Genomic DNA, 144,179 nt, shown 5'->3' with positions numbered 1-144,179 from the left:
ATTTAATTTAGACCTTTTTCAACACATTAGCATATTCTCCAACATTATTCTCTTATCTAAGTCTTGGCTATGCATCCTCTTTTGTAAACTCAGCACATGCTCATCATGGCCAAATTTCTTTTGATTTTATTGCCTTTTCTATGGCCTCTTCTAGTTCATAGCTCTTATATAGAGGTCCAAAATCAAAGATTTTCTATAGCCTGAGGATTCTAACAAGATCAAAGCTTTAAGATTACATTTGTTATTAATCTGCTGAGAATGCATCTTAAAATATTTAAATTGTGAGAGAGATCGCTTGTCCTGATTGCATATCCCAGTACACATCCACAGAAATACTTTAATATCTTTTAAGTTTCTGCTGATGTTTCCTCACAGTGTGAGGGAGAGCACAGCATACCATTGTTTGTAATAACCTTGCACTGCAGGTGCCTGTTATATAAACACCTGTCTAAAAAATTAAGTGGCTGTTTTTATTTGGGGAAAGGAAAACATGCAAAATTTCTATTTTCTTCTCAAATGTTACTTTCATTGCAACCCATTTTTTTATTTTTTTTTTGTAAACAGCCTGGAAGAACTTGAAAGACAGCCAAAGTTCATCACTTTGGCTTTTTATCATAAATGTGTAATTTTAAGAGAAAATTGTATTTTTTTTTATATTATTGTCTGCCATGGCATAAGCTGGTGCCACCGGTGCACCTTGAAAAGATGTCTAAGTATTTGTGCCCTAATAGTAGGGCATAAAATGTGTTAAAACAAACAGATCCGGAAATTATATGGCAATCATAATAAGTGACTGACAGCTTGCTAAGTGGAGTAAGTGGTTTTGTCTCTGCTTGCACAGAAATTTGAAAAAAAATTAGACAATTGATGTGGTCGTTGACCATTTGCAGATGAGTGCCCCAGTAGATTCATGCTTGTTCTGTCCTTGTGTGTCACTTTTACAAATCAAAAAAGCCAAAAGATTACCTTAGACTGGAAGACCTGTTCATGCCATTGTGATGTTTATGAGATCCTTTGGAAGCCATGTGTGCATGCACAGATAGTGATTGGGTATTCTGTGGAGGTTGTTGACAATGTATTGAATAAGAACGGACACAATTAGCATGGCTAATGGCTAGAGAGGAGGGAAAAAAAAAGCTATGTTTTCTTCTAGTATGAATGCAACATTTTCAATATAAATTGGAATAGTACCAAATTCCAGTATAAATATGAGGGTTTCTGCCACAGAAATACTTGCTGTAGATATATTGGTGAAATTCCATTATGGTAACTCTAAATATATCTATATATCTCTATATAAATTTGTTTGTAAATATACAAATATATTTTGTGATTAGTTTTCTGTCTCTTCTGATTCAGACTGCATATGCTTTTCAGCTTTTTGTCATAAAAATTGAAAATATCTTTGTCTTAAGTCAGAGAATGGCAAGGGTTTAGAAGGCATGTGAAATTTGTAATAGAAAAAAAAAATTTTCCCTACTCTGTTGTGTTAGGATTGCTCTCTAAAACAGCTGGGTATTTACAGTAAACTGCAGACAACAAATCTGAGTGTAAAAATAATGTAACATGATACTGACATGCCTTGACACTCTGCAGATATTATTTGCATGAAATGTTGCTGGTGTGGCTAGTGCCAAAGCACTTACTGAAATAACTGCAAGGTTTCTTAAGCCCCAGAGGTACTGTGCCAATACAATTCTTCCTTTGAAGTCAGGGATTAGTCACAGCCTCTGTGCTCTCGTTGGCTACTCCCTGTACCTTGTTGCTTTTTCCTGTGGAACTCTGTATGAGCTGAGTTGTTCTTCTGCAGCTATGAGGGAGGTTGGAGACCTGGCTGACAGTAATATAAACTGGGCTGGGAAACCAGAGAGACAGTTTTTTTCCTTGGCTTTGCTTGTGTGAATTGTTGTGTGACCTTCAGTGAGTCACCGTGGTGGGTTAGCCTCAGAGTGCAGCCATGCCACTCTCTCACCACCTCACCACAGCAGGGGGAGAACAAAGAGTGGGAAAGCTCAGGAACCAAGTACTGTCTCGATCCAAACACTTTCAACTTGCCGTAAATTAATTTAATTCATTTCCAATTAAAATTAGAGTAGGATGGTGGGATAAAAAGACAAAAATTGAAACAACGTCTTTCCCCAACCCTTTCACCAGGCTCGGCTTCACTCCTCTACCTCTTTTCCCCAGTGCAGTGGAATGGGGAATTAGGGTTGTACTATGTCTGTAACAGAGCCACTGCTTCCTTCTGACATCATTTTCCTTCTCCAGCATGGATTCTTCACACAGAATTCAGTCCTTCACAAACTGCTACAGCATGGGCTTGTCTCCATGGGTTGAAGAGTGTACACCTGCTCTGACATGGGACACATCCTCCTGCCCCTTCATCTCTGAGCTCAGTGTCTGTGATCCTGTTTGACATATCTTCTTTTCCTTTTTCTCTCCCCCTCCCCTGTGTGTTTTTCACCCTTTTTAAAATACCCTAACTTCAGACATTGGACACCTGCACCTGATACAGACTTTTATCTTTTGCTTTGCTTCACTCTTCCTCACCCATTTATGATTCTGTTCTTTTCTAAAATATTTGGAAAGTACAGACAACTCTGCACCAGTGTTATTTTTTTTCATGACTATTACAATTGAAATTGAAGGGCATTATTTTATTTTATTTTATTTTATTTTACTTTATTTTATTTTATTTTATTTTATTTTATTTTATTTTATTTTATTATTTTATTTTATTTTATTTTATTTTAATTTATTGAGACACAGGTACTTCCATCTCTCTGAAATGGAAATCTTATTTTGGACTGAATTTGTTGAAATTTATAAACTTTCCTTCAATTAGAAATATACCAGAGCTGGAGATTTTTAAAAACAAATGTGCTGTACAAAGTATTTTGTCAGAAACATACTTGCAGTTACAGCTTGCCTTTACTGGAGCAAATTATAATGGTACTTAAGTTTCTTTTTTCCCTAGTTGTAATAAGTACTTATTTGCTTCTCCTTATAAAACAGCATTTAAATGGGGTTCAGATCCAGCACCATGGTCTTTTACATTCCTGCTAAACAGCCTACAGAAAACTGCTTGAGGTCTTGGCAAATGTCTTTGGTTTTTGCAAGTGCAGGAAGATGTCCGTGTGTAATCATACTCCTGTTCACTCTCTTGCATCCCTGTGTTCTGACTGGGGAGCAGTACTGACCTGTGGGCACCTGCTCATCTTACCTCCGAAGGAGGGAACTGAACAGAGGGCAGACTGAAGGCTGCCTCAAACTGCAGAACTAGTTTAGTGTAGAAAATATCCACATATGTAACACTACGGCAATTGTGCAACACTGCTGGGTCATTCTCTAGACACACTGCGGGTGTTTGCAACTGAGTACTTAATGCAGGTGTCTAGTGTATCAAACTCCGAATCCAGATATAACCTGTTTTTAAACCTTGCAGCCTCTAAGAAGTTTTAGGCACAATGGAATCCTGTTTCTGCTTGAATTTAAGTCATGGATAGGATAGCCTTTTATCTTGATAGAGGCCCTCAAAACTAAAATAATCTGTGACAATAGGAGTATACAAATACCATGAATTTATGCTAAATTGCTAAAATTCATCCAGAATTTCTAAACCAGTATTTATTACAGCAACATCTTGAATGTTACTCCCAGTGGGGAGATAAGAACTTTTTGCAGCAGAAAAGGGGTGAGCTGGAAATGAACGAACTTCCTCCTATTGCAGTTCTTGGCAATTCTTTGCAGTCTTGAAAATTCCTAACTGGCACCAAACACAATGCATTGGGTCACTGCTGGATATGAATAACCATTTTGTGCCATGACTGATGTAAATTAAAATTATGGTGGAGTAAAGAGTAAACAACAGCCACTTAAGTATACTTTATGTTATATATACAGTATTATATACAGTATTATATACACTGAAGTAGTATTTCACTTTCACCAGAGATATTCTTGCTGCTGCTGGTTTCAGAAAAATGCAATAGTCTTATCTCTGCTCTAACAATGTGATTTCATTACTGTAAAAACAGGCACTCTTGAGAGGAACTCCAGGCCTCCAGGCATCAAACTTCAGATCCTTCTGATCTCTGTGTCAAAACTTTCACTAACATCAAGGACTCCCAGGTGCCCTTGTTGGAACTTACTAAATGTACTACAAATCTCTCTTTGGAGGAATTGTTCCTGGTGATTCTTGTCCAGTGAGTGATCATCATGTTCTGTTTATTTCTTGTTTCCCACCTTTCACATCTGGCAGCAGAATTTCAAACCCCTTATATGTCCTTCTTTTCCTCTGTCTTAGTCAGCAAATAATTTCCAGATATCCTTTTGGCAAAAAATTCTGCTTCTATTGTAAGCATGATTTCCTCTTTTTATTTTGCTCAGCCATGACAAAGCTTTCCCATAGGCACAGAGTGTTATTTTATCTAGTGTGTTGGCTGAATTGTTGTGTCAGTTTTGGCACAAAAGTTGAAAAATTGCATGTAATGTTGAGTTGTAGGTGAGGTGCAGTTGGACGGGAAACAATCTGAAATGGTGCAAAATACAATGTAGGAGAAAGTAACAAACTTCACTGAGGTACTTGGCAGATCTTTTGATTTTAGGTTTTGGCATGTATAGGGGGCACCACTGTCACAGTTAAAAAGCCTCAGCTCTGATAAAATATTTGTATTATTTTATACTGCCATCTTTGAAAGAAACCTCGATAAAAATTTGTATTGTCACACTGATGGACATTGCATGAAGCAATCATTAGTGCAGCTGACAAGTGCTTTTCAGAAAGCAGTATCTGCAGCAATTTTCTGATTTCTCTCTGCCTCTCCATAGGGAGTATTTTTAATATCAGTTTTATACACTCATCAAATCAACAGGCTGTTACTGGTTTCAGTAAGTCCTCCTGCAGCAGCTTCCAAAACTCCAGCACCCTGTGCCTAGTATCTGTCATGGTAACTGAGATTATTTCATAAAAGTTGCTTTAGCAGAAAAGGAGGAAGGAAAAAAATCTCTCCCTCTGTCCTTTAGCTTGAAAAGTTTTCTTTGAGAGACCGTCATTGGAGATCTAAGTAGTAACTCTGAATGGTTAAATTAAAGGTAATTCTGAAAATATTTTTTTAGTCTCCTAAATAGTGATGAATCTTAATATAACTAGGAAGCTTTATTTCTCCATAAAACTGTGTTCTTCAAAGACCTGGTGTCAAAAATGAAATAAAGTGTTTGTATGTAGAGGTTTTTGTTACTGTGAGTATTGAGGTATTTTCTCTGGATAGAGAAAAGATTGTCTCTGTAGCAACTCTAAACAGTGTGAGCCACTCATAATAGAATCTGTGGGCATCAACCAAAGTCACTGGTATTCTTCTGGATTTGTATTGAGAGATAAGATAAAATTTCCCCTAATTTTTGGTTTGCACCCTGTATTCTCAGTTTATTTCCAGGTGCAAATGATAAATACAGTCCCAGTCTGTGACCTGGCTTCAATGAAATGGATGGTGTCATTAGCAGAAGTTAGTATTGAATTTGCTAAAGACTGAAGAGACATCTTTTCTCCCTTCTCAGCCATTTCTCATTTTGTTTCTGTTTGCAATGAGCGTGCATGTTTGCCAGTAAGAAAGTTTCTTTAAAGTGCCCAGTCTAAATATGAAGTCTGAAAGGCATTTCTACAAATGAGTCTTTACTTTTCATCACATTCATATAGTGCTAACAAGTTTTTAAAAAAATTTTTAAAGAATATTTCCCTTCTTGAAAAAAGAAAAGAAAGATGTCTTTGAGGCATTTAAAATAAAAGAAACTTGTACTTCAGGATGAATCCAAGTACAAATCATTTTCATAACCAGAGTTTACAAAACAAAGATTACAGAATGTACATGATCTCAAATGTATTTTGTTTAGGATCCTCTGTCCTGCTGTTTCAAACCTGTTCCCAGTGATGATAAGTTTGCAGCCTTCTGTTATTTGTTTCTTAAGGATGGTCCACCTGCCCCACTTGTGCTGTCCGACATGACCAGAACTGTTTCCTGTGGAGCACTAGCCAAGTTGAATGCCTGACATTGCTAAAGAAAGACCTGTGATAAAGGATTGGTGGTGAGTAATCAGAGAGAGTTTTAGATTAACTAAAAAGGAATCAACTGCAGGGAAGTAAATTATGTGGAGAGCTGTCTACTTGAGGATAACAGTGAGGTTTCTGATGTCATCAGTTTGTTCTGTGACTTTGGACAGGGCAGTGTTGGGTCTGGCCATACCCCAGGGAAATGATACTCCCATCTCCAGAGCAGGATGCTATTAATTCTGCAATAAGAATGAAGAAACATGATCCTCTCACTTCTCTCTACATTTCAAATAAGGAAATAGTGTAGGCTTTCCCTTTTGTGAAACATTTTTCAGTCCTTTGAATAAAGTGGGAAATTGTGAATTTCAAACAGCTACATCTATCTTTGTAAGCCCTCACTATCAGCAGATAAACAGATTTCTGGCTGCTTGCACAGCAGTGTTGCTTGCCACATTAAATAGAAGAGTTTTTATGTAAAAATTAGTATCTTATTATATTAAGATTAATAACCATGTAATCTTCTGTATATATATGCTAAAATACTATGATTTTGGTTGCCAGTCTTCCTTAAAAACTGAAGATGCTTTTAACATAAGTATCTATTGTTGTAGTGACAGGTGTTGAAAAGAGCTGCATGAGAAACAGTGGGGACCTATTAGCTTGCTGTCCTAGGGTGACGTTATGATGCTTGTATCCCCATTTGTGTGTTCTGTTTATGCTGGATATTATGTTCTGTGCCTTCAAGACTGGCTCTGAAGAGTGAATGTTTTGTTTTGGGTTTTGTTATCTGCCCGCTCCCCCACGGCTGGCGGGACACAGAGACAGGGAGTACATAGTGCGGCTTTTGCCTTTTGCTGGGCTTTTTGCTTTGCTCTTGCTCTGGCTTCTGCTTGCTCCTGCTTCGCTCTTGCTTTTGCTTTTGCTTCTGCTCATTAGCTAGTTTAGCTAAGCAGTCCAATTTTTTTTTCCTCTGGACTGTTTTTTTTCCTTTTTCCTTTTTTTTTCTTTTTTTTTCCTTCCCTTTTTGGAACTACTCGAACCTGCTCTAGACTGAGACCTAGAAACACCGAGAGCTTGCACCTCGTGGCTTGTAGCAGCCATCTCCAGCGCCGGAGGGACTGACAACAGAGCAACCACCCCCCAAGAGAGACTTTCTGAATTTGTCATCCTTTTCAGAGTGGTGAAGGAGTGTTATCATCTGGTATTGTTCATTCTGTGTGCTGAGGGTGCTGTGCCTGTTAAATAAACAGGTTCTTTCCACTTCTCTCTGAGGAATCCTTCCCGAACCGGTTGGAGGGAGGGGCTGTGTGGGTTTGCTTTCTGGAGGGGTCTCCTTTTGCAGGTTTTCTCCCAAATCTGCCCTAAACTAGGACACTTGCTTAGACTGTTTTGTCCTTCCTTTCCAGGTCTTAAAGGAGTCCTTGATGAGAAGGAACTGTGCTGATTCTCATCTACTGAGGTAGTGATAACAAAGGATCCAGGTGGGAATAAATCTTTTTCCTTCATGACATTCACAGTGCATCCCTCATAACCCACAGTGCATCTCTCAGGCATGCCTAGGAGAAAATAAGAGTTAAAGAGACTTACTGGAACATATAGTCCAATTTGCTGCATTCACAGACAGTTATTTCTGTAATCCCTTTAAAAACATGATCAAGCTCCACATTTGAACTGCCTAGAAATTGTGATAAGAGCAACTTCTGGGATGCTTTCAGTTTCTGATTCCTTTTTGAGTTACATATCTTTTTCATATTTACAATCTAAATATATTCACAGTCAATTTGTTCTGCTCTTCCTCCCTCTCCTCTTGCCTTGTGGTTTAGGCAAAACAGTGCTCTTGAGTTGTTCACTGATCATTTCCGGTAATCTTTCCATCTTTCACTGTTATTGCTAACTGTGTAACTACAAGGAGAACTATTCCTTCTGTAAGAGAGCTCTGTTAATGAATTGGGTTTTAAAAGTTCTGAGTACTTCCCAGAGAAATAGAAAAACTGCTTAGGTCAAGGGAAACATTCCCAGTGCTGTACTTACACTATCAGAGCTGCAGTTGTTTGTGGTTGTGTTACACCTCAGCTCAGTCTGTGCTCCTAAGCAGTGTGACTTAGAAGCTAACAAGGTTGTTGCCATGGTACTGGTGTTGGAACACTGACATTTTTTGGAGGTGGTGATGAAGTTGTCTCAAAGCAGCGCTAGTCTCATCCTCTGACCTGAATGTCTGCTAGTGCCTGGAAGGCACTAGGTCATTGTGTGGAAAACATTTAACTTCCCAAAATCATCCAGAAGGAATATAGCTGTTCTGGTCTGAGCCTGCTCCTTGGCATGAACCAATGTATGTGAAAGCAATTGGTAAATTCTTTCTCAAAACACACTCTCCATGTGGCCTACAATGCTAATACATCTGTTCTCATTCCTCCTCACTGTGGAAGATTGATAGGGATATTCCTAAGACCAGAACTCCTGTGCTGCAGGTTTTAGGTGATGGCACAGTATTTCTGCAAGTGAAACACCCAGGTGTGCAAGGTTTAAATATAATAAGTCTAGGGATATATTAGTATTTCTTTCAGCATAAAATGGAAACTGTGAAACTGTGTCTGCCAGTTTCTCCCTCAGCCTTGAGTTTGTATTTGATATTTTTTAAGAGGACTATTGACAAAATTAGTTCTCTGCAGATTTTTCCTTATTCATTTTGATTTTGGTTGGTTTTTTGTTTGGGTTTTTTTTCTGAGGGGGAGGGGCATTCCCCTCAGGCTGTGTTGTGACCTACTGAGTTTATAATTAGAGGCAAACTGAAATAGCACCACCAGAGAGTGCAGCAATGATCTCATTAAAAAGTCAACATTTGCTAATAGAGAAAAACTGATGTTGAAAATGCCTTTAGGTGGAAATTCTTAACAAGCTGGCTTCACTATAATGATCACTTACATACCTATTAAGGTTGCATTTCTTTTTGAGAATTCATCAGTATATTGTAGAAATGCTGAATAAAGATGCCATTTATTTTCTAATGTGTCATTCAGAAGTCAGATAAGATGCCATTATCTGCCATGGAAGCAGCAAAATAAAGGGCTTATAAGTTCTGAACTCTTTCTGATACCACAATTAGTACTTCTGCAGTTTAACCATCAACTAAGATACCACAATTTCCTACTGAAACAGAAAAGTGAAGAGCTTGTAAGCAATGAAATTTTCTTCATACCACAACCACTGTTGCTGCAGATTAACTGTCTAATACCTACTTTAGGTTGGTTATTTGGCATTCTGTTTTAAATAAATTTTAAAAAATCACTTAAAACAGGGAAAAATAACCACCTGGGAACTGAGAAGGTGTAGACTTACTGCATTTAGAGTATTTACAAAAAAGGAGAAAACAGTTTTTCTTGGCTTCATGTTGGGCTGCATATTTCAAGGCACCTGAAAGCCTTTCAGTGAGGATAACAAGCTGTAATATCCAGCCTCCTTAGGTAGCTGGTTCAAGACACTGTTCTTAGCTATAAGTCTGTAGTGAGCAAAATGGTTGATGAAGTAACTTTAAAACCAACTCAGAGTTTCAGATTAGGTTTACTAAAAGTGAAGAACCTCCTCTGAGCTCTTTGTAATTTCCATGAAAGATGGGTATAAGTCTTTATGGGACCAACGGTGGCTACCAAAGCCAGAAATATATGATCACTTTGAGCATATAAGCAGTGTATATATTCATAGAGGCTGAACTACACAGTATTTATCATGCACCAAGCTGGACATCTGAATTGAGCACTTTGTGGGACAGAGACTTAATGGATCAGGGGAGAAGTATGGCATGTGGTCAAGATTACCAGGAGAAGGGGTGAACTAAGGGCTGGAATGCAAGATCAGTAAAAGGACAGGATTGCAGAGAAGAAATAACATCTGAGACAGCCGTGGAATTAAAGGTCTTTGGAGGAGACACAAGAAGATTGGAAGCACCAGGGGAGAGAAGGTATGGACTACAGAGCAAAAGAATGTGAAAGGAATACACAAACCTGGCTCTTACCTCTCTGATTCCTCATGCAGAACAGTCTCTGTAGGAAGATACTCTATTGTATGATTTAAGTCTATCAGGAAGTTATAGAATCACAGGACAGTTGGGCCTGGAAGAGACAATTGAAAGTCGTCTCATCCAAACATTCTGCCATGGGCAGGAGCACCTACCACTAGACCAGGTTGTTCCACTGCCCGTCCAGCCTGGCCTTGAACTTCCAGGGATGGGACATCCACACATTGCTCCAGGGATGGGACATCCACACATTGCTTCCAGGGATGAACTTCCAGGGATGGGACATCCACACATTGCTCTCTGTGCAACCTGTTTCCATGCCTAAGCATTCTCATCATAAAAAATATATCCATATATCCAATCTCAATCTACCCTCTTTCAGCTGAATATCATTACTCATTGTCCTGTCTCTACAGGCATCAGTAAAAGGTTAATTTTCACCTTTCATTTAAGTCCTCTTTAATATACTGAAAGGCAGAAACAGAAGATCTCTCCAGAGGCCTTGGCTTGTCTAGGATGAACAACTCCAACACTCTCAGCCTCACGAGGGGGTTTCACCCAGGACCTTTTCTGGACCTGACCACACAGGTCTACCTCTTCTTTTGTCTCTCCTAAATGTACGTCCTCTAGGTATCAAGAGTGAGGCAAGATTTGCCTTGTGGGAAAGAGATCACCAAAACCGTCAGTTACAATATTATTGTGCCTGAGTTAGTGGAACAAAGCTAGGTGAACTTACAGAAAATAATATTGAATTTCTGTAACAGAAATTCTGTGAAAGCCTCTGTCATATCACAGCAGAAGAAAGCAAGGAAAAAAATCAGGTAAAATTTGTTTATCCAAAATGGGTTTGTTTATTTATTCTTTGTGTTGCAGAATAACCTCTATAATTCATTAAATAGGAATAATAGAAATTCTAAGCTTTTCTTTCTAATTAAGAAAACCTTTGTTGTATAGTGCATAAATGACTCAAATATATGAGAAGACAGTTTTAAGAACATGAAAAGAGAGGTCTAGGTGATTGAAGAAGTGACATAGTGAAATGCAGATAGGAAGAATACTTCCTTTTTTAATGAATGTACACTAAATTCTTCATCTTGAAACTTTCATGGATTCAGGAGTTCAGTGTGGATGCAAGCCAATCATCACTCTTTTTAAAAAATATAGACTCAACATTTAGTCAGAAGTTGTCTTAGAAATGTTTGTTTAATATGTAGCACTTTGCCCAGTCATTTGAAGTTATTTGAAGCGCCAGGTACATGTAGTACCTATTCAAAAAGTCTCAATTTTGGCAGGATTTTTTTTAATTTTGTGTTAACTTTTGTTGCTTTTTTCTTCATTTTTTACTTACTGTGGGTGATATGTGGAAGACTGGAGAGTTTCTGCACTACTTCCATCTTGTTTTCTGTAGCCGCTGACTAGTAGTAGCACCTTTTTCAAAGTAGGAGACAGAAGAGGACTCTCTTATGTGTTAAGCACTTGGTTACGTATTCCTTTGATCAAAGGAACCTTGAGATAAATGCACGATGCGTACCAGAACTCCCTCACTTTAGGATGGAAATGAATCTGTTTAATCTGCTTCCTGCAGATCCAAACTAGAGAGTTCAGCACTAGAAATACACAATACAGTAGTTTGGGTAAGAAAATAAGAATTTTTAGGAGGGTACTGCTGTAAATGCTCATCATATCCTTTGTATTTGTTGTGCTTCTGGACCACAGCTGATTTCATTGAGAAATTTCAGTTGTAGATTTTTGCAATAATAGGGTTTTAGAGTGGTTGTTTTAGCAGATCAATAGAAACTGCTGAAGGGGTTATTTCTGTGCAAATTTCTGTCGCTAAGGATCCCATTTCTGTTGTGGACCAAATCAGCTCTACTACCATGGGAAAATGTAGTTCTCTCTCTGTCCACTTTCTTTTCCTTCTCAGTCCCCATATCACCCTAACTAGTCCCCTTCCCATACCATAAGATCTCCCTGTAAGGCAGGGATCCAGTTCTGAGAGAGCTTCACTTCACAGTGTCTGGTCCAGAACCATGGTCTGGGAGCCTGCTGTGCAGCTGATTCTGCTGTGACCTCCTCTCTCACTTTATCACTGTTACAGCCTGCCCAAGTCAAGCTAATTCTCTTTCTGATATCACTGCCCCCAGACCTGACAAATTAACGAGCTGGGGTCTGTTTATCATATGTAGGCTCTTCCCTCCCTCTTTCCAAAGGTGTTACATATGCAAACGGTGTCAGTTTCAGTGTCTCTGAAAAGCCCAGGCACACTGACTCTCAGTATTGCAAAGCTCCAGCTTGCTGTCCACTCTGAAGGCACCTAAAGGGTGCAATGCCAGAAGAAGCTTGGTTGGAGGACAACTCAGTTAACTCCTTGGGTAATTGAAAGGTTCCGCTCTTCCCACTTCTATATATTTCTGAGAAAAACGCCTCCGAAGCAGACTGCAAGGGCGGATGTGGATGAGAGAAAGGGACATCACCTGTGTCAACTCCACCATGAATGAGTTTGGGCTCTGCATCGACATTATTGAGAGGCCCAGACGGGGTTTTTGACAAGTAGTTGGCTGCACAGAAGGCTTGTCCTGCACAGCAGGACACCTTAGCACCCTGGCTGGAATAGTGGAATGGTCCTGGGTGGTCCTCAGGGACCTCCACTGCTCCCACCAACCCTCTAGCCTGCACCGAGTTGTGATGTTACTGCTCAGTCTCACCCAGATCTGATTTTGTTGTAACACAATTGGAGAATTGCACTGGAATAGTTGGAAGAACATATAAAAATTGTCTAGGCAAGCACCAAAAATGCACATAATCCCAGAGACAGAAATAACACTGTGTGACTAAACAATGCATGTAAATAAAATGACAAACATCTAAAATTTTCAATAACCTGAAAATCAGGTTATTAGGATTTCATCTCTTGCTATCATTGTAAGACACTTTAATAACAAAAGCAGGTCATACTGGTAACATTTGACATGAACAGTGGTGTTATTGCAAAGACTGACATTCTTCTGAAAAGAAAACAGTTTCTTGCAAGCCATTTCCTCCTTCATTTTCCACTTAAACCACTTTAACCTATATCTGAATCCCTGCAGTGCTAGCATAATCTGAAATCTCCAAAAATTTAGAGGAACTTTAGAAAGCTTGTTTTACTGCTTAGAATGTTTGCCAATCAAAGTCCAGAGAACAATGTTAGGTTTTTTTACTCTTTACTGCAGAAGCCATACTTCTCTGTCGCCTACATATTCTTTCAAAGTAACCAATTTTTCATACTGAATAAATTGCCAATTTTTGCATGCATTGAAATACTTGAAAAGTGAAGCGAAGACAAAATCTGTTGGACATGCTATAGAAATAAAAACCTATTTTAGAGGCTTGTGTGCATAAGCATTTCAAAACCATCTCTATGATGCAACATTACGCACTACAAATCGACAGTTATCACTGATAATCTTTTATTAGGCAATTTACATTTCAAAGAGCTGGTGTTAATTTTTCATCTTCTTCTTATCCCACCCTTATATCCTTCACAGAAAAAATTAAATGACACTTATTTTGAAACAAAAGATAAAGTGACCCAGTTCTACTTTTAATAAGGCACTTCCATATATGAGTAGTCAGATGAATAAAAATTTACTCTAAAAATTAGTAAAAAATATCTCTTCATCTTTTAAAAAAGTAACTCTATTTTCATACTGTTTAGAGTCCTGGAAGCAACTGAATCTTTTGCTCCAATGTGTTACATAATTTGTCAAAGACCTTTCAATCTCCACAAGTATTTCTGGTTGTGGGGCAGATTTTGATCTCATTTATTTTTACACTAGTGCATTCTGCTCCTTGTGGAGTTTTCTCTGGCTTAAATTCTGTACTACATACCAGAAGTAAAAGCTAAAACCTTCACAAAATCTGATTATATCCTACAGCAATGCCTTTTCTTCACAAAGAGGGCTATGTTTAAAAAAGGATTTATGTGCTTAGCTTTCTTTAGAAGTCTCTAGGCCCAAAATTAGATATTCAAAAGTTTTCTGCTCAGTTTCATCTTAGTCTGTAAGCTCCAAAGTCTTTATCATTCTTCAGCAGCTGAACTTTTCTGCAGACAGCATTCAGCAGCATGTATCCCTCCTTTGTTTAAACACCTTTGGATGCTTCTTACATCAGTCTCTTCAAAAGCAATCATAAAGGAAGCTAGTAGCCTTCTCCCACCAAGCATCTCAGTATAAATAGTCTTGTTTACACACGAAGTGATTTGACCCCACACTTCCTATCATGCTGTTTTGCCTCCTAAATTACAATGTACTCACTGGTAGGACTGTTCTGGCTCATTCTTATTAAGCTGTTCCCCTCAATCCCCAGCCTACAGCAAATGCTCCATCTGCCTGAGAGTACCTTGGAGTAACTGTTGTGACAGCAGTTTTGTGTATTTGAGTGCACGGGCACATTTCACTTTTCAACTAATTGCTGGTATTCCTGCTTGTACTCTAGTTGATATTCCTTATGTTTAGATCACGGTTAATTCAGCCTTCCTTGCCTGAAGCTTCACTAGTAACTTCTATTATAGTCTTTGCTACTTTTCACTTAGCAGAGTTATTTAGCAGTAAGAAGGCCCTTTGTCACTCTTGTTGCTGTCAGACATGTCTACGAGAAACTGAAGATGAGGCTTTGTTATGCTAGCTCTGAACATTAAAGAGGCAAAATAAAAGGTGTGGAAAGAGAGAGAGCTTACAAGCAGAGTTTTTGTGTTGGCTGCTGACAGCTTGAGTAGATTTTGCTGTGGTTTCTCCTGGTTGGATTTGCCATCTGTCCTGTCCCTCCATTTTTCGTCCACTGAAGCACTGTGGGTGCTTGTGCACTTGTGTCAGGTGGCACCATCCAATCTTGGCTCTGACTGAGTGGGAGACCTGTGGTGACTTTCTCTGGTTTACAGCTGTGACTCTTTACTTTGTTCCTCACAGGGCAGCTGTTGCTGCTTTAGCTGCTTTTATAATTTCTCACCCACCAGACTGCTGTGCTGCTACTGCAATACATGATGGACATTTCTTCTTGAACTTGTTCCTCATAAAGGGGCAATGTAGAAACACACTGTCAGGTCAGATATGTGAATGTGACCATCTCCAGGCTTCAGTGAACTGAAGTATTTTATAGTCCATTCATGGAGTAGTAATGCCACAGGAAATACCTCATCAGACACAGGACAATTCCTTCCGCAGATTCAGCTCATTTCATTTAGAAATTTTAAAAAAAGTTTACATTTTAAATAGCAAATTAGAAGTGTTCATTTTCTTTATTTAGAATGTAAAAAAATGGAGCAGCTTATCCCTATAACAGCAATTATCATGATGGTATGATGTTGTTGATACACGGACCTACAGCAGAAAATGAGGACCTACAGATTAAGGTGTCCAGTGGGAGAGTATAGTGCAAATACTGTTCGAACCTTTTTATTTGGTGGGATTCTTTTGTTTGTTTGTTTTGTTTATAAGTAAATTACTTGCAATAAGACTAATCAAAAGGAAACAGCTGTTCTGTGTCTGTTTACCAATTCTTAAGTCATATTGGAAAGTAACAAGAAAAGAGAGCTGAATGATAAAACAGGGACATTTTAAAAAGTCATTATTTGGTTTCTCAGGAAAAATTTGCTTGGGAAAAACTATTTAAACCAGAAATTATGTATTTGTTTCTACAGTTTGGAAGCTGAATTGTGGTGTTATTATTTAGTACTCTCCCCTTGTTTTCTGTGAGTGGATCGATTCAAATCGCAACAGTCTCTGTAGTCTGAGGCTTGAATTGCACCAGGACAGGTGTCTGGGATGAGTTTCTCTGTTAATTTGAATCTATTTCAGAGCAAGTCACAGCATTTTCACAAGAACAATAGAGAGGCTAGAGAACAATGATGCTGCACTGTGTCCCTCTGCTCCCGGCTGGGGGAGCAGGATCGACGGCGGCTAGCTCCGACACTAGATGACTTCTGATATCTCTTGGTTTACAGAGAATCAGATACTGAAGCACATCTATGTGGCCCCTGAGTACCACTTCTTTTTGTACCATTGAGAAGATGGTCAACAGTTTTCATTGCTTTTCCCATGTCCTTTCACTATTTCTTTCCCTGGGGAAAGCTATGTGAATCATCTTTCAGTCTACTCCTGCTGCTCCTTAGACACCTTCTCCTGAAATTCGTCAAGTGAAATGAAGTCTGTTGACTGGGTGTCTTGATTGGGAAAAATTACAGAGGTTAAAAAACTTGAAGCTACACCTCAAGTGACAGAAAACAGCATATGACATCAAAAGTTTGCTTAGTGTCTAACTTCTGCCCGCATTAGGAGTGCAACCCCCCAGTGTTTGGCACCACTCACACGTAACACAGAAATTTTCCCTGCCCTGGAAAATTGCTATAGAATAACCTCAGGAAATGAGCAGATGCAACAAGCAGCAGAATGGATATAAATCAATAGTGAAATAAAATTGGCTGGTAAAATAAGCAATGGTCAAAGCACACCATCTGCTTTTGGCTTCTTTTTTTTTTTTTTCAGAGCCTACAAATCACTAAACAGTGGCTGGACTGAGTTTAAAAGCATTTGAGGAAAAAAATATGTTGCTGTGGCTCCTGAGCATATGTAAAAGAATGGATTCCAGTTGTATCTGTATCTTTTCCAATAATTCACAGGGTATTACAATTCAAGACTATCTTATTCAAAAGTATTTCTATTTCTGAACCAAATTTCTGATGACCAAAGCAGCAGCTAATTTTACAATTCAGAGGCACAGCTCTGCTTTCAAATCTCCAGGAAAAGCATCTGTATTGGAAAACTTTCTATAAGCCAATGGCAATATCTTTCTTTTTCTGAAGGAGCATAACTCAAAACTTCTATGAGTTGTGATTTTGCTGTATTTTCTCAAAACACTTTGAAAATTTGCTACCTTCAAAAAAGTGGTCATATATTAAATCAAAATGTTTGCTGAGAGCCATATCTTTTGAAATTTGTCCTCACAGGAGTAATGTGTCTCTGATTCTTCTGGCAACTTCACTGAAAGGAGGCTTTAGACTGCATAAAGAATCAGTACTGCCCTTTGCTAAAGAAATATTATCTTTTTTTTCCCATGGCAAGAGATTGGATAATATAAGAGGTACTATGAAGCACATCCCAAACACACTAATGGCCTGGAACTGGAATGCAAAATACAACTCTCTAGTTCCATGTCACATACTTCAGTAAAATTGTCACTCTGTTTATTGAGACTTGCCACATTATCAAGAGGATACCAAAATCTACTGCATACAGTCTCTGTTTTATGTAATCCATTCTCTCTGAACTGTGTGCCTAGTGGAAGGTACAATTCCTCCTCCCAAACCCCACCTTGCCTTGAAGTTTTACATCATGAACATCAGAAAATTGTAGTCTTGCCAAGTTGTAATTGTCACTAAGGACAAAACAATAGTATTGGTCTTATATTTTAAAATAGCAGTGGTTTTGATTACTAGTAAACTACTTTTTTTTCATCTATTACACTAAGTTACAAACAATAGAAGCCAGAACCCAAAGTAAGTATGATTTCCTGCTGTTCACCTCCTGACACTACAGGTACCTCTGAGATTAAGTGATTCTGCTCTTCATCTCCACCACTTGTCTCATATCCTCTTTTAGGTGTATTTCATCACTTATGGAAAAACCTCACCTCATTTTCTAGGCTTTTCTAAATGTAAGATTGTAATACTCAAAATACTTGAAAGCTACTATATATCCCATTGTCAGCATTGTAATACAGGGAAGCAGAAATATGCAGAAATGCTAAAGAGTTAGGGATTTCAGTCCTGAAGGCTAAGGTGTGTTATTTAAGCTTTGTCAAGCGCTAAATCTTCTGGACAGATTATACTACATATTGCAGCTGATAACCATCAAGGGAGCAGTTCACAATTTGCCCCACCTGCTTTAGCCTTGTAAGAACAAATATTTGGGCATTCAGTAATCTCTTGTGGTTTTTTTTCTTGTTTAGTAGGTTTGACTGATGAATTAGGTCTGGAGGGATCATCTGCTTACCAGTTTCCAAGTAGTTATCAGGTGTAGTCTGTGGATGACCTCCTATTATGGCATGAACCCTGTATTTTATGGTTTCTTATGTGGTCAAATGAGACACAAGGGCCTTACTTCTCTGTTACAACTGATCATTCATCATAGACCATGTAGTTAAAACAAATACATATTATCTTACAGTTCCATACCTCACAAGGGCCACAGTCCCACGCTTTACTATCATGTTTTATTGCAACATACCTAAGATGGTGATTTGAGACTTTCAGGAGGAGTAAAAAAAAAGGTCATTTATGTGGAGGGTGTTGCAGATATTACAAAAATGTTGAGGCCATAAAAGGCGAATAAAATTTCCAGTGGTATTTGTCCTCTATGATTCCTAAAATCTAGGACATTTGAAGTGAAGTGTAAACATAGTAGTTTTTCTTGGTTTTCTTGCAGGGAGTCTGAAAAACTGATTTATTTTTATATATTTTTAATGTAGTATAGATAATATATATTATATTATATATAATATATATAATATTTTAATATATAATATATAATATATTATATTTTAATATTATGTTAAATGCATATAGATATATATATATATATGTATATAACACATACATTTATTTTTGCTAATTTTATGAGAGAAGAGAAAATGTTTATGAAGGGGAATGGCTTCTTTGCAATATCTTTCTTAATGTATTGGAAAAATCAAGGAAAAAAATGTGTTTGAGTCCTGGCTTTCTTTTTTCCTCCTGAAAATATGTGGGACAATTTGCCCTCTGAGCTCTTTGGAGAAAAAAAAATATTTTTACATAGAAGGGCAGTTGGACTGGGAAGAAATCAAAGCCTTTTCATCACACTCCCCTGTGTCCACCACAGTTGTCTGGCAAAGTTCAACAGGGTAGGTAATGTGAGAGAAAGAAACTCACAGCAACTAAACACAGCCCTGATTCATGTGCAGTCTCTACTAACTACCATTGAGTTCTGGACAGTTTCCAACAATACAGACAAATGCAAGAACTTCTGCAGATGAATGTAAATGTGATACAGAATTAATCCTGGATCTAAAGGAGTTTTCACTGTTGTCTGATGCAATTTGTGAGGGATTTTAATTTAACTTACTTTGGAAAGGAAACTGAGAGTCCTTGGTGAGGAAGAAGAGAGAAACTTTTTTATTTCTATAGGAAATAATTGACATTGTAAATTTTCCACATGCGTTGGAAAGGCACCAGCCTAAGCCCTACAGTTCCTGCAACCTTGCAGGGGCATCACAATTTGCTCATTTAATTGCTCTGCTACTGTTTAAGGCTGTTGGACCTACAAGTGCATCCAACTTTCTTCAGAAAATACTGAAACCTGATTTAATGTGTCAATATAGAAAAAAGAAAAGGAAAGGAATATGAGGATTTATTTAATGGGTTTTTTCTCTGTCAAGTCATAACTCCCTGTGCTCTCTTAGAATGTCTTTCAGCTCCCACTGTGTCACTGCAAGGGATTTACGTGTAAATTTCATCTCTTCCTCTCATCTGTTTGACTACTTAAACCTGGTGACTTCTAAAATATAAACAAAAATCCAGACATTTGTCTTGCAATTGTCTTGGGAAAAGGCTTATTTCTACAGGGTGCTTTCAGGTGTCTTTGTGCTCATCTTTGGTTGCTCACATGCTGTCTGGCTAACTGTGGCAGGCTTTGGGCTTCACCATAGCTTTACCATCCTGGAAATAAAACTCTAGTAAACAGAAAACAATCTGTACAAAATGAATAAACAGGAAACCTACCAGGCCTTTTTACATAGACTAGATTAATGTATTATTTGTTGCCAGGCGTCACATGGTCCTGGATTTTTACCTGTTTATGGGAGAAAATCAAAGAAAACTCAGCAGAATTTTGCTAGCTGCTGAATAAACAGATTGCCATTATTTTTAGTCGTCTAGTGATCAGTAGACAATTTTTCATGACCTGCATTTTTTCATGACCTTTATGCAATGAAACACTAGCACTTCTCTATTTCCAATGATGCAATTAAACAAACTAGGCATTCAGTGGCCACTGCTTATGTTAAATTAGTCATGATTTAAGTTGTGATGAGACAATGTGGCAGGAGTCAAGTTCCTCCACTTGCAGCTGGACATTTAGGTGTAAGATATGCCCCAAAGTGTGCCAGCAGGGGGTCACAGCTCCAGAAAGACATTGGGAAACACCTTATTTGAAGGGTCCATGTACAGACACTAATACTGTGGTATGTATACATAGTAATATAGTTCCCTTTTCCCCATTTCTTTGTCCTGTCCTGTTAGGATTTTTATTCATATCCAGTTCAATTAAGTCAGATACTTAGCAGTGACTATAAATAAATATATCTTAGCATTGGTGTCAAATTAAGATTTATGATTTGGCTTCCTTGTATACAGTGTAGTCTCCATAAACCTTTGTCAGTCTACAGGGTGCCCCTTGTGGCACTAAAGGAATTGAATGTTTTTACACTGTTCTGCCATATCACATAAGAACCACGAGTAAAGGGGATAAAATCTCCTTGTTCCCATTCTCTGCTACACTGATAGAGAACAGTATCTGAGAGGTGGGTTTGGCTCCCTGGTTCTCCCTTGTTGTAATGTAAAGAAGCACAGGGCTTCTGGTACTAGCTTGGACTAAAATAAGTTATTGGATATAAGCTGTGCAGCTCACAGCCATCTGCCCCTAGAAAATTTGAAACATCCTGTTTCTCTTCAGAAGCAGGAGAGCAACAACCTGGTTTATTAGCTTGAGGCTGTCATGTACTGCTGCTACTTGTTCAAATGTTGTTCAAGTCTAGACCTCTGGCTATCTCAAACCCACTCTTTCATGTTCATATTTGTATGCTCCAAAGCTTGGACCAGTAAATCTTATTTGTTGCTAGTGCAACATCTTTCAGCATTTGTGCTAAGTTAAGCTCTGGTTGAGTTACCAAAGACAAAAGGAACCCATAACCCTGTGTGGGCCTGCATTGCTTTGCAGCAATCTTTGAGAAAAGAGGAAAAGCAAAAGGATTAGTCTGCAATGTTTCACTAGTGTGGTGTTAAACATCCTCTAAGTTGTGTGTTTTCATAATTAAGGTGGTAGGATTAAAACAGTAAAAAATTTATCAAGTCTCACTTAGATGCTCACTTCAGAAATGTGGTGGATTAAAAAGCTATTTTCCTTGGATGGTTTGCAACAGCTCTTTGCCAGAACTTAAAGGGATGAAGAGGGTCTTTCCAGTGTTCATTATTACCCTCAGGACAATGAGAATTTACATTACCATGTTGTAGAGGTCACTCTGAAAAGGAGGCTGAGCATGATTCCCAGTGCTTCTGGATTAGAAACTGAACTCTCACTTTGGGCAATAGGATTTTAACCATTGTACCAACTGACTCAGTAAGTATCTGTCTCTGTTTATCATCTTGGCTTGACAAAAACATGAGAAAAAGCTGAAAGATACTTTCAACTTGTAATTCATATTTTTTTTTCATAAACTGTTAAATGATTTTGAACTTCATTTTCTCTCTGAATGCAATAAGAGCAAACATACAAACAAACAAAAATTTATTTTGCTTGGATTTGGGTTGCACTAGCAATCTTTAAAAATTTGTGTATTTCCCTTATTTCAACTCTGAAATTTTAGAGGGAACTTCCTCTTTGAAAGAAACATGTGCATTTTGTGATATGATTTGGAACAGACATTGATTTGAAAACTTCAGTAAGATAGGGTGGTTTCTTCCTATTTTTGCTTATTGCAGACACATTATGAAGTCATGGAATGGTTTGGGTTGGAAAGGACCTTAAAAATTGCCTAGTTCCGATCCACCTGCCAAGGGCAGGGACACCTTTCACCAGACCAGGTTGCTCAAATCTCCATCCAGCCTGGCCTTGAGTACAGGTATGGGGCATCCATGGCCTCTCTGAGCAACCTATTCCAGTGCCTCACCACCTTCACATTAAAGAAATTCTTCCTAATAACTAAACTTTCCCTTAAAAAGAAGATTTTTTTTGTCCATTCTTTTGACTTTCTTGAATTAGACGCAGTTGCAGATGCAGACCAGATTTGAAACAAAAATATGTGTGATATATAAGTACATTCTTGCTAATAAGATTCAGATTTGGGTTTGATGCAATAAGAAAATTTTCCTCTTTTAAAAACTGTCAAAAGGAAAAAACAAAATAGAGAGTGCCTAAATAAATCCTTTTTCTATATCTCCTAGAAACAAATACCTGTCCCTTGACTTTATTTCTCATTTACACAGATCTTATTTTAATAGCTGTTATTGTCTTCAGTTTGCACTGGCTCTCTTTTGAGCACCTGCAATTCACCATGCTCAGATTACATGTGACCATGACATTGTTCAAGGTTCATGTTTTATAATAAATTGCAAGATGATGGGGAAGTATCATATGACTGCTGCCAATACTGAAGAGATATTGCTTTATAGACAGTTGGATAGAAGGCTAAGCTGGTGCAAACCCTTACATGGATCTGCTCAAATATTCTCCTTACAGTGAACTCCTGTTCAAAGACAAAAAGAGTTTTATAATCCAAAAATCCTGGTTTTCATTCAAAACAGCAGAAGGGTCATTATTTTGAAATAAAGAAAGCACCAATCAACAAATTAGGGCAGAACAGAAATAAAAAGTGTCTGTATAAGACTTGCAGTCCACCTCTGTCTTGTCAGCCAAACACTGCTGTGGTTGGCACAGCTTACCCCTGAGATGACACAGCAGGTTGAGAAGGTCCAGGTGGAAGAACAAAGCCCTCTCTTTTCCCACCTCCAGGGAGCTCTGGCTGCCTTAGTCTTCTTAAAAGATTGTATACATCTAAGTCAAGAGAAAAACAGATACTCTCTGTGATGTGCATAATGATCACAGAGTTTTCTCGGTCATTGCTTCTAATTTTTGTTATCAAGAAAGTGGATGGAGGTGCTTTTTCCTCAACAGTTGCAACAAACCAAGCACTCAGCTCTCATACACAAAAGCTGCAAATGTTCTTTGTTTTTATATGTAATTCCTTTCATAAGATATGAAGATATATTGGCATTTTAATTTCTGCTTTCATTGCAGGCAAATAATTAATCAAAATATTCTATTTACTGGAATGATAGAATCATAGAATGGCTTGGGTTGGAAGAGACCTCAAAGAATATCTAGTTACAACCCTTCTGTTGTGGACAGAGGCACTTTCACTAGGCACTTTCTCAAAGCTCCAACCAGCCTAGTCTTGAGCACTTCCAGAGATGGGCCATCTGCAACTTCTCTGGGCTACCTGTTCCAGTCCCTCAAAGTAAAGAAATTCCTCCTAGTATCTAACCTAAAATGCTTTCAATTTGGAAACTATTTCCCTTTTTCCTGTCACTACATGCTCTTATAAAAAGTCTCTATCCATCTTTCTTGTCAGCTTCCTTCAGGTACTGTGAGGAATTATGTTCCAAAAGAAGCAGTGTCTACTGCTATTTACAAAGAATTATTTGCAAGGCAGCTAAATTGTGACTCAAGGGTGTGGAAAATTAATGAAAGAAAGTTTTGGCAGAAAGATTTCAATTCTTGCTTTAAACTGCTCAAATGAGACATCAGTGTACAGAAACTCCACCTGTGAACAAAATTAATGCTTTGCAGCTATGCAAATTTTTAACATGCATAGGAGGATAATAATATGATAGAATAGTTACTCTGCATTGTAATACTGCCAGTGACTGTTGGATCAAAGACAATAAAAAAATTTGATGATGTGTATCACATCGTGATAAGCATCTATTAATTAGCACACACTTTTGCATGCCAATGTATTCATAGATTATGCAGCTTGGAAGAGAGTAACAATGGGTCAAGAACAATGGTATATGTTCAAGATTTGGTTTTGAATTACTGAATAAATGGTGGCCCAGAGTGTTAATCTGCACTAGAAGCTTTCAAAACAATTCTCTCCTAAGCAATACCCTAGCAAACTGGCCTTGCAGGTCAAGTATGTCTGGTGGATTGCAAGAAACGTAAATGTTTTCTTTCATGCTTGTACAGAACAACCTATGTGAGGGAGAGAGTGGATAGCACATATCTATTTTTTCCCCTTATGTGCTTATTGTCAGGAGACCTTCCACAGGGAAAATTCTGCAGGATAGCAAGAATGAAATGACATCTGAGGCCCATGAGGGCCTCAAAGATTAGTGCTTTTCTCTCTGCTTCTCACTTGCTTCACTTGTGAGCTTTGTCTCACTCCAGAAGAATGCAGGGGTCTTGATACCAAAAACTGGTGAAGTAAAACTCTTTGACATCAATGTAAAATTAAGAAGAGGACATTCTTTACTCAGCCAGGTTCACAAGGGGATATAGGCACTGAAATTCTGTACATGCTGAGTACAGAAAAGGCTCCTGTTTAAATACTATATTTCACATATATTTTCATTTGTTTTCCTGCAATGAACATGTACATGATAATAATTTCTTCAAAATTACTTTCTTCACTCCCTTTTGTGCACATGTTCTTCTGTCCTGGGCATCTCTTTGGTGATCTCTGGTGGTTGGTGACCTCAAAGCCATACCTGACAACCTGATGAACTACTTCTTTCAAAGTTAGGAGAAAAGTTGGCATACGTGGGCTGGTTACTCTCCCATTCTTTTTCTTGGTTACTGTTTAACCTGATCCTGCAGAAAAAGCATTGTGTGGTTCCATGGGCTGGTGGTTTTTGAAGAATAAGCATTGTGTTAACCCACCAATGTGCAAACAGTTCTTCCACTGGTCACAGTCTTAGAGGACTCTTGGAGACCGATGTGCCTCTGGAGCATGAAAACCTGCAGTGAAAACAAACTAGAGCCTCACAAAGACAAATTGAAACAGGTTTTGACATGTCACATGATAACTAAACTATTTGTAAATTTTTATTCATTCATAGATGTGTATGCTTTTCACCTACAAGATTTACCACAGTCCTGGATGAAGAAGATATGTAGCAAGATTGCTGCAGACAGGTTGCAGTGTAGTTTTTGGGCAGTTGCAGTGTCTAGGGAACTGGAGATATAAAGGAGCAGTTGTCTTGATTTAATGGTCTGTTCATTCATTTTTGATAATTAAGACAATTTGAGGTGCATGTAAGATCATGGTCCACTAAGTTTTTATATAACCGTCCTCTGACATCCATTATTTCAGACTCGCCTGGCCTCTCCATGCTGAAGGCTCACATATCTCAACTCAGTTTCCTTTAATTTTTTTAATGCTTTTCTGAAGATGTAAGATTTTAGATTCAAGAGCAACTAGAGAAACTTATGTTGTAAAAGTCAGAGAGAATCACAAGCCTGAAATTTGAAAGAAGTTTGCCAGAAATAAGTAGCGTCATTTCCTCAGCCAAACTATGGATCTTTTCTGTAAATGCTATTGTTTCCAATGATGTTATGCCATTTCCAATGGAGGAGTGGGAAAAAAATATAAACTAAGATAATTTTGTGATGATAGCAGGGAGGGAGGAAAATTTTAGTGGGTTTTAATCAGAGAGATTACCTACATCATATTTGAAGTATTTTCAACTTAAAGCTTTTCTGTAGGAATAGAGAAGAAAGGGTGAACACACAGCTTTGTTTACTGCGGGTATCAGTCCAAGTCTATTACCAGAACTAACTATAGTTGAAATAAATAAAACAATTTGTTACTCCAAATTAGAAGCATCAAAGAGAAAGAAATCTATTGTTCTGAGACATTGATGAATTTGGCTCAAGGGGTCATTGCCATCAGCAGACAAAAGCTGACACATGCTGCATTGTGCTGCACTGCACGTTGTGCTCCAATAGGCATGCAAACACAATGTTTTTCACTTTGCATCATACACCATTGGTAAAAAACCATAGTCCTGTAACATTGACTACGGAGAACTATCTGTCCTTGTGTGCCTGTAAATGGAATTTTAAATTGTGTCGCATGTGCCATTAAACAGAACTTTCATTTATGTCACTCCCACAGAGCAGCTGATAAAAAAGACTAAGGCAGAGCAGTACTGGATTTTTTTTTAAATAAATCTTAATTAAAAGTGAAACAACTATGAGTATGGAAAAGGAGTCTTCCCTCCAGTGACGTGTCAGGGAGAAAAACACAAGGTAGGTCAGGAAACATAGGTTTTTCTAAAAAATCTGTGCTGTGCTAGAGAAGCAAGTGAGAGACAGCAGTACTGATGGTGGTAAGAATGACATGCATTGTGTAGATTAGGCCCACAGCAGAAAATTAATGACCTAAACTTGAGAGCCACTATACACATTGGGTCAAGAATATGTCATCAACTTTTCTAAAACTAGTTCAGCACAGGAGATGAATACTCGGCTTTCCTAGACCCAGTAACAAAGAATACAGCTAGAAAGGACCTCTTTAGAGGATCTAGGTCATTCCCAATCTCAGGAACTCTTCTAGAAATTTTCCTGGCAAAAGGGTTTTTTTCTAGACGTTTCTATATTCTTTCTTGCATAATGCTTTCTCTGTGTTAACCATCCATACCATCATAGACATCTTATCTATATGCAATTCAGGATTATTGCTTTTGTTCTATATCCAGGAGACATATGTAAATATTTATTAACGCTTTCATTGAAATGTAGTGTCTCAACTAAATAAATATCCAGTTATTTCTGATTACTCCAACACCCTGAAATTTTGTAACCTGTTCTTGTTGCTCTCCTCTGAAACTTTCCCTTAATATAACAGTTCTAAACTGTTGTGCTTAGACCAGATTATTTCCATTAGTAAGGCTTTTACTCATGTTGGTCGTTAGTCAGTTTCACTGCTCGTAGTACTGCTAATAACTCAGATGATGCCATATTGGAAAAGTATGAGTTGTTAAAACATCTTTGATTTATGAGTCATTCTATTCCCCATCTCCTTTCCTGCAAAGCTGCTTCACAGATGTTTTTCCAGTTGAACTTGTGCAATTCATTATTCTCATTGTGCAGATTATCTCCTTGACTTGTTGAGATAATTTTGCATGATTTCTTTCTGCCAGAGTGGGTGTAATCTTTTCCACTTCACACACACACAAACATAGTAACTGCACAGTCTACTCAAGGGTTCAGAATGATTAATGTAAAAGCCCATTTGATAAATTTTTACAGTTTGATGGTGCAGCAAGAAGGACTATTCTGACTATTATTTTTCTAATCAATTCTATATTTGGTTCATGGTAGCTCACACCTGAACTGTATTGCTGCAGTAAAATTCTGGAAAGGTCATCAGAGACAGACAAAACCTTCCCTAAAGTAAGAGATATTGCATCTACTCTCTTTTGCCTATCTACAAAGCTTTCAAAGACTTTTTTTGCCCTTGAGGAGATTATCTTAGAGGGCAATGTATTTTCCCTCTACTTGTAGCTTCTAGATTAGAGAAACTGGTGTCAGGGATGCCAGAAGGGAGTTGCCTAAGAGAACTGAGTATATGATATCTTAAGGTCTATTTCATCCCAATTTTCTGAGATAGAAAGACATTGCTTGCTAGATTGTTCTTTGGCACTCTGATAGCTTTATATAAGCCTGATGAACGCAGCCTCCAGAGACTTATTACATAAAACTCAATTATATGTGCTCCAAGAAAGAGCTGGAACAAAGATATACTGGGTTGTTAGGGAAAAATATATTTTGGGAAGTGGAGACGTTATTTAGGTATACATCTCATCCTTAATTAAGGATTGAGCCCACAGTAAAATCTTAGTGGAGTCTCTGCTTACATATCTTCTTGGTAGTTGTATATTTTGTACTTCACCAATAAAAATAACTTACCAGTTTGCACTGGACTCCTCTCTGTCCTGCTGTCATTTCCTACTTGCAAAGCCACCAAGAAGTTTCAAGCACTTTGACTCTGAAGTTTTGAAACCAGTGCAGCTTAAAGCAGAGTCTATGGAGTTGCAGGAACAATTGGCTCATCCTAGACTCAGACCCAAGCTTGTGCCCAACTGTTTCTTTGCAGAGCAGCATTGGGACATAACTCTGCACCACCAATTCAGAAGGAGCAATGGGTGGAAGGGGAGAATTGTGAACCATGCTTTAAAGAGAAGTGCTTCAAGATGCATCGAAAAGAGACATAGTAACTGCTTTTCTCTGTGACTGTCAGAGTAAGGAGTAGAGAGGGTATAAAAATGTTTTGTTTTCCATTTGAACTGCATATGATTACTTTTGTTTATGTCACAGTTGTTTCCAGCTCCAATAATGGTTTTTAGCCACCTAGCCTTCTTGTCATTACTATCCTGGCAGTGCAAGAGCTTCATACTCTTTAATGCACACAGTTTAGAAACTAGACTTTTGTCTTTACCAAAATTCATTTTTTGATCAATTAGTAGTTATATAACAATGCACTTTTTGTTTTAATCCAGCCCTTGCATTGTGCAGGTAGTGAAGTTTGACACCTTGTTTCTATGTTTTCCACTGCGCAAACACTTTAAACAAGTGCACATAGAAACTACATGACTGTTATCTTAATACTCCCAGGAGACTTAGACAGAAAGACTGGATTGCACAGAAGATAGGCAGAGGAAGAAACTAGTGCAGGGTATGCCACTTCTGAAAGCTGAGTATTTTCTAAATCATGTACTTGTCAATCCTGGTTTCTTCTTTTGGTAAGAAATATAATTTGTCTGCTTCTTCTGGGGGGAAAATGGCAATTTTTATGCCTCAGTAAATGGGAATTGTAGAATATGTTATTTCCTGCTGTAACTAACAAATGACATAGTGAGCCATTTTGTTTTGACTTAGTGGTTATTCTGGCACGATCTTAAGAATCTGGGTTTTTTTTTCTGTTGTTTCCAATTTTTTTTTTTTTATGGTCGAAATGGTCTGTTAAGTTTGCCTAATTACCTCAATGACTGGTCTTAAGAAAAAGGCTGTCTGTTATACCAAAATAGGTGGAGGTTTGATTTGTAAAATAATTTGTAAGTTCTCATCCTTTTTCTGTACATTCAAACACATGTACAGAAAATATTGGGCTAGAGATGTGAGCATTTGAATACTTGGGGTTATCAGCACAAATAAGTGCAGTCATTGTGGATAACTTTATACTGACTTTTTATAAAAAGTTGCATATTTCTACCCTTTTCTCCATTTTTTTCTTCTCAAACTATAGAATGAGCAAACCCACTTTTCCCAAATACGGAAATATATTAAATTATTTTTGTAACTAAATGAAAATGTTTGTTTATAAGGTAAGGGATAACATGATGTTATTATTAATTTTTAAATAAATATATTAGGGTTTTCCCTAATAACTGCACTCTCGTGCAGACAGTAATTTAATCAGGAGCCACATAGGTTTGTTTCACTGCTGGGAGGATATAAGGCAGTTTACTCCAAAAGTGAGTGATGCCTTTCGTGCTTCTCTTGAGAGATGTAGACTGTTGTACCTCTAGTTTGACCTGTTACTACAAGGAATGTAACACGCAAGAGCAGAAAAACATGTTAAAAATACAAAGGGGTATACCACGCCTACAAAAATATTCAGGGTTATACCTGAATCTATTCTCACTTATGGCCTTAATCAAATCATAATATAACATAAATGCCTATATCCAAAGTGAAACTCTTGCTCACTAAAATATTTTGACTGTATTCCAGACTTCAGCTAGAGACAACAGACTTTTTCCAGTCTTTTGCTTAGGGTATTAGAGAATGCCACACACCTTTTGTTCACTGGGTCAAGCCATTGTGAAAGCTAGGATCTGCTGTGATTTATCACCTCTGGAAAGACTGCATTATCTGCATAAAACTACACCTGTAACTATGGACAAAACATCCCAGGGCTTCACTTGATTTCTAGAACATTTGTTAGATACTGCAAAATTCTTAAAACCGAATAACTACCTCCAGGAATCTTGTGCAAAATGAGAACATTTTTCTGTCATTTAACTTACATAAAATAGGCAGTTTCATAGAAGATAAGAAACATTTGAGAATAAATACATCATAGTATTTAAGACTCTTTAGCTTACAGTTTTGTGAATTGGAAACCAATCCAGGACTACATCAGATCCATTCTAGAAAATAATGCAAGTCTAAGGTTGTCAGAACAAGCTTCATGTGTTAATCTCTCTCAAACCTAGTGCCAACTGGAATTATCTTGTTAAAAAGGAGCAGGTGAGTAAGGGGTGTGTGTGTGCAGGTGCGTAGACATAAATATTGAGTTTGGATCAATATTAAATGAAAACTCCAATCCACTTCTGTAGTCATAAGGGGGGAGATGTGGCAAGATTCCTACAGAATCTTATAGTAACAAGTGTGTAGTGGGTTGCCCTGTCTGGATGAGTGTTTCCAGCATGATGTACTAAGACAAACTTGGCATATAATATATAATAGCTATCATATTATTACATGATATAATAGCTGTGTTTTAGGGGGCTTATTTGTTTTTTATTTTTTATTTGTTTGTTTTGTTTTGTTTGTGGTTTTTTTGTTCTTTCTTTCTTTCTTTCTTTCTTTCTTTCTTTCTTTCTTTCTCTCTTTCTCTCTTTCTTTCTTTTGAAGCAGATATATTACCTACTATACTTTAAAAAGTGCACCTACTTGAAAAAACTCTAAAAATATCATTGAAGGGCACTACTTGAAAAATTATTTGCATCCTCTTTCTAGGATAGCCACATACAGTCATATAATAAGGCTGTTGATTATGTTCATAGTTCTATTCCAGGGTAAGTACTTATTCATTTATCAACGGGTAATATGAAGAATTTCTCAGCTTCCTTCATGTATACTTGCTTGTAATGCTTTATATGCCTGAATAGAAGGCTAATTACTGTAGTGTAATAAATAATGAAATCTGAGACCTATGTAATATAAATGCAGAAGCAACAGACATCTGAGTAAAGAGAATGCTATGGCTAAAAAAATGAAATCTTTAATTGTAAAAAATGCACCCAGCAACTCAGGGATGCTAAGAAAGGTTAGTATGAGTCCATCTGCTTGCAGAAGGGAGATTCCTATGTAAGGAAGTTCTGACACTTTGCTTTTGATCGGAAACAGTCTGATTATGTTGGAATTATGGTGGTTGAGCCCTGTATTTATTTGTTTATACAAATATTTATCTTTACACTATGTTGCCAAATTAAATTCCAAACTCTTTTAGTTTATTTTCAGTTTAGAAGAATTAACTGAGGCACAAAAATATTTCATTTTTATCAAATTGTAATGGCTCAGAGAAATGGTTGAACACAATTGCGATCTTTAGTTATCTATCTTGGGCTCTACAGCTTGGATGATACTTAGTTTAATCTGTTTACATTTGGCTTTATTTTTTAGAAGCAAATACCTCAGGTCAAATTCAGCTTTATTCTCAAAAGATACTGAATTTTATCATTTACATCAATGAATACTAAAATCACTGATTTTTACAAGATGTAATGAAACATACTTTCAAGTGTTCAGCCCATCTCAAAGTTCAGCTCATAATATGATTAATCCCATCGTCATGACAGGCAGGATTTGAACAATAGCATCCTTGCTAACGTAGCAAATATGCACTCATGGTGATGAAAAAAACTCCAGGATCTTTTCAGGGTGAAAAGTGTCTTCCTTACTCCAAGCCAGTTTGTTGTTCTTGTGATCTCATTGTGGATGAAGGAGAGGGAGAGGACTGTTCACATTCCGGTGTAGCCAAGCTCTGTTTTCTCATGTGTGAAGACTGTATGTTGCACTAGGGACAAACCACCCAGGTCTTGAGACAACAGCAATTTACTGCACTGCTTTTGCAGTTTACAAACTGTAAACAATAATGTTACAGGAAGGTGAAGTAGGACTGGCTCACAGGCAGAAAAATGTCTGGCTGCACTAATGCAGCTAAAGGAAAAACGGAAATTACAACATCCTTGCAGATGATGTAAAAACACTTCTATTTTCATTAATTGAGGGTCAACATGGCTGAGAAGAAAGTTGTATTTCTATGTGAAATACCAGGTGAGAGTCACTGGTTAGGGCACACCCACCACACACCATCTTGCGGTCTGGCTGTGTGCTGAGGCAAGGGCTTCTCTAAGAGACTTGTCACAGAGAGAAGTGCTGAAATATCACAGAACAAAGCAGTATAAATTCACCTCATCACTGTCCGTCCCAGAGTCTACCAAATTTCTCTGAATTACTGAATCACTCCAGTGTTGTGCAAGTCTCTGCTGTAACAACTATTGCCATGCATCGAAAATGTCTACATTTATAGACTTTGTTATGCAGCTCTATTAACAGGTACTGCAATTTGTTTCTTCCAAAGCACCACACAAATAAATTATTTAGATGAATGAAGTTAGCTGAACTACTTTTTAAGAACTTCTTTCTGTTCATAAAGTATAATTAAGTAAATATTTTCTTTGGCTTTCACATATTATTATTCATATTCATATCTGCCTGTAGCAGTGGCTAAACATCAGAAGACACCAAAGCTTTATTGAAAAGAAAACAAAAAACATACTTTATCAATTTGGGGATGATAATAAAGTTCAATTATTTTACCAAAATTAAAAAGTAATTTCTAGAACTAATAATATAATGTGTACAAATATATATATATGTGTGTGTGTGTGTGTATGTGTGTGTTTATAGTAAATTTCAATAATTGCTAATATATTTATTCAAGCTGGTATTATTTATTTACTGAAAATTTAAAATGTATTTTTTGCAATTATCTATTAAAAAAGAAAAAAATACCAACACCCCCCCAATTCCTCCCCAAATTTTCAATTTATTGTGGGTCCAGTGAATTTTGTTTTCTTTAAAAATTGTGGCCTAATTATCATGACTGGAAAACAATGCTTGACTGAGACTTGGAGAGAAGAGAGACTCTGGACAGTTTAGCATTAATGGGGCAAGACAGGCTTGGGTTTGTTTTTTTTCTGCCTCTCACCTTGAGACCACAAGTACAAGAAATCAGACTATGGGACATTCCTGAATTGACTGGATAAAAAATTTGTTTTCCCTAGGTCAAAGTAATGTGCTCTCAACAATTTCACTTATTCAATTTGTATCTATCACATTAACAGATACAAAACTCTAGTGAGGGAAAAAAAAAAAAGCTGAATATTCTCAAATACATGTAAATAATTAATATCCAACCCAGGGAATATTACATGAACAAAGACAGAATCATTTTTGCTGTTAGGCGTCTCGCCTGAGTCCAATAAACACATTTTACAAAACCCTAAAGCTTTTGTTAGTGAATTACAGATAAGAGACCTCAAATGAACCACAGATATTTTATGTTTTCTTTCTTATTAGGGAGCAATCACAAGGTAAATGTAGGCAGATTCTGAATCACTAGAACAACATGGGCATGCCAAAGAGTGGTAACACAAGGGAGCTCAAGATTGCAGCTGTGCTTTGCTGCTGTGTTGGTACACAGGATACATAGGCACACAAGATGAGGAAATTTTTATATCCCCTCTTCTCCTTGTCCACCTGAAAGCAATAATGAAAGCATGATAAATATTCATAAACATTCACTTTCATCTGGGAGGCCTTCTGGGGGTCTGTTCAATTCTAATCTACAGGACCTAATCCATAATTACTTTAGCTTCTTCCTCTAAAACTAGTTTCCTGCACCAGAAAACACTGCCGTGCCTTTGTTGTACAGTTAATCTCACTTTGACACAGAAATTAGATGTTAACACATCAGCCTCTGTGAGGCTGGTAGAGTTTCATACAGCACACATTGTACAAAATTTAGAGGACTGCAGTTTTCACGAAATGTAGTAACCATAGGCATTGCTGTCTTCCAAGCATGACTGGAAGAGGTAATGGAGGTGATGCTCTGGACAGGTATGAGGTATAGGACAAATATCAGAGTCTTGGACAGCAAGAACCCCTGTCCCACTGAGTATTGAATAGGCTGTATAGTCATGCTCCTTACCTTTTTCCTTCTCAAAGACTTTATTCAATGCTTTGGCAGGAGAGCCTTACAGACAGTACAATATTATTCTGGGAGGGTTTCCAAAAGGTAGGAAATGAATTTCTAATTCCAAGACTATGATGCAGGAGGGGAGATGCTGTTTCTGTTTCTGTCTGTTTTCTATACTGACAGGTTCAGGAGACGTTTTGGGTTCTTAACTGGAGAGAGCTATTTTCTTGTGCTTAGTAACTTGGGGAACAGGACATATACGTTGTATCTTTTTTACACTTGTGTTTACCTATTAGCCAGCTCTAATAGCTCCTCTTTGGGAAACAGTATCTGTGCAGGAAGCCTAAGCGCTTAAGACTAGTTCCCCTACCTCAAAGCAAAGTTTTTGCAATGCTCAGAACTGTGACACTAGAGTGGCTTCATTGACTTTGCAGGCTAAACGTGACAGACTGGTACACCATGATGTGACAGCTAAATGTGACAGCTGATACCACTCTATACAGTTTCATCATCTGTTGAAATTAATACTCTTTTACTTAGTCTTGGAGGCATTTGATCCTACTGAATATTTGATTTTCATGTGAGGAATTTGGCTTTTATACTTCAGAAAACAGAGAACTAAAAAGAAGGCTCAAAAACAGTTCTGATAGGGATTTTCTAGAGGGATTTATACAGGTATTTCTCCTTGCATCAGCAGCAGCTGCATAGAACAGGTAAAAGTCCAAGATTTTCACAGGCTTGCAGTGACTTTGGAAACACTGCTTTTGGTGATTTCAAATATTTTCAAGGTGTGATACTTGAGACTTTCAGCAACTTCTGAAGACTAAGACGCTGTTTAAAGTGTCAAGTATATGCGCTAAGAATTAATAGAGACAGCTTTTATACTCACGTCTGAGAGAAATGAATTAATTCTTTCAGGAGATATAGGAAAAAATTAGGTTCTTTAGCAAAGCACTTATGAGGAAGCACACTGATGAATTAAGCAAATAAATATGAGGAACGCATATAGATATGATGGGATACTCCCACCACCCCACACTGTGTTATCCAGATCCCAATTTAATTTATGAAGAAGAAAGCTAGAAGAATTATTCAGTTCTTTGGTGCCTCAGTATTTTTCAACTACTATCCCCTAAGCTAAAATCAAATCCTTTGTAACTCATCTGCAGAGTACAAATATTGTGCAAAGCAATTTTGAAGTAGAAAGACAATTTTTCACAATTCTGTATGCTGCAAGAGCTGTAACTAAGTCTAAAATAGATATTTTTATTCTCTTTGGCTTAGCCATGTGAGGAAGTATAAAAAACTAAAGCAAATAAAAAACAATGTCCTATATATTTATAGATTGGCTATATATAGTCCAGGTGCAAATGTTGAAGTTGTTTCTACAGTTCTTTAGTTTTCTTACATTTTGAAGGTTATGACATAAGTAATATTATTTTTATGTAGATTGCTAATGCTACTCCTGTTAGATGGAAGACAGAGAATTCAAACGAGAAATTAATATACAAAGAAGATTTGACTTCTTCCATTAACTTAATGTCTTCTCTACAGAGGAGCTTCTCTTTTTGTAAGATCAGCATTTCTCAATGCTGTTATTTCTCTTCCAATAATTCTCCTGTATCTTTCCCTTTCATATAACTGAAATCAATATTGTCAGCTAAAACTGCTTCCTAAATTCCGTTCAATAAAGAGGAGTGATGAGTGCAATGAAATAGTAATTACATACTAAAATTTGAATTTTTTTATCTCTTCATGACAAAAAATTGTTAGGCATAATATTCCTTTTGGAAAGGTGAAGAAAAATGTTGCATAAAAATTATTGACCAGATATCAGTAAAAAGGTGATTCAAGGACCTTAGTCCCTCTGACCTCCATTGTCTTGGGTTTTTTCTTAATTAAATTAACCTGCAATTGCATACGGTTAGGTATAAAACTCAAGCCACAATTATAGCTTGAATAAAGCTATATAAAGAGGAGGAGAAACCTTTATGTGTCACACCCTTGATGAAAATATCACTTTTGATAATAAGCTATATATGTTTCACTTTAAAACAGAATTGTTCCATTATCTAGCTGATTCAGTATTGTGAAAAGTCTTCCTCTAAATCCAAGCAAAAAAAAGGTTTTTCAGTATTTATTTACCTGGATGGTTTGCTGGAGTAGCCTGTCAGTTTGCCACTGACTAGTGAACTAGCCACCTTAGCAGGGGTATACCTGCCACATGACTCACACCCTCAAAATAGGAAAAAGAAAAAATATGCCGTATTTTACTGCAATCTTTTTCATATTCAGTTGCCATTATCATTTATTTATTTACAGTAGAGCCTTGATGAAACAGCAGCAAAATTGTCTGGAGTGCTAGGCATCCTCTGTGTACTTACAGATAAAATCTGAAAGTGTTTGTACAGAGAAAAAAACCCTACTGTTGAAATCAATGGGTTTGAAATTATTTGATGAAATTACTTGGAATTCTTCTTCACTAAAGGATTAAGAAAATTTTAGACTTGTGCTCTTGCCACATGGAAGTCTACTTAACAATTAAAGAAAAATTTTATGATCGGGTAAAAATTGGTAATCATCCCAAGACATTATTGAAAGGACAACTTTGCTTCAGAGTCCTCTACATATTTTGAAAAGCCAAATGTACTAAATGGTTTTCCCTTGTTAACACCTTTGTGTTGACTTCATCAAGGAAATCCATTGAATTTTTAGGCAGGACATCTGCTGCAGGGAAGAAAAAAGGGTTGGAATCTTTCCCAAACTCATATCAGTCCAAGTACGCATTACAATAATCTTTTTATACACTAATTTTTGCAGTTCTAACATCAGGTTTACTGGTCTATAGTGTGACTTATCATCCCAGGAACCTTGGCACTGTATTAGTTATTTGCCAGCTGTCTGGTGTTGACGTAGTCTTTAGCATATATTCTGCAGTTAGCAATTCACCTAATTCACCTTCAAATGCATTTCTAAACACTGGCTGATATTTTCCCCTTTATTTCTTTTTACGATATCCTCTTTTACTGCAAAAACAATATAGGATAGGTACTCAAACTGTCCATCTTTTTCTTCTTTGTGGGATACTAGGTAAAAGATGTAGGATCAGGACTCAAGGCTTTGAGGACTTTATCATATCTACTACTTGACTACATAGATGTTTTCCCTTCTAGTAGCTAAATTCTCATGTCATTTGTTTTTGTGAATGCCCAGGACTAAAATCTTAGTAATGTAATGATCAGCTAAGTACCCAGCTCATGCCTGTATCTGCCTAAAACTGATTTTAAGTATTTTTTTCTACCTCTGTCTCAACATCATGGTCAACCGGACATTTTTGCAACTTGCTATATAATTTCTCTTCTTCCCTTACTGCTGTCTTCAAAACAGAGTGTTGCTACCTGTTTCCACAAACTCACTTATTTAATAATCTTGGGAGATAGAAGTGTCCCCTAGCATGTGAGAGACCATGCTGTAGATCCCTTCTGTGTGATAAAATTTTAAATCCTGCTGAGAAGGATTGCTAATTGCCAGAATATAGGGCAAGGTTTTTTCAATTACTTTTACTGTAGAACAGAATATTTAAATAGCCGCTGCAATGCTCTTCAGACTAATGGCTGAGGAAGTAATTTGGGACTTGGAAATCTGGATTCCAATCCCTGTACTAATGAATGTTTAAAGTTCATTCTATTAAGTGTTTTATTTCAGAAAATCCTTTAAGTTAGTGGCTAAAGCATAGAGGTAGGAGATGCACATTAAAACTCATCCAGCAGAAAGAGATATTGACCCTATTTGTTCTGCAACTTGGGCATGTGCTGAGCAGGCGAAACACCGCATGGGCACTCCTGCATCCTGTTCGTCCTTTCTTCATCTCCTCTCCACTTTTGCAGGGAGCAGTGATGAATTCTGTGCCCCAGGAAACAGTTTAGATGTGGGATCTATCCTGGGTACTGTATGGTGGTATCTCACTTCCCCAAAGTGGCATCATCCTTCACAAAGCAGTTGCCTGCTGGCTAGCTTAGGCTCAGGTGTTGTTTTTCTATTTCACAGTTAGGTGACTAACTCTTCAAGTATATTACATAAAGTTTCAAGTTGTAATCAGTAATTATGTAATTATATTAGTAGCTAGATACCCAAGAACAATTATAGTGTGGAGAAATGTAGCATTTTCAATCACTGCTGATATGGTGCACAGGTTTTGAAACTCTAATTCAGGTCACAAAGGTCAAGTAATGCCCTGTGGAGCAAGGTCTGCATTCACAAATGAGGAGTTTCACTGGTTAACAATTTTAAGTATCACTTATGTCCTAGAATAATGGATTTAATAATTTTATGAAATTATTGTCAAAATATACTCAGGTGAGAGTAAACTATAAACCAGAGTGACTGTAAACTATGATTAAGAAATCCATCTACTAGGAAATTTTCTGGAAGCAGAAACTTACAGTATGCAAGTTACTGAGCAGTTATTCAAAAGAGGCAAAGCCTGAAATGAGACAGATGTTCTAGGATACGTAATATTTGCCTACCTTAAATGAGCACCTTTTCCAATTAAATTCTAGAATTGAGAAAATACAGTTACAAAGATAAGATTGCAAACTAACCCTAATTTGGATTTTCTTCTAATAGTTCCTTCTTTTGCCAGTGGTCTTGTGTACTTCACTGATCTTTTATAATTTCTCAAGTATCTGGATTATTATTACATCTTTATCCCAGTTTGGTCATACATTTTTTTGGTGAGCTCCTTTGGCTCACCAAAAAAACCTAAAAGGACACAGACAATTAAGTGGCTAAAAATCACCCTTTAAACACTTCACTCTTGAGGTATTCCAGGCATGCAGGGATTCAGAGAAAACTAAGACAATGTAAAAGGATTTTTTATGGAGCTATAAAAATGCTGATATTCTCCTAGCCAAATAAGAAAGTTTTACTTATATTACTGTAAAATATGTATCTTTACCTCCATGATCAACTGGGAATGCTATTGCAATAAATATCATTCCTACATGCAGGAACTGTGGGGAAAAATGCAGTTAATTCATGTTTTTTTATTAACTGCTTATTTAGAGTTAAATGCCTATTGTTGTTATTCATCTTGTGATTTCATTCCTTCATATTGTGAGGTTCACCAGTGATCTCATTCCTTCATATTCTCTAGTTTCTCAAACTGAACTGTACTCTCTTCAGTAAAATAGATTTAAAGGGATGACTTTAGCATAAGAAATTTCTAGAATTACACAAACTTGTTATCAGGTAATTCTGTTCCTGGACATTACTATAAAGCTATATTTTGTCAGGCAACTATACAATCCAAAACTCAGGGTTTGATTCCTGTAAGAAGTAGACATAATCTTATGCTTTGAATCTCCTTGCCTGTTTCTTTCATGAACATGTTCACACAATGAATACATCTATGCAATCTCTTTACACAGAAATAAAAGAGTACTAAAGCAGCTGGGCAAACTCAGTAATATTGTTCAGAGTTCTTCATATTTCTCCTTGAAAGCTCTTCTCATCTACATGGCTTATTTGTGGCCACTGTGATACTATTACTGAGAAAGTACTCTCCAGTTTTCCAGGGCATCAGATTAATTATTAAATGCCTGTTTTCATATATTTTCTTTCTTCCCAAATTAGCCTAATTCCAACAGCTTACTTTTAATGTATCTTATTGACATTATTTTAGAAAAATGTCTTTACACTCAGGGGAATCACCTGAACTCGCATTGGCACTGTGACACTTCTTCAGGCTGGAGTACTCTTCTTCTGCCTTGTACTGAAAAATAAAGTATTGAACTAGAAATAAGAAAGAATACCAAATCTGGTAGCACAATAGTAATTGGCTTCATTTTCAGAATTTCTAAGCACCTCATATAATTGTCAGCCTGGCAAAATACATCAGTCAAGAAGTTCCAAAAGATCTGTCAGACCACCTCCAGGAGTTTGACATAATTTGCAGAGCAACTGAGTCATATTCTTCACAGGTATAACAGAACCAAATCTGTCCCCTGACTGCAGTGCTCTGTGACAAGTATTTTTAAAAAAAGTGAACATTCCCAAGCCTTCTGAAAAGTAAACTGGGTTAATCTTTGCTCATGCCTTAACAGGATAGAGGATGTTAAGAATGAGCTCATCATTACTAATCCTGTATTCTTTGCTTGGACTTTGGAGATGAACTTAGTTTCAACAAATGACATAAAACTAGGAACCTTAGGAAACTACTGCTTTAATGTAGCAATAAATGAAGAACTCCTAATGCTCTTTTACAAAGTCACCTGAGGTAGGAATATTAGACATCACTGTGGGTAACACAGTGAACAGCTTCAGTATGCTGTCACAGATAAAGATGCAAATAAAAATAATAGGATGAAGAATAACAAGACTAGCTTAATAACTTTGAAGACACATCGGTAAGCGTTCTGCTCTGAAATGCTGCCCTGGACGTTCCTTCTCAAGGAGGTGTTTCAGTTCTAAGTGTGACTAAGAAATGGATAATATACATTGTCTAGGTATAGAAAACATGTTTGAAAGAAAAAACTACATGGACTTCTCACTTCTTAACTTTTTTGAGTGGCCTTCTCTTGTAAGATACAATGTAAATAAAATTGGGTTTTTTAAAATAAAACAGCCTAAAAATAAAATGCAACAAGAACAAAAGGAATAAGACCCGTGTCATCTTTCTCTTATCAGAAAAGTTAGCAGCAAGTAAATGAAATATTAGAAACAGGATTATTCAAAATTTATAATGGGATTAGGGTTTTTTTCTGAAATTTTTCCTGAATCTTTACAAATTATTATCTTGGGGAGTCTGATCTCTAACGTCAGAAAGATTAGAAGGTGGATAGGGTATCAATTTAGATTTATAAATAGGGTTTCAAATAAGAGACCTTGGAAGAGGCATCCAACCTACTATCTCATAGCAATCACTGCCAAAACTTTTACAGGGCACATCTGAGACCAGACAGGTCTGCAGGACTTGTCAGCCTGCTGCATAGTGGAGATGCATTGGAAAGGGACTCCTGCCAGAAGCAGAGCGGCTTCCTTGCTCCACATTGACTGATCCAGCCACATCAATCACTAGGCTTTTGTTACTCACAGCATTTAAAGTCACGCTGAACACATGCCCTAGCAAGGGAAATGGATTGTCCCCTTATTAACTGCCAAGTCCTGAGCACCATCCGTACACCAAATGTTTGGTCATCTTCCATCAGAGATTGGACACTCTCCTAAACTTAGGGTCTAGTACTGCCTTCACCTCACAGATTACAAAGAGGGGCAGCCCTAGTGATCACAGGCCTTATCTGCTTTCTGCAGCTGAGAGGAAGAACATGTCAGCCATCTCCATCATCTGCTGAGGACCCAGATCAAGCTTGTAAAAATGACAAGAAATTTTCACTAGTATGACTGGCTTACTAGAGTAAAGAGCAAGTACTTTACACCAGTAAGCCAGTTTTCACTGCTCAGGAATTAGGCTAAAACAGTTTTGTATTCTACATAGATAAAATGTGTTCCCAGAATTTAAAACTGGCATTTAATTACAGGCATTCTTGCATTTTAAGAAATTCATAAATTGTGACACTCAAATTGAGAATTTTTTTTTGGTGTATGTATTGTATTTCTGGCCAAAACATCACCTCTCCTGTTTCTAACCACACTTTGCAAACACTGTGTCTCAGAAATTTTTTTAAACATCTGCTGTCACATCTATTTAGGAATTGCAGCTTTTTTTATCCCTCATTACCATTCTTTCCACCTCACATAATTTATCTCTATAGTTCCACTCTTCCTTCATAGTGACTGCTGTCTTGTTTTCATATCCTGCTCTGCTGCCATGAATCAGTTTCATACTACAGACCAGAGACCAGTAAGCAATACTGTTCTACTCAAAAGGTTTTTAACTGCTTACAAGGAAATTGTTTTTCTGCATACTAAGGGATATTTTCATGCAAGTTCACACTTTGCATCATAATAAACAGAAATTACCCTCTTCCTTTCAGTGTGTGACTGTGCAGTCACTTCCAATGTTTTAGTGCCCACCTTCCCAGCCAGCCCGCAGCCCTGTTATTACGTAAGTACACATGTAGAAATAAACATATTGGCAGAGTTTGTGCCTACCAAAAGCAGCCACCCTTCTGCGAATGTAAATCACTACATCTCATTAGAAAATTACACCTATATTTGTATGTCTTTTTATGAATGCCTCCTAGTGCCTCCTGTATTTCACTTGCTGTAGATCTATCATCCTCACTTAGAATCTGCAAATACATTTGCCACTGTCTTCTAGGACAGTTTTCAAAAGTAAGCCTTTGGACTGTGTCTACAAAATACATGTGTTCTTGTGCAAAGAGACACTTCTGTAGAAAGACATGAGCAAATATTAGCTGGCATATACTTTTGATCTGTGTAAATACTTGCCTGTAGAGATGAAAGCATTACACTCAAAACAGTTGAACTAGAGTAGAAGGTGTAAAACTGAATAGTTTACTTTCCACAGAGTAATTAGGTAATTCAGGTTTACATCAAATTATATTTAGGAATTCGTTTTAATCTCTGATGAAACTAGAAACTGAAAGAGGTTTTGTGGTTGCAAGTAAAAGAAAATACATTAACACATATCTTCATAGTAGATGTCATTATTCTCTTCCTTATTTCGTAATCCTACTGCTAGACTAAGCCACCTAGGACCTTGCAAACTTCTGCATTTGTTTGGGAGATCCAGCCCCACAGGGCAGCACAAAGTGGTCTGAGCAGAGACATTTTTGTTTTGGTATTTTTGTGCATTGGATAGATAGCTATTCATCAGTGCAGAAGCAGAAAGGACAGTGTTCACCGTCAAGTCTTAGCTGCCACAGCTCAAAGGCCTGAATGAGTTTTTTGATTTTCCTGTTTAACATTAAATTTAACACCCTCATAAAGGGATAAGCAAAACCTTCTGTTCTAATCCCCTCATGCACAGAAGGGAACAGGAAAAGGGAACATGGAAGCACTGTTTACAGCTGATTGAGAAAGTGGAGATGTGCTTTATTGATTTATTTTTGTGAATAAGCATAGACAAACTTTTCAAATATGGGGTTTTTTTTTCATTAATGCCACATTTCACTTTGTAAATAAAATTGTGGACATTTGAGTCAAATAGAAAGTATTTTTTCCTTTTTCTGTTATGCAAAATGTGCTCACATAAAGCACAACTCATAAAAACCTGGTGAAGTTGAAATAAAAAATTACCAAAGCTGAAGTGGCTCTTCAGAAAGAGTGCATACAGAGACTCAAAATTAATTATTTTAAACTAGCAGAAATATAGCAGTTCCACCTCTTGGAAAAACTGTCCTGTCAGTTATGTAGCATGTGCATGAGAAGGGCAGCAGGGCAAAAACTCATCCAAACTGACACACGTATATTAGCTCAATGACAAATGAATTTGACGGCATTTAGCTTGTAGTGAATTGTCCTTTTCCCACATACCTAGCGTATATAGGAGAGATGACATGCTGAATTTAACATGCAAGGATAACTGTGACTACAGTTTAATACAGGTGACTACAGGTTGGCATGTTCTAAAGTATAAGCAATTCTTGAATGTCAGATTAAACTCCTAGAGATTGTCAGAAATTTCTAGCAAATACTGTATGAGCCTCAATATTTCAGGGCAATTCTGAAAGTAGCTTTAGGATCTGGGGTTCAAAGTGTTATGTGCTTCCCTGAGCATTCAAATGCTGATACTGCACTGAAGCAGACATAGAAGCCTGATCATGAGAAAGTCTGGAAATGACCAACTGGTTCCTTGGTCTCCTCCAAAGGGGACAGCACTAGATGTTGCTGCTGTTTGGTGAGTATATGCACACTGCTTTTGGAGAGGTGCCTGTTAAAGGGCCTCTCTGCACCTCCCCGTGGGGGTGGGGGTGGGGTCCTGTTCCTATTCTGATGAGAGTGACTGATTTTTGTTTAGACACATGACTTGGGTACTTTCCTGCTCAGTGACCCAATGAATCATCTAAAATTTCATAAGCAGACAACAGTAAGGGGAGGAGATTAGTTGTTTCTTCCCTCAGTTACAATACAGCTTGGTTTTTAGGATCTGCTCTCTGAGATGGAGTTCATCCAGGCTGGCAGAAAAGAAAATAACTTTTTCTTCCCTATGTATTTAAGTGAAGAACACCCAGATACATATACCTTAGATTTAAGAGGCAAACACATTAGCTGATGGTATTTAAAGGAAAATATTATGCTCCTGCCCCATGTGGAGAGAGTTCTAAATAGAACCATTGTCTAAGTGCTGGATTTGTGAAGGTGTCCCTGTCTTCTGTTCGCACTTCTGACTAGCTGAAGCTCTGCACACTGGGTTGCTAAACCCTGTAATCCACATCCCCGAACTCCAGAGTGGGGATCAAGGGCCTAGAAATAAGGTACATGGAGGTGCACGTAGATTTTGCCACTCCATCCATCAGAGAATAAGACTTGCTGAATACTGGAATTCTGTTCTTGAAAAGACTTTTCATTCTCAAGTAGTGTGTTACACTTTGATGACTTGTTGCTCTCAACACTCACTTGCACTGCTGTTTCCTGAGACAGTACAGGAAGATCTTTTACCTATGTGCCTTGATCATTCTGCAGTACGGGAGAATGGATTCTTACTATGAAAGGCTTTCTACTCCAGAAGACAGGCTTTTTTGAGACAGAAAAAGCTAGTTTTATTCAGACCAGCTTCAAAACAGATAAATTTTCAATATTAGTAAAATTTTCTGAGAAAGAACTTTCAGGTCATGTTTTGTAACAGTAACAGCAGAGATTTCATAATTTAAATAGGAAGATCTTTTCCACTTTGAACTTGGTTTTGATCTTCTAAAAAGATAAATAATCTAAAATACTAGTCAGGGTGAAGAAAGCACACTGTCTATATATTTTGCATGTTTGCATCAGACTATTCTGATGTAGAATATATTTTGAATGTGTGAAGAATAATATTTTTTTTAATTTAAGAACAATAATTTTTAAAAAGTAGTTTTTCTGTTGAGAAATTGTCTGGTTATCCAAACTCTTTAAAGCAGTCTACTGTGTTATACTCATTTTAAATGTCACTTTGCTAATACAATAGCTACTAATCTCATATATTGGGTTACAAAGATATCTTTTACCCATCTGGAAGGAATTAATTATAATTCTGTAGAAATTCTATTTTCTGAATAGGGTAGGATTTCATGTGAAAAGTTGTGTGGTTTAACCCTAGCCAGCCAACAAGCCCCAGGCAGCTGCTTGCTCAGTCCCCCATCAGAGAGATCAGGAAAAGAATGGGAAGGGTAAAAGCCAGAATAGTCATGAGTATAGATAAAGACAGTTCAATAGGAAAAACAAAAGTCATGCACTCAAGTGAAGCAAGACAAGAAATTATTTCACTGCTTCCCATGGGCAGGCAGGTGTTCAGCCATCTCCAGGAGAGCAGGGCCCCATCATGCATAGTGCTTGCTTGGAAAGACAAATGCCATCACTTCAAACATTCCCCCTTCTTCTTTTTCCCCCCCCACCTTTATGTCCTGAGCAGGATGTCACATGGTCTGGAAATCCCTTTGGTCAGTTGGGGTCACCTGTCCCAGCTGTGTCTCCTCCCAGCCTCTCATGCACCCCCAACTTCCTCACCAGCGTGGAAGCACAAACAGCAGAAAAGGCCTTGGATCTGTGTAAGCCCGGCTGAGCAATAACAAAAACATCTCTGTATTATCAACCCTCTGTTCAGCACAAACCCAAAACACAGCCACTGTGAAGAAATTTAACTCCTCCCCATCTGAAAACAGCACAAATGTATTAAGCCCTTTCACTTTAAAATTAGTTTCGATATCTAACACTGTCCAGTCTTTTCCTCAAAAACATAGCAAACTTTTGGTTGAGTAATATTGAAATAAGGGATAAAGTAGAGAAGTGAGAATTATACTTCAGGGAATGCAAATTTTATAAAACTTCCCATCAAGTTCCGCAATATCACTTCAAATAGTTTTTTAGCTGTACAGCTTATCCAGCCAGAGCCAGCTCGAAGCAGAGGCTGTTCGAGTAGCTCCCTACTTTAATAAATGCTTCCCTGTCTTCTACCACCTCAGAAGTTCTTCCAAGTAATGTAAGTGTACTGTTTCCTCTGCAGCAGGGAAGAGTGAGAAGGAGGGGTAATGTGAAAGGTAGAGGAGGGGAGAAAATAAAGTACTGCAGACAGACCTAGCTAGGAAGGAAGGAGATGCTCTGCCCAAACTCATTTCTCAAACCAGCCATTTCATAAATTAGAAAAAGAGCACAAGCAACTGTATATTGAGTAGGAAGTGTAACTGTGGGTAACATAAAATTGAACATTTGCTTTCATCTTTTCCCTGCTTCCATTTGTCCTGCAAGTGCATAAACTTTCCAGACTTGTTAAAGAGATAATTTTTGTAAGCAGGACCACAATGTACATTGATATTTGTGTGTAATATGAGCACATCCATAAAACATTAGGTGTGATGATGACAGCACTAAACAGACTCCTGTGACAAGAATGTGCTGTGGAAATTGCAGTCTTTCAGGGTATCAGGAATGCATAAACAAATGAAAAAATCTCCCAATAAACACAAAGAAGCAACCTTGCATTTTATATATGTTTTGAATTGTGAGGGCTACTGGCTGGAAGAACTACCATTAAAGATTTGAAAGCACTAAAACACACCGGATAAAAGCAAGGTTCATCTTTCACATTTTACAGCCAGTAAGGGAACCTGTTATTAAGTAACCTTGAAGGATCTTTCCAAATAGAACAAAGATGCAAATCTATAGCAATTCTGTTCTTAAAGCTGAACGGAGCACTGATGATAAAGTACCTATGGGAAAAAAAAAAAAAAAAAAAAAAAACCCCAAAAAACCCTTATTTTTAAAACATGGGCAAATTTAATTATTTAGAACCAATTGCTACATGAATTACAGATGACATATTTTAAAGACAGAGAAAGCATGGCTAACGTCCACCTCTGCAAGGTATAATCTTATATTTAGATGCAAGTGCAGTCTCACTGGATTTAACAGGTCAAAATGCTGCAAAAATGACATTCTGCAAAATTAAAAGTAAATTCTTACATTTGATAATCCCATACATGCTAAAAGTCCCTCTGTGCTCTTGCACTGGCTGAAATAGAAAAAACTGCATTAAATTACCGTTTCAGTAATTGTACTGAGTTATCTGAGTTCATTACAAAACTGCAACAATTTGTAAGAATAATAAAAGGCAGTCTGATTAAAGATAATTCAAGAGTCACCTGCTGAGCACCTGAATCAACTGGCTAAAACAGTATTAATGTTGATGCATTTACCTTACTATGAAATTCTTTAAAGGCAGCAGTATCCCTTGATAATGAAAAAAAAAGCAAAAGAAATAAAAGAAGTAATTAGGTTTGTGTGACCTTCAAGTACTATAAAAATATTCAGAAAAGATGGAAAGTGAATTAAGTGAAGAAATATTTTTACCAGGTATTTTTGGACCACATCCAATATTTTCAATATGTATAATAAAAATAAAAATTACTCTTAGTAAAAAAAAAAAAAAAAACAAAACAAAAACCCATCCCTTAATGCCCCCAAGCTAGAGGAAGGGTATGCAGCAATTCTAGATATTTCTTAAGCTACATCCCTATGAATGAAGACATCTCCAGCCTTGAAAAGCTTCATTACTGTTTTAGAGCTGTCATCAATCCAGTGTCCTTATGTGCGACATCCTACACATCCCAGATTACAAAAGAAAGTTTTAAACTGGAGCAGACTTGCATTTCCATTGGTGGTGTTGCTGGAGAAGCAAAAGAAAGTGCAGAAACTTAGTCAAATTGTATAAAAGTAAAACCAGCAAAGTATGCATCCTCCTAATATGTAATTGTATTATCTGTATAGAGTCATAGTATTTTCCTTGTCCCATTAATGTGGAACACTATCAAAAGGTCTTGGAAATACGCATGGATACAGTAGAGGTGGCATTCCAGTTAGGGTATATAACTGGACATTGCTGGGGTGGTTAGAGGGGTCTGGTGGGTTAAAACCCTGCCAGATAGTATGGAAAAGGTAATTTACACATGTGGTTCATACAGTTAGTTTCCATGCCCACCATCTCAGCAGCTATACTGCAATCATTTGGTATGGTCTCAAAAGCATTTTTATTGCTGTATAGATACCCTTGAATGATCTTATATTACCCTATATTACCCTGGTGTTATCTCTGTTTTTATTAAAGTGACTCTGCCTTCACTGAATGACACATTTCAGTCTGATATTGAGCTCTGCAATGCTTGTTTGTTGGGTTTTTTTGGTCACTGGACAAGGCTTTTTCCTTTGCTACTTTCTTAAAAACTCTAGGTGTTGTGCAGAATATGCTTTGAGAATGGAATTTCCTAGGCTTTTTTTTATGTCAGTTTTGTTTCCTTTTATCTTCTGTCTTTCTATATTTTTGACCTTATTATGAGTTCAGAATTCTCAGTTATTTTAACAGGAGCTTGGCATTAGTAGGGGCAATAGGGCAACAGCCAAAGCAGCTTTCTAGTATCTTTTATTGTAGTCTGTAAGTGTTGCATCTCCCTTGCATGTTGCTGTGTGAGCTTTTCAAATGACCAGCGGATCCACGTCACTTCAAATATTTCATAGTGGTTTTTATCCTCCTAAAAATCTATTTTTTCCTGTGGCTGTTGTGTTTCCAGTCCTGTTGTTAATACAGTTTAGCTCAATACTGCTTGGTAGTATTTATCTTGTTCTTGCAATTAGAGAGGTTAGGAAAAAAAGTCTGTTTTCTGAATATCTCCATTAATCATAATTATCAAGTGAGATCTGCAGTAACTGTTTCTCTCTTACTTTATGTTAAAGTGTGCATGCACATGCATGCAACATACTCATGTAAAATAAACCTTTTTGGCATAGCAGATAAAGACCTTAAGACAATCAGGAAAAGCTGCTCCAACCAGTATATAATGAAAAGGTAGGAAAAAACCCAAAGTTTTATCCCAAACAGATAATGTTTCTTTCACAGGCGTTGACTGTTGCCATGTTAGCATGATTAAGCAGTTCTGAGCTGCCACACTAATTTATGTGTGGTATGAAATAATGTAACAATTAAGTTTGCATGAAGAAGATTTTTTTTCTGAAAACAAATACATTCATTCTTTAAAATGAACTTCAAAATTATTTAGCAATGGAAGACAGAACAAATAGATAATTTCTGTTCCTTCTCATTAATCATGCCACAGAAGGGAAGGTTTATTTAGCTCTGAAAATGCAAACCCCCCACAATTCTTAGTTTATACCTTGAAATTGTGATAAAATATCCCAGACTGCACAATGAGACTGAAGTGAAAACCTGGCTTATCAGTTTTCTAGCAAGCTGTGTGATGAGTATGACCTCTTGTGTTAGACATGGGAATATTCATTTTTTTTATTCACACAATGAAACAACCAAGACAGTAGACTAAATATATAAAAGCTTGTAACAGCACTGTCCTTGCATTTCAAGAAATAAACAGGATAGCAGAAGCAGAGGTACAACACTGGGACTTATGACTTCTATATATGAATTAGAAAAATAAATGCAATAATATCCACACATAGCATAAAGATATCAGATATTTTAGTATAACAAGACCTTAGAAAGATTTTTTCCTTCTTCTTCACAATTCTAATATAAGCTTCCATGATCAGAGTAGATGAAGTTACAGGACAGAGCCTTGGTGACTTTTAAATAAAACATGGAGATTTACAAATTTCTTAAAAGGCTTTTCAAGGTAAACTAGGTCATAAGAATTGATATCCTGGTAAAATGAAAGCTTAAAAGAAAGTACCTTTAAGCAAAATTAAGGACGTAGCATGAACAGAAAAGGAAAGATGGAACCTTGCCTATCTAATTTTTAACTAGTTCACAAAACACGTATTTTGAAAGCATGCTTCAGCGAGACTGAAGCAGAATAGTAGAATAATAGAATTACAGAATAGTAGAAGTCCAGGTTCCCTGGGATTTTAATTTCAAAGATTCCTGAGATTCATGTGTTTCAAAAAGCAGATAAAATGGGACAAGTAAGATAGAATTACAGCACTGTGTTTTTTCAAAGAAAATGGAATATATGAAGCTGTGCTAAACAGCCTGTTCATTCTTAAGAATAAAAGCACCTTTTATCTTGGCCATTGGTGTTCAGGGAAATTAGTGCAATATTGAGCATCCAGATACACTTCTGTGTAACTTAAAAACGAAAGTATTTTATCATTTGTTTAATGAAGTGTGTGTGGATTTTTATTCAAAACTTAGTTGTAAGACAAATTTTTATTCATCACAAGACATTATGATTTTGTGTATCATATGTACTCCCACTTACGAGTGCTTTTTCAAATAACATGCTATGCAAACATAACTAAATTTTCATCTGTCTCTAAATAATTTATCTATATTGTAACCCATACTATTTACTACATTAGCGAGGGTTGTTTCATTGTGTGGGTGATATGTGTGCTTGCTTTAAAAGCTACATCTTGATTAGGAATTAACTTTAAAATTTTATAACGCAGCATATTTATAAACGTTGCTAATGACAGTGCCTCAGTCATCTTTCTAACCTATAACTCATCTAAGGATTTCAAAGGAAATTGAATGTCACAGGAGACACAGAAATCACAAGGATGCAGGCTTTTATCCTAGAAAGGCTTAGTGGATTTTGTCTTTAACATTGCCGACAAACTAAAGATGTAAGGAAATCTTCCATGGTATCAAATATTGACTGGGAAAAAAAAAAAAAAAAAGAAGAAGAAACCTCCTTTTATAGTCTTGCCTAGTTGACAGTTGACAGGAATGACACGGCTGTAACAAGGTAAAGCACTTCTCAATTTCATAATTCTTTCCTTAAATAATCTTTCCTTAAATAAATGCAGAAAGCAGACTTTACCTGATGCAGACATGGCTCTGCCTAACGGAGCTGCCAGAGCAGACTACTCAGTGGGGGCTTGAGAGGCAAAGAAAGGGGAAAAGGTAAAATGGCAGCAGACAACCAACTTCAGGACTATGCAGGCAGTGCATGGCAGGGAGCCGGAGGCAGAGGGGAGCTATTCAGTGACACCGGTCCCGTTTCACGGTACAGCTCCTGCCGACCCGGCGGAGCAGGTCTCCAGTCCCCGAACCACCCCCGGCTGCCGCTGGCCTCACGCCCCGGCTGCGCCTCTCTCTCCTCCGGCTGAGGGAAGAAGGAGCAGCCGGCAGAAGCCGTGCGGCCCCCCACCCGTACTTCGTGACAAGCCCGGGATGTGCCGGAGAGGGCTCCCCGCTCCCCGGGGAGGGCTCCCCGCTCCCCGCCGCGGCCCCTTCCAGCTCTCTGCGGCCCGGGGCGGCGGGCGGGTAGCGAGCCCGACGCTGTGTTTTGCAGGGCGGCGGCGGCGCTGCTGGACAGCTCCGGAGCGCGACGCGGCGCCCATGTTCCGGAGACGGCGCAGATGTGAGTGGGGAGCCGGGGAGAGACGCCGGGGAGAGCCGCGGCGGAGCCCCTTCGCCGACAGGCGGGGGAGATCCCGGGAGCGAGCGCGCTCCCCGCCCCCGGGAAGCCCCGGGTTTCCGCGGCGGGGGCGGGGCGGGCGGGGGGCGAGGGCAGCCCTCACCTGCGGGGGGCGGGAGGCGGGATCCCCGCGGGCGGGGGCCCCGCGCCCCACGCTGACGGCGCGGCCGCTCCGCCCCCGCCAGGTGACGTGATGCCCGTTGTTTTGGTGCGCCCGACCAATCGGACGCGGCGGCTGGATTCTACGGGAGCCGGGATGGGCCCGTCGTGGCGGCAGCAGGACGCTCCCCTGCCGACCGTCACGCATTGCGCAGGGTGCACCACCGCCCGGTCCTCCTGCGGCTTTAACGGCCCCGGCATGGACCCGCCGCGCCACTTCCCGGCGGGCTTCGGCCCCGAGCAGCAGCAGCAGCAGCACCAGCAACAGCAACAGCAGCAGCAGCGCCCGCCGGCGCCGCCGCACTGCCAGCAGCACGGCCAGGACAAGCAGAGCCTCCTCCAGCAGCAGCAGCCGCAGCAGCAGCAGCAGAGCCCGTGCCTCCAGTGCAACAACTGCGCCTACTACGGGGCTGCTGCGGCAGCCGCGGGGGATAACCTGCCCCTGCTGCTCCGCGCCTCCTCGCCGCTTTCGGGCGCCTTTCGGACGCACTCCTCGCCGCTGTCTTCCGCCGCCTCCTCCCGGCACGGCAGCCAGCTGAACGTCAGCGAGTTCACCCCGTCCAGCCATGCTGGCGCGTCCAGACAGCCTCACCAATATTCCCAGTACCACCAGTGCCATAGCCTGCAGCAGCAGCAGGCAGCCAGCCCCAGCAGCAGTGTCAGCAGCAGCAGCACTCACCATCATCATCACCATCACCATCACCACCACCATCACCAGCAGCAGCAGCGCCGGGAGAGCAACCCCTTCACCGAAATAGCCATGAGCAGCTGCAGGTACAACGGCGGCGTCATGCGGCCGCTCAGCAACCTGAGCTCGTCCCGCAGGAACCTGCACGACCTGGACTCCGAGTCGCAGCCGCTCCAGGCGCCGCTCGCCAGCCCCGCCGCCGCCGCCGCCGCCGCCGCCGCCGGCGGCTCTGCCCCCGCCGCCGGCAGCCCCGCCGCCCCGGAGATCGTGGTCTCCAAGCCCGAACACAACAACTCCAACAACCTGGCGCTGTACAGCTCCGCCGGACCCGGCCCCGGCCCCGGCACGGGAAGCTCCAACAACGGCGGGGGCAAGTCCAGCAAGAAGAAGAACCAGAACATCGGCTACAAGCTGGGACACCGCCGGGCTCTCTTCGAGAAGCGTAAACGCCTCAGCGACTACGCGCTCATCTTCGGCATGTTCGGCATCGTCGTCATGGTCATCGAGACCGAACTCTCCTGGGGCGCCTACACCAAGGTACCCGCTCGGGCGGCCGCCGGTTCCACCGCCCGCGGCGCCCGCCCCGTCCCCGTCCCGTGGTGTCCCCGCTGTCCGGTGGCGCGGTGCCGCCGGCCGCCTCCTCGGGCCGGGGTGGCGGTGGGGCGGAGCGGCCCCCGCGCATGGGTTCTCTGAGGAACGGCGGTGTCTTTCTTTTGCAGGAGTCTCTGTATTCCCTCGCTCTGAAATGCCTTATTAGCCTCTCCACGATTATCCTGCTCGGGCTCATCATCGTGTACCACGCAAGAGAAATCCAGGTAACGTTTCCTTCTGTGGGTCAGGGAGCGTTGCTGGCTTAGGTGGGGGGTGCTAGGCGGTTTGTCCAGGGGAGCCGTGCTGGTAAGTACTGGGCACGTCCTGCTGCTTCAGATAGCAAACGTGGGCTCTGCAAGCCTGCCGGAGTTGGTGAATGGATCTCAGCCCTGGCGACGGGCACCAAACGGCGGGCAGAGAGCAGCCAGGAAGCTTTGCCTGCTAGGGAATTCTGCCTGCTAGGGACTGTTGTCTGCAGCTGTGCTATAGGATTGCCTAGCCTTAAGGTTATAACCTGCTTTCTAAGTGATGTGCCCGTCGTCACCTGCAGCAGATGTGCAGCAATAGTCTTTTATTTTTCAGTGACTCAATTTCATGCTGTGCATTTTCTCTTGACGGTAAGGTTAATGGTCTTCTCTGTGCAAGGTATGTAATCCTCAGTGAGCTGTCTGAAATAGGATTATACTCTAGGAGAGTGTTTTAAAGGAGGGGGGAGATTGATATTTGACTTGTTTTATTTAATGTTGTATCATCTAGGAATGTGACCAGAGAAAGGTGTTAGGAAGGATAGGGCTAAAGGTAAGATGAACATAATGGTCAAAGTTATGAAATAAATCTCACAGATACCATTGCAGATTCTGTCCAGGTGACTTAGTCCTAATTTCAGCTGCAATTTTTTCGACCAAGAAATTAAAATGTAGCATTTCAGCTCAACCAAATTGTACAACAGACAGAATTCAAAGTTTTGAAGGCAGAAATACCTTACTCATAGATACAGTGCTTTTGCTTTTTCAGAGGCTCCTTGAGCTGAAGACTGAAATGTCAGGTTTCAAGGGCAATGAAGACTTTTCCACTGGTACCAGTCAGTTAAATAAAAAATAAAAAAATTAAGCATTGTATAGTACAATTTTTCTTCTGTGCAAATGAACGCATGTAGTTTCAACATGAAATGGTACACAGTCTCCTACTTAGTGTAGTGTATGAAAAGTATTATGTCACTGAAGATTTTTGCCAAACTGGATCCTGTTGTACAGTCTTTGCGCATGCAAAACTTATTTTCCTGGCTAAGAACCCAGTTTTTCTGCATTAATGTCAAAGATATTGAAAGCTCTTTAATGGTATTGTATTGAATAAACAAGTGTTCTGGAGAGAGAGCAAATTTTTAAACTACAGGACTACTGATGAACAGGTTTCTTTATCCGTATAAAAATAAATAAGTAGCACTCCTCCAGTGTGGGAGCCTTATCTGGTGTATCTTCCCACAAATGTTTCTTCAGGCATTCAACAGCAAAGCTTAAAACAAGCCTCTCTAAATGTTTAAAATATTCTATGCATTTTTCAGAAACTTTAAATGAAGAATTTTATGGAAGATAAATAGTTGAATGAAAATTAAATAGTTGTAGATCCATGCAGGTACCCCAGCTTACACTGAATAGTTACTCCAAGATTCAATTGTTTGTTGGGTTTTTTCAGGTAAGGATTTAATAATTTTCATTGTCTTAGGAATCAGATCCCTTATGGATCAGAAATGATTTTTTTTTTAAAAATTGTCATAAACTCATTATTTTAAAGAACTTCTTCATATATGCAACTCCATGGCAAGAATTGTGCAATCATATGGCTTAATCATGGTTATTGCAGTTTTCAGTGCTGCCGGACAAAGCACAAGTATACCTGCCTGTAAAACAGCAGTACCCCATGTTTCAGAATGAAAGACACCAGAAACTGCAGTAGTCATGACACTGCCTGGAGGAGCTGCAGCTTCAAGGAGTTCTGTCATTCACATCAAAAATGAAGAGAAGTTCTCTGTTTCAAGGAGTTTGTTAAAAAGAAAGGATGTAGTACCCTCTGTAGCTATTAGATATCAGCTCACTTTTGAATTTAAGCATAGTATGTTTTCCTGCACGCACTAGACTTTTAAAAATATGATGATGAGAGTGCAGGACAAAGGCTATGTAAATTATATGGTAATACAATCTATGTTGCACTAGACAGTTGGGGAGAAAGGTATCTTTAAAATCCCTTGGCTAAGTTCATAATGAACATAATGTTCTTCAGACAAAAGAAGATACTGTGTAACCGTAATAATGTAATGCTTTTAAAAAAACCTTTAAAGCAGACTGTTTTCTGAAGGCAGATGTGTCATTAAATAAAGAAAACTTTCTGCTCTGTGCAGAAGAATGAATAAGGTCTGTAGAACAGAGCCCACAGTTGGTTGGTTGTGTCCTGGAGGACTTTTTGCACCAGCTATTTGTCAGTACTGTTCCCATTGAAACATTATTTTCTGATTATTATCTGAAACATACTTAATGTTTCAGAAACACTTAAATACTTAACAAATATTTGTTATAGTGTAAATAAGCAGGAATTCATTGAGAGAGGAAAATTTGTTCCATAGAACAGAAGAAGGTGGCTGTATTCAGCTTGCGGCTGTGGTGTCTTTCATACTCTGGTGGGAGCAAACCAGCCTTTGCATAAGTAGATTTTTCTACAAAGCATGAGGCAAAAAAAAAAAATATTGGGAAAGGAGATGACAGTTTAGTTATTGTTACTGTGTGCAAGATGAATAATGACTGAGAAACTCCTGTTGACCTAGAATGCTGCCAAATGGAAGTCAGCTTATTCATTCTTTTCAGTAGTCTTTGACCTTGGTTTATTGGTAGGAAGATCAAACAGCCGTGCTGCAAGGATGTCCATGGGACAATGCCTAGCAGCAGTAGGTGGCTTTAGTCGTCTTTCGAAGTTGCTTGTATGTTTATTTTGAAAAGTCAGCCAGTTAAACCAGTCTGTAGAGTTTGCCTGCCCCAGACTTGCTGCTTTTTTTTAAGGGAGTTGGGAGGGGAGTTTTTAAAGGTTTGCCAAGAGTCTTCCCAAGCCGAGAAGTGATACAGCAGCGTAAGACAAGTGACTTTTTGTCTTTTCCCGCGGTCAGACCGCGGTGTGTGTGTGGTGGGGTGCTGGAGCACCTCGGGTGAGGCTGGGGCGGTGTCGCAGCCGCCGGTTCAGCACCGCAGACAGCTCCGCGCGGAGCGCCCGGCTCGGGCGGCGCATCCCGTCGGGCGCGTCATCCCGCCGGGCGATCGAAACCTGGTACCTGCCCGACTTTGTCCGGGACTTCCCAAGAGCTTACACATAGCTCTGCATCTGGCAGACCAAAGTCTCCAGAAGGGTGGTAGCTGCAGTGTTCAGACAAGGCTAACTGTAGGGATGCTGAGTAGTCTTTGTGAAATACTGGAACTGTTTAAACATTTTCCACAAATATGTTTTCAGTGATGGCGCTGTATTAGCCAGACTCCAGGAGCAAATATGTGAGCGGTTATAAATTTTAATAAATGTGAGTTAGTGTTAAGAATACAATCAAAGTCAGTTGAAAACAGTTGGGTTCAATTGTTAATTCATAGCTTATTTTGACATTTCCTTAAAAGAGGATAAAAATTATGAGCAAGTTTGCTTCACATCCTTCCCTCTTCTAGAAAAAATCCTAATGAGCAACAGTAACAGAGTTGGAGTTGAGGCTAGTGATAACCTCAAAATGTGTGTTCACTTTTTGTTCCATTTTTTTTGTCATGCCTATAATGCTGTTAAAAACATTACACTTGGGAGATAATGAAATATGCATTGCTTTCTCTCCAGGCCTATGTGGTTGTTGATTCAGTTCTTCAGAACAAGTGCTTTGTGTTTGAAAGATCAATGGGAAAAATGTAATTCATCATTATCCCAGCCTAGAACAGGTATTTCTTTTACTGTTACTCTGGTTGAGAGTTTGAAGAGGTGAAAGAGGGAAGAGGTAAAAAGACAACATTGCCCAATTATCATAATAATTTTTGATGTATTAATTATCCACTTCATGCATAAACAGTTTGTTACTTAATACTATTTTACATAATTAAAGCAGAGGCAGTATGTAACATAATTAAAGTTATATTCTTTAGAACTTACTGTTCCATTTCACATTTCTCTAGTGGAATTCGATCCATAAATAAAATGGAATTTAAGAAAGTTTTGAGTGGCAGCTTAGAAGGTAAATCTATGTTTTTTCTAATTTTATTTTAAAATGGATCTCTCTGCCTATCTCTAGTATGGTTAGAGATAGGAATGCTTTTTTAACTATCCACCCCTGAACTTGTACTGACACTTTCTTGTATTACGAAGAGCAGAAGGATTAAATCAAAAGTCTGTGAGACTGCCATTCTGAGGTCTTTAATGTCTTTTGTTGGGCATTCCACCACAGCCGAGTATCTCTTGAGGGATGGTGGTCAGTGGAAGAATATATCCACTGCAACACTTCTTTAATGCTGGGCTGCTTAGTGTACCCTTTCTGTAAATAAACATACTGCCTGTCCTAAGTATTGCTAACCTGTGCTGTCTCAGACAGCATCTGAGCTTCTTTTTCTTTTCTCTGGTACAGATGCTGTCTCTCATGCAGAAACATGAAAGTTGTTTGAATCAATTAGAAATCTTGCATGTGTGTGTGTGTGTGTGCGTGTGTTCATCAGCTGAAGTTTCTAACCACTTTTAAAATGTATTGCTAGTTCATACTTTGATAGAACACCCATGGAAAGGCTTGCAAACTCCAAGGTTAAGGTTAAAGTTATTGCTTGCATAGCAGAGCCTCACAGGGCTGCAGGGAAAGAGCAACGTCAGTCCCAGTGGTTCTGAAGTGGTGGGAAAATAATGTTCTACTGATAGATTTGGAGTGAAACATTTTCAGTTGTCATTACCTTTCTATAAAATTGCCACAGCTGAGAGCCCAAATGCCTTGCTGAAGAATCAAGAATCTTCTTTTCCCTGTGCCTGAAAACTTGAAAAAATGGAACAAGCAGTATCAGGTAACAGAAGAGAATGGTAATAAATGCATAATACCTATTCATTGTGCAAATACATCGCTCAATGCATTATGATAATAAGCACAGTTTATGGGAGTTTCATTATTTTACTGGCATCAGTGGAAATTTTTACAGTAAAAATTGTGCACTTATGAACAGTTAAACTCCCTTACAGTTTCTTGTCATAAGAAGTAATGCTTGTTCTACAGACCAACTTATTTATTTTTTATTTATCTGTTATTTATTTGTTTCTATCCATGTTATTGTTTTACCTCCACTGGAGTGGAACATGTGCATTTCATTGTCTTGCTGGCAATCTTTTGACTTTGTGTGGAGTTCAACTTGTTTTTGCTTAGGTGTATTGAAGCATCAGGGATTGCTCACACAGTCTGTAAATCTCCAGCTTAACAAATGAATGAGTTAGACTAAGAGCACAAAGAGGAAGTGTGATGAAAAACTGCTGCAAATCAAGAAATAGAGTGTTACTTAGCCTGATCTGAGGTCCCTTGAGAATTAGTGATTTCTTTTTTCTGATTATTCTAATAGATTTCGAGTCAAGCAACAACAAACTCATTGTGTGGAAGTTGATCAAGGATATGGTAATTTCACGTGCAGATTCAAAAATTCCCCTTTACCAATTAAATTCAATACACATTTCACTTCTGTAATGAGCAGCAGAAAATCCCGCAGGAATCCAAGAAGTCACACAGGAATCCAATGTCACCATATTTGACAAATTAACAGCATATCTGTCAAGTTAATGCTGTAGAGTATTTTTGTGAAAACACTAAGTTTCAATTCCGTTCATTTTTGATAGCTTTACGTGCATATCCTGTTGATGTAGGAAGCAGCGCAGGTGCCCATTGTCTCTGAGAAGCAGCACTGGAATGCATATGGCATAGAAGGCAGGCTTGAAAATCCTTAAATGATGATAAGCCTTGGAAGGGGCAATAAGGTTAAACATATATTATGCCTCTATTTCCAACAGGCTTCATTAGATCGTAGAAGGAGGTGGTATGTGGTGATAAGTACACTGAGTGGTTAGTCCAGTCACACCTAGAGTTATTTATTTATACCTGGTGTTGTTCCTACCATTTCTTAATGAGGCTGTTAGAAGTTTTTGAAGACATAACAATGCATTATGAGGTGTGAGAAGGTATGTCATTGTTGCTGTTGGAGGAGAGAGAGCATTAAGAACATTTGTAACCAGGGATCAGATTCTGGATTTGTATAAATTGTGTAGCTTAGCTGAAATGAACGGATGCTCTTGTCTGCAGTGTTAGAGGCATTCTGCATGCCCATCTTAATGTAAAGCTATTGTACATGTTAGATCTTTCAGCTGTGGGACCTTTAGATTAGGAAATTCTATCACGTACTTGACTGCAGCTCTTTTTTGCCTGACTTTAAGTGAAAGTGTGCCAGAACTGACGAGTATACATAAATGCTTTTTTGGTTTTGTTCTGGTTTGTGTGTGATCTACTGAATATAGTATCTTGGGCTTTGAGTTTGATTTGTGATGTGTTTGGCATCTGTTTTGAGTGAAGATCAGAACAGGAATGGCTGCTGTTTAGTACTCTGGAGAATTAAAAGGTTCTCTTTCAATCAGCTGTTTTCACCGTTGATGATGAAAGTTGTCATCTTCCCTTAGCAGAGGACAAAATATTGCTCTGAGCCTATGAAGCTCCTTTTAAGACGTAAATTACCACTAAGAGAAGAGGCTGTAGCTGATCTTGTAACTAGTATTCAGGTAAGCTGGAAATATTGATCATGGTAACAAATTTAATTAAAAAATTTATAAAGTGTTCTGGAATTTTGTGAGGAAGTTTTCACAGCTTTTTTCTATGGAAAAGAGAAAAGTTGCATATCATGATAATACACACAAATGGAGTTGAATTTTTCTCATGCCTTTTTTGAATTTAATAACTTAAATGACATTGCATTGAAAAATATAAATGGGAAAAAATATAAATGATTCAATAAAAATGATATGAGAAATACAGATCAAATCCTTAAAACTTAATGAGTGCTCTAAATTGAAATGCTCTAAAGATCCAGTTAATTTAGATATTCGCAGATATAGATCCCTTAGTGTGAATATTCTTTATAGAATACATATTCTTCAAGAATACATATTACTACGTAGTCTTGATTCAGTTGTGTACATTGACCTTGTCCCATTGTTTTAATGAAGGCCACATTAAAAGATTCCTTTCTGCGTCTCTCAGCTGATCAGAAGAATCTGTCATGAGAACACACTTTACAGCTTAGAAATAATTCTTTTGTAAAGGCAGCAGTCAAATATGAACATCTTATCTTTTAAACTGGTGTGTCTGATCCCAGATTTTTGCAAACAAAAATGTTCAGTTAATAGCATGCCTAAATATTTTCATAGTTGCAGAGTATCACACATTTGTAACTAAATGATTAATTCACTTCTTCCCACTTGAACAGTCCCTGCAATTGTGCCCTTCATCTGTGTGAAAACAGTTGTTAATAAGCATAGTTTTATACTGACATTTTATAGAAGGATGTGAGAGAATTGGGTTCTGAAGAGCAATGTCTGTGTCTTCTAAGGTGCTTTCTTATCTCTTTCATTTTCTTGGAGACAGACCAATCTTTTGGAATTAACTTTCTTTTAAGGAAATTCTAAAACTTCTCGTGATGGATGAAAACACTCTTATGTGTTCCATATAAAGTAAAGCAAAAGGGTAGGCCTCAAATAACTTCATATTTTAAAGTCCTGCTCTTAATCTTTTTAAGAATAATGTGCTCTGGGTTTGTTTTGGATTTTTTTTATTTCAACAAAACCTTGTGTCAAAGTGGCAGCTTCTGAAATTTGATCTATACTAGTACTATAGAGTTATCTTGATGTACAGGGAAGAGCTGGTTTCTCTGTTATATGTCTGACCAACAGAACTGTTTATGGAATCCTAATTGAACACAATCACAAAATTACTGAAGGCTGCAGGAACCAGAAGGGTCAAATACGGAATTAAGAGGCTGTATAGTGTAACTCCTTAAGTATAATGTGGGCTTGTATCTCCAGATTTTATTTTCACCCATGTATAAAGAGCTTTGTGACCTTTATCTGTATTCTGCAAAAAATTATGCAGCTGTGTGCCTTCCATAAACAGTTATACATCAGTTCTGTGGTTCAATGAGAAGGTGTAAGATAGTCTGAAAAGAGGGAAAAGCTTTTCTAGCAAGTATTTATATTGTAAAAGTATTTCATTGTAAAAGGCAGTTATCTGGACAATTCCTCACTTTTTTCTTGTCACATAAAGGATGTTGTTACGAAAGAGAACACTGAGATTAAGAGTTCAAGTGCTGTGAAAAAAATCTGAGGATGGCTTCATAGCTAAACTTGAAGCTCAGGCTTGCCTGTCTTGTAGTCTTATGTTCAGATCAGTCATTTGTCATGTAAATAAGACATTGTAATTGCCATCCATCTATGCCTATAATTTTCAAGAATTATATGCCTACTATAGCACGTGTCCCAAAACCTGCACTATAAAATGAATGCAGTGCTCCACAATATGTTCTAATGAGATACTATTCTTTATGAAGCATTTTATTCCTATTAAAAGTTTTATTCCATCTTTCAAAGCTCTGAAAATTCTGTAGCATTACTGCAGATATACACAGTCATTTGCACCTGCCCTATAACTGACCTCTTATGGTAGTGTCTTTCACTAGAGTAATGCATTATGAAGCAATGCCTCATTTTCAGTAACGTAGCAAAAACAAAGATTCATTTTAGTTGGTGAATGGTATTTCTTGTTTTGTGACAGTTGTTAATAGCTGTCAATAGCTTTTAAGAATATGGTCTCTTGCAGCCAGAGAATATGGCATGTCTTCCATTAAAAATAAAAATGGCACAGTAACATTGATTCAGTGTGCACTGTTGCACCCACAATATAAATAAATAAATAAATACAAATAAAACCCACATGCATAAGAAATCTAAATTCAGTCCGGGAACCTGGAGAAAGACTTAATGTCCAGGGGTGGCTTCAGATCACAAAATAAATTACCTCCTAGCTAAACATATTTCAAAAATTATTAGAAATAATTATCCTGAGCATTCACTGATAGCATCTAAGTTTAATGACATTTTCATCAAAATATTCTCACTCTGTTTCTGATATAAGTACTAGTTATCACTTTTACACCAGTCAGGCACAATTGACTTGAGAAGTGCATCTGTATTTTGGAGTATCTAAATTAGTGGGATCTTTAGAGCATTTCATTTTAGAGCAGGCATATTATGTGTTAATGATTTGATCCTCAACACCTTTTTTATCATTAAAATATTTTTTCAGGAGGGTTTGAAAACTCTTGAACAGACACTGATTTATGAATATGCTAAAGTTCTCTTAACTGACTTCGCCTTGGCCATTTCTCTGCAGTAGCAATAAAATTCAGTTTTGACCATGCAGCTGCTATAGTGAGATTGTAGTGGATTCTTTTTTTTGTAAATCCTTTCATAGTTTACTACCCATGAATTTTTCCTCAGCACTACATAAGAAGTGGACTGCTAGAGCAGAAATTCTCATCCATACAAATTCAAGTATAACTGAAAAAGTACCCTATGGCAGCTGCTATGGAATATGATCCCTATCTGAATGGTGTCATGGGTAAAGTGGGTTCACACTAGGACCACTCCATTCTTTTGTCCTTATTCAGGATTAGGCTTCATGGTAAAAGCCAATAATTTGCATTCTGTTGTAATTTTTGCAGTATGATAGTTTAGAATAATTTAAACTTCATGTGGTATGATAGACGAGTGCTAGACCTGATGTGTTGCCAGTTCAGTTTCAGTATAGTTTTAAGACAGTTTAATCGCACAATCTTTTGAAAAGATATTATTATAAGACTACCCATGGCCAGTCTGATTTTCAGATTCAGTTGTCAGATAGGAAAATGGTTCTCTTTATGAGAAGCTGTACATGAATAGACATTTATCTACCTCCCAGCAACAGAATAGGATGCAGTGGAATCAGATGAGAAATTTAACAGTGTGGCTGTCAGCTGGCAGGCCATTCTTCTCCCCCACCATTTGGCACGGGAAAGGAAAAGAGAGGACAGTTTTGGTTCTTTTTTATATACAGCTTGCGTCAGCTAATCCAAAATTAACAGTCCTTGCATTTCACCGGTGGCTTTTGTATATATATTGTGGCTGGGAACATCCTATGTCAACTGCTGGACATCAGAATTTTTGCTGCTCTAGAATGTCCCATTGAGCATAAGGGTTGTAAAAATAAAGCTTTTTGAAAACAGCAATTTTATTTTTAAATTGTGGATGATAAGGGGGTTGACTGCAATCATTGCAAGCATGTTTGATGTATTTGGTTTCCAGAGATATTAAGAAAGCAAGTTTCTTTGAGAACAGAGCATCTTTTACCTGAGAGCTGCTGTAAACCAGATGGATTTGATGAAGCTGTGACAGTCAAATAATTATCGGGCAGCAAAAAGAACTTTGGTACTAAGACATAGGCTGAGACAATTCTTTTCCCTGAGGAAGCAGGTGCACTCATAATTAGTAGTGATCAAGTAAAATGGTATTTTACCGATTAAGAAATACTTGTAAGTAAATACATGTAAAGAAACTTGTGCCTATGTTTATTTAACCTGGTGTTGAAAACTGCCCTGCTTAAAGATATTTTAGGTTGATCTTTGAAGCAGTTTGAAGACTTCATCTGCTATATGTTTTAGCCAGAAGCACACTTTAAGCCTTCAAGAGGAAAATATATTAAGTACATACCTTTTCGATTGCTGCCCTGCAAAATTTTGTTTGCCAGGATGTATGGAGGCATTTGAATAAGACCAAATGCCTCTTAACACTTGGAGTTAGTGCATAATATGCTTATTAGGATTTTTAAATGCACAAGCACTTTTAACTCCATTCTGCTTTTCCTTCTGTACAATATACTTACCCTTATTTTACTAGTCATGCTTTAGGACAATACTTGGATTTTGTATTTCTATATTTGTAGTTCTTTTTAACATACACTTGAATGAAATTTTGGGTTAAACTGTGTTTCCAAGATAGTAAAAACACTTACAGAGACTTCATGATTCCTGTGGTGCTGATATGTACTCACCCACTGTCATGTAAATAAAAATGTAATTAGTATAAAAAATCCCAGCATTCAAACTTTCTCACATACCTCAAGTATTTATGTAATAATTAAACACTAGAGGAGGACTGAGAAGACAGATTCTTGTGTATATGATGTGTTGGTACCCATCATTCCCTAAAAACAATTTCCTCTTTTAGAGTCACTGTTGTGCTCCTTTGGCAGAATGAATGAGTTAGCTCATCTTATTTAGCCTCAGATTCAGTGTTTCTTCCTTTAACTCCTGTCTCCCTTGCAAAAATATTGCCAGTTTCTTCAGATAATACATCCTTTTTTTAAATTGATTTCAGTTTTCCTAGTAGTAATGAAGCTGATCATCCCTGAAGAGAGTGAGGCTTCTCTCTCAGTGGCAGATGGCAGTCGTTTTGGGAGATGGTGTTTTCATCATCCAGCGATCCATAGAACAAATTATTTTTAGATCTGAATGAAGAAAAACAAATCCTAAATGATGACTTGTAAAATAATTATTTAAAATTAATAACATAAATATATTGAAATGTAAATTTCTTCCCAGTGACTTTTGCATCTGCAAGAAGAATGTAGAATTAGAATTACTTTATTTCTCAGGTACTCAAAATGGAGAAAAACATAACACAAACTGATACATTTCTTGATACACATTTTTAAAGTTAGTTCTGAAAAATAGCACAGTTACTTTGTATGAAGATGTGCTGTGTTCTTCTCGTACAAAGTTTTGTAACTGCTGCTCTAGTGCAAAGCTAAAATCATCCCTTGCTTTGATTTCAGTGTTTCCATCCTTGTACTACCAAGTTCATTGTAGTAGTTGAAGCAGACCTAAAAGACCAGAAGAAATTTTTGAAGAGTTTTTTTATGTTCTTAGAGATTATTTTTTAGCATGGTTGTTTGTTCAGTGTGGTAATTTTTTTGAATCTGTGAAAGTAGACCTAAGCAATCCATTTACTTTGCAACTTTGCCTTTTAGATGTAATAAAACTGGCACAATTTTTGTGTACTCTTTTAGCAGGGAGAGTGTGCCAGAGTGGGCCAGCAAAAGCACAGGGTGGGCAGCTGATGGAAGCTGAACTCAGAACAGGGTGTGATCTGGCTAGCTTAGGTTACTGGTAGGTTTCTTAAGGACTTGCTACATCCAAATAACCTTGCTCAGTCCTTAGAGATGCTCCAGACCCCTTAGCTCTTTGTAGCCTCCTCTGGACCTTCTCCAGTAGCTGCTTGTCTCTGTAGTACTGAGGAGCCTGGAACTGGACACAGCACTCCAGGTGTGGTCTCCCTAGGACCGAGTAGAGTGGCATAATCCAGTATTTAACCATTTATCACCTCCCTACCCTGCTGGCCACACTCTTCCCAATGCACCCCAGGACACCATGGGCTCTCCTGGCCACGAGGGCAGTGCCAGCTTATGGTCAACTTGTCGTCCACTAAGACTCCCAGGTGCTTCTGCACACAGCTGCTCTCCAGTAGGTCAGCCCCCAACCTGTACTGGTACTTGGGGTTATTCCTTCCCAGGTGCAACACACTCTCCACTTGCTTCATGAAGTTTCCCTGGCCAACTCTCCAGCATTTTGAGGTCCCACTGAATGGCAGCACAGCCTTCAGGTGTATCAGCTACTCCCCCAGGTTTTTTCCTCCTCTTTTATTGTTCTTGCACTTCAGTGATGTTCAGAGCTTTGATAAACCATGCTGCTTCTGTATGTGCCTGGAGGACATTATTGATTCTCAAAGCCAGGCACAAGGGTTTTTGGAAATTTCTGATGCTGGATGGAAGTTTCTGATGCTGGATGGGAGTCTTCTTCATGTGGTAACTTAGGAGCTTGTTTTGGTTGTTTTATGGAGCACAGGGGGTAGGATCTGAAACGTTGGCATAATGAAATAGCTGTTTAATTAATATTGTTAAAGTGAAGGAATACCTTGCATAGACATTGACAAGTAGAAACTCTTGATTCAGTCAATTCAGTTGAGTCAAATAGTGCTTATTCTGTTGAATATCTCTAATGAATATACTCACTCTGAGTGATGGACTTTTATTTATGGAGCTCTGATTTGTTCAAAGGTTCATAAAAATTCATGTAACTATATATCTCTCTGTTGATTACAGATCTGAGGAAGCTCAGTTGTGATTGTTCAAGCAAGACTCCAAACAGAATTATACTAGGAAATTGTCTTGTGAAATATCTGTTTAATAATGAAAGTGAAAAACCCTGGTTTTGTATTAATTTTGTTTACAATCTATTATTAATAGTAAGCTCATTATCTAATTACTTTGATTTTTTAATATATTTATGAGCTTTTGATGACTTCTTAGCTCAGTCCATAATTATGCTTTTCTCAGGGGGTTCTTCTGTGTATCACTGAGAAAGAATCCTGATACCTTGGAATGTCTTTTCTGTTTACTTTTTGTAGTCCTTGGATTTCAATTCTTACTACTGCATAGAAAGTAATGACATTATCAGGAGTGTCTCACCTTCTTTGAGTGCCTAGAGCACATATATGTATATGGAGAGACCTATATAAAAAGAAATTATATATGTCCCAGCAATTGCTAGTGCTATAATGGTCTTTTGGCATTGTAGGCTGTTGAGGGGGAGGAGGGGGTGTTAAGCTATTTCATAGTTTGGGACAAAGAGTACAGCTGAAAATCTGTATAGTACCATTTAAGAATATTGAGGAATGCTTCTGAATATCTTTAGAGAGAAAAAGCTGAAAAGAATACTGTTAGCATGTGGATTAAACCAGAAGGGAAGTATAGGTAGGTGGAATTTAACTTCTTGTTCTCATGCAGAGTTTAACCTTGTGTTATTCATTGATTCTAAATTCCTTTCTTTCTAAAAACTCTCTCTTTTTTTAAAATAATGATCTGAGGGATAGATATTAAAAAAAGACACAGACAAACCTGGTTAAGAGCATTGTTTAACACACACCTGTTTTTTTTTTTTGAAATTATTGTGGTTATTTGTGACCTGTCAGAGTAACCAAGATGTACTGTTCAGATGTATTTTAATGTGAAATTTTTGGTACTGCACTTCTCAAAATAAAATTCACAAAGACTGTAAATTCTCTGAGCCTCTTTTCCCCATCCCTTCCCAAGGTGATAACATTTAAATGCAGTATTTGAGAGAAGTATTTTGGGCATGTTTGGCCATCAGGAATCATTAACGTGAAGTTTGCTTTACATACATGCTTTATTTATACAAAATATTAATCATTGTAAAAAAACAATTTTGCACAGAGATGTCAAATTTAAATGTACTATGCAAATAATAATTTTTGGGCTGAAACTAAGTACCAGACTTTTAAGATCTTCTGTTTAAACTGGGATGTTTGTAGTTGGGAGAGGAATATTTGTGTGCATGCATGTGTACATGTATAAGAAACAGAGCAGTCTGGCTTCCTCATTTAAATTAACTAAGCATGTTTCATTTGGTAGATAGCTAGACCTTGTGGATGAGTTTCTAGTGACCTACTATAAAGTTTGTTTTTTATTCTGGATATGGAAAACATTCTGGCAAATACAAGATAGCCAGTCCCTCATGTCACTTTGTGGAAAAGCCTTCTGAGCTTTGTATGTGCAGAAGGAGTTTGATGCCTCATGACTTTACATATGTAATAAACCCACTAACCAGTCTGATCTGGGGCCTTGTACTTAGGATGAGTAGTACAGCAGCTTCCAGAAACTCTTGTAGGCTCTCCAAGGTCAACAGGCTTTTGGGTAACTTACAGACCATTTGATTACATGCCTTCTGATGATGTAAGAAAGTAATTTCCATCTCCTAGTTAGAGGTGACTGTGCTTAAGATGGCAATCTCCCATCGTGACTTGAAAATGGCTTTAAATAATTTTTACTTAATGAGGTGCTGTGGAACAGTAACTTGGCTTTTTGGAGTAGTGAGACAAAAAGAGTATCTTCTTTGTCTACCATAATGTTTTTATCTTTTTGATTGTGTGAAGGATACTTTGTGTAATGAACACTACAGAAAAATACTGGGCCAAAAATTCTGGTAATTCATCAATCTCAGAGGCTACATTTTGCTACTCTTAATCATAGTCCTATCAGTTATTTCATAAGATTTAAGTGACTCCAGTATTTAACCATTTTTAATTTGGATTCTTAAATTAAACAATTGCAACAATTTGCTTGTAAGTAAAGTTGATTTCCTTTCTCCAAGGAATGCTTCCAGCACTACAGCTGATGCTGCTTTATCACTGTTTATTGCTTCCCTTTTACTCCTGTATTATTGTATCCCCACAGTATTACAGCAGGGTAGTGATACAGTTCTCAGATTTCTTCTTTTGCCTGTAAAGGCAGTTTTAAAACATGACTAATTTCCTTTTTCTTTGCATTCACCAACATTTAGAAAATTAACTTCTCTCCTTTGGTTTCGCTCTTTTAGGGAGTCTCTGATCCAATTTGTCATTGTGTGCAATCTGTCTGTTTAGAATGCCTTTCTGTTTTTTTTTTTTTTCATTTGGTGTTATATGGATGTAGCTGTGTAACTCACAAGTGTTATGTAAATATAAATATACCTATCTATATAAATATCTGTCTTTTTTTTTTAAGGTGGGGGATTGATTCTGTGTCTTACGTTCACATAGAACATGCTAGAAATACATTACATAATTCCAGGTGAAAATAACTTCAGAATTTTTCACTCGAAGTGGAGACGTAGTAAAAGTATATGAGAGTTCTATATTTGGAGAACCTTGCAGGACACTGATGAAGTACTTGCATTAGATTTTTAGTCTGAATAATTACAAAAAATTTGAAAACTACGAATAGGTATAACATATGTGACCTTCACTGAAGTTTGTCCTTCTCTGTGAAGTGCAGGACTCAAATCTACAGAAAGGTTTGATCCCTCCTCTATTAAATTCTCTTTTTATTGCTAGCATCATTCTCCATTCAGATGAGGAGTAGTATCTTGAAATTAATGCATGGTTATTACAGCCAGATTGTCTGAAATCAGCCAAGAGTGTGCATACATACCCTTTGAATTGTTCCGCTGTCCTTTCCCTTCTCCCTTCATTTATGTTCCACGCTTTCTGGAGTGGAAACATACATAGCCAAGCACACAGGCATGCACAAATACCTCTGTATCTTCCAAATTAGATGTGAAGCTTACATTAAGTAGATTTCATAATTGCAAGTATATAAAATGTACATGAAATCCTGTACTAGTTTCTGTATCATTTTATTATATCTGACCTTAATTGTTATCCACAGCAAGTGGTTGAGGCTTGTTCGTGTTCTGCTGTGTTTGATATCCATCATAGTTTGAACCTAGGCAAAGAACTGTAACAAAGTCATCCTCATAAATGCGATTAATATTATTAAATAATATTGTTATGAAATAAAAATGTATTACTGTATCTGTGTCTTTGTGACTTACCAGTGTTTTCTGTCTTTCATGTTTTTACCTCCTAAATCTCATTGTATGACAGCTTAAGATATTATTGCTTTAAAATATATATATTAGTTTTCTTAGAATAAATTGCACAGCTAAGGTAACAGGAGGTTGATGAGGAACTTCTGTGTCCATAAGCATAACCCATTCCACTGAGATCTGCTGAGAAATGTTGCATGTTAGGACTTCTTGTGCTGACAGGTGACAATGTTATCAAGTATGTATTCCATAATGACATCTCAATGTTTTTAAAAAATTCAGTCATAAAATAACATTATCTGCTATAAAAATGGAAAAAATCCCATTTTAATGCCCATGTTTAGCTCAACGTTTTTCTGTTCTCACCTTTTAAATTGAATCTGTACTGAAGGTATAATTTTTCGTAAATTGCCTTTCTGCATATAGAATTCTTTTTGAAATCAATGAAAAGTATACATAAAAAGTGAGGAGACAAGACCATTGCTTTTTTCAGCAGATTTTGAAACTTTGTAACACTGCCACTTTGACATGTATTTGATACGTATCTTGCAATTGAAATATTTAAGTCCATTGTAAATTTTTTTTTTTTTTTTGTAAACCCACACAGCATTTGAGAGATCTGATATTATCATATTTTTTTATTTCAGTCACACTGGTTACTATTAATCTGTATTCTGAGTGTTCTAAATATCTAGATTTCTTCATGACTGATGTAACACTTCTAAGATCTGACTGCATTTGCAGGCTAATGACAAGAATCAAATGCACTGGAGCTGTACAGTACATTGGAAGTTTGTCCCTTCATACCAAATAGTGCATTTGCTAAGTGCAAACCTGCATTGTCTTGGTAAGACAAACATACAAACAGACATAAATGGGCCTTCCAGTATCAATTCACATATCTAGTGTCTGTAGCTTGCAGAGTACCCACAGGTAAAGGAAATGGTATGTGCTCATGGTGCATACATTGAATTCATGGAGTGTTTCTTTAGCTTAATTCAACAATGTATGAGTTTGTCTTCAATAATATTGCAGTGGAGATAAGAACTACATGTAAATGTGGTGGATTCACCCTGGCCAGCTGTGAGACCCCCACCCAGCTATGCTTTTGCTCTCCCTCTTCAACAGCACAAGGAGAGTTAATCGGATGAAAAAGTTCACAAGTTGAAATAAAGATGTGGAGATCCCTTGCCAGTTACTGGCACTGGCAAAATAGGTACAACTTGGGGAAAATTAATTTATTTTATTGGTATTTAAAAGAATAGTATGGCGAAAAAAATATGCTGCCCTACCCCCTTTTCCTCAGGCTCAACATCTCTTCAGGCTAACATCTTCATTCCCAACTCCTGTATCTTCTCCTCCATGAGTGTTGCAGGAGGCATGAGGAATGACAATGTGTCCAAGACGGTTCTTCTCTGCCACGCAATCCTTCTCACACTTTTTTTGTGCAGATGTGTGGGTCCTCTCCATGGTCTGCAGCCCTTCAGGATAAATCTGATCCAGCATGGGACTTACACAGGCATTCGTTCTTCTAAGGAGAATATGCTGCAGTGTGAGGTCTCTGCAAGTGAGCGTTTCTTCAACAAATATCCAGCTTGCCCTGGAGTGGTCATCTCCAAGGGCTTCAGGGAATTGCCTCCTTTATCATGGTCCTTCTTTAATGCCGCTCGCTGGGCTATGGGGTGTTCCTAGGTAGCTGCATCAAAGCCAGATAGCTCAGCTCTGAAAAGAGCTGCCTGCCCGAGCTCTAGCAGCGCCTCCAGCCTGCGCCTTAGCAAGCCTTTAGTGATATTCAGCTCATTAGTGATTTCAGCTCTTGGGCTTGCTAGGCTCGGCTGGGGCATGCAGCAGGCATTCAGCTAACGCGGGACAAGAGAGGAGAGAAGCTGTGTGAGGTTCCGAGAAGATGTCTTTATTGGTCTTTGTAGCTCTTCCACGAAGGGTCTCAGGGACAGCAGCTCTGATGAGCTGGGCAGAAACAGGGGTTTATATAGGGCAAAAGGGGATTGAGAATTTGTCCAATGATAAGGGTTAAAGGAAAGTGACCTATAGCCTTACAGAGAGATAAGCAAGGGTCCAAGAGTGGGAGAGAGGGGCTCCTAAGGTCCAGTCATCATGACTCAGCATTTTGCCTATCTTAGGCCTCCAAATGCCAAGGCAGGTTTGCAGGCCCTGCGCCTGCTACACTTCTTTTCCATGGGTTCTTCTCTGTTCCGGATGCCTGGAGCACCTACTCCCTCTTCTTCTTTTCTGACCTTAGAATTTCTAATGTTCTTTCTCACGTTTTTACTTTTACTTCTCACTGCCTGGGCCATGTTTTGCCCTTTCTTAACTAACCTTTACAGAAGCACTGCCTGCTTCAGCTGTGTCCTGCAGTGGGTACATTGCAGAGCAACCCTGACCACTTCTTGCTGCCATCAGCCCTTCAGCCATCCCCAGAGCCAAAACTTTGTCACCAGCACCCAGTGTAATAAGATAGAGAGAAAGAACATAAGGGATAAAGACCAGATCCATAAAGACAGAAATTTATTTTGATTTGTTGCATTCCTTACTGTGGTTAACTTCTTTATTTCTTTTAGTATCAGATCAACTACAATGAAGTTAATTTGTGACTATCACTTTTCTAAACAGTTTCAATAAAGCACTTCTATGAAAGACAAACTGAAGGTATTGTGAGGAGGATGTGGAATGGTTTTATGATCACTAAGAAAACACAGGGAAATCAAGCTTGTATTTTTTATACTTTTGAAAGAAGGAAGGGAGATGAAGAAGAGCAGTGCAGATGAATGGGTTTTTGATGTGTATATAGGGTTTGGGATGCCAAAAATACCTTTCTTACATTAGGGAACACATGATGTACTTTGTCTTTTCAACCATTATTTTTTGAATAATCTGATTTCAAAAATTCTGCAAAAGTATTTTTTCGCCTCTTGCCTGTTTACTGAGCAAAATTGCTCAAAATTGTTTAGATTCAAACTATAGTTGAAGTGATGGGAGGGTCTTCTGTCTGAAATTGTATCTTCTTTGTATATATGGGTTATGTTCTTCTCTAAAAGAAGTCTATTTGCAAGGTGTTGCATATCTCTACTCTCACCTAGTGACAAGTACTGCTTGATTAGCTATTTATTTCTTAAACCATCAGGCACATAATTTGCTAAACAGTGTGAAATGTTTTAGTATCTTTGTTCCTGGGTGAGAAGTTGAAGGCCTTGATTGTGCAACAGCCAACAGGTGCATTTAATTTTCAGCTACTGGACATCACGTGGCTGCCTGGGCCACTCTGATATTTGCTGGCTATTATTTTGCATATTTTCACCATGAGATATCTTCTTGAGTCTTTGTGCATTTTCTCTTTTGTGTCTTACATTGATTATTATTAATATTGATTATTATTGGTGCCTTGAAGAACGCTTGGGTACTTCTACAGAAGTTATAACATCACCTTGACTGAAGCTTAACAGGAATCTTAAGAAATATTTTTACTTTGTAATTTAGTTATCTATTCAGAAAACAGCCAAATGCTTCTCAGTTTTATGAACTTCGAGTAAACAATTGATTTTGAATGGACAAGGGGTCCAGACTTTTTTTAAACAAAATATTACAATTTAAAAAATATGAGGAATTCTGAGTTAATAATGAATGAATGAAAATTCAGTTTCATGTACAGTTTTAAAAATTATGTATTAAAATTCTTTTTGTCTTAACCAGAGTTATGTTTCCTTTCATAGTGATGTAATAATGTCATTTTCTGAGATGGCATTTTTTAAAAATTTTAGGGGTTTTTGGCAGCATAGAAAACTGGTAATTTAAAATGGAATTATAACAGTTTTTTTTAATGATGTACTAAAGTTAACCTTATATTTTATTATTTCAGTTGTTCATGGTGGACAATGGAGCAGATGACTGGAGAATAGCCATGACTTATGAGCGTATTTTCTTTATCTGCTTGGAAATACTGGTGTGTGCTATACATCCCATACCTGGGAATTACACATTCACATGGACAGCCCGGCTCGCCTTTTCTTACGCTCCATCCACAACAACAGCTGATGTGGATATTATTTTATCTATACCAATGTTCTTAAGACTTTATCTTATTGCCAGAGTTATGCTTTTACATAGCAAACTTTTCACTGATGCCTCATCTAGAAGCATTGGAGCATTAAATAAGATAAACTTCAATACCCGTTTTGTTATGAAGACTCTAATGACAATATGTCCAGGAACTGTACTGTTGGTTTTTAGTATCTCATTATGGATAATTGCTGCATGGACTGTCCGAGCTTGTGAAAGGTAAGGTTGTTTTTTCTTTCAGTTCTTTCTGTTTGTCTTTCTATTTTTCACTCCTGTTTTGTCTCTTAAATTTTGAATTCAGGGACCTAAACATTGTTAGAATGCAGCTCCCTAGTCCTTGATAATTTGAGTGTTGCTTGCATTGTATTCTGTGACAGACATTGTCAGGAGTGATTTGCCTCTTAATCTGATGGACTTCTGCAAAGAGATCTGGGCCCCACTGTTTACTTGTAGCACTACAATTTCATTTCAGTGTGTTGATGTATTTAACACACTGGACAGATACCACAAAATGTCTTTAAGAGTAGTAATTAATATTCTGCATTTATAACAATTTTCATTTATTTTCTTTGTAAGATAAATGTAGTGAGGATAAGATAGAAAAATAGCCAGGGAAAATGCTTGGGGGGAATGTGTAATTTGAGTGTTGTGCTGAAAAAAGAAATAGATTGAAAAATGCAGTTGAGTAGTTGGCAAGATCAGTAAAGGGGAACAGGCAGAACACTTATAGTAATATAACTCCTTCTTCCAATGAAAATCAGAAGTGCATTTGAGAGTGTGACTTTCAATTTCAGCTAGTTTTCCAACCTCCCTTTACCACAGCCTTCAGTGTAGGTGCAGAATAAATGGCTATCAGTGCTGACAACTTGAAATTGAATTTCTCAAACATGGCTTTGAGAAAAAAAAGAAATGGGCTTCTGAGGGAATAAAATTGCTTAGGAATATGAGATAGGTTAACTTTACGAAGACAATTAGAATGATTCTCTATAAAAGATTTAATGCATTAGACAGCTTTTAGATCCTGGAATTGATTTCTCCTTCCTTAGGCTGAAAAACCATCAACATATTTAAGGCATTTCTGCTTCTTGTTTATTGACCATTTTGGTTTTCCTATTCTTTTCCATGTCTGTCCATTTTAGAATCAGTTTGGGGGAGTTAATTGTGACAACTAAATGATTCAAGTCAACAGTTAAATCAAACACCATTGGGCATTTTTAAGTTACTCCTTGCATTCCTTTTCAACTTGTTGTAAGGAAAAAATACCTGTTCTTATAAAATGACTGCAGGAATCATGATTTTGCAGTTTTATTGTTAAAATTTTTTGGTGTCAATATTGTTTCCTCATATTACATCTAGACTAATAGTTTAAGAATATTCTGAAAATACAGTGTTAAGACAGAATGATACATTACAGTTTCAGAGTATTCCCCATTGTGGCAGCAAAGGAGTACCCTAGATTTTTACTCAATTTGTAGTAGCTTATTTTCATAAGCATGTTCTTGTTTCAGATGTAGCTGACTTCTGCAAAATCTCTCCTCTTTATCTCATATTCTCCACTTCTCTTCCCACCAGTTTTCTTTCGATACAATTACTGCTCAGGAATTCTTGAGTGTCTACTCAGGCATTTCCCAAACTGTTGGTTTGAAGTGGCTCTAAATAACTTCAGCATTCATTGAATATAACTGCTTGATGATGATGATGATGATGATGAAATAATAATTTTTATTAACTTTTTATACAGGTGCTTTCAAGATAGGCTAGTACAACTCAGTAAAAAATACTGAAAAATATTTGCTACTGTCTGATACATGCCTGTAAAACGTATTTATTTGTTAGTATCCAGATTGCAGGACAATAATTGTATAGTATATAAGTAACATTAAAAATAAAAGAAACAAAGACCACCTCAGCGATTTTTCAGTCAGGGGGAGTGAAGACAACACTCTCATAAAGTTTTTATTTTCTTAGTTTGCTTATTATTATTTAGAAAGTGACACACTTCTGCATCACGGTTGTTCTAGGAAGAAGATTATTTATTAGGTTAGGAACACTGAAGTCAGGGTTGCAAAAAACTGAATTTTCTTCAACTCTCTGCTAAGTTAGTAATGGATTTTCCACATTTTAATTTGCAGTTTCTGTCCTTGAATTGACTGTAATAGTTTGGACAGTAGGCTGAATAGCCACAGACTCCTCTAAAACTGAAACCCAACACAAATAAAAGCAAGTTAAATCTAAAAGTTAGTACTAGGTTAATATATCTCTAGCATAATTGCCTTCTGTCACTGGATCCCAGTCCAAGATTCATATTTAAAAAATGAAAAAAGTTAATTTTATGTTACAGAAACATTAAAAAGAACATATTTTTGCTTTTGGAATTAGATACTTATGTCATTCATGCTTACACAGCCAGTTTTTTCTGTTATTCTTCCGGTTTTCCCTTGAGAAATATGTAAGTATTTTGCCAAACAAATGATGCTGACTCTTGATTCCAATTACTAGTCAGCCCATCAAAACCATTTAAATCCATAGCCCATATAGAAGTATATGGTAAGAAAAAGTTCTCAGAAGAAAACCTCTAAACCCCGTACATTGGAATGCTTCTAATATTCTGCCATCTGAAGTTAAACATGCCCTTTTTTTTTTATAGTTGGAGGCAGACACAATAGCCATTTATCATGAGAAAGGAAAAAGAAGGCCACGGAATAATTTCTGTTCTGTGTAGAAATCATGGTCCTCAGAAGATGTCTCCCAAGGTCTTTATGGCTTTGAATTGCTTAGATGTTAAAAGTTTAGTTTACACAAATGACGTACACTTTTTCCCAACTGCTCTTGACTTTTTTCGTAGTTTTAATTCAAGGGAACCTTTTTTTTATTTTAAGTAGACTATTTTTTGTACCCAAAATGATCCTGAAAAGAAATTCTATCATTCTATCAAGAGTGTTTTCCATTTGACGCTGTATATGAAAATGTAACAAATTGTAATACACCTAACAGAAATTAGGAATTAGGCAGCAGCCTGGTAGTTTTGGTTTGATAAGAGATTAATTATATTAATAAAATGTTATGGTATAAACTGTTTCTTTTCATCACTCTAGCACCATGCTCTAATTTCTCCTACATAGTAGCATTACATGAGTTTGCATTAGTAGTGTTTCTTTGGTGTACTAAATCATTTAAGTGACCATCCAAATTGGAACAAGATGATGGTGATAAGACATAATAGATTAAAATATTAAGATTTGAGAATGGAGAGGAAAGATTTTCATTCTGTTCCATGTTCTCAGTGAGAAGGGAAGTCACAGTAGGCGGTGTCCTTTATTGTGGAGTTGTGTATGCTCCGCAAAAGCTGTTGCTGCTGAATGACAGCCTGGTGTTCAGATTGTTCTTCTATTCAAAGTTAGGTTTTTATTATTGCAGATGATCCTGGGAATAGGAAGGGAGATTGGAAGCCCCACATTTCATAGGAAGGTAACATGAAAGAGCATCATTATCCATCTCTCGAAAGACTACCTGTGGAGACAGGTCATGGGGGTGAGCCAGGCAAGTTGGCTGTATGGATAAAGACTTAACTGCATTAATGGTCATCTGACTGATCACTTGATACACACTGAACTAAGAAGGACATGTGTCTTTCTCAGTGCCTTAATGACTGTATAGTTAGGTCCCAGAATACTAATTATAGCAAGTGACACTTTGGGTTGGTGAGCACGGTATTTTCCACGATTGGAATTTAAGGTCATGTATGAGGGCATACAGATAATGGTGGTGGGCAGCCAGCTGAGTATAAATGGGTTGCTAGGGATGCAGAGTAATCTAGATGAGGGAATTTGGAAGGTAAAAGTGGGGAAAGCATCAAATGTTGCTGTATACATAATGTCTGTTTTGAGGGGAAGATTGCATTGCATCAGTTTCATCTGTCTTCTCATTGCCAGCAGCAGTATATTGCTGTTTTTCATGTGTAGGCTTCATAATGAAAATCTAAATTTTTTATTGGGTCTAACTCAAAAGATGTTTGTGTTTATAACATCTCTGAGACACATGATCTAAAACACTTATATTACTTTCATATTTGAATTACGAGCCCTACAAGCAGATTAATTTTGCGATTTCCCATACATATGTTGTTACTGACAATAGATTTGTGCATGGGCATCAGTTTATTTCAGTTAAAATAGAAAAGTTTGGTTTCTCAAGAAAAAGAAAGTTAGTAAGTTTAGCATTAATTCATCGAAGAATCTGACTAGAAGAAGAATCTGAGTAGAAGAATTCTGCTCTTCTGTAGAATGGGTGTCTCTTCTGTGAGAAGTGGGCTGGTTTTCTAGGTTGTGTGGAAGGTAGCCACTCCTATGATCTGGTTTGGTTTTTTTTTTTTAATGGAAAGGAAGAAAAAATATTGTCTTCTGAATACACACGTGGGTATAAGGTGCCTGTCTACCGAGCAGTAGGAACCACAAATGACTGCATTACACTGTTTTATGTCCAGAACTGATCATATCACATGCCTGGCATTTCTGTGGATTTGCAGAGGAGAACTGAGAACAGAACTGTATTTTCTTCTTCTGCACACAGCACAGTTTTGGCACCATTTGTTGTTCTATTTGTTCATCTCTTTGACTTCTGGCAGTGAAGTCAGTTCAGTTTGAGCAGTTTGTTTTAGTCAGCATTTCTCCCTCTTGTCAGTTTCTGCTCTGTATTCTCTCCTTGTTTTAACAAAAATAAACTCAAAAACCACACACATATGCAAAATCCCATCTGTGTGTGATGGTGAAAACTTTTCCTGCTTTCTGCTCATTCTTTTTTCCTACAAATAAATGTCTGTCTTATTTCTTGGAAATATGATACCATCACAAAGTTTCCAGTAAGCAGCTCACACATGACAACTGGGAGGCAAATGTTAAGGATTCATTTGATACAAGCTAGTGGATACACTGACACTTCAGTTGTAATTCATGAAGGAAAAAATGTTTCTTAGTTATCTAATTTCCTCTCAGTATGTATTTCAGCTCTTTACTTGTACTGAGGACCTTATCTGCCGTTGTATATTGCATGCATATTCACAAGGCCACCTTCTAATGGAAATTGCTTTTTGCATTCTCTGCAGTGCCAGTGTGAAGATTCTTGTCCTTAATTTTAAAAAATGCAACCAAAAAGCCCCAGAAAAACCCCAACAAACAAGCAAACAAAACCTACCAACAACAAACCAAGCCTGGATATTTAATTTTAAGGCTATTTTTAGGCTCAGAAGGTCAGAAGCAATGACATATGATTTTCATTTTTTCAGTCTCATGACTGTCTGTCAACAGATCAAATAGTGTTTGTGTGTGGACAGTGCTGGCTGTTTATCATGGTTCTTTACCTTCTCTTGGCTCACAGCTCACTGAAACTAGAATGTGCTACTGGCAGCCAGGTTTCTTCAGTGGTGGCAAACATTAAAAGTTAAATATTCAAAACAACAATAAACAATGATGTCCTGTCATCATCCTGACATGCACCTGTGCTGCGAATGAATGGTTCTCTGCCTACTATTCTTAATTCCTGGTTTTGCACACTGAGTGTAGCTTAACTTTATATATTAGGTTACTGTTATATAATATTTACATCTCAAAGCAATTAATAACTAAAACCACATGTAACCAATTGCATTTTTGCTGCAAAAGTTACAAATAGACCATCAGATCCATTATTTTGTCATACCATGAAGACAACAAGGGAATATATTCATAGAAGTACATTGGTAAATGTCTGATGTGCATAACACATATCCAAAAAAGACCAACTGATCCAAATAAAATATTCCTTTTCTAGGTGTATCCAGAAGGATTAATATCTAAATAATGTGTTCTTTTGCTGCTTGAAAACAAAACAGCTATACATATTTAAGGGAGAAAGCAGATGCACATGTTCTGATGCATGTAGAGTTTGCTATTCTTTTTAATTAATATTTTCCTTCCCTTTGAAAATGCTGTTTGTGTGTTCTCAGCAAAATAACTTTGGGAATATAAGTAAGGATACTCTTCAGTTGGTTTAGGTTACTAGAAATTCCTTATAAATACGGAAAGTAGCAGTAACTGATGAAGTGTTACTGGATATAGTCATTCCTTCACAAAAATATATCGAGCCAAAGGAGATCAGTACTTCTGTAGTCCAAAAATAGCATACCCAACTTTGAGGAAGGGAATGCAAAAGACAAAAAGTTAAAAAACAAGCAAAAAAACAACCTATGTGCTTAATTAAAGAAAAAAATACCTGTCTTTCAGATTAACTAGAACAAGAAAACTTTTCTTAGGTTAAATTCCCTTTTATTTACAAAGGGCTTATATGTATATTAGTTGTAGAATAGAATGAAGTGGAAAAGCTCATGTATGGTTCAAAAACAGTGAGCAAAATGAAAATTATTTTTCTAAGCAGAAAAGTTTGAAAAGAATGAAAATACTTACAGGGCAGTACTTACCTGCTTTCAAGGATTAAAAGACTTTTTTTCATTAATCTTGAATCTATAAAACATAATTAAGAGAACAGTCTTTGTTCTGGTCAGTAAGAATGGTTGTATGCACTCTAGATTCTTTCATATAAGAAAGCAATCTATGGAATTTTTTTAAATCATTATTTCATCAGTGGGTCCAACGTTATGTGTTATGATCCTCATATTTTTAGATGCAATAATTGAATTTTTCCCCCTCCTTTGGCAAGCCTTTTTAAACTATTCAGAATATTTTGCTTCAAAATGAGTTAGAGCTATTTGCCATTGTACCCCAAAAGCAATCCTTATAAAATAGGGTCATAATGAAGCAAAAAGCAATGTCTTGTCACTTCAAAATAGAATTTGTTGCGCCAACAGTTTAAAGTCTTTGAAAAGGGCACCCTGAAGTGTGAATTTAAGCTTTTCTACTGGTTTTCTTTTGCTTCTTCAGCAAAGTGATAAGTATAGGCCATGGCCCTCACTTCACTGCGAATAAGCTTCCAATATGCTGACTGAACTTTAGCCTTAGATATTGAAGAGTGGGTTCTATTGGGAATTTAAAGCTCAGCCCTAAAAATTCAAATTTATGAAGTCAATACAAGGATATAGGTAGTGTTGTGAAATTGTGCAATTCAAGGGAATTAGTGGTTTTATGGCAGAAAACATGAGGAGATGTTTTTTCAGTATTTTGTATGTTCTTTATTTTCCTTTTCTGTGATTTTACCCTTCTAATTTTTGTCTCAATAGCAGATTTTTCTTGCTTGAGTAGTTTTTTTTTTCTTTAGAAGTTCAAAGTCAGCTCTAGTTTTTATTACAGCTGATCTTGAGATAGTAAGTGATTTGCAACATCCCTTAGAAGTAGTAAATATTGGTGTGTGTCCTCATTAACACTTGTGTTCCCCAAAACAGTGATATTATACTAGTTCAGAGCTCAGGCTGATCAATCTAGAACATTTCTGACTGAGACAATAGAACATGATTCTACTTGCAGTTGTTTTTTCCCTAACCCAAACTGATATCCAGTATTTCTTTTTAAGCCTTTTTCTGTGATAAATGAAATCCACTGACAAAATTTCTGTGGCTTTCCACAAGAGTGGTTCACTGAATTCAAGTATATTAATTGGGTATTGAAGGCATCATTGCAATGTGAATTGGACAAGTGTCTTGGATCATTTGGGTTGCAAGTTTCTGGGCCAGGGGTTGTCTTTGAACTGTGTTTGCACACTGCTCAGCACAGTGCTGTCCAAGCATAACACATATATGATACTACAGTACTAATAAATGTAGTAATATCTAATGAGGAAAAAGGGGAGCTAAAAACTTCTGAAGGCTGATGGTGTTCACATGAAGATGATGTGTGCCTTCATGTGTTGATAGAGCAGTTTAGGCTGAACTGTTCAGTTTTGATGGATGCTGACTGTGCTGACAGCTTGTGCTGAGAACACTGCCCAGGCAGGAATTATGTCCTGCTAGCTGGCTTCTGTTCCCTGTGTACTCCCTGCCTCAAGTGAAGAAGCCTGAGGCGAGAGCCTCTGTGGTCTCATTTGCAGAGGAGGGTATGTTCATGTTTGGTGGTGGGACCTCCAAGTCCCCTGTCTGGTTAGTGAAGCTGTGCTCCTGCCAGGCATGTGCAGGCTCCACGCTCAGCGCTGCGGTCTCACCTCAGGCTGCGTTAGAACAGCCTGGTGCTAAAGAGAAGTCTCTGTACTGTACTTTGTATACGGTGCTTGTGACTCAGGGCTTAAGGGTATCTTCTGTTGCCAAGACTGACAGCAAAAGAGATCAGTCCCTAATCACTGGGAAGGTGCAGTAAAGGTGAAAAGTACTCCAAATGTTCCAGAGCAGCAGGTACCTGAATAGGTTAAGAACACACAGAAATAGAGGGTGTTGGTGCTGTGGGGTTACAGCCTGTTTTGAAACCTGGTGCAGACTCTATGGAAGCCAGTGGGCTTGCATTGGCTTAAACTCCTTTGATGATGGGGCTAAAATGATTGCATCTGCCTGGGTAATAGTGCAAATCATGTCATATTATTCACATGAGCCTTTGGGTACAAACTTAAGTATCAGTATCAGGAATTGTATACAGGCCTGCAAATTGGTTTTGCAATGTTTTGGTTTTTTTGTTTGTGGGGGCTGTTGTTATTCAAAATTTTATTTATCCATGAATTAACTAAATATTTACAAATAACTTTGACTTGCAAAAGACTACTTAAAATGTGAAAATAGCTGTAAAAACCAGTGTATGCTGTCTTTAAAACAATAAAACCTATTTTAATACATAAACAATAATTAGTAAATGTGTAACTGCAGAACAGAAGATTTTTATTAATATAAGTGTTAATGTAGTCTTCTATGACAAACATGGTGAGCTGAAAGTGTAAAAAAGTATTCACTTAATATGAAGTGAATGGGATTCATATTTCAGGTAAGCCAGACTTCAAGATTGTGTGTTCCAGGCATAGGAGTGCAATGATACATTGTTCATCAGTGCTTATTTTGTTTTATGATATTATAAAGTAGGCCATTGGTCATGTTAAAGAATATCTTAGAACTTTTAAACTTGAGTAGATAACAAATGCAGTTCCATAACATTTGTTTTGTCTAATTAGACTGGCTGCATTAAAGTATCTTGAGTTGTAGGCAGTTTTGGGTATGAGGCAGAAGGATTTTTAAAACCTGATACTTGAAAGTTATGTGTAGTACTGGATAAATGAATTTAATTTTTCAAAGATCAGGATTTTCTATAAAGCTGGAATACTAAAACTCAGCTTTTCCACAGGCAGTTCTGCAATCCAAGGGTTTTCATTTACTATAGCTGTGCTTCAGTTTCCTTGCCTGTAGTGCAGTCATTCCTCTTTTGCAGCAGGTTATTCATGAATCTTCAACAGGGGCGAAGAGACCCTACCAGCAAGGTATAGACAGCTTGAAACTGCAAAGCAATTTTTACTTCCTAGAAGTAAAATATCCAAAAGCTTAAGCTGGAATTTAGTAGACTACTAGACTAAACATTAGGACACTCACTAGCCCAGTAAGACAACAAAAGAGCTTTTGCTGGCCATGCAGGAGTGAGATAGGCAGTAAAGGTCTGTTCTCCACAGCTTCCTTTTTGCTGCTGCATACCCACCTCTTGCCATGCTCCTTTGGTATTTTTGTCCAGATATGTTTTCTCCAGATATGGATGGATGATTTTCCCAGCTTCCAGTGAGACTAACCAGCTTAGCTGGCCGTCTTTTTTTTTCTTTTTTTTTTCTTTTCTTTAGGGCTTTACCTTTCCACATTGGGAATGACCTTGAATCCTTGACCTATAAACCATACCTTTCAAGAAGAGCTGATACTGTTCCTTTTAGTTAAAGTAAAAATTAGTGACTATTACCCAAGGCATTGCTAACACATGCATATCCATTTTATGATATGATGAAACACTTGCATCTTGCTGCTTGAGCAGCTGAACCTGGATTTTATTTCTATTATCTTTAAATCCTTTTATATTTGGTTGGGTTTTTCTTTCATAGGAAACATCCAACAGCAGACTAGGAAGGATACAAAGGACATAGTCTTAAAGTAGTGAGCTTCTGTTCATTGCACAGTAGAGCAAACAGTTAAACAGAAATGTGACTAAAAATCTTGAAAAGTTTGGGACTCAGTTGTCAAAACCTATATGGTTCAACCTGTAGCATGGTGATCTCATAAGTTAGCTTCCACAGCGAAAAATCCATGTTCAGCAAGGGGTGCTGATTGAATAACTCTTGATAAATTATTTAGGAGTTAACAGTTCTGTGATATGGAAGTGTCATTTTTTTTTAATAAGACTATACCCAGTGGCTAATTATTATTTGTAAAATCTATTATCTTTTTAATAAACACAAGAGACACCTAGAAGGAGTACCTTGTCTTAGTTTGCAGAAGGAACTATGAGCCAGTCTGTGTTTTAGTTGTCCCATTAAGGTCTGGATATTTTTTAATGAAACAAAGCATCAAAAAATCAAAATACATTGTTTCCTCAGCTGCTGTATAAAATTTAAATTGAAGAATTTTATGTAGAAGCAAGAAACAATATTTTAGTCTTATTGTAACTTAATGCTTCTTGAGGAGAGAAGAGGATTTTGTCTGAGCATGTTTTCCTTTTTTTGGCTGTCACCTTTCTAGTGCATACAGAGTGGAAGTAGGACATGAGTTCTAGAGAAGAGCAGCTGCTCTATTGGTCAGCTCTAGCAAAAAGTGCAGCAGAGCATGGAAGGTATTTTGGTTATAATCAGTTGTGCCAGCGGGGTCAGTTGCTTTGTGTTGAATTCAGTAGTTGTCTACAGTAGGCCTGAGGGAGGAGCCTGGCTGTGGGTTTGTAGCACATGCCTCACCAGCTGCTGGGCTTGCAGTGGGGTAGGAGAATGTGGAGTGTACTCTGGTGCAGGTGCTGTTTGGAAGTGCAGCCATCAAGCTTCAGGCTTGCTTTTGGAAGCTGCAGAAGGATGACATTAACCTTTGTTTCATGTTCTTCAGTTACTGCATTCTTTGTTTTTATTGAACCTGAATTTACCAGTTTGTAGACACTCTAGTTTAATTGGCTTGACTTGAGAATTGTCCAGAATATATACTTGGACCTTAGTGTCAGTTCAGGAGCTGGACTATGCATTTTTTGGGCAGGTAGTAGTACATGTGGAGAACAACCTTCCAAAATATTTACAGTAAGTAATAGCCTTCTAATAAAAACAATGTATCTTTTCACTGCATTTCAGAAAGAAGATACTTGATGTTCTAATTCCTTGAGTTAAAGGTGACCTCTTATTATTTTGTACTAAGAAGAATGCAGTGGATGTAATTGGCAAAGCTTCTCACAGTCTGAAATCAGAGATATAACATTCCCTAAAACTGAACAGAGATTTCAGATCAAGTATTCATGCCCAAATGTCTTTTCTTTTTAACTCTGTTTTTAATCATTCATCTTTTCAGAAAATCATGATACACCTTCAGACTAATGAGCTGCTAAAATTGTAAGCCTGACTGTTTAAACTTTGATGTTAAATTGCAGTCTTTCGCAGTAGATTCTTTCCAAGGCGTTTAAAGGCAAATTATATGTTACATTTAGTTAATTGAATACCTTGCTACTTGTCAGCTCTCAGTAATACCTTCTGCACTAATTTTCATCCTTTCCCAAGCCTACAAGGATTTTTTTAACAAAAAATGTGCATGACAATTCTTAATAATACTGCTTTTAGGGTGGTATTTTCTCCTTGCAAGCAGATCACATCAGTTGCCTTCCTTGTTCCTTGTGTGCTGGGAGGTAGAAGACCTGCTGACGCAGTCAGTGTACCTCAGCAGGACACCATTGTCCTTCAATGATTGTATTTGTGATGTGGACTATGATTTCTCTTGATTTTTAGAAAACCACATCTAGCACATATAAGAGGCCAAGAAGCAGATGCTATGTCCTGAGCTAGTATCTCCAGGAGACACAACAATCTGTACCAGGAATTACAAATTCTCTTGATTTTCTTTTTTTTTTTTTTCAAAGGAAAACAAAAATTTAGACTGCAATAATCTTAGCTTGGTTTTAGTAGGATCAACCCTAGCACTCTTCCGTTATTGAGGTAAGTGGCAGTAGTGTTTTTGGTAGTATAGAACACTGGAGTGAAGGTTTTATCATACCAACAAAAGTATGGTATATATACAAATAATGTGTAAAGTCACAAAAGCAATAAACAGTGCATATTTTTTTTTGTGACAAACTGCATTATTTACTGACAAAAAAGGTTTTCTGTTAGTTGAGAATAGCTACAGAATCCGACCTACAGTTCTGTTGTGACCTTGACCAAAGTCATTTAAGCTCTTTGTGATTACGTCATGCATAGAATCATGTTTACTACTATTGCTTGGTCTGATGTCCCTCTTCTGAATAACAAAATTTATTTGAACTTAGTGAGCAAAGTGTGATTGCAGTGCTGATGTTTTATATTGTTTCAAATTATTATACAGGTAGGGATGCAATCTAGATATGCTCATTCTGGGAAACCAGGTGAGAGGTATGAAAATAGAGGGAATGTTGTTAATTCTGCCTGCTTACAGTTTTTTTTCTCATGCTTTTGGGTAGGATATTCAGAATAGGTAAGCCATTCCCTGCTGAAGTCCTTGTGGCTGTACAACTGCTCCACACATACTTCTCTAGTCAGGACTCCGGAATCTGGGGGACAAATTGACTGAAACTGTACATCATGGAAAAGAAAGACTATAGATCTCATGTATTTTTCAGGGATCTTTAATCCATATAGTTGGATTCTTTTTCCTCTCCCCCTTTAAGGGAGTCACAACTGAATTTTTAGAACTCAAAGCATCCATCCAGAGGAAATCAAAGGGGTTTTCTTTTAAACATGAAAGATAATTTTTCTTTTAGTCACGCCATGGTTTTGAGTCCTCTAAAAGGTAACACTCAAATGTCATTGAATTCTTACAGGAAAATTTTTCTGTGTATGCATCTGTCTATCTATCTATCTACCTATCTATGCATCTATCCACAACATATGCTTGTTTATACATTTTTAAAGGGAAAGTTTTGTAGCTTCAGAGATATGGCTTAGGTATAGCATGGCTCGTACTCTACTCAAATGAGACAAACATCTACAGTTCAGTGTCTAGTTTTTCATTTCCAAAACAAATATGCTAAGATCTCAGACTTGTTTATTCTTTAATGTCATGGACTTCTGCTAATGGAATAAAGTGTCTTTCACCTGCAAGAAAGTTTTTATTACTCATTTAAAATGAAGGGGGAAGAAAGCCCCAGATAAATATCTCCTTTTGTTACTTTTAGCATTGCTTTGAAGTTATAATTTCAGATACTTTTTATGAAGAAGGGCAGCTGAAACAGTTAAAATACCATAAAAGTGGTAGCTCTTCAGTCACATTTGGAGTTCTTAAAAATGCTTGGGATTCTTTTTTTTCAACTGGATTGAGTTTTTCATGTATTTGTAAATCTTGCAAGTCAAACAAGTGAATAGAGGAGGTTTAATAGCTCCCTAAGATCACTGTTCTTGCTAGAAAAAGACCGTCTTGTGCATATTACACTTTATCTGTATTTGTCCCATCAGTGAACTCATCTCATCTCTAGGGCTAAGAGAGCACTGTAAATTAGATTTTAAGTTGGTTTAACATCTCATCTTCCAGTGTATTGTTGTAATTTAATGCTAATTATGTTGACAGCCTTTATGAAGTGTTCAACGCTCTGAAAAACAAATAATTAGTAACAGTTAAAATTAAATCTAGTTTTCCTAACAAACCAGTGTAGTTACAGACAGCAGTCCCAAAGTTGAATGTTTTCACAGTGTACATTCTTAGTTAAGCATAACCACTGATTATGTGCTTGCCTGTCTAAATCTTGACCAAGGAACTGAGTTGAAGGATGAAGTCACATAGATAACTCATATATCTACTGTATGATTTCCATAGAATTTGCCAGTCATGTAAACAATGGGCATTAAATAATTTATGGTTTATTGAAGGACTCTTCCAACATGTTTTACATATAGACTCTAAGACACATGCTTCAAGTGTAGATAATGCAAAAGGTAAGTTCTGTTGCCACACCAACCAGAGTACTCCCCTCCATTAAAAACAGAGTGAAAATAAGTGGATTTTTTTTCCTGAAAATGTCATCTTCTCAAGTTCCTTCAGAGCACAGAATTTCATTCTTTCTTCAGTGCTACATTGAAAGCAGTTAAAATGCAGTCAGAAAGTCTTGAATGAAGGCCAAGATATCAGGCAACAAAATGGTTTTGGTGAAAAAAATATATCATTAAAAAGTGTTCTGTCATGTTCATAGTCTTCAGAGAAAATAGTACAAGATCCTTTCTTTTGGTAAATGTTTGTCATTAAAATGAAGATGATCAGTACAAAATTTATTCTGTACTGAAAACAAATGGCAAACAAACTGAAAATGCGAGTTTTATTGCCTGACAAGCAAAACGTCAAATTTTACTCTTTTTAATGACTAAAGGCTGGGAGAAAAGTGCAAGGTTCAGACTACATATAATCTCACACTGACAGTAGGATAGAATTTGGTGACAACATGTCAAGGCCTAAAACAGAGCAAAGAAAACCATAATTGCATCTAGCATATTTAACATATTATGGTGAAGGTCTCTTAAGCCTTTTCTTTTTGGTTGCATTTAGGTGGGCAACACATCTGTCTTCAAATGTGACACTGCAGAAGTCTGTATAAGCAAATGAGGATGATGTTCCTTTATTACCACGCCAGAGTAAAGTACTAGATGTAGCCCTGTTATGTTTTTTCTAGCCTATCTGAAATTATGGTATTGTCTCAACTTGCATTTGCCTTGAGGACCTTGTGGCAGAAGTCCATCCTGTAGCTGGTCCATGTAAACTCAGTCTGCTGTAAGACATGGTGAAAGAGTCACAGGAATGTCTTCTGTATAGATAACCTTTCTCAATCCCTGTAAATGAACATCCTACGTTAATCACAAAAATTTACTCCAAAGTATTTTCCTAGCCTTCTGGTTGGTTTGATGAAGAGAACAAAATTTCAAAAGGGAGAACCCTGGGGTTTTTTCCTTTGATATTTACAATCTCATGCTGAAGTTTCATACGTAAAAAGTAAGTGGGAAATACTTGTTACAAGTGCTTTCTTTATTTTTTTCTTCCATACAGCAATCCATAGTTATTTTTTTATAGTTTATGCTTCAGAACATTAAAGGTGTCATCCCCAGTACTTTACTAATGAACTGTTAGTGAGATCTGGTACAATTTTCAGCTGACTCTCAAAAGTATACAGACTTTGGGTTTGGAATTGTCTTTAGAAATATTCAGTAAAATCTGTTTTGTTTCAACCAGTGACTTACAGAAGCTAAAGTGTAAATACAGTCATGCCTTTTTATAAAATAAATTAAAATATAATCAACAATAAGTTCAATTCAACTGATTGAAGTTAAGCATATAGCTGCAGCAGTGTTCCTGATACAGAGTGGTAAACTGGTCCCCAGTTCTGAGTAATTCAATGAAACTTGCACTGACTGCAGGCTTTTGCTCTGATCTAAACAAAATAAATTCTGTCCAGATTTTTTAAAATGTTTATTTGTAAGTTGCTGTCCTATTTAAACCTATTTAAATTGTAGTTTTAGTCTCCAATTTATCCAGAACATACATTTTAAAAAATCCAGTATCTGTTTTCAATTCTAAAGGAAAGGGAATTGGCATTTTATTTTATTTATTTTATTTTATTTTATTTTAATCATCTGTGCCCAATATCCATTACATTAGAGAACTTGAATATGTTGGTAAAATTGCTGATATCCTAATGAAATTTGGACTAAAAACCCCAAACCAGCAGGCTTTATGGCCATGAGCTTGTACTTCAATTATTTTTATAGAAGGTAATACATCAGCTGCAGAACTAGTGAATTTTGTGATGGTAAATTAGTTCCATTAGAGAAGAATGCATTCAGAATGCTCTGTTTGTCAGAAAATCTTTTTGAAGGACGCAGCATAATCTTTGCTAAATAATTTCACTTCTTCCTGTTTTCTCCCCCCACAAAAGGCTAACTTTTACCTTGCTCTGCTGTTTTATGTTAAAAAAAGGTATGCTTCATTTAAAGTTTGTTGTGATTAATTCTATTTCTACTTTCTAAAACTTTATTTCTAAAGTTTTTCTTCAGAAAACTAATTCAGAATCTTCAGATATCAGTTGATTCTGATAATCTCAATTTAAAAAAAGTAATCTTTCCTTCTTCTGAGAGGAGTTTAGGTATGAAAGAGTAACCGGGTATCTCCAGAGGAAATACAAAGTGCAAGATAAGGAAAAATTTTAGAAGGGCTAGAATTAGTTGCCAGTGAATATAATGAATGATTCACAGTAGAGCTCATTTAGAAACTCTTTGATTTTGAATGATTCATATTTCTATCATAACACAGCTTTAGACAGTGCTTTTGCGGACCTCAAAAAATTAAAGCAAAGCAAACTTTAAAAATAAAATTCGTTCTTATTGTATTGACAAATTTTAGTGATTAGGCTTTGTGAAAAATATGGGTGTAAATAAATATGCAGGCATATCTTTTAAAATAAGATTTAAAAGTACTGAAAAACAGGAGTTTTCCCTCAAGCTTGCTTATCTCACTTCAGTTTCCTTCTTTCATTTTCATATATTTTAATATCACATTAACTGCATATTTATAGTAGCTTATTTTACAGAACAATTTATGATAAAGATAATATACAGAACTACAGAAGGACCAGCTCTTGGATATTTCAGATTTTGTTTCTAATAGTCAGTGTGTTTGCAGTCACTTTCCTTTCTGAATTACTTGTTGAATTTTGCTTTCAAAGCAGAGTTTATGTTTACTCAAAGTGTGGCTTGTCAAGGATTTTAACATACATATTCCTTTTATCAGCTTCTGTCTCAAGCTTGAATGTCTCTCCACTGGATTAAAGAGTCATTTTAAATTTGATTTTAAATTCAAATAGCTTCAAAAACATATTCTTAGATACTATGACAGTCTGTATACTAGCAGGTATCTCACTAACAGTGAGATGAAGATGCTGATGTAAATAAGCTTTGTGCTTAAAAAGAACTTGACAACAAGTTCACTCCCCATGGTCAGTGTTCTCCTCACAAAGCTGCTAAAGTAACAAAAGGGTGTCAACTACCCATTTTTTCCCATGCTTTGTGGAAAGCCTGATGTATTGCTTGGTCACTTAGAATTTTTTCCATGTTGTTTCATGTATTGGTACTGATGCATTTAAGAGGCTATTTTGTCTCTTTGGGATATACTTCTATTTTTGGCAAAATGAGAATTTCAGTGTTATGCAATTCTTTAATGTCTAATTTAAGAGAATTATTTTTAAACATGAGTGTCATTTTAGAGGACTTTGAGTTCATTGGGTTTTAGCCAGAGCTTTAGGCATACAGGCTAATCAAACTGGGAAGTTGGGACCTGAGAGCTCACAAGATGAAGGCTATATAAATATATAAACAATAATTATAATTATAAATATATAAATAATTATTATATAAATAATCTTCAGCTGTAAAAAAAGAGTCTGTCAGAGAGCTTTGAAAAATTAAAATGTGATATTTCACTTTAAAAAAAAATGAGGCTAAAAATGCTATGCCAGTAAGGTATTTTATGCTGTGATGAGTTGTACTTTCCATTGGAAAAGATACTAGTGTGGTTTTTTTTGAAGACCAAAAAGTCACATGTGATTATGGAATTGTAGAGCACATTGTAATACATGTGCCAAAGTCCATAAGTAAGGATATTTTTTCATACCATACTGTTTTGGTGCTGATTGCTATTCCTGATCCAGCAACTAATATCAACCATTAGAGTCTGATTTTCCCTCTTAAAGCTTGAGTTATGTGAAGCATGCTTGGTTATTCTGCAGAGTCTAGGTGTGTATATAGAAACTGGGAAAGGTTAGAGTGTTGAGTTTTTAAAATCTAAAGGCACTCCATTGAAACATGCAACTCTTTTTATTGGTGACAGAATTTTATCAAATGTAAAGAAACAGAGCTGAGAAAAGCTGAATTCCTGACCTTGCTCTACAACATGAAGAACATAGATCTTTCTGAAGGAAGACACTCTGAATATAATAACATGTGTTACTCCAAATACTTAGGATTAAACAGAATTTTGTACACAGAATAATTATTGTAAGTTTTTTGAAATGAGAAGAATCAGTCATGGAACCTTTGTGTCAGCTGCTACTGTTAGTCCCAGCTTTCAGCTCTAGGAGACACAGAGGTATTCCTACACGCCTTACAATCTGTTTCATTGTGCACATTTAACTTCATTAAAATGAGCCATGTTTAGGCACAGTGAACCTAATTGTTTTTCAAAACCGTCAGATTATATGTTTAAAAAACACATCTGTAGGCAAAGCTCAGGACTTTTTCTACAGCTTTCCAAGAGCTTTAGGTATATTCTTTATTCTGCTGAGTCACAACAAATCACAACTTCAGTTATGCCACTGCAGGAACAAAATAGCTTGAAACTGCTGAAAAGAACACAGTGGGAGTAAGAATATGCCTGTACTGGGGGATAAGTACCAAAACTGGGGCTTGAGGAGAGGTGGGTGTGTTTCTTAACTGAGGCAAGAAAAAGTTCTCCTTGCACTCTGGAAACTTTGATAAGACACATTATTTTTTTCACATAGTCAAGACCTTCTGAAGCAGTAGTCACCACTTTATTTGCAGGATTACTTTTTGATACATTGGTACTGAGCTCTCCTATATTTCTAGTGGATTGCTGTCTGTCACAAATTTAAACCTTTCCTAATTTCCCAATACTTACAGAATTGATTCAACATTCTCCTTAACATTCTTAACACTATTATTGAAAGAATGTGTGAAAGGGAAAAAAAAAAAAAAGGTCAGGTACTTTTAAGGAGCTTCAGCAGCTTTTTGCTTGTAACTGAATGGAAAAGAAAGATGGAAAATCCTCCCATCTACTACAGCTGCAGACAGGTATAGTGATTTAGCCCAGCATTAGCTCTCTACAGCACCATTGAAGACAAGGCCTCCACCAGTAGAGGACAAATAAAAGCTTGGCATCCTTATGAAAAATGGCAGTTAATCCTTATTTCTATACTGGTGGGATATCTGTTGCTCAGGCATTGATGGGTGGGTATCTGACAGAGGCTAGGGGTAATTTTGTGTCTTTACCCTTATATTTAAACTATAGTTTATATTAAAAATAATGGAAAAATTTCTTAAAACATTTCTTAAACACTAATGCACCCATCTGACTTTGTGTTGATTTTTCTCCCCTGCATCCTTTTGTTTTCTTTTAGATTATATTTTTCATTCATCTTAGCAAATCACATGCTAATTACATAGAATACTTCACATTTCTTGGTTTTATTAGCTTTTTGTAAATAGTCTGAAAATGCTCTTTGCAGAAAAATCATGAACATTTTTGGCTGTGGTAGAAGCAATCCAGTCAATTGACTCCTACCCATTACTTTTGATTGGATTCACAACTGCTACTGTTGTGAGTCAGTCTGTTTGAAATGCAAGCATTTGTTGTGGTGTTTTGCACTTTCATTAAGGAGTTATTGTGACAAAACCATTTTTGCTGCTCTTCACAAATATTTGGGAGACATCAACAGAAGTGTTAGGAAAAAGATAAGGAGCGTCATACATTTTTCCAAGCTGCCCTTGTTATCCTAAGCCTATCAAGGCAGGCAAAATTTCTTCCATTGACTTCATCATATTTGGAGTCATCCCCACTGTTCCTTCCATGTGCCATTATGGATTTCTTCTTTCCTTTCTTTTAAACAGGAGGAAGGAAGGAGGAGTACAAAGACATCTCTGCTATCATCACATATAAAATGCTGCTGGTACTAACCATCTAACTAAGACTAAAAAGACAGTAACAGAATGGTCTGATACTGTGGGCTGCTCTAATAGGTGGTTAGATCAATCAGTTTCTCAACAGAACCTTGACAGGTTTCTGTTTTACTGGGATAAGCCTGTTTCCAGCTGTTAATAGTTTAAAAGATTTTAACGTTTGACAAGAAAAACCTCAGCCTGAATTGCCATTGCCAGGACTTTCTTCTTGATTATGGTAAAAGCAGTCCATTTTCTTCCCTACAGAAATGGTAATCTTTTCAATAATTTTTAGTTCTTTCCTTGACTTGTTCAAGGAGGCAAAACCAAAGTTATCATAGGCTGTTAATGGAGACAAGAGTAACTGAATTGAAACTGCTGAGTGTGAATTAATGCACCAGTGGTCAAGCTTAATGTTATACTTGATTACTTCTTATTAATCTCTTTTTAAGATGAATATGTCTTAGATGTCCAGATGTGAATGTGTGATAATTATGTGCAGCTAAAAAGCAGATGTTGTACTAATTAAATGAAACTTCATCACGTACAAACAGGGAAGGGAATCTGTCATTAAAATCATGATGCCAACAGTGAAAGCAGAAGGAGACTGCTGTTTAATAAAGAATTTGAAATACTTCTTTGACAAACAAAGCCACTGCAGTATTGTTGCCTGAGGAATATATTTATATTCTTCCGAGATGAGTTGTAAAACTCCCACTCAGTTTGGCTTGAAAAGGAATTGAGCCATGCTATTTTTTCACAAATATAATCATTCAGCTATTTTTGGTTTAAATTAGAGTGGTGTCAAGACTTATATATGCTGATTGGTGAGAACTGGATAGTGGTGTGTCACAGGATGATGATTGCCTGGTGAATAGTGTGTTCCAGCTGCAGCACTGCCTGCCTGCTGACATATCCTTTATTAGAAAAGAAGTGTGATAAATAATTCTTATGCCTGTGTGACTTCAGCCAATGATTTTTGTACACTTCAGGAATACACAGCTTTTCTAAATGACCCTTTATTCTGCAGCTGTGTGAGGCTGGGTGTAATCAAGAAAATCAAACTGTATATAGATGCAGTTTTAATAGAGTTAAATACTAGTTTTTGTCTTCAAGTGATTCACAGTCTTTCTTATGAAGCTTTTTATTGATTAAGAATAATGGGCTTTAAATATTTACATGAATATATTTGCCATGACTCATTAAAAAATAAAAGCATATAAAAATAAAAATCTTTATATAAATAAGAGTTAATGACAACAAATCTTCTGTTTTGGAATTTGGTTGGTAATGACAAGATTCTGCTTTGTGTGAAACTCCTCACTGAAAGGAAATCTTTGTTTCTATTTCTTAAATTCTGAGCTTTCAGGTTTCCTAGCTTTTCATGGTAAAATGTTTTCCTGATGGATTTCAGAAGTTTCAAATGTAGAGTGAATGGATACTTTGGGAAAACTAAGTTGAATATTGGAATGTGTTACACCCAAGCTGTCTTTCACAGTCCAGCTGGAATGAGGAGATGTTTGTAGTGGCTTGTGATTACTGACAGAGAACAAGACAGCTCTGCTCCAGTGCTAGTGTGGTTGGCTTTTCTGCTCTCTATAATGTCCACTGGAATTGGCTGTACTGGGGATAATCTCAATGGTGAAGTGAAAGAGGCTGTTGTAGAATGGCTTTTATGAGGTCTTCTGGTGACCTCTAGAGCCACACATTAGAGATACTCTTATAGAAAAACATGAGAAAGTTTCTGCTGTGACCATTTCACTATTCCCTGCATAAATGGAGAAGTTCACTCTTTGATGCTGGGATAACTTTGAAAACACATCTAAAGGCAGTGGGTTGATTTCTTTCCCCTTCCTCAAAACAAAGTAGACATGTACCAGAGCTGCTAACCACAGAGATTCAAAAATCTTAAGTGAGGTTACAAAATATATGAGACAAGATTAAACCACCTTCTTAAAAATATGTTAGAGAAATTACAGATTTATCATGAGTGTGATACCCTTTTATACTGTCTCAATTTTACCTACAGATTTTTAACTTGAGAAGTCAGCCCTTCAACTTTCCGTGTACAGTTGCAAGGGAAAAAGTTGGGGGGTTTTTTTCTAAATATTAAATTGGGCAAATTATGAAATTTGCATGCTTTACTGTGCTTGAGCAGTTGCAACAATATTTGCAACTATTTCATGTCCTCCCATAGCCTTTGTTTCTTAATCGCAGTAAATTCATTAATAAGTACTGGTGATGATTTTTAAATTAAGCATGCAACATTTGATTGCTGAGCTATAGCCTTAAAATCATAACTAGGTGAAATACTCTGAGTAGGAAATCTAGGATGCCTGACCTAACAAGATGGAAACATTAAAACAGGTCCTTGAATTGTGCTAGCAAATATTGATGTAGATGTAGCAAATATTGATGTAGCTTTAAAGAATAGTTCATCTTAATTGTCTCCATGTCTCCAATGAAACTTGAAAAACTTCTGATGTGCCTTTTAAAATTTATGTCACCTTTTTTAAAGAACCTATCTGTAGGTGGGCTTTTGTGTTTTCTGACATGGGTAAAGGAGAATAAGTGGATAAAGACTCCCATTATCTCTTCCCCATGTTGTTCAAGACTTAAGAAAGTAGTTTTGATATTCCTTATGGGCTATTTATTTCTGGAACTTAGTGAGTTGTCTTTGAATGTTCTGTTTTCAGGCATATGAAGCATGGAAATGACCAGGTTCAAATTCCAAAGAGAGTTATTAAAGAAATGTGTTATAAATATTTATGTGGGCATTTATTAATATTTGCCTGAATTGCTAACCTTAGAATGTATTGTACCTTTAGTACCCCTCTGTGAAGCTCATCCAGACTCTATGGATCATATCTCTTACTTGATACTCTGTAGGGATTAGCATGATAGCTACACAGGTTTTCTTCTTGCCTCCTGGATAGGACAAATGGGTTTCTCTCTCTCTATCCATAATATTTATTTCACAGCTGTTACTTGTGACATTTGTTAAGTGGAGACTAAAATCCCTAATGTTTAGTGCGTCTAGGAAAAAAGCAATGTCAGATTGTGGTTTGCTATATGCAAAGCTCCATAGTCATGAGTTAAATCTGCTCTTCTTTTTTTTAACTCTTTTTCCTGTTGTGGTTAGCATTGCTTATGTCCGTAGGACCTCCAAATGTGGGCTTTTACTATGTTTTTCTAGGCTTTGTTCTTGGCAAAACAGAAAAACTTGTATAAAGTAAGTGAGAGACAACACTGACACTAGGAGAGAGGAAAATCCAGGTGAAGTGTGTAACAGACTTGATTGGAGTGATTGTTGTGGTCTCTGGCAAAGAGCTTTTATGTCATTGTAATCATCAGAGCATAGGTGGGACTTTGAAGATAGTATTTTGCAGACATTTATGGTGAATATCTTACAAATGTGAGAACAGGGAATTTCCAGAGAGTGCCTGTGTGCTTGCTCTGTATTCTTGGTCCGTCACGGAGACTGCAGTCTGGAAAGGAAGGAAACAGAAGCAGTTATTTCAGTTGTGGGAAACAGATTGTTTACAGATTTGTGAACTAATTAAATGAATGGCCCTCTGTGACCCCCTGTGAGACACGGATTTAGAGACTGGCTAAGATAATACCCTTGGGGAATCTAACAGCATTTAGTTAACCTGAGGCTTCACAGCAGCTGCAGGGGTGATTGCAACCTTGAATCGACAGTGGCTGCTGCAGATAGTCTCTATGGCAGAGCTGCCCTGTCCAGGAAGCAAAGTTCCACCCTACTTTAGGCTATTAGGCATTTTTTTCCCACCACAGAGTGAGTGGTGACAACAGGCTTTTAAATATAAAATGTATCTTCACCTTCTATTCGTCATACGTGTCATGTGAAGACAAGATTATTAATCTGAATTTGGCAGGTTTTGGAAGGGAAATATTAACATATTCTACTACAATATTGAAACTAAGTCAAGAAATGGCACATTGTGAAATTTCACATATTAGCTGACTAAACACTAAAGGGAGTTTTTGCTATATTTAAGGTAAGCATCTTTTGATGGTGAGAAATACAATGGCATACTTTTTTATTTATCTTGAACTTGTAGAAGGAGAGGGAAGACCATAGGTTGTCTAAGTCAGCATTTGTATGTTCTTTTAGGATTGCATTTCTGATCTTAGAGTAGCATTCAGGCCAAGGAGATGAAGATGGGCTCTGCTGTCTGGTTGTGCGCACATCCTGTTCTGACTTTCGTATTTGCGTCAAACCGCAGCAACTGTGGTATTCTGGTCTCTTAAGCTACTGCAGAGTATTACCAGGACTTGTACCCCTGGTGAAAATATTATGTTAAAAACAAAGAGATTTCTGCTACTTTACAGTAATAACCAAATACTGAATTATAAACCATTTCTACTACTGGTGTTATTTTTATATCTTCTGATTCATTACTGCTCATGTAATTCTATTTGAGTTATATTTAATTCCTTACAGCTACTTTTAAAATGAGATTGTATACAAAAATGGTTGTATGGACCAGTTAATTCATTTCTTTTCTGAGAGCACAATAGTTTAACAAATGTTTTCATGATAAAGAAATTGTTTTCTTCTTCTTTTCAGATACCATGACCAACAGGATGTTACTAGCAATTTCCTTGGAGCAATGTGGTTGATTTCAATAACTTTTCTATCCATTGGATATGGGGATATGGTACCAAATACATACTGTGGAAAAGGGGTCTGTTTACTTACTGGAATCATGGTGAGTGAATTTGTTAATTGGATATGAGATTGTATTTGCTTTTAATTAATTTGAAATTACCTCCAAAACTTTTAGTAGTCATAAAGAAATATTTATCTGCTGTCTTGGAGAGTGTATACTTAATCAGACCATACCCATAGTCTCTCATTCCTAGTAATAAAATAGTTTTCTTCTTCTTTAAGCAAAAATTTAGTAGCTGTGTAATGAAATACAGAGAAACAAATTGCACCCTGACAAAATTCATAGCTTCAGAAATCTCAGTAAAGTCTTTCGTTATATATTAAAGTATCATATCATCTTGATTATCTTTGGGCATGTGTAATTGGACCAGTACTAATAATGGCTCTTCAGTTATAAATTTTGTTTCTTAAAATTAATCACAAAAAGCCCTAATGGTGGCTAAATTCTTAAAATTCTTTTGTTTGAGCATAGTTTTCTACTCTATTTCTCACAAGTCTAATAACAAATTATTCATAGCAGCCCATTGCTTTAAGTGAAATTATGTTAAGCAATTTGCACAATAATACTTTTGCTACCATTGATACCATGCAGCAATTGTTAGCTTATGCATGCTCAATATATATTTATTAAGTGTATTTCATGTCTGGTTTTAATTTTTTGTACTGCACCATTTGGTCAAAGTTGGGCAGGGAGTAAGACAATGTATTGTAATGGTGGGAAAAATTACACGTATCTACAGTAAATTAGATATAAACAAGTTCTGGACTCTGCCACCCTTATTTGTACCAACATCTGTGTAAATGTCGCTGTCAGTGAGAAAGGTTGAATGATTGTCATGTATGTACAGTATGCAACTATAAGATACATACTTGCTTCTGAATTTTTGCCATTGATTATAAGTAATGCATGTCTAAGTAATCTGCGTCTGTTAAAACAGCTATATTGGGATTATGGCTGAAAGCAATTGGTATCAAAGTGTTGCCCCTTTTGAGCAGATAGGTTGATTCATTTATAATAAGTGTACGTTTTATATTCAGAGAGGAAAAAAGTTTTGGGTTTTTTGTTTTGGGTTTTTTTTTTTGTAAGGTTAAAGGATTTTTTTAGAAATATTTCAAAAAATCTTTTAAAAAACCTGATAGGTTTCAGTTTATTGACCTTTATTAATAAGGATTGATAAAGATTTCCAGTATATTTTGCAAAAGGTGGTACATGCATATCTCCTTAAATACAGAGTATGCAGTGGAGTTATAAGGTACGGGCTAAAAGCAAAGGAAGGACTCACAGGGCTTTTTTAAAGATTTGATAGCTCAAATCTGCTATCTTCTGGGGAAGAATCCTTTGCTTCTTTCTGTGTTGGATATTGATGCCAGAGAGAATGAAATGTGATCATAAATTCACTGGGAAAAGGGATGGAGAAGCAGTGTTTATTGCCACCTTGCAGGGCAGGGATTGCAGAATGAGGATAGAATCCTCATCCAAAGTCACTTCCATTGCTTCCATGGAAAACTCACATATGGATTTATACATACCGTTTTCACACACTGGCCTCTCTTTTTCAGAACTGGTAGACTTGTAAAATGTATGGATGATACCTTCATGTCTCTGATTGGGTTTTTTTAGTGGTTATAAATTCTGCAGCAGCTTTGGAAGAGCAAAGGCTCCAATCAGGATGTTGTGGTAATAAATTTGGGATAAACATCTGCAGAGACAGAAAACATTCTTAACAAAAATTGCGCCAAGTAGCTGCTGTGTTATGATGGGTAAAACAATGGAAAACCTAACCACTAATTACATTAAAGTAATCTTGTGGATAAAAAAACATGGAGCAATGAGAAAAAGTCAGATGCTGGAATTACTCTGGGTTTTTGGGGCTTGTGTTTTGTTTTGTTTTGTTTTGTTTTGTTTTTATAAAGGACATGAGGAATATTAAGTATGGCACAGTAAAATATAATAATGAACTCTCTTATAACCTAACCTGTTATACCAAAAAGCTTACAGGTCTTGAAGAGACCTGTAACTGAAACTTGTAGAGTAACTAATTAATATTTGTTGTGGAAAATATGAAATCCTAAAAGAACAGACCTAGTGATTTTTATTTCAATAGGAGCAATTGATGATCTAATTAAAAGACACACAAAGGTAACTGTTGAATGGATGTAGTAAAATAAAAACATATATTTGGTTTTAAGAGGTAAAGTGTAATTCCCTAGCACCTGAAGCAGCAAATGCATTGGATTAGTGTGATCAATGCCAAATACTGCTGAGTGTTTGGTTTTGGATGAAGTCCCTATTAAAATAGGTGGAAGGGGGAATAAATAGAAATACTTGTGAATGCAAGAGTCATTACACAGAAAACTGAAGAATTAATATTGGCTTTGTGGAACTGGTGGCCCAAGGAAGCCTGCTTTGGTGTCTTGATCCCTATGACGGAAGAACCCTGGTGCCATGTCTATCTTCCTACTTCTGCCTCATGAATTGCTTTCTGTGCAATGGAAATGGGAGTGCTCAGGGTGAGTTCTGCCTTGTACTCCAGCCTGTGAAGCGGACTTTGTGCAGTCTGCTGGTGGCACCAAGTTGTGTTGGTGATTGACATTGTAACTACTGCTGTCTTAGGTCACTGATGTAAGGTGACATCTTTTAAACTCTACAAATGCACACTGCTGGAAAATAGGAAAATATTTACACATATTCAGATTATAACAAAAGGAAAAATGCCTTGAGAATTGTTGAGAGTAAGATATCAAAGAAGTTTGATTAATGTATTAGAGAAATTGGGAAAAAAACTAAAGTAAAACAACAAAAAAAACAAACAAACAAAAAAAAAACAACCAAAAAAAAAACAAACCCCGTGAACAAAAAAAGCAAACAATGAAAAAAATTTGAACAATTTACACTTTGATCTTGCAAAGCACTTAAATATATGAAACTTTCATAAAAATACTGATACAGTGTGTTACAAAGAGGAGTCAATGCAGAGATGTTTTACAGTCAAGCAAGTGAAACTGAACTGGATGCCTCAACTCAATTACCAATCTATGTTCTTCCAATGAGACTTTACTAGGCAGCAGTAGTAGACTGTGGGCCAGGTGGACTATAAATTGAGAGCAAATGTATCCTGTGCCCCCTGTGTACATTAGGTGGGTCTGGAAGAGTGTGTTGGATGGATACACATACAGCTGCTGTCACTGTTCTCAGAACAGGATAGAGAGGAAATAGGGAGACCTGTGGCATCTTCACCATGCTGTGCAGCTTGTTGTTGTACTGTATTTGCGTGTGTTTTATGCCTACTGAAGCTGCCATGCCTGATTGTCAGTGCCCATCCAGGCAGATCTCTCAGATGCTCATCAGTAAGGTGATCTCAGCTACGGGTGGAACACTTTCTGTGTGTGGTTTCTAAGTGGAACTGCTTGTGTAAGCAGCATGTCCACTTTCTTGATGGCTTTTTGCATCTAGGGTCTTGGAGTGGTTTGCAAAATTTTCCCTGCTTTACATGGAGATTAATGAAGTTAGCAACAATTTAAAGAAGGTCTGTAGAAATTGGTAAGGAGGTGTGTGAGAAGATATGGAAATATGCATTATTATGGACTGTGAGATGGATAGCTTTTGCAGACCTTTGTAAGCTTTTGCAGTTACACAAGCTAAAACAATGGCAATCAGTTCTTCTGACTGCAAATACAAGGACCTGTTGCGAGTTTTAAGGACGTTTTTTCCTTTTAGATCCAGCATTATGTGGTGAGGTGGTGCATTTATTGTACAATGCAAAGTTTATGATGCAGAATCTTTCTGCAAAGCCACACTAACTTCAACAGTTAGAAGCAGACATGTAGGCCAAACCTATGTTGCTGCAAATAAAACGGATGAATTGCAATTGTTGGTTGGGTATAGCTTGATGAAGTTTGCTTTAAATGAAATAGATGTTATTTCAAGTGTCTGCTTTGCTGACATGGAAATTATACTTTTATTGCTTCTCTTGTTGAAATGTACTTCAAAGAGATTGTTAGGCTTAGGAAAGAACCAAATAAATAAGGAAAGTTTCTTAAACGTATGCAATAACTGTGGACAAGATTTGAGTTTTTCGTTGTGAAAATTTTAAGTGGCATCTTTTAGCTACAGTACTTGAGGACCATTCGTGTAGATGAAGTATTCTTATTAGAGTAGTTGCAATGAAGTCAGTGTGTACAATCTGGCTTTAGGAACAATAGTTTTTATTAGTTCCAAATGGTGAATCAAAAACTAATAAGATCTCATTCTAAATCTTCTCATGATGAAGGTTTTAATGTTCTTTGGAAGTCTGCATTTATCTCTAAACAATCACAATTTCTTTGCTATGAATCATGAAAAAAGTGATGAGGATGAGGTGTTACTGGTTTAAGAACAGAGGACTCTTCATCTAAGGCTTAATTGTGATGTTTGTGCAAATGGTAATTATAGACTGCCTGGTCTTACCAACAAATACAGAGAACTACCTAAAATAGGAACATGGCACTTAGAGTAGCAGTTTCTAACTGTCTTATTTTTTTTTTGGTAGCAAAATCTGAACAGTATTATTTTTGAAATTTAATACTTGTTAGATTGTAAGAAAAAAAGAGGTGAAAAACAAGTAGATTCTAACTGCATTGTTAACATTGCCTGCATGTCTTCTGGGATGAGTCCTGAAAGAGAAAAAATAAAGTAAACATCAGATTTGAGCAAATACGGAAATTATTTTATAGAACTTTATGGATAGTGTACAAAAAAGGTCATAAATGATTGTGCATAATAATGTCTAAAATGTGTGATTTTATGGAATTTTTTGTTCACGTTGTTTAATTGTGTAGTGTGTCAGAGAAACAATGGTTTATAAAATATAGAAAAGTATTTTGAATTACACTTTAAAAGCTGAAAATGTATGGTCAATTCAAGTTAAAGCACTGTGGATAAGAAGGTATCGATCTCAAACATCTAGAATGCTGTTCAGTTTTTACTTCTCTGAGAGTACAGAAAATATGAAGAACTTTTCGTGTGAATTGATAACATCTTGGATCCATGTCTCAGATATATGTTAGAATATAATTCAGTAGATTCTGATAATTCAGTAATAAATGTAAGTGACATCAGGACTTAGAACAGACTGTGTTTGTTCCTTCTATTATAGTACAACCTAAGCAGGCAATGTATTGAGCAGAAATTCTATATGGAGAAGACAGGTTATGATGCCTCATTCTTAGTGGTAAAGCTATGAAAAGTTGGGCTGCAGAGAAATTTGTCAGGTCCTCTACTGTTGTTGTTCCAGCACAACAAATTGCAAAAATGGTAGCTATTGTAGGGAATAAAGGTAGTTTCAGATTATTTTATGTCTGTGGCTTGTTGGAATCAAATTTCTAGCTGAAGTAAAGAATCATAAATTACCAAATTCAAGTTGAGAAGCTTTAAAATGTGATCACTGAAGTAGTGGTTGAGAGGGCATTGATCTGAAAAGTAAGACAATGGCAGAAGTTCTACTCCATTTGAGTAAACAAAATCTCTTGAAAGGTTTCACCATCTTTCAAAACTAGAAAAATTAAGGGGAAAAAAACTTCTTCAGAAGGTCTTTTTTTTTTACCAGTAGAGCAGGGAAATTTTTGAAATGTCAGAGGACGCAGGAACTTCTTCCCACTAAGGTCTAGTTATGGATTTATTTCAGTAAATTCAAAGGCAATTAGTTTCTGGCTGGAATGAGAAGCAGTTGTCTCATGCTGTCATTGTTTACATAGGTATGACTAGAGCTGATGACTGTTGCAGCAAAACTTCTTTGATCTGAGAAAATATAATTTCATTTGCAATTACCTTAAATTTAATACAGCAGTTTCCATATACTTTTACACATATTGTCATGAAACTTTTGTATTTACAACACAGGTGAAGAACAAGAACATCAGGTAGCTTTCATCCTGAATTATTGAAATGATGTTTCAATAGGCTTATAGGCTGTTAAGCCTGCTCATTTAAGGAAATCGCACTTCAAACTCTTGCCCAGCAAAAAGTTTTTTATGTGTTTTGGGATAAACTGTCCAGAGGGGTTTTAGCTGTTATGACTACTGAAGGTTTACCAGGAGCCCAGTCATCAGGCCATATTCAATTGTCAGGGCTCTCTGACAGTCTACAGTCATTAACACTACATTCATTAACACTACAGTCCTTTATAGGTTCCCATGTAGAAGAGATACTGTCTTCATGTTACAAATCATTATGTCCTGTGCTGTCCCAGATGTCTCTCCTAGTACTCAGCTTTCATTTCTCAAGAAGTTTACTTCCCCCTCACTTATGACTATCCATTCTTATGTGTGACACTATTTTATCAATTTCACATTTTTACATAACATTTTAATGGTCTTCATAATTTTTATTTTCGCAACATTGCTGAAAACCTTATGGACTAATTAGAAGTAAACAAACTTGCTTATCTACTCTTATATAGATCAGAAATTTAAATGTTGCAATAAAATTCTAGATGTGATGCAGACAAACTCCACTGAAGACAATAGTAGCCAGACAAATATTGAATACATGAATGTATAAATAATGCAAAGGTTTTTTAAATCACACTTTGGTTAGATAACATAGTTGTTGTCCTATTACTCATTTTATTTCAGTCTTGCAAGGTTATGCATCTCTCCCAGTAAACAGTGACAAATGCAAACCCACATTTATACAGCACCATTTCCCTAGCTTCTGTCTGTATTGTTTTGGAGAGGCTCTTTTTACTTCAAAGCAACATTTTTTAAAAATTTTTTTCCCTTCCCTGGTGGTCATGTATGTCCACCTTTGAGAGAGCCAAATGAACAAAATACCTGTTTAAATTCTTACAGGACTTTCATTTTATGCAGAGCAGCAGGAGGAATGTTGTGCCTTTTCTGGTGCAGAGCTAAATTTCCCACCAGAACCATATGTCTGCAAAGCGCACCTTCTCTCTCCCTCAGTGGATCCCAAGAGAAGTGAGCAAGAAATGTGGCAACTGCATTCTTTCAGCTACAGGCAAGTATAGCAGGACATTTTTGTGACGCCTACACCACTTAAGATTGCACTTCACTTCCAGTCCAGTAAACCAAAGATGCCAGGTGACTTTCAACAGAGACACTGATATGCAGTGTTGCTTCCCTTCTCACCAACAGCACCCTCCAGGGTGGCTGCAGGAGTAACTCAATTCGCTGTAGTCTTGTAAAGGTATTTTGGAACCTTATCAAGAAAAGAACCAAGTGACAATGCCTGAGGCATTTACTTAGAGGACTACAGGGTTTCTCTGACCAAATGCTGCTTTCAATTCTAACTGAAAATGCACCCAGTGCTAAGCTTTATTTGCCTTATATAAACCCTTGGTTGAAGAGTTGAAAGCACTTCTCTGTGAGTAAAACTGGGCCTTGACCAGAATGTTAGATGTACATGCTAGACTGCCCTTGAAGTTTAAACCCTGCAGTTTTGCAGTCACTGTCTTGCAGCAGTGTGAACCTTCAGTCTTAGCACTTGTGAGTGGTAGTAAAGGCATGGTCTTGATCCAGATTCCATAGCCACATTTTCGTTGTGTGCTGTGGGAAGCAACAGGTTTTTCCCTCCAGCTGTCATGGCTGTGTCAGGTGTGGTTTACTGTAATGTAAAATCCTCTATAGTAAGTTTTAGTTAGTCAGCTTTGATATGGTGATTCTGCTGATATCAGCAGAAAGCTCAGTGCGGATTGCAAAAGTGAAGAGGGCAGAGGATTGTGGTGGGACTGCAAAAGGCATCTCAGCTGGCATGTAGCAAGTATATTGATGAGTGACTTTGACAAGTAAGAAAAAGGGAAAGTCAGGTCTAGTATGATGTACATGCTATAACTGGGTAATACAGGCCTACCAACTATATTAATTGTTATTTATATTCCTGTAGCCCTTCAGGACTCCTGATCCTATTGATACCAGTGCTGTGTAAAGAGAATAGAAACACATAGTCCAAATTACTGATGAGTTTAGCATTCCCACACAGCAAATAGAATGGGAAACAAGGAGGAATTATGTAGGATCAGTAGAAGTCATCTTGGCATGCCAGGAACCTTCACTGGTTTTGCTAGGCTTTGTAGTAAGAAAAATCCTAAACAAAGGGGAAGATTTTAAAAGAAAACTATATATTAGATTTATATGTTTCTTGGGAGCTTTTAGTAAGTAAATAGGTGATGCAAAGAACCTTGTCTGAAAGATCTTGTTAGAACTGAAATCCATGAGGAGTCATAAAATACTGCAACTGAGGGCAAATGTTCTGTATACGATGCCATAGAGAAGGGACTACATCAGCATAGAGCAGAGTAGCATTGTAAGAATGACAGGCAAATAAAATAACCATTGCAGCAATGACTGATGTGTCTAAGACATAGTTTGCTTTGTTAAAGCAGTTGAAAGGAGGCTTGCAATAATTTAGAACTAAGTGCCAAGAGGAGAGACTGTGCAGAAAATAGGGAAAGTTGCATTTCATGGTGCCTGTAAGTAAAATGAAAGACAACATGAAGTAATAGTCATTCCTTTTTATGGGAGTCATGTTTAAGCTAAATTCATGTCATGTTCAGTTGCTAAATTTAAAGTATATTTTAAAATACAATTAATTTATCTTTCTTCTTTTTCCCTTTTCAAATAGCATGGGCTTGACATTAATGCCTGATGACATTATTTTTTCCCCCTCAATTTAATCCATCCTTCCATTAATTTTTTTAAGGTGTATCAGTCATCGTTTAGATTTATGTAACAAAGGAAATTGTTATCCTACTAGTGTTTAAAAACTGCCTAACCATATATGAGTAAAATGCCAACATACACTTCCACTTACATTTCCATCAGGGAAACTCACTTTGTATTCTAGGCATCAAAGAGGGCTAGAGAGGAGAATGGCTTTCACAGACTTGCGTACCTGCATGAGCACTGGAACTTTAGGTGTCATTCTTTGTCCTTAACAGGAGCAGCATATTTAGAATTAAAGATACAAAGAATGTCCTCAAGTTGATTGCAGTCACATCAAATTGTTTTCATAAGGGACAATAGCTGAATAGATTGACAATCAAGGCAAGTCCTGTCCTATGTAAATGGTTATGAACCTGATGCTAAAGGTTGTACTGCTCATAAATGCAAATTCTACATCACCATCAGAGATCTGATGCCACTGTGAAGCCCAGAGTTTGTTGATTTGCTCAGCTGGAAGACTGTGGATATGTTTATTTTCAGACTTCTTGCTTTTACTGTAGACAAATATGCTACACTTCATATCAAGCAAGAAATACTGTGTGTTCAGGATGAAATTCATGTGCTTCATCTTCTAATCCTTGCAAACAGGAACTAGGCATTGCTCAGCTCAACAGTGGAGTCCTAATCTTGCCTATTCTTCAACCTGTGATCTTTAAGAGCTTCTCATGGTTTAGTAGATAATTTCATTTAGCTTGTACATGTTGTTTCTAGAAAACAGAAAAATTCAGGTATCAGAATCAGCTTTTAAAATGGGTGGTTGCTGGCAAATACTTGATCACAGAGTACTTGAACACCATCAAATTAAAGAACAGTTGATTCTGTTATTACCTGTTTCCACTAAGTGGAGCAGATGAACAATGTAGTCAGACCTCAACCTTGGCTTGGTCAATTTGCTTGCACTGCATTTGTTGTAATAATTTCTGTCCTAAGTGCCCTTAAAACCAGGCTGCTTACCAAGACAAAACACACTGCGATAGCTCTGTAATGCAGGAGGTGGTGAGGCCGCGGATTAAGGAGTGTGAATTCCAGATAGAATTGATTAATGCTTTGATACTTGAAAATATATACAGTCCTGCCTTTTTAATTTTCTTCATCTTACATACAATTCTCCTGAACAAGAGCTTCAAGCAATGATTTATTTTATTATTTACTTCAAAACTGGATAAAAATAATGATGTTGAAAGTTAATGCAGTAGTCAAATATAAGACTTTGTAGAATTTTATTCTCTAGAAAACCCCTCCTGCAGATGAAATAATTATTAATGCTTTTACTTAGTTTGAGTAATTTTAATAAATAAGTAGCTGATGCACTGCATAGTACTGATACAACAAACTGGGGGTATAAGGTGACCTACTGATTTTCCTATGAATCAGCATCTTCAAAAACATGTCATGCAACATTGCTACCATTTTTTAAATTAACTATATTTCCTCAATTTAATTTCTGAAATTTTAAATAATTCTCACTTTATGAGTATTTTTAAGGATGCTGAGCTCTTTAGGGGAGCCATGTAATACTGCAGGTTGCTGTAACATAAAATATTAATCAGCATCATGTAGTTTAAGTGGAATTTTAGTCATTGTTGTACGCTGCTGTGAGTGATTATTTTTCCTTCACAGTACTGTGAAATGTAGACATGCAGATAGTATAATACTTCCTACTTCTGAAGAAACACTAGAAGAACTCATGTTCATGTCCTGAGATCCCATCATATACCACAAAGCCGAGAGGTTTAAACTGAATTTAGAATACCTTGCCATTGCAATAAAGCTGTTCTGGAGGTGAATAAGATAGCAGTGCATATACACCATAGAGGTGGTTGTCACAGCTCACCAGTGACAGTATTGTGATGCCACAGGCAGTATATTTTATGTGTGACATAAAACTCCTACTTTTGACAGCATTTGGCCCTTACAGCTGCTGTGCCATATTGAAAATGCCTTAATCACAAAGGCTGGAATGATTTTGCTTCAGAGCAAGCTCTTTTGCTGTCGGAACCCAGGACACCCCTCTGGGTGCCCTGGATGGCCTGAGCCACTGGCAGGGGGCTCTGAGACCCTGGCATGCAGCCAAAGACACGTGGGGTTTTGATCTTAGCCCATGGAGCAAATTACCAACTCTGTATGAGGAGTCACAAAAGTTTAGATAGCACAATAGTAGTGATCACAGGGTGAAGGGAAAAATTTTAGGATTTTGTACATGGGGGTTTGGGACTTTGTGCATGGGGGTCTGAGGCTCCAAAATGGAAGAATCAGGGGGTGCCTTGTCCTTCTTCATTCTTCTTCCTAGCCCCCATGATTTGGGTGATGTTGGCACTTTTAGATTGGTTTAGAATAGAAGCTGACTGTCTAACATAGGTGATAGGTATTGGAACAGAATTGTAAATATAGTACACGTAGTTTTTAGTGTAAAAGATAGCACCAGCCTCGTAGGTGGGAAGTGTGCCTTTGGCTGACCTGCTGAACAGATTGCAGCAGGCCCGACAGAAAATGTTTTAGATAACAATTAATAAACAACCTTGATACCGACAGCCTAAGACTTCTGACTCCTTCTTCGACAGCCGGGTTGGGAAAAAGGACTTTCTAACACATCTGCAGAGTCGTCCTGATAGCGGCGGCTCCCAGATTTTGCCTGCTACCATTCCTCTAGCCTATTTGAGGGGGATTCGGAACAAATGATCTAGTATTTCTCACCCCCAGTAAATTGGCTTAAATAGGTGTTATTTTGCTAGTGGGGTCTGTATTGACAAGCTCATTTCCATTCTAGCTTTCTTGCTGTGAGCAGGCAGAACTCTGGTTATGTCATTAAATCAACATCTGACCCTGGTTTTCCTGACATACTGAACCAAGAGATGCCTGCTTTTATCTTCATTTCCTTGCTATTATATGGGATGATTTATTAATTTTTTTGCCTACAGAGAAGTCTTCTGCATATTAGCATTTCCCTCGACAGGAAGAAGACCTAAACAGCACTGTCTGTTTTCTGGGGAGGTAGCATGTGTTAGAGCATCTTCTGTCTTCTCCTCTTCCCAGTGGAGGCTCAGTGGGCTTCTGAAGTGCTTAGCCTTAAGCTGTGTGGGCTGTATTTTTTCTTTTTAACTGTTAATGGGGTCCAGAGAAGGAAAATAACTTTTAGGAGCATTTTGACTCATGGAGAGAGCAAAACTTCAAGTAAATTCCCATGAACTTCCATCGTCACAAGACTGGACAACAGAGAGGTAGACAAAAACAAAGACTTAGTATTGGGGACAGGAAAGAAGGAGGAAATGCAGCAAAATTATGAGGGACTCATTTGAAGGAATGCAGAGAGCTGTTGCAGATGGACGATGAGAACTAATTGGAGAAAATGAGAGGAGGATTGGATGGATTTTTTGGAACAATCTACCAGGGAAATGGAAAAAATATTAATTCAAGGTTTTCACAGAATTCACTGTATGCCTCACTAAGTATACAGAGTGACAAGATCCAGATTTTTAAGGACTCTGTGGAAAAAGGGTTCCCAATGAGTTAATTTATTTTTCAGTCTCTATGTTTTCATTATGGATTCTGTATTTTGAAAGCTAAATTCTCAGATTTCTTCTGGATTTTCTGGAGAGGGTAAGGCAGTTATAGAGGTGGAGGATGGAGAATAAATTTATGGGAGAAATACAGAATGAGTAGAAGAAAGCTCTGTGAATCAAAATACACTATGCTTCAATGAGAAGCAATGAGAGATGGCTTTTTATTGAAGAGTAACTGACACAAGTGAATAAGAGCTAGACTGGAATGAACCTGCAAGTTAAATGTAACCTTGTCTATTTAATGAGATATTTATACTTTTTAAAAAAAGAAGCTGTAAAAATTTGTTTATTAAAACAAAATATTAAAGCAGCAGAACTTATAAATAGTGTAAGGGTAATGATACCTCTAGATGTAAAAAATTGGCACTGCTTTTTACCTGGCTCTCTTTAGCCTCCTTTCTGTTTCACCTGCCCCATAAAGAAGCATTTATGTTTGTGATGCTGATAAAGCCACTGTCATTCCAAAAAGACGGGCACCTTCTGGAATTTGCATGTTGTGCACATACATGTCAATGTGTATACATGCATGTGCATACATATATGAGCATGTATTGTAAAATTGGCATTTTCTTCATCCAAGTTTTGAAGATATGGTACTGTGTATGTCTTCTATTTTATATGGTAAAAAGATAAGCAGAAATAATAAAGGAGAAGATCACTGAAGGACTCAGAACAATAAGAAAATATGCTAAAGTGAGTAAATACTAATTTACTATTATTTTTAGGCCCTGCAGAAAATCCTAAGAACCTTTTCTTTTGTGTGTGTGTGCTAAATACTAATCTAATCTTATTTCCTCTTTAGCAGTTGTTATAACCTTGAGAAAATTTTTAAGAACAGGGTACTCTCTTACTGGGTTTAAAAATTTGGTTTTATCACCCTCTTTGTTTATGCATTAGAAATGGGAAATGTTCAACCCCTGCAGGAAAAAAAAAGAAACAAAACACAAGAACTTTTAAGTGATGCTGCTCACTAATTACTTTGGTGCTTTAATAGTTTACCAGCCTGTAAATACTGACTTGTCATAATACTCTGAAATGAAACAGCTGTAGTATGTTCACTTTATTTATCTGGGATGAATTACCTGATGCCTGCCATACTTCTACAGGAAAGGAGAAACTTCCTCTAAAAACTCTGCAAAATGCAGTAGTAACATCTTGGGGGTTTGTTTTATTGTTTTCAGGGTGCTGGGTGCACTGCACTGGTGGTAGCTGTGGTGGCAAGGAAGTTAGAACTTACCAAAGCTGAAAAACATGTGCATAATTTCATGATGGACACCCAGCTAACTAAAAGAGTAAGTCACACGTTATATTCACAACTGAAAAGGAATACTATGTCTTAATTTATTTATGTATTTGTCTTTAAGTAGTCTCCTGCTTGGTATCCTTGCTGAACTTTATAATGGGTATTATTTTGAAATATTAGAAATAGGATGCCTTGAATTTTTCCTTAAATTGAGGGCAACTGCAACTTGTTAGCAAATTTTAAGAATTTGGATAGAATATTGTATAGAGAGCCCTTGTAAGTGGAACGTATTTGGTGTTAATTAGTTAATTAGCAGTTAAATGTTGTGAAACTAGACTATTGTATTTAACCAAAAGCTTTTGCGTGACATATGAAATTATATATTTTTTGTAGCTAAAATAGGTGAAATAACAGATAAACACAAAAATGTCAAGCTATGAGAGATGTTCTTAACAAAACAACATATGTTTTCATATGTTGACAACATATGAACAATAACAGTGAGGCAGTCTTTCCAGATGCTTTTTGTACACAATGCTTAGTTTATTTAGTGGCACACAGTACTGAAGAACCCTGAAAGATATTTGTATACATTATTTTTAGAAGAAACTATTTTTCACAAAACAGGAGTCATTGGTATTGATAGAAATATTTTTAAATGAAAGAAAATGCAGCAAACATGGCCATACAAACCCTTTGCTGAAATAAAACAGGTCAGTGTTGAGGCAACAAGAAAATGAGTAGTAGCTGTACAGTCCACTCAACTTGTTCAGTCTTCATTATTGAGAAACGCCAATGTGAAGACAAAGGTGCTTATAATCACAACCTGGCAGAACTCAGCACAGTTTCTCCTTAGTTGTGGGTGCCTGAAATGGAGACAGTAGTTCTGCTCCAGGTGAGGAGCAGGATGGCTGCCCCAGCACAGCTCCATGCAGCACTGCAGCGCTGCACTGCCACGGGTCTTGCCCTGCAGAGAGCCCTGTCCTGTCCCCACATGCTGTTTTTCTCTGGCTGTGCTGGCTTTCATTTCTGTGCTGCTCACTACTAAAAGCCTGTATTTCCTGTAAGGAGTCACAGTAGGGAAAGACTAAGGATGAGTGGGAAGAGAGTTCTTATATAGGTATAAAGGTGTCTCTCTGAGCTTGTTGATTTACATTCCTATTACAATCAGTTAAAGTGTTGTTGATACTAGACTGTGGGAAATAATTTGTCCTTTCATAACACAGTTACTTTTCTAGTGTTATCTGACAGCTGAGCCCAAAGTGTGTCTCAGAGATTGGCCAGATTTTGAGTGTAGTCTTTATTTATGCCTTTTGAAGTTTATTTTGTTCATCTATTCTTCACATAAATCTCAATGTTAGTCTAATACTTTATTCAAGTGGTGCTTTCAGAGCTTTAAGCTCGTGAAACTCAAAGCCCATGAAAAGTGAGCCAAGCAAACAAATCCAAGATGCACGTCAGATCACAAATCATGCAGATACTGGGGATCTTTCCTTACAGCCTGATGATAGCCATACCTTTTGAATGTGCAAAGGCTACTTAGAGATTGTGAGGAGGTCTCTAAACCATGGTTGTGCTGTTAGTGAAGACAGGACAAGGTTCTCCAACACTTACAAGTGCAAGGTGGGGGAGCCTGTTGCTGGGCTAAGCTATAGCATGACATTCCTGCAATGTCTTAGCCATTGACTTAGCTCTGACACTGCAGTTACTGGCATGATGTAAAGCTGGAGGGAGAGAAAATAAAGATGAATAATTAGGACAATTTTTCTTTCCAAATAACCTTGTCATTCAGCCATTAATCAACATTGCATTCAAATTATTTGTATGTTTTTAAGCATTCTTGAAAATTTTGGAGGGTCTAAAAAGGGAACTGAAAGTACTCTTAATATTTTATGGGAAGCCAAATTTAAAAAAAAAAAAGTCAAACCACTTTTTAAATAGAACTCTGCCCACATTAATTGACAACATATTTTTTTCATCTTCTTGGAGAATGTTAAAAAAGAAATACATGCAAAAACTAAATTCCACCAAAAAAAGAAAAAGAGAAAAAAGAAAGGGAAAAAGTGCTCAAACACCTCTGGTAGTTTAAAAGACCGTTAAATTGCTAAAAGAATTAAGAAGTGCTAACCGTAGAACAAGAAAGAGAGAAATGTTATGATCCTATTGAATAAACTTAATTAACATACAGATAATGCATTAGTATTTCGTCACTGTAATTTATATTGCCATAAACACCGAATAGTTACAACTCTTTGAAGAGAGAAAATTATTCCTGGATGCAAAAATATTTGATCTGAACATCACATCTGTATAAAAAGGAAACTGCTCAGCAGTCCCCTTAATCCAGTTGTTGCTTTCTTCCCTCAGTGCTTCAGCTTCTTGAGGTACCCACTTCCCACAGTTAAGACAGCATTTCAAAAGCTTTAGGAAGAGTTAGTAACAGAAAAGTAAAACATAACATAATGCTACTTTTGTCAGCCTGGTGTTTTTCTTTTATTAAACAGGTGAAAAATGCAGCGGCCAATGTACTCAGGGAAACATGGTTAATTTATAAAAACACAAAACTGGTTAAAAAAATAGACCATGCAAAAGTAAGGAAACATCAACGCAAATTCTTGCAAGCTATTCATCAGTAAGTACTATTTTGCTTTCTTTTTGCTCCCAAGGTGTTTTCTCTGTTAGTTTCCTTCTCTCTCAGTCACTCTTAGTCCCATCCTGCCCCCTGCCTCCTCTTCTCCCACCATTCCCTTCCCTTCATAGAAGATTCTTCTGGAGGTTGAATTTCTTTCAGAGTAAGACAAATATAACCATTTACTGTATTATATGTTTACAATAAAATAAAAAGGTACACTGGCACTTTATGTCCATATAAACTGGTCAATGTTTTTTAGAAATTTCCCATGCTTCTTGAATTATCTAAGACTTTTTTTGTTCTATGCCACTGAGACTATGCCTTTTTTATGCATTTTCTTCCTGATAGAAAGATGTGGGCTACAATAGACAGAAGAAAATTTAAAAAGAAACCAAAACATTTTCTTTGTAGTGGATGTTTTAATATTTTTAAATCAGAATGATGTGATAGAAGAGAGTATGTATGCAGTGTTTAATGAAAAGAATATTCATCAAGTATAATTTCATGGCCTACTAGCATTTAGTTGCCTCTCTCCACTGTATATTTTCAGTGCATAAGGTCAAATGTTGGTATGTCAGCTATAACCTCTGCCATCTGTTCTAGAAAATGGGAGTGTATGCCAATAGTGGAGACCACTGAGCACCTCCGGCATTATTCAAATGAGTTCCTCCCCTCTACTTGAGAGTCTGAAAACAAGCCTGAGACCTAAAACTGGTAGTAGGATTAAGCTTTGCCATGGTATTGGCAAACTACAAGTATTTATCTAAAATTTGCAGTATGTATTTGTCATAAAGCACATCCAAATGAGCAGAATTACACAATAGTTACTATTCCTGAACTACATGAGAGGGAAGAAACCTCGGAATTTTGTCTTCCAGAACCAGAATTCTTTTGAGGATTGGTCAGGGTCTGTTTGTTCTATTTATTATCCCCATTCAGCCTGAGGAAGTAATTTGTACAGCCTATGAAGATAGTTCCCAGGAGTTACAGGAAAGAAGTAGACAAATTAAGTTTCATTTCAAACTGATGGTTTCATAACTTTTGAGTGTAGGTCTGTGCCTGAGACAACCAGTGAAGAGGTCAGAGGGAAGCATCCATGATGAAAAGAGCATCTATGTAGCTTCTTACAGGAAAGACAGGAAGGAAAGGCCCGGTTTACTAATTTCCTATTAGTAAATTTAGTCTAACAATCATTCTCATTTCATAGCAATTTTTTAAAGCAGTAGGTAGCTAAGCTTAAGCTATGAAGTACTCTGTAAACCTTGATTACTGTATTACATTTAGCAAACTTGCAGGTTTAAATGTTACTGTGTCATTGTGGAGATACTTCGAGGAATAGAAAGACAACAGAAGTTGAGGCATTTTTATGTGAATATAAAAAGTATCTTTTTATATGGCAGTTTGGCCATGCTGCTTAGCTTAAAGGATTGGGACGTGGAGGGGAGTGGCAGGGGTGCTGGGGAGAAGATAGCATGTTATGTACATCCTTGCTGGACTTCAATCCTTGATTGCAAAGGTTGTTCCTTAACATTTTAACTTTACTATTTATTGTGTGTTTGTATGTGTTTGTGTGTCTGTGTGTGTATGAGCACATATGTTCAGAAAAGAATCTAAAATGCACAGCAGGCTCGATCTCCAGCTTGTTTTATCACTGAAGCTCAGAAGAATTTTCAGGATATAAAGTGTGTTCTTCATCTCCCTTAAAAATTAATTAATCAGGAGGAGGGAAGAAGGTGGCATCAGTAATTTTTTCCAAAGTGTGACAGCTAGATTGCACAACTATCTTAATAATTTCTCTCTATCTTTTACCACTTTGCATTAGAGCCCCAAAACTTTTGTATTCAGGAAAAAAATCAAAAGATAATTATTTTCAATATGCTGAAGTTATTATTTTCAATTATTATTTCAATTATTATAATTATTTTCAATATGCTAGCAGTTAGCTTTCTTCCTGTAGCTGACTAGATGGATGCAAATTAATTTTTCATCCATTTGCATCTTAGCGCTTTTTCTCAAGTTGACTTCCGTTTTCCATCTTTCCAGAGTCTTAAGTTTTGTTTGGTCCTCCTCCGTCACCTTCCAACCATTTCAATGGAGACAAAAATAAAAAGAGAGGCATTTCAGGGCTAATTTTATTAAAGGAACCAGATCAGATCATGATAATAGTCATGGTCACAGCTCTGAAATGTGTTCAGCTGGTTTGGGTGTTCTGCTTCTCATGCACATTAGATAAGAAGAAGGTGAAATCATAAAAGGCACGTTATATATTGTATCAATAATAAAATCTACAGATGATAGTTAATGGGAAGACTTGAAGATATTGCAGGTTCCTTCATCATGAATGCGAGTTAGACTCCTCCTCAGGCAGCTACTGATCAAAAGTAGCAACTCCCTAGGACTTTCCACCTGCTGAATCGAGCCCACTGTGCTCATTTGATTGTTTTAGTATATTTTACACTTTGTTTTCTTTTGTTTTGTCTTTTTTTCAACAAAATGAAAATAGAGCTCGGAAGTAAGTTGTATAAGCTGTTCCTTTCTAAACTTGCAGAATTTACCACTGTCTGCATGCAAAAAATAGAGTTTTTATTTGTGAATTTCAGTGGTCTGATTGCTGTCATGGAAATGCGATCCAGAATCATGATCTTTTTCTGTGATAAGTGAAGTTCATAGAATCAAAATTTTATCTTAATGAATTATATTGAGAAAGTCTGTTAGTTTTCTTTAAATCTGGCTGCTGCAGCTAAAGACTTGCCATATCTATACATTCTTACAGCCTGTGGTAGGTGTTGGGTTGGTTACTATGAAGCATTATCATGTTGGTATCAACTGCTACTACAATAATAATGAACTTCCTGGAATTTTAAAATTAAAATACTGATTGTCAAACAGATGAGTCAATGAATCTTAAGAAAAGCAGAAAACACATATTCTGCACATTATTTGAAAGAATAGTCACCAAAACGCTGGGGTTTTCATTATCCAGTGAAATATTTTCCTTTGAATAATTGTTCTGACATTGTGATGATATAATTCTGTACCTTGGAGACTCCTTTTTTGCTTTAGAAAAACTCCACCTTGTAGCCTCTGAAAACATGACTCTTACCGTCTGCATTTATGTTGTGCTCTGAAAGAAGCTTCCAGGGGAAGCAGATCATATAGCATTCCAGTAACAAGCTCCTGGAATGACAGTTTTATGTGATCAGTTCATTTCTACCTTAACAGAGTAATTTCCATTTGTATTTTAAAGATATTTTTCAACGATATTTCTCTCTCCACAACTTACTTTCTCATGCCGGTTAGCCTAGATATGAAAAGAAATGCTTGTCAACTAAAGAGATGAAAGGAACTTTCTAGTTTTGGAATACCTTCAAGAGGGTTTTCTTTAAACTACCTTTCTAAGTAATACCATCACTGAGAAATGGACAGAGAATGCATTAGCAACCCACATGTCACAAAATGCTGCCAAACTTACTCCATTTGACAGCTAACCAAATTGTTATTTTGGTTGGCCCTTGACATACTGGTAGACTGAAGTGGTATCTTATCACACATTGTTTACAAATTAATACCTTGGTTTTGCAAACCCTATTTTCTGCTCTAGAACAGCCAGAAAAGTCATTGAGAATCCAGGTGTGGATGAAATGTTGAACAAATGAATCGTACTTAAGGGAGAAATTGCCTATTTGGGAAAATCAAATCTACAAACAGCTCCTCTGTTTGTTTTCCTCAATCCGGAAAACATGGGGTTTGTATCAGAGAATGTATAAGAAGGGTCATGTATCTTGCAAAAAATGTGCATAACCAACAATAATGCAGATAGGTACGCATCAAATAAAAAATGTACCCTTGCTGCTTCTTTCATAGTTTTTTAATGCTATAGTTTAAATAGTAAATTTAAAATGCAATCATAGTTAGATTCACAAATTATCCAAAAAAACCAAATGTTTTGGCAAGCATGTTGGTTATTTAGCTGCTGGTCTGATGGAAGTTCTGTTTAAAGTAAGGAGAAACTCACTTATCACTGTATGTTCATCAGGTTACAACACCTGCTAACCCAATCCATTTCCGACAGAACAGGGCTAATACCTGTATCTAGTCATGTAGGCATGGGAAGATTCTTGATTGCTACAACAATAATGATAAAAAACTGTTGTTCTATGTTTCTTCCTATATCTACTTGTCACGATACTGAGGCTTTGAGGAATGTTTTGGCTTTCTTTCATGTAGTCTGGATAAATTGTTATCTTCTTTATTGAATTCAACTTTGACCATGGCAAATGGTATTCTCAAGGACATCACATTTCCTTGCTCTTTCCTTTCTTGCGGTGTTGAAGAAGCATGCTTCTCATTGTAGCAGGCACATGAAAGATTCTGACTCTACACAAAGTAGTCAAGGCATTGTCCATGCAGTTATTTGCTCTTGTAAGTTTTGTGCATGCTCTCTAGAAATCCTAGTATGACCTCATACAAAAAAAAAAAAAAATCTGACTTAAAGTTCCACTTTTTAGATTAAGAAGTGTAAAAATGGAACAAAGGAAACTGAATGATCAAGCCAACACTTTGGTGGACCTGGCAAAGGTTAGTAGGCAGTTACTGTTGTTTCAACATTCATCCTTTCAAAATGAACAGTTTTTAAGGAAAACGTTATTGCAAAATGCATTATGTGTGCAGATATTGTTAACAAGGTGTTATATGTAGCAAATGAAAATATGTGTGTGTTTTGTGGTAGCACCTACATCTTGAAAAAGTATCCTGATGAAAGTTTGAATGTGCCATATTTATTTATTTTTTGTACATTTGAAAAAGACTTCACAATTGAGAGGCTGATCCTGAGAGCTCCTGAACTGTCTGCAGAGGTCATGGTAAATGCTGAACTGTGAGTGCATTGTAGTTGTGCAGTGCTGTGAAGTAAGAAGAATTTGCCATGTGGTGATAGAGACTATGCCATGACAGACTATAGTAAATAGCCTCTAGACTGGAATTAGAGGTTCTGGATTCCTGTTCCTGTTGTCATATACAGCAGTAACTTTGGACAAGTAAATTTAGATCTGCATTTATTAAAGTTTTTTTAATTAATAATAGCTGCCTACTTTGCCAATATATCATAACGCTTTTTAAGTCTTTTTTAAACCAGATGATTTGAGGTAAAAGAGGCTGTTCAGTTGTGAGCTGCTTGTTTATTGTTGCTAGAATTTTTCATAAATATGTAATAACTAGAAAGCTAGAGGTCTGGGCTGATAGCATTTTGGATTTTTCATTAGAACTTAATAATTAACAGTTACTGTGAGCTTAATTTGAGTCTACATTAGAAGCATTGATGGGCTATTCTTAAGAGTTTCTTGTAAACCTCTTCATTTACCTCAAAATTCTCCTTGATTTCAAGTGCATCAAAGCAAAGATTAAACTCTTTGGTGTTCATTCCCCTCTTGCTTTACAGAACCACGCGACAACTTCAGGTGAAACTACAATTCAGTCTAATGCTTCTGGCAACTAATAAGGACTTTTAATATGCTATTTTGTGTAGACTTCACTTTCAAGGGTTATGCTAGCATCCTGAAACAGGAGGCAGAGCAATAGGTTATAACACACCTGATACTGAAGTGATTTACACTTCAGGCAATCATTCAATTAATTTTCCTTTCCTTTGGATGGTTCATAAATTTCGACTGATTTTTCTACTGAATTGCATCCAGCTTTGACTCTAGTTTAAATAATCTGAAGCCTCAATCTCTAAGAGGCAGACATTCAGTTTTAACCATGTTTTAACCAAGTCTCTATGAAACAACACATTTCAGATTGCATTTTACTGACCATTGTGTCATTTTAAAGAACACTCTATATATTTGCTGTATTCCAGCAGTGTTTTGTGGAGGCCACATAGATTGGAGAGTGCAAAAGTAGAAAAGCATAGAATTGAGTTTTTACTCCTTGAACTACTTTTCAAAAACAATCTACTCAACTCCTCTTACTGCCAATTCAAGAAAATCTGCAAAGTTTAAGGAGCAAGCCAGTACACAACATTTGTGCTCTGCTTAGAAGAATGAAGATATTTAAAACCAGAATCAAGAACCATTAAGGATGGAACACATCAGTGAAGCCTTCAGTCCCCTGGTGGCTTACACTGACTGTTCAAAAAGCTTAGCCTGGTACAATCCCAAGCACCTGAATTTCCAACAAGGGTCTGGTCTTTAATTGATTTCAACTTCGACATCTAAAGTGCTACTAAAAGCCATTATGTTTCTGCTCAAGAAATCTAGTAAAAAGTTTAGTCTACTGTAATTCAATCTACAGGGAAAATTATTTCACAAAACTAGGTATTGTTATAACACTCATATCCTGTTTTACAAGCCCTTGTAGAGTTGTGCTACTTGTTACGATACTTGTAAGGTCTCTCTAAACCTTTACTTACATCCTTCTACTTTCAGACTCAAAACATCATGTATGACATGATTTCTGACTTAAATGAAAGAAGTGAAGATTTTGAGAAGAGAATTGTTACTCTGGAAACTAAACTGGAAACTTTAATTGGTAGCATTCAAGCTCTTCCTGGACTGATTAGCCAGACAATCAGCCAGCAACAGAGGGAATTCCTCGAGGCTCAGATACAAAATTACGATAAGCATGTTGCCTACAGTGCTGAACGATCACGATCTTTGTCAAGAAGAAGGAGATCATCCTCCACAGCACCACCAACTTCATCAGAGAGTAGCTAGAAGAGAATAAGTTAACCGCAAAATAAAGACTTTTTTGCCATCATATGGTCAATATTTTAGCTTTTATTGTAAAGCCCTATGGTTCTAGCCAGCGTTATCTGGGTTCTGATGTCAGAATCTTGGAAACCTGAACACATTTTAGGCCAAAATGAGTGAAAACTCTTTTTTTTTTCCCCCCTCCTCCTCTCAGATGCACAGTGAATGCACCTACTATTGCTATATTAGATTGTTCTTCCTGTAATTTCACTTTTTATTCATGCACTTCAAACAAGCTTTACTACTACAATACATAATCTAATATAATACAAATGTTAATTTCTGCACATAGTTACTTGATTACTTTGTCCTAACTACCAAAAAAAGATCAATCAAAAGACCTAATTATGAACTTTTAAGAAACTAAACCGAAGCTTAATTTCTAAGTATGAAAGCTAACTGTCTAAACTTTGCTTGCAGTGGAGGGGGAAAAAATCAATATTGTTCAAACAGTGTGCTATATATGTATAGTCATTTTAAAAGGTCATGAACGGCTTCAGTTTCTGAAGTGATCAATTAAAAATATAGTTTATCCTAGAAAATAAGTCTCAGATTAAGCTATGGGTTTTTTAAATATTGTTAGAGCTTTTATTTAACATGCATTGGTACACGCACACACACACATAGATAATATATATATTTACATATGTATTTATGTATATTAAATTATTTATGCAATGCCCATAGCAATGATCTTTTAAACTGACTATTCGTAAAGCTACTGGCATGCAAAAAGCCCAGGCAAAGTCCTGTTTACTTATTCAGAGTCTCATAACAATGCCAGGTATGTTTGTCCAGATCAAAAGCATCACTTTCACCCAGAAGTCTTCTAATAATGCAATTTGGGTTTTGAAAGTGTTAGGTTGCTACTTTCTCCACTCCTTTCTTTGTGTTTCTGGAGTGAATGACTGACACGCAGACTTACAGTACACACGATTGTGTGGTGGCAGCACAGTGTTCTGTATACGTTATGTTTGGGCAATCCCTATGGTTCCTGCTATGCAGTAAAGCTTAGCAAAACACTTCTAGCAATATTTCCAAAATCTCCTGTAAAAAGCCAGCTGTAGACTGGAGTTACAACAGAAGGGTATCTATAGTACTTTATTTTCATGCATGAAAATAAGGTCTACCTTATTAAACAAAAAAAAAACCAACTGAAAACCAAACAATCACAAAGCTTGGTCACCAGTAGGCACTGGTGAAAAGGTTTTAAATGACATTTCTCCTAGTTTATGCTCCAGAATAGCAAAACTAGGTAAGTTTAAATGCTAAGTACATGCAACTTAACAATTCCTGGTTATAAAGAGGAAATGATTTGACTTTATGAGACTTTTTTAGTACTTGCTTATTTACAAAATGTGCCAGTCCAGTCTGCCTCTCCCCCAGTTTATAGCCAAGGGTGACATCTGTAGCTAAACAAGTAGACATGGCTGACAGTTTCTATGTCTGCCTAGAGGTAAACAACTTGCTCATTGAAGGAAGTGAGGAAATACACATTGCTCCATGAAACACTGTGACTTCTGGTCAGCAAGGACAGGCAGGAAAGAGTAATGCAGGAAGTCAGAGCAGAGCCCTTCTGAGCAAGACAGAAGAGCTTTCCTGCAACCAGAATTCCCCAAACCAACTACATAATCTGAAAAACAGCAGACACCTTAGACCTATTCAAATTAAAGGATCTTCTTTTTCTGGTGTTACGAATGTATAAATTTTGAATGTATAAGTGACATCCAGAGGTATTGCATGCTTATTAAAAGGTCAATAATTTCTCCAACTTTTTATGTCCTTGAGAAAGATCATGACCTCAGTATTTTTCCCCCTAGAGCAGGACAGTTGCATGCCTTTGGCGTGCCTTATTTACAGACTGTGGTATTTTGTGACTGGAAATAAGAAGCAGTATGCATAGTATTTGCAGTTCTGCTTTTGTTTTTATGGAGATCATTTTCAAAGGAAAAGATGGAATTATATAGTCCTAATACTTTTCTAGTGCAGTCCTTAACTAGATGAGATTGTGAGTGGTCATAAGGCCAGTAGTGATTAATAATATTGGAATTTAATAGTCAAGATTTAGAAATATTTTTTTCTCGTTTTTTGCATTTAGTTTAGAATACTCTTCTTGACATTGAATGTGAAATACACTTTCTGTAGCTTGAATACATTCCTTTTTCTCCTGTCAGCTTGAACTAGCTCTTTCATTGTTTACATCTTTTTAATATATGTATAACACCCATTTTTTTCACAACTGGGTTTTTAAAGAACTGTAGCTCCACTTTGAAAAATTTTGTCAATCTGTCAATTTTAATTAAGATGCAGCTACAAGTATTGGTCTGGCTATTTCTGTTGTGAATGAGCAGCTGTCAATCTTTGACCTCTCCATTTCTTTTACTCACTAGGACTCGGAAGCCTGAACCTAATGTTATTGCCACAGCTTTATGTAATGGTGAGATTCATCAGGATTATTTCCATCAGTAGCATTCTGTAACAACCTGCCAAATTATTTTGGATTCCTTCCTTTTCTTTTTAAAGCAAAAAACAAATGATGTCACCATGTTATACTCCAGTTCTACATCTTAATTTACCTTCAAGATCACTACAGATATTTTATCTGCATTTTCAGCACGTTTTGTTTTTTTCTTGTAATATCTGATTTCAGCACTAAGGTGCTGCATGGGGATACACTACATGAAAGGACTGATATAAACTTTTATTCAGGAGAGCACAAAGCACTCTTGGTTTGATTTTCTTACTCTTGACACTAGACTCCTTTTAGTCTTCCCTTGTCTGACTTTTGTAGTATCACAAATTCCATTACTGAATGTTTAGTTCCAAAGCTTTAGCTCTATCATTGTCAACATATATAATCACCTGAAGGAAAACATATCATTATGACAGATCGTGGAAACTGTATATTTAAATGTAGACTTTTCTTGTAAAGATTGTTTACAAATGACAAGGAGTCTTTCTCAAAGCATATGGCATATTTACCATATTACAATTGTAAAGCTTAATGCACCTCTTGCCTTAGTTTCACTAGTAGGAAAATTCTGCTTTCAGTTGCTATTAAACTCCTTTTCACTACATTCCAGACACTGATTCCATTTATAAGTTTCTTGGGAGTCTTGTTGCTAGTCTGCTTTTTTAAAGACACTGAGCAGAGATACCTTGCTCAGAAGGACTGAAATGTAAGATCACAAATAGACTTGTTCACTATGCTTAAAATTAAGTGCATTGATTTAAATAGTACTTTTTACTTACATTTACTTTTTTTTGCAGAATCAGAATAATATGTTCATATGTTTTATGCTTGCAAATACTCTGCAATTTTTGATTCTGTAAATCATTATGTATTTTAAGCCTGCATATCTTTCCAGACAGACTTGTGCAACTCAGCTTTTCTTTACCTCCTGCTGCTCCATAAGGATGTATCTTATATGGAAAGAGATTTGCCATCTAAAAGTTTGGCATCCAGCTTAGGAGCTCTAAATGCTTTCTGGAGGTTCATACCTTGTGAGCTATTTCAAAACTATGGCTCCCCAGACTGAGTTTGGAATCACTGTCATCATTAGAGCAAACATAAGTGATAAGTATACTGTTTTACAAATTGTAAGACTCTTTCCATGTCAGATCATATGTAAACATTCAAGCTGATATGCCACACATTAAGAGCATATCTAAGCATAAAAGAATAAAAGGTGTTCAATGTGTCTAAAATTCAGAATAAAATCTGTAACCCTTATCAATACTAAAAATTAAAATTGTTTGTAAACTCTTTTCCCCGAACTAACAGGTATGAAAAATTCTTACTAAGCTTTATCCACAGAAGGTTTTCTGATTAATAAGTGTGTTCTCTCCATCTGTCAAACTTTTTGTTCATATCCATTGTTTTTTTAAATCAAAGTCCTTAAAGTCTTTTTGTTCTTTTATTAATAATTATTAAGGGGTGACAAAATAATTATCAAGAGGTTACAAGCAATGAAATAGAGGGGAAGGTAGGAAGGAGGTAACACTTATGTGTGTCATTTTCAGAATTCCACCTCTGTATCAGCATATCTGAATGCTCAGGTTGAAATGAACACAAATTTTAGCCAGCACTCCTGGCTACCCAGGTCCAAGCCAGCCCTAGCCTGGGAAGAGCACTGCCATATCTGAAAAGTTCTGAGGTGGAGCTTACACGCACTCAAATCCAACCATTTATGTGTGTGAAAATTAATGTCCACAGAGCCTTATATGTGCATAATAAAATTAACCTACAGCTGTCAATTAGGCCTTACAAATGTGGTCCTATAACTGTTGGCACAAATTCAGAGAAAACTGTGTTATAATTTATATTAGCCTTTTTATTCTGAACCTTTTAAGGGGTGTCTGTAAGATCTTATCTCTCTTCATGACTGAGAGAATAAGGAAGAAGAGATGCTTAGAAGATGCTTTGCAGTCAGGTATGCATAGGATTAGCTCTGACTTGCCTGAGTATCTCACTGCACATCGACTTTGGTCCAGAAACCACAGGGTTTTATTCACTCCAGAAAGAATAGGTTTCTCTCACTATAGAGGGAGTTAGCACAGCACTGAGCAAATAAGTCCTGTCTCTCAAGAGCTGCCCAGTGTGCAAGATGATAGTAATAAATAGGAGAGGAGGATTGTGATAATTTATGCAACACTGCTCTAGACTTACGACTTAGCACAGCATCAAGCCCAATGCAGACACTTGATTCCTTGCCAAGAATTGCTTGCAGCTGGACAATACAGCACATGGTTGGAGCAGGTGGCAGTGTCGTCTGGACTAGGGTATGTAGACATCCTAAAATGGAGGCAGTTACCAGAATTAGCATCACCATACTGCTATATATTAGATTTCATTACAGTCATATAGCTGAAGATCTATTAGATAAATAAATTTCAGACCTTTATGTGAAGAAGATTCCCCTGCAGAAGTTTGCGAAGCTTTTCTGCACTTGAAGGATATGCAACACAGTGTCAGTGAAAGGAAAAACATAAGCTACAGTCTTGAACCTGTTGCAAACTAGCATGGCAAGTAACAAAATTAGATGGAGAACTGAAGCTTTGTGCTGATTTCGCTTTCATTCAGATTCACTTAAATCCATTAGTATCTTCAAATATTTAGGAGAACCTATACTGTTTTCAATTATACATGAAGCGAGCTACAAGCTTTTAGTTAGATTAAAAGGTTCTACTTAAAGACTATGCCTAGTCTGACCTACTGTTCCCTTTCTAACCTGAATTTCAAAGTACATTGAGTCTAAAGGGGACATGCATATTCTCCTATGTGGGTTACAGCAAAGTTGATCTCTAAACAAAAAAGCATCTTCAGTCCAAATAAACAACCAACCGTCATATAGCACCAGCATAATGATGGAGTTAAAATGTTCAATTCAGAGCTTAGAAAAGGTTTATGTGAAGCCTCACTCAGGTATGAAGTTCATGGGGATCAATGAAATGTAAGAGACTGTGCAATTATATTTCCTGAAAATTGATTATAGGGACACACTGTTTGTGTTTAATACCAGCTTATCGCCTTATATGGAGAAGTTCTCCAAATGTGAGTAATATGAAGACTGATCATCACACAGAAATAAAGCAGGATTTTTTTTAAAAAAGAACTCCAAACTCTAATAGAAATGTGGCGATCTGAAAGAGATTGTGCTAGACTATTCTCTTAAAAGGCCCCTAACCTCCACAGGCTAATATAAATTGCAAGACATGAGGTTTCAAGTGGTTTCAAGCAAAAATTAAACAAAAAATATATCTCAGGAATAGTTTGGGACTTACAAAACATCACTGTTTTTGTGCTCAGTACCACAAATCTACACAAAATGAAATCTGGCAGATCAGTTTTCCTGATGGAGGAGTTAGGATGATAATCACATGAACATGACATGCAGGTAGGAGAATAAGAAATCTAACTTGGAACCACTCTTTAATTTAACCCATAGTTTCAAATATTATGGCACCCTGGGTAGTATAATAGTAACAATTAGAGCTCCAATTTTATTTTTTTTTCCTAACACTTAGCACAAATGAATGCACTTTGGGTAAGGGGCCTCTGAAGGGCACATGCTACCCCCTCCATTGTTGTAGCACACTCTCAATCTTTTGCTCTGTGCTTATTCCTCCTGCAGCTGCTGAGCACTGAGAACTGTGGTTGCCTCTGTCAGCATCCCTGGTACAAAGCTGCCCAGACTGATCTGAAAGGAGGTGGCCCTGGGGCACCTGAGAGGCCACTGGCCCAGCGCCTGTTACTGGAGAGAGCAGATAGCAGCACCCAACCTGAAGGTGGCCGTGGCCCCTCAGTGGGGCAGCAGTGTGTAACCTCTGTTCTTCCTCCCACACCACTGTATCACTGCATTCTTCTGTTTCTTAAACAATCTAATAGACTGAAGAATGCTTTTCTTATCACATCTGAAATGTGATAAGAAGTCAGTCATTGTGACAGGCTGTGCTACCACTGTGAAGAAAGCACAGGCTCTGCTTCTCCACTGTAGGCAAGAACAATGCTGTGACACTCAGCGGGACTCTGTATGACAATGGCCTACTTTCAAGATAGAAACCAATAACACTCCACCAGCTTCAGTTATCAGGATTCAAGCAGAATAAACATTAGAAAAGTGTTCTGGCTTGGCAATGAGATTTGGAATCTTAGCTTCTCAGTAGTTAAAATTAAATCTACTTAAAAAAAAAAAAAACAAAAAACAAAAAACAACCAAAAAAAAAACAGAGGGATAAAATGGCAGAAGAAGAAATGTCAATTAGCCCCATCTGTGTTGGCTGGAGTTCAGTCTCACTTGTGCTGCATGATTATGAGACAAAAGACTTGTAGATTGACTCCTAATCACGCAAGTTCAGAAAACAGTCCCAAGGCTGAAATGTGCTAGCAAACCACCTAGTTTCACTGGCTTGCTTTGAAACAGAGCTTTCAGTCAGTATGGCTAGTAATGGTGGATCAAACACATCACAATTCTGGTGGTTTCGACATGCTTGAAAGCACTTCTTGCTGTAGAGCTCAGTACCCTTGCACTGACTTGAGGCTGCTCAGCTGGCACTGCTGCCCAGCCAGTTCTGCAAACCTGACAGAAAATATCTCTGGCCATTGAATTCACCTGGTCAGCCGTACTGTAACACCTTCCACTGAGTTCAGGATATCACCCACATTCAGGTCTGCAGAGAAGAAGCTCTTTCATGCTTTCCCAAGCTGCTTTGGAAAATAATGGAAGAACAGCTGGAGAAGTTTCTTTCCTTTCAGACTTTTTAGTTGCAATCTACACACAGAGGAAGCTGTTCAGTTATCGAAAGCACAGTGGTAGGAATGTAGGTCATATTTTTTCAGTTATCAGGTGCATAAAAATGAACACAAAAATTGAACATAAGAAATAGATTGCTTTTCCAGAGCTTATATATTCAGTGTTATATTTCCTGCCTTTCCACCCTGTTTTATCCAGCCTTTAAAATGCATTTAGTAATTCAGCTGTACTTATGTTCAATTTGAAGCAATTACTGTAATAGAGCAGCATGAATATATATGCATTTCCAGAATTGCAGACACTCTTTGCAGTTGCAGGGAAACAGAAGAGAGATGGGCAAAAAAGCAGGTATGCTTTTCAAATAATTTTTGCAATGAATTTCAAAGAGGCAAAAATAGGACAAAAATAGGACTGAGAGGGTTTGATCCTCAGCTTCTGTATTAGTGGGCTATGGATATCTGGGTTGTCCCTTGAAGGCTGTGCCCACATCTGCCAGGGAGAGGAAATAGGCCATATCTGCAGACAGTGCAAGAGTCTGGTGTCTGGTAGCAGCACAAGGGCATCTCTTTTTTGCTGACCTTTCACTCATATGAACCTCTACTTCCTCAGCTTTCTGCTCAAAGATCTGCAGTTGTAGTATACAATATTCATAATGGACAACACAAAAAAAATATTGGAGAAAATATTTATTATGTGTGTATGAAATGGCCAGAGACTTGCTGGTGGTATTTGAATGCACAATTCAGGGTATGAAGTTCTACCCCCCATGACTCATGCAATTTGCTCTGCAAGGAGCTACAGAGAAGCACACCTCAAGTTTCACAGTTTCTTGAACAGCTCTGGCTCAGTCCAGCTGAGTGCATGAGAAATGCAAACGGCAACGTTCTGAGCAACACAGCTGGGTACAAAGCAGCTGCACAAATGAGCCCAGCAAAGAGTGTGGTGATTTGATTTTGTGAATGAAGAAACATTTTCCCACTACTCTGTTTAATTCACTTAAAGAGAGCCAGAAGCTTCCCTCCATGTGTATTATTGTTCCAAATAACTTCCAGGATCACTGTCAGAAAACCTTGGTAGAAATAAATTGTTTATATTGTAAGCCCTGGCATTTCTGCTAGATAGCTCTTATATGGAATGGAATTCTCTGAGAACAATGAAGTTATTTATCCAAAGTAATTTATAGGAAATACCACTCTTTTCATTGAGATTTGATTTCTAACCCATCAGGGATGGATGTACATCATGTACACCTGTAAACAGACATTTCCTTTTATTTTCAGGCAGTTGAGGGGGAGGAACATTTGAATTATTGCCAAAGCAGGATAGCAATGCCGTTTGTAGGAAAAAGATACTTTTCATTTCTGGAAGCTTTAGCTGCCTAATTTTCTGTGTCCTCAGAGGACTGAACTATAAAAACACTTAGAGCAAGTACCAACAAGCAGATTTCTTCTCCTGCTCCTTTCCAGGTACATGCTACAATAGCTACCCATTCATCAACTTCATTCTTTCAATGACAGGATGCTCTCCTTGAGAAAGCAGGAAAACTGGGCTCAGATCCCTGTTGAAAGCAGTAAGTGCATACTTTCCTACAGCCTTTTACTTGTCTTATTGTCTGGGAAGAACCCTGGGCAGCTTGGTGCTTAGCTTCTTTCTCTGTGAGTCAGAGGCAGTCTGAATTTCTGCAATCAGGCAACACTGTGCAAGTGTAACATTACCAAGAAAATAAGAAGCTGTTTCTTGTGGGGTTTGAAAGCAAACCAGGCACAGAGCAGGTCAGTGATGCAAGTGCCAGATACTGTTTGAGAACTAATGCCATTGTTAAATACATCATGTGAAGTTAGTCCTGGGCTCATCCTGTCCCCAGTCTGATTTTGTGGGAAAGGAGGAGGTATTAAGAAGTAGCCTACAGCATTTCTAAAAGAGGAAAGAAAAAGATAATTACTTTAAAACTTCTTCTATAACAGAAAGAATGATCAAAAGAATTTTTTCTATAAATAATGGAATAATTCAGCACTTGGGAGACTAATCCCATAAGGAGCCAGAATTAATGATTGGCAGTTTCACCAGTTTCCCCCTCAAGTTCTGTGCTTTTGCTTTCTAATATTTAAGTGCAACTTACTTTTTTCCCTTAACACATTTTTTCTTTACTTAAGAAAAGTAAGGTGTTTATACATTATTAGGTCTTACTGTAAGGTGTTTATACCTTATTAGGTCTTTTCTTTCTCTTCAGTAACAGAAGAGTACTTCTCCATATTTTGTTTAAGGTGTACAAAATCACATTTGTTTACACAAATATTTTCATCCTTGCAGTTACCTTGGTCACTCTTCTTCAAACTATGTGACATCCATCAGAGAATTAAACAGAAGGCAGCATATTAAAGCAACAGGTTCTTGAAATCTATAGGTGTAATACACTTTTCTCTGTTTTCTTTATTACTTTATTTTTTTATTACTAGTATTGTAGATCTGTAATGACAATAAGACAAGATAAGTTTACTCTGGTTAGAAAAGATTGGGGTTGTCTTGTGTTTAGGGTGACACTGAACACAGTGAGACAATTCCTACTCTCTCTCAAATGCACTTCACTCCATACAAGTTTAAAAGCATGGGGGAAACTCATCCACCAGGTTTGCCATATGAAATTATCATGGAATTTCAAGGTTTCAATTTAGACTGGAGCCCTAAGTTCATAGGCTACCTGCTGCTCTACCAGTTCTTCTACCAGCAATCTTTTGGCAGCTCTCAGCTAAGCATGTGGAATTTGCATATCACATTTCAAGAAGACATAACCTTTCCGATACATTGCCTGCAAATCTTTGACACAACCTTGGCTGTCAGGATCACACAGGATAAACAAGGAAGTGTACAACTCTCATATAACCAAAGCTTTTGTCATGCCAGTTCCTGCCTTTCTTTCTTGGTTTTTTGTTTGTTTGGGGTTTTTTCCAGAATTTTTGTTTGTTTGTTTGTTTGTTTGTTTGTTTTGGGGGGTGGGGGTTGGGGTTTTTTTGTTGCTTTTTTTTTTGCAGGGGGGGGAGTTGTGTTGGGTGGGGTATGTTAATGAAAAAGGTTGATATGTCACTTTATTAGTTTTATTAGTACAATTTTTACACTATATTGAGATAGTGCCTTTGGCCCATGATCTCTTTTGTCCAAAGTATCCTCTGCAGCTCTATCAAGTTATAGTGCAAAAAGCCTGAAAACTTTTATTAAGACTTTGGATTTCTATGCTCCTCTCTATGTAGTTTTCCTTTCACTTTCCTTATTATGTCGGTTTCAAGGTTTGAGGTCTCTCTATACAGCCAATACAACTTCCGTGGCCAAAGCAACTGACCTGGACGGATACCAAAGACCATAAAAATTTGAAGGCTGTTCTCTATCTAGCATTAAGAAAGCTAAATAAAAAGCTAATGCTGTAGACAACTTATTTACAAGATTTAAGATGAAAATAATGTGTTCCTAAAATGAATTTCCCTGAATATTTAATCTTTACTATTTTTCTTCTGTTCCTAAATTCCTGAGAGTTTCTGCAATTTCTCTATTTGCTTTGGAAGTCCCACTGAAGAACTTCAGTCCTTACAGTTCTGCACAGTTATCTGCCCCTGAGAGAAGGCAGCCACAAACCAAACAAGTGGCAAACTTCCATGGAGAATTCCACAGAGGCAAATACAAAAATGCTTGTAGCGACAGATGAAGTTGGTAAAGAGAGGAGTCCATGATGATTAAAAGTATGTTGCCATTTAGACAAGAATAATATTGGAAAATCCTTTTGTGATGTCTGGATCTTCCTTACAAATACTTGCAAGTTTTAGTATAGCTGTGAGATAAAAAGAGAAGGGGGCTTCTGGCCATAGCTGGGTCTTGCAGATGAATAGATGCTGAATGTCAGCTTAATCAAATGGGAGCTCTCACAGATGCTTCTAAACCTCAGAACTCTTTCAGCTCGTGCATAGCTGGATCTACACAGCTGGTAACTTTACCAAGCTTCTGAGAGTTGTTTTTAGCTTGGTTCTTGCAAACTGGTCTAAAACACTAAAATGTGTCTTCTGTTACAAGAAAGTTGGTGCAAGATTCCAAAACAGTCAGTATGTTCCCACTCTTTTCTAAAAGGGGAAAAAAAAAAGAGAAAGAGAAAGGAAAAGGAAAAGGAAAAGGAAAAGGAAAAGGAAAAGGAAAAGGAAAAGGAAAAGGAAAAGGAAAAGGAAAAGGAAAAGCAAGAGAAAGAGAAAGAGAAAGAGAAAGAGAAAGAGAAAGAGAAAGAGAAAGAAGAAAAAGAAAGAAAAAGAAAGAAAAAAGAAAAAGAAAAAGAAAAAGAAAAAGAAAAAGAAAAAGAAAAAGAAAAAGAAAAAGAAAAAGAAAAAGAAAAAGAAAAAGAAAAAGAAAAAGAAAAAGAAAAAGAAAAAGAAAAAGAAAAAAGAGAGAGAGAGAGAAAAGATCCCAAACCCTCTACAAAACCAATTAAAACACCAAAACACCAAAGTCAAACCCATCTACCTTTCTCCAAACATATCACTCAACATCCTCCACAAAATTCACAAATACTGACAGATTTCCTTAAGTGGAGGAACCATAAAATTGGTTGCCCAACAGAAACTCTGAGGATCCAGCTCTTGCAAGGATGTTGCCACTGTAATGGCTCTTCCACAAGCAGTGTAGTAACAGAGCCTCTCTTTCTCCAGCTGCTAAGATCCTACAAGGTTTTTTAAAAATATTTAGTTTTAATTTTCTAGTACAATGTTAGGGTTTTTTCTGAAATAAGGCAACACTTTTAAGAAGAAAGGCAGGAGTGATTAATTTTATAACCCTGCATGCCTCCCTGCTTTAAGAACCCAGGTCTAAGAACTTTTTATACTGTACACAGTATATAAGTGCTTTGATAGAGATTGGTAGTAATCTGTACCGAAACTAGGTAGCTAGTTTGCTGTTGCAGTTATTGGTATCTGCCTGAGTAACAAAATCTGGTTCCCCTACAACTGCAAAGAATCCTCAGATGGAGGTCTCCCCAGGGCTCCTTCCACACACGGGCATTTGCTAATTAAATCTCCTGGATGACTGTGGTGAAGATGTGCATGCTCATCTTTCAGAGGGAGCTGGTGGGTCCAGGTGGAGGAGTAAAAAAAGGAAATATTTTGCCTATAAATTTCTAATGTATGCTTTATGCATTAATGACATAACTACTTAGAAAGTACTGTCAGCTCCTTGGGAGCTGGAGTCCACAGTATCTGGAATATATCAGACCATGACTACCTTATAATAGAGCTTTTCAGGCCAGAATTACCTGGCCACATAAATATAGAAGCAAACCAACATATGTTCATGTACACATAAAGAAGCATACTTTTTCCTCTCAGCCCACATTTTCCTCTGATGCTTTGATTTCTTCTCCATAAAATGTGGTATTAGCTATCCATTCTGTTTTTCAGTGTGTGTATGCTCCCTGGTATGGTATGACACCTCAATCCACCCTGCCTAGAGATCACAGAATTACAAAAGATATGAAGGCTAGGTAATGAAAGGGATGTAAATTGTGCAGCTGTCTTTAGCCTGACAACAAGAATGGCAAAGATTTTCATTTCTTCCCCTCTCATCTCCACTCTACCAGATATTTCAAATTTGTGCTTTCAAAGGAGAAGAAAGTCCACACCACAGTAGTTCCCTCCTAGAGATTTATATTACATAAATATGTCTTTAATAACTATGTATTCAGATATTTTATTGCACACATATAACTTAAAAAAATGTACAGGTATTACTGCTAATTCTCAATCTTTTTTGCACATATTGGCAGTAATGCCCATGACTGACTATTTTGCAGAGCAAGTCCACAGTTCTAAGTCACTAATCATGTGTTACTCCAATCCACAGTATGTACATTACATTTATACATGCAACAACTAAAACAGACCAAAATTCCTCTCCCAGAAAACAGTTAGCATTATTTCTTCACTGGAAATAAAAGCCTTGTAAATATTACTTTGGCACCTTAGTTATCAAGTTTCCTCTTTAGGACTTTCTTTCCACAATAGCTTTTACTAAAGAGTGCAGTTCATTAAATCTGAACACCTGTCCAGCTTTTATTTGCCATGGATTGAAAAAAGAAAAAAGTGACTGGATGATGGTATGTGAAAAATAATTTTAGAGAGATACCAATACATAAACCAAATTCTTGGTGAATATATAATACACCTTGATTTTCCTAAACACAGTAAATAAATTTCAAAGTTTTAATGCTGTTAGCAGGCCTTAGTATTAATCTTTGTATACAGTTATGTGGTTACACATTTCTTGGTGTAAGTTAGAGGAGAAATATTGACTTCTTTATGCTGGCTTTAAAAGACTCCAGATATAGTTCCTAAATCCCTATGCCAGTACAGAAATAGCCAGCTTAGTTTTAGAGCTTCAAGAATGCATTAACTCTGATCAAATTTCCTGATACTTCACATATAGTAATATTTGTAAAGTACTTTGCTTCCCTAAAAACTGCACACCCCCCTGAATTCTGAATATATTGTCTGTTTAAACCAATTATTATACTTGTTTTGGGAACAAGTGAAACTGCTGCCTATTGTGTAAACAGAAATACCATTGTCCAATTTGATCGCTTCAACAAAATTGGCAGCATGCTCCAAAAAACTAAAATAGAATTCTAATTGCATCATCTGCTATTGTGTTTGCAGATACTGAGTCTCCATTCTCTAAATATGTTATATTTTACTTGAGTCACTGAATACATCTCCTTTCATAAAGATGTAGTAAAGAAAATAGGAAGGGAGAGGGTGCATGGTGGTTTTTTGTTATTTTTTTTCTTCAAAACATACCCAGGACATCCAGCACTGCAAGAGGCAGGGTTGTTTAGTACTACAATTCATAAGAAAGACAGACATTGTCTTGCATGAGCTCCTGAAGTGGGAGCTTTCTTCTGTCTGCTATCAAGATTAGTTGCAGGAAGAGGAAACATCAGCTATCCTTCCAGTCACTTGAATGAATCTTGGAGATAAACACCTGAGTGAAGAGTAACAGCAAACAAAAGGAAAAAAATCATACCTTAGTGTTAAGGTGAAATTAGACATGAAAATAAATAGCTTGGCCATAATTATTGTATTGTCTGACAGTGAAATGGAGTTTCTCTCAAATGTGATTGAAAGCCAAGATGGTATAATCAAATCTACTCGTGTTGCAGCATCATTGGGTTTTTTTTTAATACTTTAATGCTAAAAGGAAAATATGTAGATCATATTAAGTACATACTAAACAAGAATTTTAAGTATCCTATTGCAAAGAAAATTCAAGTATCATACTGCAAAATAAATATCAAGTGCAGTCTCCCTTGTAGAGAGCAGCCTCTACTTCTCATATGAAGCATTACTTGGGCAACTGGAGAGCAAGATGCGAGGCTGACTACAACCAAGAATTAATGTGAAGATCCAGTGATAGCAAACAAAACAGGGAACAAGTGTGCTTGTTTCTCTTTGTGGCCTCCTATCCCCTGATATATTGGTGTCACAGGCAGCTTCAGCCAGTATCACAGATCTCTGGAGACACTCAGCTTGTCCTCTTTAGTGCCTGACACTAGTATAGAATATGGTATTCCAGACTTACTTATTCCAAAATTGTGTGAATTCAACCAAAAACTTCTTTTGAATTTTAGTGAATCCCATTTAAAATGAAAAACAGCATATTTTTAGTTCCTAAACTCTTTGCTTCAGAAGAGATACAGACCAAAAATCTTTAAGGAGGTCTTCCTTTTTCTCTGTGCTGCCTATGTGAGATAATGAAGAAAAAGGTAACTGAGTGCTTTCAGATATGAGACCTTGGAGAAGGAGGAGGTAGGGAAAAGGAGGAGAGCAAAACCAAGGGAGATTCATCTTAGCACTACAATTCTGAAATAGCACCTCAAAAAGTATGGGTCAGAAATATTATATTTCTTATACCAGTGCAAAGGTCATGTATTTTAAAATAGATACTTTTTACTGAATGCTATTCTAACTTCCTAAACAAATAACTAACTTAGTCTAAACTTTTGTGAGCAATAATATTTCTCACCATGATGCTATTGGAATAAAAATTCATTTCTGGCTGCACTGGCACTGAGTTTCTTTGGGAACTGTCTTCTGGCATGAACTAAATTTTTTTTTTCCTTTTCCCCCCAGTACCACTAAATGGTGGAAGATCTTTGTGAAGTGTTAAGCCTTCCACAGCTTCATATCAGGCAGCTAGAGTAGGAAACACATAATTAGCTCATTCTTTCTTACCACAAAGCAGAAATATAGTCTCAGCCCTATGCAATTCTATCTTGCTGCTTTAGAGATCTGATCAGAGGCTGATGCAAGTAAGGTCTTTGGTTTAGACTTATTGCTGTCAGAAAGACAATGTTCAGCAGTCTGCAGGGAATACTGTGTGCACTTGCAGACATGTGCCCAACAACAGCTGGGCATGTGGGAGGGACAAATGAAGTATGTAACTGGATTTTGTTGTCTTGCATGATGACAGTTTCTGGCATGATCAGCATCTTCACAGGAAGCTGCAGTAGTTCTCCACAGATGTGGGATTTCAGTGGATACTCCTGTTGAGCAACACAGATTCTGGTGCTTGGGTTATATAATTAACATGTCTTCCACATGGGTGAACTGCCTTGTACTGGTGTAAGCTGCAGCCTTCACATCAACAACAAAGAAATCAACTAAATAACAGACCTCAGGAGTGAGTAATATATCTTGATCCTCTACTTCTGGCCATGTCGTGAAGCTTAGACAAAACCTTCAAGTTTTGTTTTGGCTACAGCTCTTAGCACCCTTTCCCTGAAAAGCCCCAGAAGTAGAATTAAGGACCATGGCAAGACAGTTAGTGGAAATTTACTGGAGTATCAAGATTTTGCCGGCTACCGTTATACCATTGATAGCAGCCATTTCACTCCCCTTTTTGAATTTGGACACACTCAAGAAAATTGAATAAAATAGCATGACTGCTGCTTTCAGTCAGAAAACTGAGCACCTGTACAGATTTAATTTTTTAAATAAAATTCTATCTTTTTGCCCACAAAGTACTGAACAATCCGAAATTATTTTGTTTTACTACTATATAAAATGGTTTTTTTAGGTTTGGGAAGAGTCCATGACAATGGACTTGGTTTATGATTGAGGTCATCAAATGTCAGCATGACTTATTTGTCTGAAACAATGGTCACAGCTGGAAGATAAAGAGTTGTTGAAAAGATAAGGGAGAGTAAGAGGCTCATTAAAATAATGCGGATGATGGTACTGTGACCATCTTCTGAACTGTCTTCAACCTATGACAGGAAATCCTGTTGACCAAGCACTGTTCTATCTTTTCTCTTATCTATAGGCAGGTTTTTTGTTGTGTACAATGAAAGACTTGAGAATACAAACATGGAATCTGAAGACACCTATACCGAGGAAGGCTAGCTCTTTTTTAATGAAGTTTGGGAGGCAGAGGTAGATATGAATAGTGAGGGAATATTCATAATCATAAGGTGCAAGAACTTTCCCAGCTATTCAGAGCACAGCCATGAGAAGTGCCCAAAAATAGCTTTTAACTTCACAAATTCACAGTCCTGCAGCAGACATTAATTTCTGCCAATAGACTGAAATTCCATGAGCAGTTGAACATGAGCAAACTTATTATTGAGAGCACAAGGTTGTCTTCCGGCAGCTTCCTGAAAACCACTTACAACAGTCTTCCAGACTAGAAAACTAAGCCTGGTGGGAGATCCAAGTACTTCTTTAAACTTAGCATTAACAGCATATCCATTTGGGGAAGGGAAAACTTAAATTAGTTTGCTATAAATACTGTCAATCCCAGTGTCATAAGAGGAAGCTCAATTATCTTAAACTCGTCCCAAATTCATATTCTGAAAATGAAATTATGAAACACTATGTTGTGGTATTTTTTTTTAATTAGCCACTCTGACAGTTGCTCTGAGGGAAAGCTCAGCAGCACAAGAAAGCAGGAGTCTTCTGTTAAAATGCAGCAGCTGTTTGTAAGGGGTTGCTGAAATCACCAGGAAACTTGAACTGTATTGGAGGCAACACTGTGAAACAAAATAGCCTGTAATGAGCAGCTGCGCCTGAGGAGTTCAGCTTCAGTGTTTTTACCCTGCCAGCTCCTTGCAGAGAGCTTTTTCCAGGCTCAAGAATGGATTCTCTTGATACAAGGGTCAGAGAAATTTTTAAAACTTTCTGGGTCAGAGAGCTCATTTATCTCTTGATTTCTTTCTAACCCACCAGGCTTTCAAGCACTGATAACATCCCTCTCACTGGTGAGGGACTGAAGCAACCAACCCAGTGACTATCAGGGAGACAACACTTGATCTATTTTTAAAAATCTAGGATTGCTTGCAATGCAAGTTAAACCACCCTGTATTCCATTCCCTCTGCTACAGAGGACAAAGTCAAGAAATTCCCCAAATGTTGCTTTTCCCCAAGGAGCTGAAAACAGGCAATTATAAACATTGCAAAAGGATTGCCAGATTCTGAGCAATTTTTTTTTTTTCCGGTTGCTGCCACAAAAGATTCACACAGAATCACAGCACACATTACTTTTCAGGAGTTGTCAGATATGTGATTAATACAAATAGGAAATTTTTCACTCTGGCTTTGTAGTACTGGCAAGTAATTCACTTTTTATAAATGAGTGTTCAAAATCTAAACTGGAGGAATGAGGAAAGGAGGTCAGAACTCCATAATAAGATGTCTGCAGAGACAAAATGCACTCAGATCTCAGGAAGACCCAGCCAAGAGCAGCTGCTTCACTCTGAAATTTAGCTAGCCCATCTGACATGACTTTTCTCTTCTGTAACTCCTGGCACATATAGAGCACGTGGAGCTGCATAACTTAGTTAAAAAAAATTAAAATCCAGAGACTATAAAGCCATCTATAGCCCAAGCAACCAATTTTTGCTCAGTAAAAAATATCACATGAGCATAAAAGGGCTGCACAAATTTTGCCATATTTGTAAAAATGGGTTTAGCTGTGTTTGGGTAGGGCAAATTGGCAGTTTTGGACCTAACCCAAATTTGGTGTGTTCAAGAGGATAGCACTTAAAATGAATATGAACAAACTGCTGTAGGTCTGCATAGCCCCCATGGCTCTAGCATTAATCCTTCCTCTACCCTTTTCCAGCTTGTAACTCAAAACTGCAGCTCGTGAATGGAGTGGATGGTACAGAAACATTTTGAGAGTGCTTAGATCCCTCCCTGCAACTCTCATAAACTCCCCAGCCTTTTTGTCCCTCCAGCCAGAAGGAGGGCACCCAACTAGACCTGCAGAACTCCTCAGGGAAGAGGTTGACATGCTGTCTATACCAATGCTGGCAGTCTCCCACCTGTCATTTGTCACAAGACATAACAGGACAAGGGCTGGCTCACCAACAGAAGAGCTGCATGTGCTCCTGGGTGGATTTATGAGAAGATGTCACTTAGACAGGTCTGTCAGAATCCAACTTGTTTCACCACAGAACCCAATGCTAAAAAAAATCACAACCAAATAACAATAGGTAGCACATTTGTAAAGGAAAAGAGGGATATTTTTTCTTGACCAATTCGGATCAAATCTGAGTTCATTCCTACATCCCTCAGAACAGTCAGTGTAGTAGTATGCTTCTAAACCTTGACTTTTCTACTTTCTTGGTCATTTTGGAACTACACGAGATCGAAAAGGGAGGGGCAAGAGAGGAAACTAAAAGATGTTGCGAAGTTCACCCTTGGAAACTGTCAAGATCCTTTGAGTATAACTTGAGAGGTATTTTCTCCAGTTACAAGGTGTCTGATCTGAACAATTCACAGTGTTTCACTCTCAGTTCTCACAATATTGCACTTTTCCGCCAACGTGGGTGTCTCAAACTCACATGGTGAGTTAAGCTCAGTTAACTTACCTCAGTTAAGCTGAGTTAATACAACAGCACAGCATTAGGGCCAAGGGAAAGTGTTGCCTCTTTCACATACCCCCATAAAGCCTCCACCCCCACCACTGCAGCTGCTCTGTTTAATCTCTTTCTGTTGTTTGGCTTGCTAGAATAAGTAGTGCCAGAAGGAGGTATGAAAGGGAAGGTTTAGGAGGAAGACTGTGTGGCTGCCACATTAATTCTTGGAACTGGAGAACAGACCCAACAGGAATGGGGAGAGGGAACCACAGATCTCCACTGGTGGCATGTTATACTGGAATCAAGGCAGTCAACCAAGACAAGGTTAAGAGTTTTCCATTTCTAATAATTTCTGCAGTTACAGTGGTAATTTTCTTTTGAGAATGTAATTTCATAACATGTAATTGTTCTGCTTACTTCTAACTGAACATTTGAAAGAAATCAACTTTAATAGCCTGCCTGATACATTGCTATTTGCAGTGTTTTTCTGGTCCATAATCTAAAGTCCAGTTGGTGGAAAGATGATTATAAAAGAGAACCCGTGAAATATCATATTAATAGTTGCATGAGCCTAGAGCTATTTAAATTTATAAACTAACTGAGACAAAGTATTTTTTTAAATGCTGTAGGATGCCAGGGCCCTGTGAGAAGGGGACACTGCAATCTTCCATGCTGCTTTTCAGGGTTTAGTTGCCTGTGTCTATGGCTGGCTCTGCCACAGTGCAGTCTTGATTCAAATTCCTGTATTAACAATTTTGTTGTGAGAAAGAGCTGTGTGATGACTCTTGGAGCACCCCTCATCCGTTGGCTCAGGAGATACATTAAAGCTCAGGATGTTGCTCCTGGATCATTGCTTTAGCCACAGTGCAGATACACATTTTCCTCTGCCTGCCTTTGTCAGCAGTTGCTCCCTGATAAAGACTGTCTTAAAAACGAAACAGCTTTTGAACCGGAGGTATATCCAGTATTAGTATCACAAACTTATCTGGAGGATGCACTAGGCTACCCCTTCTGCAGTTGATTTTCTGCTCTCTTTCAGGGATGCGCACCCCAGAACGTCCTGAGCAGCTGCTCTCCTGCCCTCTCTGCCTGTTTTGTTTCACAGGGCTAAGCCAGTGTGCAAGGGGCAGAAAGCAGAAAGCCTGATGAATTCCCTTAGAATTTGTTCATGTTTGAGTGGGAGTGGCAGGTGGGGAAATCCAGGAAGAGCATATATATCTTCTCACTCACCCTGTAAAACCGCATGCCAATCATCCTGTGCAGTCTGTGTGGGATCCCAGGGGTGCTAAAAAATAGAAGTCAGGACATATTGCAGGATGTATAAGTCACAAATTATATCTGCTTCAGGGGAGGGGTACTCCTTCTTACATATTTGTTCAGCTCTGCTGCACTGCAGCCCCTAGGCATCAAATTATTGTAATTTCAGTTCTGTTTTCAGAAGATGTCAGAAATCTCTGAAAACACTCACTGAGAAATGCTTGCAATCCTTCCAGTGAATTAAGTGCCAATTTGGGGAGATTCATTTCTTCAGCTTTTGAGGTTTTCTAGGAAGGAGGGTTAGGTTAATCTGGAGCACTTTCCAAGTGCTGTTGATTTAGATCAGGCATTTGCTGCTTTGCTGCTCACTTTCATATAGCATGAGAGAAAAATCAAATGTTATCTGGGACATGGGTTTTTTGCCCTTTTGTTGTGATGTGAAGAAATAGGGTTTTTTGCTGAATAGGAGGAATAGAAAACCGTCATTCCTCTTCTTTCAGCCAATGGCTGTATTAAGATAGTGAGAATTATTTCTTTAAAAAAACTCAAAAAATCTTTAGAAATACATAATATTACATTGCCAATTGGTGGGAGTTTCTTAAGCAACTTGCCATGTATCATTTTAGCCTATTAAAAATGGGCATTGTATTTTACAAAACAAAATTTCTGCAATTTGCTGGCATATAAATGCAGCTACTCTGAGCTATCTTATCTTTCAAATTAAACCTTCTGTTTTACTCTAATTTCCATCAGGAATAGAAACTTTTACCATGCAATGCTTAATTTTCAAACAATGCCGCTCTTTATGTATAAACACTGAGTTGTACACACAACACTCATCCTTGCATTCCAGAGAAAACAGTTTAATAGTACACATGTTACAATCCAGTTCCGTCATATATTTCAAATTTTTCACATGTTTTGGGCAAGATTATGTTTTCAAAATCTGATCTGTATAGACAGGAATCCAGCTGACAGCAGCACTGGATTCTGCAGTCTGTCACTACTGCACCTTATCTAGCGTTATTAAAAGCTGTCCTTAGTTTGATCATTTCTATATTGCTTCCCACTCCATCATATCCATTTTCCTTTAACAAAATCATCTCATCTACTCTCATACTATATTCTGACCTGCCTTTCAGTGAATTGTTCCAAAAGGTACCCATCGCACTGCTGCAAAAATGAACCAAAACTGCCTTTCCTCACCACTGCTATCTTCCACATGCTGTATTGACCACCACTGGCTACTAGTTATTAATTTTTCTTTGATAAACAAGAGTTACTCTGCAGGTGTTTTAAAGCATCACAGTATTACAAAGCAAGTGACTTTGGCATTGCTTCTAGCTCAAACCCTTATAGCTAAAAAATTAGCTTCTTGAATGTGTTTCCAAGTAGTCATGAGGATTTTTCAAGACTACACATTTCAGCCTCAAAGAAATTCAGAAATACAAGATCAGATCCATGAAAAAAATCCCCTAAAAGGCCAAAACAGCAATCATAAAATTAGCATGATTTTTAATATTGCTGAGCACATTTTTTTACATAGTCTTCTCAAACTCATTCGGAGAATCTTTGTTGCAATCTGAGGTTAACTGAGTGGCTGCAGAATTAAATCAAGCACTATCCATCTACTACATTAAAGTATCCCCTTTCCTCATTTTATTTAGTCCCAAAACTTTCATAAAGAGGCAAGATAAATTACGTCTTGAATTAAAACTACTGATAAGCTTTATTCAACATGCAAATAAAGCATAGTTGAATATAGCACAAAAAGTCTGAAGGAAACAAGCATTTAAGAAGGACATTTCCTCCCTCAACTATGCTTTTGAAAAAAGGAGATAAATAAAAGCCAGGGATATTTTAAATTGTAGTTTTGATGTTGTTATTGTTTGTGTATTTTTGTTTGGTTTTGTTTTGTTTTTTCTTCAACTGCCACATATAGAATGTGGTTGCAGAGAGCAAACTACTGAGGCAATACTGAGACATTTTTCCATAACTTTCTACAGATTCCATGGATAATGCATGGAATAACTAACTCTCAGAATCACTGAGAGTCTATATACCTGGTCAGACATAAAACACATGCGGAAATACATGCCAAAGGGAATCAGACACCTGCAAGGTTGTAGGGAAAGGATTTCTCTGTGCAAATAAGGTAGACACATATCTTTTTCCTTGAAGATATACCTGTTATCTTTGAAATCTGCCACAATCAATCTTCTTCCCAGCAGAAATTAAAAAAAAAATTCAGAAAGACCAAAAACAAAGCAGAAAAAGCAACAAATGAAAAAGAAAAATAAAATGAAAAATTAATTCAGACCCACTTCTTTCCATCCGTATATATATATTTTGCACTTGTTTTTCGGCATACCACTACTCTTCCCCTTTGCTATCATTATTTACTATTGTTATTTCTATGAGAAACTACTATTGCCTTTTAAGAACAAAATCCCCCAGGAGACAGGTAAAAGCAAGACCCATGTGAAGTTTCATTAATTTAACAGGAAACAAGCCCAAGGTTTAGGTCCTTATCATACACCTCTATATAAACTAGCACTGTCTGGTACAGATTCACCCCTTCCAGAGACTAGTGCTCATCTTTTCCCAGTTCAGTGTTGTGATGCACTAGATTGTTGTTCGGGTATTGCACTGGGTGTTGTGTTGTACGGATGTTTCCCCCCTTTTCTGAGATGGTGTGTCCCTCGGATACACCTTAGGTATTGTACCTGTAGTCTTGTCCCCTGAAGCCCCTCCCTTCGCCCCTCCCCACTGGTGTGGCCTTCCGTCCCCGCCTCCCATTCCGCGGGTATAAATGTCCCTTGAGTTGGGCTTCTCGCTCTCTCCTTCACCTGGAAACCCTACGATGCAGATGTCCCCTTCCAGCAAATAAACAGGACATCAGAACCACGTGGAGAGAGAGCGCTTCTCGTCCTTTACTTCGTCCATGTA

At 37.4% G+C, this 144,179-nt stretch overlaps 1 protein-coding gene across 7 annotated transcripts; it reads left to right on the top strand.

Annotated features, from left to right (window-relative positions):
- Window positions 1-46,778: 46,778 nt before the first annotated feature.
- Window positions 46,779-127,570, top strand: KCNN2 (potassium calcium-activated channel subfamily N member 2). Of its 7 annotated transcripts, XM_038123639.1 has the most exons (10): window positions 46,791-51,346; window positions 51,589-52,787; window positions 52,970-53,065; window positions 73,257-73,675; window positions 97,839-97,980; window positions 111,400-111,510; window positions 113,966-114,093; window positions 116,597-116,605; window positions 118,602-118,671; window positions 120,519-127,570. In XM_038123639.1, the coding sequence occupies exons 1-10, from the start codon at window positions 50,920-50,922 to the stop codon at window positions 120,804-120,806; spliced, it is 2,889 nt and encodes a 962-aa protein (XP_037979567.1). In that variant the 5' UTR covers window positions 46,791-50,919; the 3' UTR covers window positions 120,807-127,570. The 7 variants fall into 7 exon arrangements, 4 of the variants coding, with proteins under 4 accessions (XP_037979569.1, XP_037979570.1, XP_037979567.1 ...); XM_038123641.1 differs by lacking the exons at window positions 116,597-116,605; window positions 120,519-127,570 and adding an exon at window positions 118,900-120,510 and having other exon boundaries at window positions 46,788-51,346; XM_038123640.1 differs by lacking the exon at window positions 116,597-116,605 and having other exon boundaries at window positions 46,793-51,346.
- The last annotated feature ends 16,609 nt before the right edge of the window (window positions 127,571-144,179 follow it).

The sequence above is a fragment of the Motacilla alba genome, chromosome Z (genome assembly GCF_015832195.1).
Source record: "Motacilla alba alba isolate MOTALB_02 chromosome Z, Motacilla_alba_V1.0_pri, whole genome shotgun sequence".
Classification (NCBI taxonomy): domain Eukaryota; kingdom Metazoa; phylum Chordata; class Aves; order Passeriformes; family Motacillidae; genus Motacilla; species Motacilla alba.
This window is presented reverse-complemented; position numbering and strand designations above follow the sequence as displayed.

What these genes read in the sequence shown, in the direction of transcription:
- KCNN2 (XM_038123639.1), top strand. Translation starts at nt 50,920, where the DNA reads ATGCAGGCAGTGCATGGCAGGGAGCCGGAGGCAGAGGGGAGCTATTCA. An exon ending in CCTGGGGCGCCTACACCAAG is followed by an intron (nt 52,788 to 52,969) that starts GTACCCGCTCGG and finishes TTTCTTTTGCAG; the next exon opens with GAGTCTCTGTATTCCCTCGC. An exon ending in CTTTGGTGGACCTGGCAAAG is followed by an intron (nt 118,672 to 120,518) that starts GTTAGTAGGCAG and finishes TTCTACTTTCAG; the next exon opens with ACTCAAAACATCATGTATGA.